The sequence below is a fragment of the Adiantum capillus-veneris genome, chromosome 21 (assembly GCF_014529385.1).
Source record: "Adiantum capillus-veneris isolate H3 chromosome 21, ASM1452938v2, whole genome shotgun sequence".
Classification (NCBI taxonomy): Eukaryota; Viridiplantae; Streptophyta; class Polypodiopsida; order Polypodiales; family Pteridaceae; genus Adiantum; species Adiantum capillus-veneris.
In genome coordinates, this window is record NC_140951.1 from 141,554,226 (window position 1) to 141,698,404 (window position 144,179).

Here is a 144,179-nt window from a genome sequence, read left to right on the forward strand (position 1 = left end):
TGAGAGAGAGAGAGAGGATTACATGCTTGTGAAAAAAGCCATAGTCTTCGCCCCCCCTCTACAATGACCCAGCAAGAGGAAGGGTAGGAAAACTACCACTCCTCTGTCCAATCCCCTGTTATACTAATAGTGGCCCCCGTGCCACCATCCTTGATCCATGCTCTATAGGACCCTTATCCTCACACTTGGACATGACAATTTGGGTTTTGTTCTTAGAAAAGAGCATTTTGTTTCTAGCACTGACAGAAGCCTTTTTTACCTTGCTTTGATATCACTACAACAGATAGGAGTGTAGAGGGCTTGCAATATACACCAAAACTACATACTATCATGAATAAATTACAACAGGTTTGCATACCCGATGAGCCGTCCTTTGCACATAATCAAGTTATATCCGTTGAGAGAGAGAGAGAGAGAGAGAGAGAGAGAGAGAGAGAGAGCACGTGTTGATGCACCTCCTAAAGCGGAGTGCTACACCGACACGACAAGAAAGGAGAGGTGAGAGAAGAGAGGTATGACATAGGCACTGGGTGCAATCTCCCCCCGTACAAAAGTGATTATTTTCTTCTTACACGTATTTATTTATATATTTCTTGAATGCTCAAAATGGATACAATTTTTTTGTCCAAAGATAATAATGATCATATCTCATAAAGAGCACTTGAATAATAAAATGTACATAAATGTGATATCCTCTCGCATAGACTATACATCGAGCAAGCTTTTGCCACTTGTCAGTTGCAGTAAATAAATATAATTCTATTTTCACATCACCTCAACATTACCTCAAATTTCAATGCTTACACTTGATGAGCTTTACACGACCATGCTTTGAGTGTTGTATGCGGATTACTTGTAGAAACAAGGAACCCAGATGGTTCAGGTAGTGTCATATTAAACTATCCCTGCAAGCATACCAACTACATTGAGAAACTCTAATTTGCATAGCAAATTATGGAACATGCTTTGCAAGACAATTTATTAGCATGGTTATTTAATTATCATCAAAAGCATAAATAATTACTTAGGTCAAGGCAAGGTTTACCTTGAGTTTCTCGTCAACTTGAGCAAGAGTTTGCTTTGTTAGGTCGATGCTTGGGCAATCGTTTATTGCATCAAGGTTGGTGCAGGTGGAATGCATTAAGCAGAAGCTTGAAAAAAAAAAGGAAGGAGAAGAAAGGGAGCAACGACGGCGCCGTCGTTGCCACTTGGGAGTAAAAAAGAGGAGGGCTTCCTTTTTTTTGGAATGAACCGTCGTTGCCCCTTGGGAGTAACAAGAAGAGGGCTTCCTTTTTTTTTGGAATGAAAGGGGAGCTTCTTGATCTTCTTCTACAACTCTGTCAGGAGTGAAGCGAGGCTTTCCTGGGGTGCTTTTGGACGGTGAGAGCTCGAGAGAAGAGGGAGCTCGTGTGTGCATGCTCGAGAGAAGAGGGAGCTCGTGCATGCAACGAAGGCAAGAGGAAGAAAGTTCCATCCGAGAGACGGTGCCAACGAGGGTTGTTGTGATCAATTTTTCGTGCCCGTCAAGGTTGTACCGACGATGAGGCCATTGTACTTAGCTGTTTTGAGCAAAGGAAAACAGGGATTGCCCACATTTTGGTGTCATCTCTCCCTTTCCCCCCTCTGTTCTACTGCTCTTGTATGTTTTCCCATGGTGTCGGGTGTGTGGGTAGGCAAGTGTGCCCCCATCGAACCGGTGGCATCTTGTGGCAAAGAGAGAGAAAGAGGATCTTTGTGTGTAGGAAGCTGTGGATTGTTTCGTGCGAAGCAAGTGGGCTAAACTGTGAATTGATACAATGTGGTTGAGTTGAGGCATGCAGACGGGGGTTTGCTAGTAGGAAATCGGATTTTGAAGCTAAATCACAGTAGACAAGGGGATTGTGTTTACACTGAGATGTAGAGAGGCAGATTGTTTGAGTTCTGGGTGTGTATCCCCTTCCCCCTTTCCAACGTGCATCACAAACCTAAGAGATATATGATCATATCTTCTTGTATTTTGATGGTATTATGTGTGTGACCATTGTGAGAGGATTAGACACTACCATCTTATATTTATAAGATGGCAAGACCCTCCTCATGGGCTGTAAATGTGTGTGTGAGAGAGATTATTGTGATATGTATGTCATGCCTATCAATGCATCAACTCCATGCACTACACTACTAACCCAAACAAACACGACATCAAGCAACATATAACAAGACAACAACAACAACCAAAAATTAGAATCAAACAAAAACAAGCAAGCATTGAACCTAGCACAAATAACAAATAGCAATACGTATATGGTGGCATTATCAACAATGGCAAGAAAAAATGACAATTTGAAAACATGAACAGGGGAGAATATCCTCCAATCCACTCAAGAAAAAAAAAACATGTGCATGTGAAGCACTCTTTTGTGACTCACCCTCTTTGTGTGTAGGAGCCATTGTGTGTCTGTATGTGCCTCACCCTTTCTTTTTTTTTTTGAGGGGAGGAATGTGCGTGAGTTTTAAGTGCAACAAAATACACAAGGGGAGGATTTTTGGAGTGCTCTTCTTCTCAAATGCATTGGTTGACTTGTGCATTAATTCCATGTCAAAGCAAGTGCTTCCTAGTTTCCATAGGTGTCTTCCATGTGTACATGTGCTTGTAAATTCACAAGGGTTCACTTGCCTTTGAGTCATGGTGTTGTGGTAGTTCTTTTGATATTGTCCGTGGTATTGAATTTGTATCTTGAACTCTATTGGGAGACATAGCTATCAAGGTGGCCCTTCTCGTTTTACCAACGTCTAAAACCTTTAGAGAAGAGTAAGAGTATGCTTCATCTGTGAGCTTGTTGGTGAAAATACAAGCGTATTTTGGGAATTTTGAAATTTGAGGAATATTTTGGGAATTCCCCTGAGATTTTAATAATTCAAGATCTTTTTGCTTGCTTAATATTTGTCAAAGAGAGGGAGCAGACTGAAGCTACCAAGAATGAGAGAGAGAGATGCAAACCCCCTATTTTCAAACCTTCTCAGTCCACCCGTTTCACACAATTTGATCATTCAGGGACTTCTCAAGGTCTGCAAGTTTGAAAACAAGAGCTGGTTGCTTCACCAATTCTCCCTTGTTAGGACGTGAGGAAGGTGGAGGGGCTGCACTCTGGAGGAAAGCATCGCTGATTGGTTTATGAGAGGAGAGATTGCCTGCTATGTCTTGAAGCTGCTTTGGTACAAGAAGGGGATGCTCCCTTTCATAATTACTAACATACTTCACATCCGACAGAAAATCCGCGTCCTTCGGCCTGGTGAGCTCCTTGTTCTCTATTTTTGCTACAGAAAACCTAACTTTTCTCTCCAACAATGATGTCTCCAAAGGAGCAAGCCATATCCTGATGGAATTGTCCCACGAACCCGACAGATATTGATTCCTATTGCTCAAATATGCAAGAGAATGAACTTGTTCTGTGTGTCCTGTATATACGCATACTTGCTCTCCTGTAAGGTCAAGTTGGTATGCTCGTATCGCATAGTCTGATTGCATGCTTGCAAGGAGCAGCATGTTCACTTCATCTACCAGCAAAGCAGTAACTGGTTCTTTCCTATAGCAGATTGAACGCACGGGACTCGAGGTTTTGGGGTCCCACAAGGCAATAGTTCCATCGTCTGAGGCTGTTACCCAGTGACCTCCATCCAAGTTACACCACTTCACCTGCAATACAAAGAATGCTTTTCAATTCCTTTTGGAGCAATTGAATAATGAGCCAGTGCGATCAGCTGTAGGTGTTTGAAAGCCATACAATGATTATATCTCCCAACTCACTAGGCACCGTCTTTAGTTTTTTTCTCTTGCGTGCATTCCAGAGCTTGAATCTAGGCTCACCAGCACAAGAAGCCAGCTCATTTCTCTTCTCACAATACTCCAAATCCTACAAAAAAAATGTATTAGTTTTCTAGCTAGTCTAACAGGTGCTGATTCGTATTAGCTGGGAGATTACATTGGTTAAACCTTTTTGAATGCTTATAAAAACGGCCTGCTTACTCCAAAACTGACTAGCTCAATCGCAAGAAAGGTTGGCTACATACTCTGACAGGGAGATCGTGTGCCATCTCAATTATATCCAACGGCAAGCACAGATTAAGGTCCCACCACCGTAGACTCTTATCATATGAACCAGACACTAAAATCTGTGGATACCAAAAGCATTATCACCACAAAACTCATGTCACCAATGGTGAATGGCATTGTAATAAGTGCTAGCAATTTCTGTAGTTTATAAAGATCTTACATCATCCTTACACACAGCGAGTGCCATGATCTTTCCGGTGTGACCCCTCAGTATATCTGGGCCCCTGCTCACAGCATGTGCTGCTTTTTTCCATCGTGGTACGCTTGGATGGCCGTCCAAGTTCCAAACTCTAACCTTGCAATCATCAGATCCTGCAGGAGAGAACAAAGCTCTTGTATGATCCGGCAAAAAACAGATAGCCCCTTTGGCTCTATGTACTTTTAACTTGAAAAGAGTGGTTTTGTATAAAGCATTAAGAGACTAGGTAGTCCTTGTAGCTCATAAAAGAGTAGAGGATGGCAAAAACATAATCATCAAGAAATCTCATAGAGCACACTTAAATTGCTGATTAGGATTTACTTACCGAGCCACAGCATTCCTTGAAGCAGGAGGAAGCACAATAATATAATGCAATTATGAGCAAGAAAACGGCACAACTTTATGAATTTCCCAGCATACATTGGCTCAAAATTCAAGTATTTTACTGAGTTTTTCATGCAAACATGCATATCCCATCACATAAGTAGACCCATAAGACGCAATCGTTCTGCCAAGACGTAATGGTGGTTGAGGATTTGGATCCAACCAAGTAGAATGATACCTGAAGGTTTGGCTCCAGTTTCTTACTTCTTTTTGAGAGGGTGTACCTCATTGTACACCAACAACATTCATGATAAGGAGACCACGTTAATGGATTATTACACAGTTGCCAGCATCATACATCTAATGCAAGGGCAGTACAATCTTCAGTACAAATTTGTTACTGAGGGCCATATGAAGGGCGAGAGGATTCATGGTCGTTGGGGGGATGGCATGCAGGACCAGCCAGATCACCGTTGACATGAAGAAGCATTGTTCACCTATCTGACAAAGCACTTTCAGGATGCATCCCTGCACGGAGTCGCACAAAGGAAAGCAAGAGTTCTCACAAAGTGATGACGTGGCATACCCAACTGGAAGAGAAAATGGCGAGTGGGCAAGAGACACTCACAAAGTGATGACGTGGCATACCCAACTGGAAGAGAAAATGGCGAGTGGGCAAGAGACACTGAACCAACCAACTTAAAGAATGTCTAAGCACCGCCAAGGGGCCTAACCCTAAAAATCCCAAAGCTTGAAGTCTGAGGCTGATTTCCATAAAACGTGCAGACATGCTGACGTGGCAGTCCGCACGGATGATGACATGGCATGATTGTACAGATTTTCCACGAATTACGTTGAGGTTGCCACGTGGCAGGCTGTACGGATTTCCACAAATTATGTTGGCTGTTTTTGGCAGTTTCCACGCTAGCTTTTGGTGATCAAATGCTTTTGGGGTTTAATGCTTTTTAGAGAAGTGCTTTTGGGCATCCCTTTTAAGTTTAAAAGGACCCCATGGCCTCACTCTATAGGGAATCTGGACGCAGAATCTAAGAGCAGAGGACCCTCGAGAGTTATACTTTGCGGCGAGCAATAACAAAGAAATACCGGAAGGAACGCTCGTCTTTGGGGCCAGTACGTCTCGGCGTTGAACTCCGCCTTGCCTTTGAGGATAGTTTCACAGGGAGGGGCATCATTTTCTACTCTGAGAGACGCATCAAGCCCCGGGGCAGTCCATGCCACATGTAAATGGATACAGATGGGAGACAGCTTGCAGACAAGAGACTCGATCAGAGCACAAAGGACGAGGTTCAGGAGGAGTGGCAGTCTTATTCAGGGAGGAGTTACAACCTCTGATACATATAGTGTTGGGGTATGAAGCCCAATGTGGTCGCCCAGGTAAGTGGGCGGGCCACCAGGTATGTACACATATTATTTTGTTAAAACCTAATAAGAACTCACTATGCTCTACACATTACAGTAGAGCGAGTTCACCATATCGTCGTGCTCTTCTTCTCGCACTCTCTCTCGCGTCGCACTTCCGCTCGTACTCCTTCAACTGGTATCAGAGCTCAGATCGAGGCTCGAGGCAGCACTGCAGGAGGCTAGAGTCACCAACTCAGATTGGAGTGAAATTCGACAGGCAAAGACACGGCCCCAAATCTTGTGGGAGAACCCGTAGGTCTTGGTGTGCTCAGAATTTCATTCTGAGGTCATCTCGATCACCGTTCGGCTTCGACAAAGTTCTGCGCAGGCCATTTTCGACTACGTGGTCTCAGCGGGTGCAGATCCGACTCTGCAAATTTGGGGTTTTCGGCCTACGACTGCAGGTGCTGAGGATATCGACACTCCCAGAGTGTTGATTTGTGGCTGTCTACACATCGAAGGATGGCTCACAATTCTTGGAGGCGTGTCACATACGACACGGGCGCATCTACACACACACTGTAGGCGACATCCACTAGTTCATCAGGTAGCTTGTGTTTGCTGCTTGATATTCCAGATTTCATCCTGACATTGCAGGTACTTCCACATGGGATGTATTGTCAGAGATGATGTATGTTTGTTGAGAGTTTGCTGGCTGTGAGTCACGCAGCAAACAACCGCCGCAGCGGGTACAGCATACAGTGGGAAATTTGTGGATGTATGACTTTGTGGGAAGTCTATGTACTGTCAGATTTACTGCAGCCTTTGTTGAGGGTCGAGTGAGGTTTTATTGAGCTGGGGGATTCTCGAATGCTGAGATCCTTTCGGTGATACAAGTCTTGGAGCGATCCCTCGAGCACCCTTAGATAGGCAGCTAGGATGTATTGACTGTGAGTAAGACAGTTGGGATTGCATCTTTGCTTTACTGCCGTTGAGGCATTGTCGCAGTCTATGCTTACAGGACAGTGAGAGACAGTAAAGGTGCAGGACAGGTTTACCCACAGCTTACAGTGTTAGAGAGACAGTGGTTTTTTGAGCTGTTTTTTGCTCTGTTTTTAGTACACCAGAGCCATTTTACAAAGGAGACTCTGCCAAAATTTCTGCAGAATCTGAAGCTTTCTTGGTTCATTTGACAGTTTGATATTGGTTCAGAGGTCAGTTTACAAGGGAAACTCTGCCGAATTTTTCCCAGGAAAGTAAACTACTATGAAGCGTAGCTATGGCTGGATCACAGGACACTGCTCTTTACAATATCAAGAAGCTGGATGGAACCAATTTCCCATTGTGGAAGAAGCAGATTTGGCACGTGTTGGTACAAAAGAAGCAGATAAAACCTATAAAGCTCAAGGGGATAAAACCAGAAGATATGGACGAAGATGAATGGAGCGAAATGGATGAATTGGCACTTTCTACCATTATGCTGACTTTGGCAGAAAGCGTTTACTTCAATGTAGCAGACGAGATGTCGGCTTATCAAGCATGGTTAAAGCTGAGTGATCTTTATGAGAAGCAGAGTGCAGCTTCACAGGTATACTGGCTTAAGAAGCTTGTTGACTTGAAGATGAAAGAAGGGACACCTATGTCGAATCATCTGAATGAATTCAACACAATCTATAGTCAGTTGTCAGCTCAAGGTGTCAAGTTTGATGAACCTGTTAGAGCTATGTTCCTGTTGATCACATTGCCAGAAAGTTGGGACACTTTTCGCACAGCTTTGAGTAATTCTGCACCTACAGATGGTTTGAACATAGCAGGTGTAGAAGGAAGTCTGCTTACTGAAGAAACCAATAGAAAGACAATGGAGAAAGGCAAAGGAACAGCCTTAGTTGTCAGGGGAAGGACCAAAGAAAAGTACAAAGGTGGAAAGAAGAATCAGTCTCGTAGCAAGTCCCGCAGTGCTAAAGGCAAGAGTGACATAGAATGCTACCATTGTGGCAAGAAGGGTCACATGAAAAGAGACTGCAGAGAATGGAAAGCAAAAAAAGGCAAAGAGAAAGCTGAAGACCATGGTGAGAAGAACAAGTCCTCAATGAAGATTCAAGAAATAAATGTGACAAACACTGTTGCAGAGGATGACAGTCTAGTGTCAGGAGACATCTACTTCTTGAAGAATACAATGGACTCAGCTCTTCTTACAGCATCTGATGGAAATGCACTGAGTGCTGGATTATAGACTCAGGGGCATCACTTCATGTGTCTCCAAACAAGGAGTGGTTTACTTCTTATGTGACCACTAAAGATCATGTTCAGCTAGGCAATGGGCAGACATGTGAGATCTTAGGTGTTGGAGATGTTCAATTGAAGTTTCAGAATGGCTCTTCTTTCACGCTGAAGAATGTGAGACATGTTCTTGCAACTTTCATGCTTAGGAAGGGTGAAACCTTCGCAACACCTTAAACAAACTCAAATGGCGCCTTCCCTGTCGAAGAGTGTATCATGTTATTGTAGGCAAATTCCACCAAAGGTAAAGTATCTTTCCCATTAAGTCTTCTGATCTGAGATATAAGACTTCAATAAATCTAGAACCACTGAATTGGCAATCTCGGATTGCAAGTCAGTCTGTGGGTGGAACGATGACGAGAACTGCAACCGCATGCCAATGTTCTCCCAAATTGCCCTCCAAAACAAACTCGTAAATTTGGGTCTCTGTTAGAGACAATCGTCTCAGGCATGCCATGTAATCTGAAGATCTGGGCCACAAACAGTCTCGCTAAATGATCCGGCTTGACAGTTTTCTTCACTGGAATAAAATGCTAAATCTATCTATAATAGTCCAGATACCATCGTGACCACTCTGTGTTCTCGGGAGATCAAAAATGAAATCCATCGCAATACTTTCACAGGGGCGGGTGGGTATGGGTAAAGGCTGTAACAATCCCTGTGCCTTATGCCTGTCAAACTTGACCTTCTTGCATACTAAGCAACTACCCACAAACTCTTCCACATCCTTTTTGAGTCTCGGCCAAAAGAAGTATCTTTCTAGCCCCTTCATGGTGGTACCAATGCCGCGGTGACCCGTAAAAGGTGGACAGTGGCATTCAGTCATAACCTTTTTCCTCAACGGCTGTGTCACGCACAACAGTCTTTTTCATCAAGTAGCCTTCCCAAACGAGGTATCCAGCTACTGTCTCCCCATCCCGTATCCATGTGAAAATATCTGCAAAATCTATATCTGTGGCATAGTGATCGACCATATCCTCGAAGCTCCTATGATGTATCGCGGAAATAGCTAGAACACACGGCTTCCGAGACAAAGCATCTGCCACCACATTCTTCTATCCCTGAACATGCACAATCTGGAAGTGAAACAATGACAAGATGTTCGCCCACCACATCTGCTTTGCCGAAAGCTGCTTCTATGAAGGAAGTAAAACACTGATGGTCTGTAAAGATAGTAAAATCCGCTCCGAGTAGGTGATGCCGCCACTGAGTAACAGCATGGATAACCGCCAAAAGCTCTTTCTCATATATCTCTGTTGTCATCTCCGGCCTAGAGAACAATCGGCTCTCGTAAGCAATGACATGGCCTTCTTGCATCAAGACCGCACCGAGACTACGACCACAAGCATCACAATATACTTCAAATGACTTCTGCAAGTCCGGCAAAGTCAAAACTGGTGGACCCGTAGTCAATTTCTCTTTCAAGGTCCGAAAGGCAGTCACCTCTGTGGATCCCCACGAGAAAGGGACTCCTTTCTATGTTAAGATATGCAAAGGGGAAGCAACCTCTGCAAACTTTCGTATAAACTGCCTATAGTACAAACACAGTACCAAGAAGCTTCTAACTTCATGGACATTCTTCAAATCGGGCCAATCACGGATAGCCTCTATCTTGGCTGGGTCCATTTGCACTCCAGTTGCTAAGACAATGTGTCCCAAAATCTGGTAGGAAAAATTCAATTTTCTTTGCATCAATCACTAATTTGTGATCTCGCAATGCCTGAAAGACCTAAAGCAGATGATCTCTGTGTTCTGCCTCATTCTTGGAGAAAACAATTGTCGTCAAAGAAAGTGCCAACAAATAGTCTGTACTCTCGAAAAATCCTGTCCATCATCCGGTTAAATGTCGTAGGAGCATTGGTTAAGCCAAAAGGCATCACCAAAAACTCAAATAACCCAAAAGTAGTCTGAAAGGCTGTCTTGTAGACTCCCGGCGCGATTCAGATCTGATGATATCCACTCTTCAAGTCAATCCTGCTAAAGCACGAGGATCCCTGTAACGCGTCGAGTATATCATCGATCCTAGGAATCGGAAATCTGTTCTTGATGGTGATTTTGTTGAGAGCTCTATAATCGATGCACATCCTCCAAGATTCGTCTTTCTTCAAAACCAACAACACTGGAGAGCAATACGGTGAAGTACTAGGCTGGAAAAGAACCTTTTCCAAGAGGTCTTTCACTTGGTTCATAATCTCTTCATTCTGTGCTCGGCTTACACGGTAAGGTGCCCGGTTCGGTGGTGTGCTTCCAGGTATCAAATCAATGGTATGATCTTCAGGACGAGCAGGTGGTAACTCTCTTGGTAGGCCTTTTGAGAAGCAATCGACGTGAGTGGAGAAAATCTTGGCGTTCTTTATCAAGTTTAGACATATTTGTCCTATCCTTATCGCTCATTCTTTCATAAAGATCGAGTAAACAAACACATTGGATTTCATTAATTTTGAAATGGCCAAAGCGGATACAATAGGGACAGATTCGCCCTTCAGTTTAATATCAAGTACAATTGTTCTGCCCTTTTCTGTAGTCAAAGTCGCTTTTCTCACCGATAATCGACCACGGCATTGTTCTTGTGGTACCAGGGAATCCCTAAGAGAACATCACAACCCTCCAAAGGCATGAAGTCCTCATGCCCCAAATACCCCTGACAATGCAACCGAAGCTTGCCAATGACAAGTGTAATGGCTACGTCCCTGCCGGGTTCCGCTAGAACTGCCTCTGCAAGTGGTCCCATATGATCGGGAGTAATCTCGAGCCGCACTGCCAATTCCGGTGAAATGACGTTGGCCTTGACTCCTCCATCAAAGAAAATCAGGGCCTCTTGATCTTTCACTTTGCCCCAAGCTCGGCAAAGTTCTGCACTCTCATCCATGGTATCGGGATCAGTACCCACACAATCTAGAACCGTCCTGTTTTCATCTTGCCTTTTCGTCCACTTTCCTCAGCTGCTCTCGAACTCTCAGGCCTGTCGTCGTCCTTATCATTCTAATCTTTCTGTGCCTTTTCAAGGCACTTCGCGGAGATGTGTCCCGGTTCCCCGCATCCAAAGCACTTCCCCTCTTTGATGAATCGAGCTCGCTCCTGAGGAGTAAGCTTGGGTCGTGCATCCTTTTTCTCTGGGTTGCTCTTTTTCTTTCTACTTTCATTCCCAGAAGTCTATTCGGCTCGCTATGTCATGTTCTCATCTGTGGGGTAAGTCAGACTGCCAGATTGAATGGCAAAGCCTCGCTTCGTATGACTCATCAACTCCTGAATAGAAGCTGACTTCTGCTCCAAGCAATGATCTCAGATCTCTGTAGGTAGACCCAAGGTGAACCACTCAATCTGTTCTCTGAACGTGATCTTCTTGAATGAAGAGGCGGATAGAAAAGAGCTCCAGAATCTTTCACAATAAGCATTGATTGTATCTTTCTTGGTCATCCGAAGATGGTTCCAAGCAGCTCGTATATCTCGTTCATATTCTTGCGTCAACCAAGAAGAAATAAAAAGCTTTTTGAATTTCAGCCATTTAACTGGCGCAGTCTTGTTTAAAAGAAGCGTGCCAGCATTCCCCTTAAGGTAAGAGGTAGCTCTCCGAATCTTGGAGTGCTCTGAATAGCGTCCTCGCACGAAAGCGATGTCAAACTGCTGTATAAAAGACAAAGCCTTCGAAGCATATGAGTATCCTGAAAAAGTATCGAACTTGATCGAGTGGCCACCTTCCTTAAACTCTCGGACTTTCTTGCTTTTATCTTCGAGAAAGTCATACTGGTTGGCTTTGTGAAAATTCTTCTTGTTCGCATAGAAGTTTCCATCATCAGAATCTGAGCTGTCTGTGGACGAGTCCTCAGTAGAACTGTCACGCTCTAGGCGAGATTTAGCCTTCTTTGCCTTTTTCTTGCCCTTTCCGAAGCTTTGTTTCTTGCTTCAGTTTTTACCTTTTCTGTCTTCTTCACTCGAATCTGAAGAGCTAGAAGAATTGTCAGAAGAAGAAGAAGAAGAAGAATTGGTTACTCCTTCAAATCGAACACGCTTCTTCTGTTTCTTTGCCTTATCAAAAGTTGACTGACCACCCAAATATCCAGGGAAGTCAAGTACTTTTCTTTTGCTTTTTGCCATGCTTCTTGGCTTTCTTTTGCGCGTCAAAAAGCTAGGCGATCTGTGCATCAACCACCTCTTCTAATTCCTTCTCTGCATATTTCTTGTGGGCACAAGATTTCTTGAGAGTGGGTTTCGTGGGTGGTGTAGTGGTTTTCTGCCACTGCTCATGCACTTCGTGAAAAGAAGTCTCGCTCATATATTTTGCAAATTTTGGGTCCTTCGCAAAATTGAGCATCATCTTCGTTGCATCGCCGATCAACTGGCGACGCTCCATCTCTCACCGCTCCGCTTGAGTAGGCCGAGGCGGGCCATACTCTGCCGGAATCTTCATTGTGATCCCAACCCGCATCTCCAGATGCAGAGGGAATCGATTGATCCTTGTGTTAAGCCATAGGTGCCGTGGAAAAAAAAATTCGGATCGGATTAGAGCAGTGTGACATGAAACATTTCGTGGTTTCGGTCGTTTCGGGGTTTCAAGGTTTTGAAACGTTTCGTTTCATAGCGTCAAAAACATGAAACAAGTTTCATAAACGACGTTAAATTATATATTAATAAAATATGATAAATATGTATACACATATGACTCTAGACTTCAATGTCCATGAGAGAGAGAGAGAGAGAGAGAGAGAGAGAGACGTTCTCACCGCTTAGAAGCGACTTCAAGCGAGCACGATTAAAGAGATGTTTAGTATTGATGAAAGTTAAAACAAAACCACTAGTTTCATGAATCATAACTGATGCATCATTGATTCATTTAGCAAAGTACTTCTATTGAACAAAGTTTCTGGAAAAAAATCCCCAATTTTAAACGTTTCATAAAAAATGCATGTCCGTTTCATGCGTTTCGGCAAAACGTTTCATAGGTTTCGGGGTTTCATCTGCATGAAACGCGTTTCTCTGTCACACTGGATTAGAGGAGCACAATTGCCAAGAACATGGATCCCACTATTGTTATATGCTGATGATATTGTGTTGATTTCCGACTCTCGGAGGGATGCAACGTCTTTTCGATGCATTATACACATTTACCCACAATAGTGGATTGTCTATTAACCTAGGAAAACCAAGGTCATGGTGTTTAACACCACACCACAGTGGGTCAAGAGGTCAGCACCTACTTTTCTATATGGCCAAGAGATGGTGGAGTATACGATGCATACACATATCTTGGGGTAGTCTTCAGGTGACAAGCGTTTTCATTGAGGAGAGCAGCAGAGACTAGATTGACGAGAGCTTATGCAGCCTTGGGAGGTTTGGAGAGAATGTGTTCGCAGGTTCAGTTTCAGGAACCTCGAACAAAGATGTCGCTTTTTGACACTCGAGTGGCTTTAGCTATGTTGTATGCGGTTCAGATTTGGGGGCCCTCAGTGGACGCCAAGGCAAATCTGGTAGCACTGATGGATGGAGATGTATGGAGAGGCCTCTAGTCGCTATGATCTCTCGGATGATTCGGGCTAAGGCCCCTCTGCCACATGAGATTATTCGAACTGAGGTAGCTGCCCCCCCTCTCGTAGTTGAGGCCCTTACTAAATCAGTTTCCTTCATGCTTAATTTATGGGACCTTCCCAGAGACAGATATGCTCGGCTAGCCCTTGAGTCATCCCGACAGCTAGCGCTACAAGGGGACACAGCATGTTGGTATGGGCAGATGACATTATGGTTTTAGTCACATGGCTTCAGCATGGACAGACTGCCTCCATTCCAGTACTCCTTGGATGCACCTCCCTTTCTCACACACGGACAAAGATCACTAGACTTATACGTCAAGATTTGAATCAACTAGATACCAAAAAGCACATGGATACAGCCGGTACAAGACTTGGGCACGAAGTTTCTATAGAGAGCATCTTCTCTAACTAACAGAGGATGGATATGTGATCAGACCGGCCTCTATGGACACTCAATTATCCTATGGGATACGATGTGCTATTGGTCAGATGCGCACATCATCGCATCAGCTAGAGATTGAGACTGACAAATTTAGGAGAGTACCAACAGAAGCCACGATATGCCAGTTGTGTCATATAGAGCCAGAGACAGAGTTACACCACATTTGTCATTTTTCGGTATACTATGAGATACGAGGCCGCTTTCACTGTCTATTCAAGAGGGCTTTGGACCGTTGGCTAGAGTCATGAGATATCAGGATCAGAGATGCCTCAGGTTGTTTTTGCTAGAGCTACACAGACACAGGGAGTCTCTTGAGGAGACCAAGCAGTGGGAGACATTCACAGAGGGAGATCACTGACTTCTTTAGAGCAGGGACTCAGCAACTGGATAAGCATGCTTCACAACAAACTTCAGAGCCCACTTCTATCAAAGGTATATTAGTGGACAGAGCCACTGAGCTCGAGAGAGCTAGACTTCCACGTCTACGGGGGCGACCACGACATCGACGGAGGCTCCACCAGAGAATCAGGACTATTCTAGTACAACATGGGAGACGCCCAGTATGACTATTTACACACGGACATTGACGAAGTTCTTCAGCGACAAATACAATACTTTCTTGGACAACGCCAGATGCCGGGCATCCTCAGGCATGAATGATGATGATGATGATTTTCAGTCTGACGATTTTAGTCTTTTAGTTTTAGTCTTTCACTTCAGTTTATTTTTGTACCCAGACATTGGATTAGATCCACAAGGATTGTATCAGTTTGGTCTCATAGGTCATTTTGGCCTTTTGAAGACATTTAATATAACATTTCATTTCATATCTCTCTCTCTCTCTCTCTCTCTCTCTCTCTCTCTCTCTCTCTCTCTCTCTCTCTCTCTCTCTTTTTTTCTTTTTGGAAAAATCTGGGCTGTATATTACTGAGTACAATATAATCCCCAGCGGATGCCAAAATAGCCTATCACGTGGGGTGTACAAGCAGAATGTAAGGTTGAGAGCCACTATAGTGACAACTCGACTAGAACAATCTCATGGTGGTCTGTATGATGAGTGGAGGAGAAACCACTGAGGAGGTGCATAATGCCATGTAATCTGTCCACCTGTAAGTGTGAAGAAGAGTGCAGATCGGGCCCAACGCCGAAGGAAGTCAAATCGACGAGCCTCGGCTGCTCTAGATGTACCTGAGGAAGAATCCCACTGCCAAATGAGGGTGTGAATGATGTCCAGCCAAAAGGCAATGAGGGTATCCGGAAGGAGCTGTGGAGCCGCACTGAGAACGTGAAGACAACGAGCTCTCCAAACATTCCATAGTGCAATGCTAGTGATGACTAAGAAGATTTCATCACGTGTCTGAGGATCCCCCTGCCAAGCAATCTATGGTAACATAGCCAAAGTCCCTCGCCGGTAACCAGTCGAGGTAAGCATAAGAGCTGGATCTGTGTCTGAGCCCTTGTAGAAAAGATGCGGTCCGGGCATCGGCATCAACCAAGAGACAGATCCCCAAGTGAGAAATCCATGCTGAACACTAGCTCTGCTAAGTAAAAAGCAAACTGCTAGCCACACTACATGAGAAGACGAGCATGACCAAAGACAGTGTGCAGGTGACTCAGGTAGGCACAAAGAACAAAGAGTACATAACGGATCATGACCCATAGAAGCTAACCAAGTCCCAACTGGAAGTCCTGCATGTGCAATCATCCACAAGAAAAAGGAAATACGACAAGCCACATGTAAATCCCAGATGGCTGACCAAAACTGCTGTAGATAGGCATGGGAGAGACCTGAATGTAACCAGAAACGCATACGAGTGGGCTGCTCTGGGTGATGTCTCATCAATGCGAATCTTCCAATTCTGACTGTGTACTCAAAGAATGATACATGTGCACCGGTGGGGTTAGAGTGAGGCCAATGCCACTCACCTGGGTCCCAATAAAGCTGAGATAGGGCACGACCCTCCCACACCCAAAGCCTCCAAAGTGCAACATCAGCGGAAGTGAAACGGGGGTCAACACAACGACGCTTCCCGCGGGAGCCAACTACTCGTATGGCCTCCCATCGAGCGCCGGGGTAGACAAGGTGCGGAGAGGTAGTAGCATATGTCAATCTAGCATGCATCCCCGGAGAGTAGTCAGTATCAACTGTGAACAGCATGGTGTCTAAACGAACTAATAAGAGAGTGCTCTGAGCAAAGAGGCCTTCCCAGCCACAATGTGGAGGCATCTGAACTGTGCCTCGCATGACTGCGTCCCAGTGTGAAGGAATGGCAGAGTCAATCTCAAGCAGTCTGTCTGTTACCCCGCGACCAATGTCATAATGTTCTGCCACAAAATCTGCATCCAGCATACGTGTCTCATGAAACAACCGCATAGAGGCAACAGGGCCAGTGTCCCAAGCAACCCAATCAATATGAGTCCTCTCTCCAAGCTGACAGGGTGGATTAACCGAAGAATCAAGAACTGCATCATTCCAAATGAGAGGCTGGCGCTCAATCTCATCACGGCATGAGGGAGGTGAGCGTATGATAGCTCGTCGCATGGATACCCAAATCTGAAGGAGCGATCGGATGAAGGGTGAGAGAGTGTTGGTGCACAAGGGGACATCCGTAAAGAGAAAACAATACCCTGTTTGCCAAGTATGGCCACCTCTAGTGCCGAGGCGTGGAGTCGCTGTGGAAAGAGCGGCCTGAAGAAGCATCTTGCAAGGTTCTTGGCCGGGAAAAAGACCCCGAACAATAAGCTTGGTAAGAAGTGTGTGGCTCTGTAATTCTGGATCAATAATGCCAAGGCCACCCGCTGACCTAGGACGAATAATCATGGACCAACGAACTCTAGCACGAGTATCAGTAGTCCCATCTGTGCCACTCCATAAAAAGCTCCGCACGAGTCTGCGGAGCTGAGCTATCACACCAAAATGTAGCATCCAACAGGAGGCCGTATACCATACTGTAGCCAGAATGACCTGGTTGGCGACCAATGCACGGCCAGCCAACGACAGATGACGTGAAGACCAATGACATAGCTTCCTGCGAATGGAATGTAGTACGGGTGCAAACTGCTGCTGTGAGGAAACGTCAAATCCAACCTGAAAGCCCAGATATCTGCATGTCTGACCTGGCTGTAGCCATGTGAACCCCCCAAGTAGGTATGTCATCACTGCCAACCAATAACCCGCAGGATTTATGCCAGTTAATGCGTGCACCACTGGCAATGCAAAAAACCTCCAGGGCTCCCCGCATGGCATCAGGAGCTGCTAGCAAATAGCGCAACATCAGCATAGTGTCATCAGCAAACTCCTGATCGATAAGGTCCGGAGCTGAAGGTACTGGCATGGTCAAGCCACGAAATGCATGACTCTGAGCACGAAGAAAGTCGGACATAGTCTCTCCTACAAACAGATACAGATATGCTGCTAAAGGACATCCCTGACGAACAGATCGAGAGAGCTCAAAACTGCGACTGACACGACCACCAATAGTAATAGCACTGCTGGCAGTCCTGAAGAGAGCGGAAATGCCTGAGATCCATCTCGAAGGGAAACCCATCCTGGCTAATGATCCTTCGAGAAACTCCCACTCAACACGATCGTATGCTTTCTCGAAGTCAAGGATGAAAAAAGCGAGAGGTTCAGAAGATGATTTGGCCCACTCTACTGCCTCATAAAAAGTGAAGATATTATCCAGTATGCATCGATCCATGACAAAGCCTGTCTGAGAAGTATGAATAATATCTGGTAAGAACGGTCACAAGCGATGGCTGATCAGTAACGCTAATATCTTATAGACCGAAGGGAGTAGGGTAATAGGTCTCCACTGGCGGAGCTCAGTGGTGTCACCCCCTTTCGGAATAAGAGATATAAGACCTGAACAAAGATCCGGATGCATATATCCTGATGCAAAGATATCCTAAGAACCACGAAGCAGTGGTATATGCAATACATCCCAATAGGTCAAAAAGAAAGCTCTAGTGAGGCCATCCTCGCCTGGACACGAAGATGGATCTAGACTCTCGATAGCAGCATGAAGCTCTGCAAGTGTGAATGGAGCCAACAAGATCTCTGCCATAGTGTCTGTACAACGATGTCGGGTGTGATGCTAGATCTGCTCACGGGCAAGTAAAACCTCAGTAGTGCATACATCAGCAGTGAACAATGCCTCAAAATAATCTGTAGACATATCAAGAATAACATCAGGATGCATATGAAGTGTTCCCTGAGCATCGCATAAAGTCCTGAGGGTGGTGCCAGGAGGGCGCTCTTTATGCGCAGCGAAGAAGTCCTTATTCATTCGATCAGCTTTAGCTATCTAATAAGATACTGATGCATGATGAGTGGACTCAGACCTAGCCTCCTGTACGCGACGAATTTCTTGTGTGAGCTCTGTCTGTCTAGCAACGAGATAAGCATCCTGAGGCCACTCCTCAAGCAAGCGCTGTGTGGAACCAAGAGGAATGTGGAGGTCAGACTCGCGTACTCTCAACTGACGATGAATATTAGCAGTCTGATCACGACAGTAAATACTAGACTGAGTAATGCAATGGGCAAGGAACTCTCCAAGGGGACCACAATAAGAAGCACCCGTGGACCACAAGTCACGAATCTGCTGCTGCAAAACTTCAGTGGTGAGAACACTGTCAGGGATGCGGCAGCCTCGTCTCTGTGCAGCGGATCTAGTGAAAGAGATAAACAATGAGATGGGTAAATGATCTGAGAGGCTGGTCCCTCGCCAAATAGTAGTAAATCCACCTAGAGCTGCTACCCAAGGGCCAATGTAAAAACGATCAAGTCGCTCTAATAATCTTCCCTGCTGTCTCTGAAACCCCCAGGAGTAATGAAGTGTAGCAGGGTGGTGACCAAAAGAGGGTATGTGCCAGGCGTCAACACCTTGAATAGCTAGAAGAAATCAATCCCAAGCTGGCTGCTCATCTAGAGAAATGGATGATAGAACTGGAGGAGTGATCGATCGCCAGTCAGAGTCGCTCTCGACGTTGTTGAAGTCGCCCACAACAACCCAAGAGTCTACAGCAGGTAGAGCAGCAACCAAGAAGGACCAAAAAGTAGCTCTCTCCCGAGGAGTAGTGGGTGCATATACTGACATAAAACCAATGATAGAGTCCCGAATCCGGATAGAAACATAGACTGCTCTGCCAACGACAAGGCTGCCATGCTGCTGAACTGATGCCAAGTATCGTGGCCCCACTGAAATGCATACACCGCAACTCTGTCCATGAATGCCCCGAGCAGGCTCCCAAAAAGTGTGAGCGCCCGAGGGCATGAGATTACCAAAGGGAGTGGCAATCTTATGCTCCTGTACTAGTAATATATCCACAGTGCCTACTACATGAGCATGTAAATCTCTGCGAAGTAAAAGCTTACGTGAACCTCTTACCCAAGAAGTCTGTAAACCATTAGCATTCCAAGAAACTACATGTAAATCCATAGTCTGCATGAAAGAATTGGTAAAGCATCGGACTAACTGCGCATCTTCTTGGAGGCAGCTGGGCCATCCAAGGGATGAGCTTCTGGCGGGAGGAAAGCAACCCGCAAGCCCTCTCTAAAATATGGTGTCTCATTGCACCAACTACGGAGCTCAACTTGTTTACATTGCATTACCGATGTTGTAGCTTCGACACCCCAAATGCGCATAGACATAGGAAGCACACATCTGAGGATACATGAATGATCATAGGCAATGAATAGCAAGCATAAACATCACTCCATTCCATTGCACCAATACATGAAGGGAAGTGTGGAGACAATACATCTGGAGCTCTCGTCAAAGTTCAATGATTTTGCAGTTTCTGTTCATCTGTTGCGATTGATTTCTCGCTTGGAGTGTCCAAGCCTGTAACGGTGGTATCAGAGCGAGGTTGTTTCTTCTTCTACGGATAATCCGATCCCTTCTGCAAACACATGGGTTCTCGCGGAGAATCTGACAAAGACAACACCTCTCATCGCGGAGGCGAACAAAAGTTGAAACCCGGCACGGAGCCAGAGACAAAGTTACACCACATTTGTCATTGTTCGGTATACTATGAGATACGAGGCCGCTTTCACTATCTATTCAAGAGGGCTTTGGACCGTTGGCTAGAGTCATGAGATATCAGGATCAGAGATGCCTCGGGTCGTTTTTGCTAGAGCTACACAGACACAGGGAGAGTCTCTTGAGGAGACCAAGCAGTGGGAGACATTCACAGAGGGAGATCACTGACTTCTTTAGAGTTGGGACTCAGCAACCGGATAAGCATGCTTCACAACAGACTTCAGAGCCCACTTCTATCAAAGGTATATTAGTGGACAGAGCCACTGAGCTCGAGAGAGCTAGACTTCCACGTCTACGGGGGCGACCACGACATCGACGAAGGCTCCACCAGAGAATCAGGACTATTCTAGTACAACATGGGAGACGCCCAGTACGACTATTTACACACGGACATTGACGAAGCTCTTCAGCGATCGATGCAATACTTTCTTGGACAACGCCCGATGCCGGGCATCCTCAGGCATGGATGATGATGATGATGATTTTCAGTCTAACGATTTTAGTCTTTTAGTTTTAGTCTTTCACTTCAGTTTATTTTTGTACCCAGACATTGGATTAGATCCACAAGGATTGTATCAATTTGGTCTCATAGGTCATTTTGGCCTTTTGAAGACATTTAATATAACATTTCATCTCATCTCTCTCTCTCTCTCTCTCTCTCTCTCTCTCTCTCTCTCTCTCTCTCTCTCTCTCTCTCTCTCTCTCTCTCTCTCTCTCTCTCTCAAAGTTCAATGATTTTGCAGTTTCTGTTCATCTGTTGCTATTGATTTCTCGCTTGGAGTGTCCAAGCATGTAATGGTGGTATCAAAGCGAGGTTGTTTCTTCTTCTACAGCTGATCCGATCCCTTCTGCAAACACATGGGTTCTCGCGGAGAATCTGACAAAGACAACACCTCTCATCGCGGAGGCGAACGAAAGTTGAAACCCGGCACCGGAACTGAAGAAAACAATGAAGATTTGGCAAAATTTTCGGTGGGGAAGTTTGCCTGCACAAAGGATCCGGGAAGACCTCTAGAGGAGCTCACTTATATATTGACAGAGACACTGCTGGATGCAACAGCAGAGGCATACCCATACACTGAGCCTAGGAAGCGATGACGTTCTAGGAGCATACCCCAGAATAGCTGGTATGATGAGGACTGCAGAGAGACGAGAGCTCGGCTTCAAAGGGAGGTACTTCTAGGAGTCATCACTCACAGGCAATCACAGATTGCTTTTCGGCATATGGTGCGACGAAAGAAGAGGGAGTTTTCGCAAGATTTATACCAGTTGTTTTTGAGCAAGATTCAAGCGGGCATAGAGACTCTTCCATGGGCATTCTCCCCCACCAGTCATCACTGCTACAGAGGTATGGGATCAATATGCATCATCTCTCTACACAATCTCGGGGCAGCCACCTCTTTCGAATCTGCCAGAGCCATGCCTACACACGTGCTTTCTTTACCACTGAGATGGTAAAGAAGGCCATTGACAGGATGAGGACCAAGAGAGCATATGATCACAATGGCCTAGTAGCGGAGCATTTTATGCATGCTAGAGATCTACTTGCAGAGCTTCTAGCAGTGATGTTCAACCGTGCCATGTGTGTGAGGGCCTACCTGATACTTGGAGTTTGACTACTATTGTACCTATCTTCAAGTCAGGGACCCTATGGAGCCTTGAAACTACCACACTATCACAATTGGACACACATTGGCACAGTTGTGCGCAGCCATCCTTGAGCAGTGTTTGAGTAGATGGACAGAGACAGAGGGTGTACGCACAACAAGACAGGCGGGTTTCACGAGAGGTTTCTCTACTCTTGATCCTATTCTGACATTCAGAGCCATTATTGAGGAGGAGAGATCACATGGGAGACGACTCTAGTGTTGCTTTGTAGATTTCCTCAAAGCCTTCCATATAGTGCCCAGAGCTAGATTGATGCGCAGACTGCAAGAGATGGGGTACTCACAGAGTTCATTTGGGGGATCATGGCTCTACACAAGTCAGTAGTGGGGCATGTACGCACTCGAGAGGGGATTTCTTATCTGGTTCACTCCACTATCGGGATGAAACAGGGCTGCCCACTATCTCCTACCCAATTTGGCATGTATGTGGATGAGGTTTTTGACTACATCGAGAGGGATGGTAATAGAGAAGCACAGTTGGCAGGGACATGGATCCCACTATCGTTATATGCTGATAATATTGTGTTGATTTCTGACTCCCCGGAGGGGATGCAACATCACTTAGATGCTTTGTACACATTTTCTCATGATGTGAATTGTCTATTAACTTGGGGAAAACTAAGGTTATGGAGTTTAACACCACGCCACAGGGGATCACGAAGTCAGCACCCACATTTACAAATGGCCAGGAGACAGTGGAGTATACATATGCATACATGGTGGACCGCCGTTTTCATTGAGGAGAGCAGTAGAGACTAGACTAGCGAGAGATTATGCAGCGTTGGGAGGATTGGAGAGGATGTGTTCACAGGTTCAGTTTCAGGAACCTCCAACAAAGCTCTGGCTTTTTGACACTGTAGTGGCTTCAACTATGCTTTACGGAGTTCGGATATGGGGACCCACAGCGGACCACCATGGAAGATCTAGTAGCACTGATGGATGGCGATGTATGGAGAGACCTTTAGTCTCTCTGATCTCTCGCATGATTCGGGTTGAGGCCTCAGCGCCACGTGAGATTATTCAAGCCGAGCTAGCTGCCCCCCCCTCTCGTGGTCGAGGCACTTACTAGATCAATATCCTTCATGCATACTTTACGAGACCTCCCCAGAGAAAGATATGCTCGACTAGCCCTTGAGTCATCTCAACAGCTAGCGCTACAGCGAGATACAACATGCTGGTATGGGCAAATGACATCATGGTTTCAGTCACATGGTTTCAACATGGATAGGCTGTTACAAACGGCCACCACGTGCCAATAGAAAAGAATAAACTGAACAGACTTTTAGCACTTCAATAAATGAACTGAGAGAGAGAGAGAGAGAGAGACGACACGCGACACAGAGTGGCGGAATTCCACCCCAGAGAGTATTGGTCCCAAACCTTAGCGCCCCTTTCGGTATTTCTTTATTTTGTATCAACACAGTACACGCCGGTACTCCAAACTCTACACCTCTCAAGGAAGCATGCCAGAGACTGAGCCCATGGCCTCATATTTAAAGGCCCTAGGCCCCAAGAACAGTTTATATGGAAAGCCTTCAAACTCAAAAGCTTTTGGTCCAAAAGCAATGCCCAAAAGCTACAAGCATAAATCACGGAATTCCATACAATTGCCACGTCAGCACTGTCGCGCGTTTTGCGGACATCTACAACGTCAACATTGTCAACAGAATTTCATTTTTTCTGTACAGCTGCCACATCATCAGTTTTTGCGCAAGTGAGGGTCCCGCTTTATTTATAAATCCTTTATGTCTCTTGGGCCCCATCAGAGGGGGGTCCCATAAGTTGGTAGGACTTCTTCTTCTGTTGTTACTTGTTCTTCTTAGGGTTTAGGCCCCTCGGCCGTGATCTGAAGGTTGGCACTATTCTTTAGTGACTTGACACATCTGCAGTTTGTGACATCCCCCCTCTTGAAAGAAAGTAAGAATATAGTTCGCCAACCGTTTCAAAATGGTAAGAATTACATATGGGAGAACATCAAAGAGGGTTCGCCGGGTTTGAACGTACATTCAAAAAATGCTATAGCTAGAATCCTATTTGCCTGAGATTTTGCAAGGCGTCCTTGATGCTCGCAAGGTGAATCATTTTTTATGATTCTGTACGGAAGAGACTCTAATGGGCGTCTAGAAAACACTGCTGGTGGTAATAACTCGCAAGAGGATAAAAAGTGGAAGGAAGTGCCGCCGTGCACAAGGAATCTTCGGATTGGAACCGTCCACCTACGTTGAGCGACGGACCGAAACAAGAACTTTCTTTAAGGTGATCGCAAATTGCGAAAGAAAGACATCCAGCTTAATGCTCTATGACTTGGGCATTCCCTATGTGGGAGGACACAAGAGGTTTAATACCCTCTCGACTAACAGCGCAGAATTATGCGCAAGGACAAATACCTAGATTGATTTCTAGGAAGATTATTCTTCTCGAAGAAGACGGAATCAAGTTAATAGAGTCTCGGATAAGGAAACTTTGGATCAGAACAATTGGCCTACCCAACGAAAAGGCCCGGAATAAGAACTTACTTTGGTAAGATGACACACTTTGTCTGCCGCAGGAAGCTTCACATGCGCTTAATGCTCTCGACATGCCCTATGCGGGAGGACACAAGAGGTTTAATATCCTCAGGACTAATAGTGCAAGGTTATGCGCAAGGACATAGACCTAGATTGATTTCTAGCAGGATTATTATTCTCGGAATTGAGAAGGTGGAATTGAGTTAACAGATTCTCGGATCAAGAAACTTCCAATCTGTTGCAAAGAGGTGAATGACGAGTTCTTACATGGCTCGTCACTTTAATGAAAGGTGAAGGATATCCTCGAGGTACTAGAGGAAAGACATGAACCGGTATGGTAAGTATTGAATTATTGAATTTTTGAATTTTTGTTTAATTTAAATTTTAAGTTCTCTTTTGAGAAAGGACTAGCTCAACTCACCATTGAGCAAGATTTGGAATCTTTCTGGTTTTTCCCCGGCAGTTCAGTTAGACCTCTACAGTTGAGGACAACTGTTTATAAGTGAGCGGGATGTTGCTAAATTGACTTTATCTTACAAAAAAATAATTCTAAATGAATTATTGGATTTATAAGTGAGAGGGTTTTCTCGCTTGGAACACCAAGGAAAAATAATTCTAAATGAATTATTGGAACTTTAAGTGACAAGGTTTTTCCCATTGGAGACATCCGAGTACAGAGTATTCCTAGTGCGTCAGAGTATTCCTAGTGCGTCATTCAAAGTAATGACGGGAGCACTGAGAACAAGAATATCTGTAAGGCCACTAGGATCGGGTACTTCCGATGCGTCACATCGGATGGGTCATAGGGAGCATCGGAAATAAGATTTCGACCCATAGTAACACGGAATGGCCGTTTTCAGGTCTCCGTTCCCCGTTCCCATTCCAAGTTCCCGTTCCAAATCCCCGTTCCGTGTTTCAAACGTGAGTACCCGTAACAGGAAATGGCATTTTGTTCGGCGTTCCCGTTCCGCATTCCCGTTCCGGTTTCCCTTTCCTGGTAACTATGATTCGACCATCCGGGAACGGACATCTCAAATGCGTCATAGCATGGGTGACATAGAGCATCGTGAAGGAGATTGTACCATAAGTTCAATAGGGAAGGACTAGGTGATGGGTATTCTTGATGCGTCACAAGGTGAGTGACGGGTGCATCGGAAAGGGAATATCCATAGTCAAGAGGAAATTCTGAACTGTGTTAGAATTGTGCACAAGGAAAAGCAAGCACTTGAATGAAGATGGGTTCAAAGGGAACTTTGAGGAAAAACAGATGCTTTCTGAGAAAGCGGGATTGCTTTTCGGGAAAGCAAATGCTTTCCCGCGAGGAAGTCTATGTCTACATTGCAACTGTGTGTGTGATTGCATCCAAGGACTCCTAGGAAGTGTTGTTGTAGCAGGGCTACAGTGTCACTTCACAAGACAGGCAGTTGGACAGTTAGCTACAGTTGGTCTGGTTCACACTGGGCGGACCCTTTGGGCTGGGAGTGACACGTGGCAGGGTACCTACGGTGGTCTAGTGGACATTGTGGCCAAGTCACCACCACCACTCAGTTTGGAGATAGACTTAGCTGGCTAGACATTTATGGGCCGTTGGTGGCTCTTATGGTTGTACATATGAGTAGTCGTTTTGGGCCAGTTCCATTATCTTGTACGTAGTCGTCTAGAGCGGGTCTTACACTGAGCACTGCTTCACCATCCCTGCACATCTGAGCCTCGACACCCCATTTTGTACCTGTGAGTCATGGGCTGGAGCTGAGTGTGCTGCCACGCCTGAGTCTGTACATGGTTCTTTGAGCTAGTCGAGTCCGCATGTTCTGGTCCACTGTTGTGTCTCTGTTGTTGTTATCCATTGTTTCTGTGTTCCATTCTTTTGAGAGAATTTCCATTTGTTTGAGTGAGATTGTCGCGCACATTGCACTGAGGGGCACCCACACTGTAGAGAGCACGACACATTATCCGCGCTACAGGTGCTCTCATTTTGGCGATCACGGTGGGACCTCAACTGAAGTCTCACTCTGTGGAGTAGATGGGTTCTTCGCTTCGCCTGTGCAGCCTGTTGGTCTGGTCCAGTTTCACCCTTGACAGCTTAATCTAGCTGGTCTAGTCTCTCGCCTTGTTGGTCTGGTCCTCTCTTGCCCTGGGCCACCCAATGCTCATCCTGGTCTTCTCCTCGTCCCTGGTCTAGTCCTTCCTCGTCCTGGTCCAGGCCAAGTGGTCTAGTCACTCGCCCTGGTCTAGTAGAGTCTAGACCAATGTTCACCCAAGTGAAGGTTGTCTTGCCCAAGTGAAGGTCTTCTTGCCCAAAGCTTGGTGGGGTTGGCAATTACTCCATGACACATACAAGGAGGTCTTTGGAGCGTCAAAGTGCACTACTGAGTCCTCTGAAGTACTACCACAGACGACGTCAACCCTTGGTGCCCAGTAGAAGCATATTAACCCCATCACCCATACCTACTCATACGGCTACCTCCATTCCTTCGACCGGTTCTACATCCTCCACGTCACCTTCTCCGGTAAGGCTCTCCCCTATTCTCTTACAGCAAGCTAGTGAGCAACAAACTCAGGAGCAAGAGGCCATGGAGGAGCTCACAAGTGTTCTGGCAAAGGTGAACATCAAGTTCCCTACCTTTAAAGGTCTCTCCGCAAAAGATGCAGACGACCATGCTCGGAGGTTTGTCTCTCTTTGCAAAGGTCGTGGCCTCAACAGAGAAGACGCATACCTGGTGCTCTTCCCGTCCACCTTGGATGGTCTTGCAGATAAATGGTACAGTCAATTTGCTGAAAACCACTTTACTACTTGGACCATGTTAATACAGCAGTTCTGTGAAGCTTTCCGACCAGGGGATTATCAAGAGAAGATTCTAGCTGAGTTGGCCAACCTGTTGCTCCAGCCCAAGGAGACATTTGCAGAGCTCATGACTAGAACAAAGTCCCTGGTCGCCAAGCTGCCTCAGCAACAAGGGGAATTCATGGTGAAGAAGTGGGTAGAGAAGACTCTGCCTAAGACTTCTCAACAAAAGCTCAGAGAAAGTCTCCGTCCTAAAGCCAGTCTGGAGGACCTTGTTGCTACTGCTACTAGAATAGAGGGAGCAAGAAGGCAATTCACTGACTCTCCTCAATTAGATACTGCCCCTATACTCATGGACAGTCCATCGGACCCCTTGACTTCGTTAAGAAGGGAACTGGAAGCCCTAAAGTTACAGCAGGCCCTTCACGAAGAGAGATCCTTCTCTCTCAGACAAGAGAAGCCTCCACATCAAGGGGCTTCTGATCAACTTAAAAGAGAGTTAGAAGAGCTCAGGTCTCAGCAGGAGACTAAGGCTATGGTATGGTGTAGTTCGTGCCGCTCTCCAGGACACCCTCCACAGGACTGTCCCCTTCGCTCTTACTGCCCCTTCTGCGAAAAATCGGGTCATGAAGATAAGGATTGCTACTATATAAAGGGATTGCACAAAATATAGCAAAGTCTTGGTCTTGCTCTCCAACAGGGGTTAGCACCAGCATCCAACATGGTTTCCCACTACGGCCATCCCAACTACATGCCACCTTTGCTCAATACCCCTGTTGTCCAAGGTATGTCAAGTACTTTCCCGACTCAGTTTTTATAATGCTAATGCCACCTCAACCCCTCAGAGCTTCTACACTTCAACCTCCAACTCCATGCATCAACCACCTCGTCCCCTGTTTCGTCCTTCCAATCGGCCCATACTCTGCTACAGATGCGGAGAATATGGGCATTATCAGAGCAAGTGTCCTTTACCTGAGGGGTCCCCTCCTTGTCGTCATTGCCCTGATTCGAAGGATCAATATAGTAAGGATTGTCCCATGCAAAGGGCATCCACGTCTTCAAGCTCGACTCAGAACCAGCAAGAATTCACCTTTCCGAAGATAAACTTGATTACTGTGAACACCGTGCCTCAACCATCACCTGCTACTCATGTGGTTAAGCCATTGCAAGTGGAGAAGCCTGCTTGTGTCCTTACTAGGGCACAAAGAGCAGCTCTTGGTCTCAGTCTGCCCACAGGTCCACCTCGCCGGTCCCCACTTCCTCAAGCTGGTCTATTTGACCCAAACAACGAGTCCTTCAAAATTGCTCAGAGCAAACCAACTTCACTGTTATCTGACATTGATGGAGCCTTCTTGGAAGCAGTGGCGAACTTGGAACAGATTAAGGTCCCAAAGGGAGCCCAATTCGAAGGCGCCAAGCCCACAGCAAAAGCCATCTTGAAAAATACTTTTCAACAGGTGTCACTATACGACATGCTAAGGCTCGACGTAACACTTAGAAGTGACACCCTGTCAGTCATTCAGTCTCTGTACCTGGGGGCTGGGCCTAGTGGCAGGCACCTCCCTGTACAGCCCTCAGAGTCTTATTTGATTTCCTATCCATCTGCTCCCCTCACCGATTATAAAAGTCCTCGCCTCACTGTATCTATTCTTGGGCACCATCTATCCGGCCTCATCGTTGATGGAGGATCTGGAATCAATTTGATGCCCGAATTCACTATGATGGCCTTAGGTCTAAAGCCTACCCGACCTGCTCCTTTCACTGTTACATTGGCCGATCAGAGAACAATCTACCCAATGGGCATAGTCGACAAGGTGCCTCTACAGGTACAAGACTTTACTTTTAACTTGGATTTTGTGGTGGTTCGTCTTCCCCAAGTTGAGGGCGGATTTCCCTTGCTTATTGGAAGACCCTGGCTGCAACATACTAAAGCACTCCACGATTGGGGAAATGATGCAATGTGGATACATAATTCTGGCTCCTCGATGCAACCCATTCTCTTAGAAGGTGGTATAGATCCCGTGGTGCAGCAAGTTTCTTTGTCAATGGTAACGATTTTCATGTTATGATCTCTGATTAGTTGATTGCAGGTGTATTTCCTCTCCGTGAGGGAGTAGGAGCAGTGGAAGGCACAAGCCTCTGCAAGATAAAAGCGCTCTGAGGAACTAGAGCCAGATCAGCCCAAGAGTTTCGTACTCGAGTTTGGGAAGTAGATCACCGGATCCGAGAGTGGTAGACTCTCAAGATGTGATCCGGAAGTTGAAATTCCCAAGGAAAGGACTTCATGTCCCAGAAAGCAGAGTTATTCTGCAGAAGAGGTCTTTGGGAAGAGCCGGAAAAGAAGTTGCAGGGATACCATGCCCTGAGTCTGGAAGGTGAGATCCAGAGGCGAGAACCTTGATTCTCGAGGAATTGGAATAAGGAACGGAAGTTCCGTGGAATAGGGTTTTGCCCTAGGAATCGTAAGCTGAGGCTTCCAGGAACCATCAAGTCTTATTCTAGAACGAACGTGGTAATACGTTGGGTTCAAGTGCTTGTATAGACTTCTCCTCAATAATAAAGATACTATTACGAGGGGGGACCAACCCATCTTCTGGTCCCCAGTATTGTGTCGATCTTCTCTCTCTCTCTCTCTCTCTCTCTCTCTCTCTCTCTCTCTCTCTCTCTCTCTCTCTCTCTCTCTCTCTCTCTCTCTCTCTCTCTCTATCTATCTATATATATATATATATATATATCCTCTGGTTTCAGTAATAAGTGATAAATCCTATTTATCCGAATGTATTTTATATTGTTATACGCTCTGGTTTGTGACAGTGGTATCAGAGCATGATCTCCTCTCTTTCTCTGTAAAGGAGGACGACTCTGGGAAGATACGGGAAGAAGCCATGACAAGCCAAGAGAAGTAAGCAGGCGGAAACCTCAGTCTTGCAGGAAAAGCTCGCAAAGTTGGAAATGTTTTTTTTTTTTCTCTCTGCAAGAAGTCGACACAAGACTTGGTATTCTTTGAGAAGGCGACAAGAGCATGATGCTCAAGAACCTAGAGAATCCAAGAAGCGGAATTCTTAAGATCGTTCAGAACCCAGAAGATATCCATGAACATCAATCCAGAACCATAGCCAAGAAATCCCGTCATCTCAGGAAGGATATGAAGAAGGCCTCTAGACCTAGGAACACTCCAGTCAAGTTTGATACTTTTGGCGGAAGGGAAGATATCCTGAAAGCTACTGCTTTCATTCGACAGTTTGAAGTTGCCTTTGCAAACGGCAATTTCTGAGAAGTATCGAAGGTGAGGCATGTGACCAAACACCTCAAGGGAGATTGCAAGTACTTGGTGGTATACCAAAGCTGTGCAAGGAATTTTCAACAACAATTCAAGGCTGAATTTTCCGACAAATTTTTTTCCTCTGCGCTTTGAGGAAGGCATTCAAGAAGATTGGCCCAATAGGAACACGAGCGAGTCAAAGCAAGTAGTGGTTCACTCTTGCCAAGGTAGCTTCATTCTTGATCCTCTCTGAGGAAGGAAAGATGAACAAATTTAACGAAGGAATTTTGCCCGAATTTTGTAAACGCATCTGCAAGATACTTTGTAGCAGATGGTGGAGTCAGCAATAAAAGCTGAAAGTGTACACCTTATTGTACATAGAATACAATCCCCGCAGTGAGACAAGAACCACTGAACACAGAAACAACAAATCTTTGTTACCTCTCCTCGAAGGATACATTGCTATCCGGAGAAAGTTTGCAGTAAGGGAATTCAATCTAACTCCTGTGTTTTTGAATAGAAGACCCTCAAACTTTGAGTGAGAGGGCAAGTCTTTGATCAAAGTTAAATCTTTGAGGAACTCATCAACTGCGTATTGCTTTTATGCACGAGATATGCACGTGTCTAACCAGGACAATCACTCTCGAGTGTTTATGAGAGTAAGGTTGAGTCAAAACATTGTTTTAGACGATGAACTACTTTGCTTAACCATCCGGAAGGTCCATCATTGATCTGGTATCCGATAGTTCTCCAACAAATTACCTGCTATTGCGGGTAGGAAATTATGAAGGAACCATTCTGAGCTTTCAAGCAAAGAAAAGCTTTCATGAAGCTTGAGTACTCTTTAAGCCCACATCCCCTACCCGACAAGGGAAGATATGGTAGTGCTTTTCGCACAAGTGAAGGAAGACTCTTTACGAGCGAAGGAACAAGCGACGGCTGCGGCCTGTGATCGAGGAATCCAGGATTAAACTCCTAGTTTATTTGATGAGCGGGTTTTGCTCTAAGATTAAGCCAAGGGATCGTCAGGTTGAGCGTCTTCGCTCTAAGGATCTTACAAAGGGAAGGTAATTTCCCAGGCTCGTTGAAACTTATGTACACCTTTGGGTACATGGATAACACATGAAAATATAGACCTATGCTAAGGTGGGTCATCTACCAATCGAAGCTTTTTTCGGTTGAACGGAATAAGATGAACCAACTTCCTTTTTAGGATCTCGACGGGAGTTTGTTCTTCAGAGCCTTTTTGCACGCAGGATATTCCGACACGAGAATCTCTACTTGAGATGTGTTTAGTAGAATGAATTTGAGTTTCTCTACGAAGAAGAGGTTTTTTGATGGTCGTTGATCATTGAGTGCGCTATGTACTTTTACCATTACAGTAGCAACTTTTCGTTGCGGTATATGTTTCTCCATGAGCAGGTCAAGTAGCATTTAACCGCTACTCGAATAAATTCGAACTATTATGTTCGTAAGAATATAGTTCGCCAACAGTTTCAAAATGGTAAGAATAACATATGGGAGACATCCTTGAGAATTGAAGGGGGTTCCCGGGTTTGAACGTACATTCAGAAAATGCTATAGCTAGAATCCTATCTGCCTGAGATTTTGCAAGGCGTCATTGATGCTCGCAAGGTGAATCATTTTTTATGATTCTGTAAGGAAGAGACTCTAATGGGCGTCTAGAAAACACTGCTGGTGGTAATAACTCGCAAGAGGAAAAAAAGTGGAAGGAAATGCCGCCGTGCACAAGGAATCTTCGGATTGGAACCGTCCACCTACGTTGAGCGACGGCCCGGAACAAGAACCTTCTTTAAGGTGATCGCAAATTGTGAAAGAAAGACATCGAGCTTAATGCTCTATGACTTGGGCATTCCCTATGTGGGAGGACACAAGAGGTTTAATACCCTCTCGACTAACAGCGCAGAATTATGCGCAAGGACAAATACCTAGATTGATTTCTAGGAAGATTATTCTTCTCGAAGAAGACGGAATCAAGTTAATAGAGTCTCGGATAAGGAACCTTTGGATCAGAACAATTGGCCTACCCAAAGCAAAGGCCTGGAATAAGAACTTATTTTGGTAAGATGACACACTTTGTCTGCCGCAGGAAGATTCACATGAGTTTAATACTCTCGACATGCCCTATGCGGGAGGACACAAGAGGTTTAATATCCTCACGACTAATAGCGCAAGGTTATGCGAAAGGACATAGACCTAGATTGATTTCTAGCAGGATTATTATTCTCCGAATTGAGAAGGTGGAATTGAGTTAACAGATTCTCGGATCAGGAAACTTCCAATCTGTTGCAAAGAGGTGAATGACGAGTTCTTACATGGCTCGTGACTTTAATGAAAGGTGAAGGATATCCTCGAGGTACTAGAGGAAAAACATGAACCGGTAAGGTAAGTATTGAATTATTGAATTTTTGTTTAATTTAAATTTTAAGTTCTCTTTTGAGAAAGGACTAGCTCAACTCACCATTGAGCAAGATTTAGAATCTTTCCGGTTTCTCCCCGCCAGTTTAGTTAGACCTCTACAGTTGAGGACAACTGTTTATAAGTGAGCGGGATGTTGCTAAATTGACTTTATCTTACAAAAAAATAATTCTAAATGAATTATTGGATTTATAAGTGAGAGGGTACAGAGTATTCCTAGTGCATCATTCAAAGTAATGACGAGAGCACTAAGAACAGAAATATCTGTAAGGCCACCAGGATCGGGTACTTCCGATGCGTCACATCGGATGGGTGACAAGGAGCATCGGAACGAAGTATTCGACCATCCGGGAACAGACATCTTTGATGCGTCATAGGATGGGTGACATAGAGCATCGTGAAACAGATTGTACCATAAGTTCGGTAGGAAAGGACTAGGTGATGGGTATTCTTGATGCGTCACAAGGTGGGTGACATGTCCATAGTCAGCAGGAAATTCTGATCTGTGTTAGAATTGTGCACAAGGAAAAGCAAGCACTTGAATGAAGATGGGTTCAGAGGGAACTTTGAGGAAAAACAGATGCTTTCTGAGAAAGCGGGATTGCCTTTCGGGAAAGTAAATGCTTTCCCGCGAGGAAGTCTATGTTTGCATTGCAACTGTGCGTGTGATTGCATCCAGGGACGCCTAGGAAGTGCTATGAAAGCATTGTTTTTAACTTATAAGGTTTTATTGAGTTTTAGGGAAGATTCAGACTATTTTTAAAATACGCCGGCCGCCCATTTAATAAGTGGGCACCATCTGATAAATAAGGCAACAGATCAGCCACGTTTTCTCTCTCTCTTTTTCTGGCAGAACAAAGAAAAAAAAACGATCGTGATCTCTACGCGAGCAGCTATTCGTGCCGGTGGCTAGGAGCTATAAAAGCATCACATGCCCTCACTCAAAGAGGAGGATCAGTTTTTGCAAGAAGGAGATGCTGCTGAAGAATTCACCTGCAAAGAAGACTTTTGCCGATGATGCCCATGATTGTCCCAAGTGTACCCGATGTCGCCAAGACCTAGTGCGCAAGTTCTCTCGCGAAGAAGTGCCTACGGAGCGTGTTTCCATCGCGACAAGTTGCTGTTTTTCTCTGTTTTCAGCCCATAAACGTTGTAAACGGGGCTGATTTACGAGAAGGAACCCGAGAACACACCTCTTTTGTGTGTAGGATTGGAAGAGAGGATTTTCTATGTAGAGATCTCTTCCGGGGAATTGCTTTTCGAGAACTGAGCTGCATTTCGAGCGTCGAGATTGTGAAGGTAACGATTTTCATGTTATGATCTCTGAGTAGTTGATTGCAGGTGTACTTCCTCTTCGTGAGGGAGTAAAAGCGCTCTAAGGAACTAGAGCCAGATCAGCCCAAGGGTTTCGTACTCGAGTTTGGGAAGTAAATCCACGGATCCCAGAGTGGTAGACTCTCAAGATGTGATCCGGAAGTTGAAATTCCCAAGGGAAGGACTTCATGTCTGAGAAAGTAGAGTTATTCTGCAGGAAGAGGTCTTTGGGAAGAGCCGGAAAAGAAGTTGCAGGGATGCCATGCCCTAAGTCTAGAAGGTGAGATCCAGAGGCGAGAACCTTGATTCTCGAGGAATTGGAATAAGGAACGGAAGTTCCGTGGAATAGGGTTTTGCTCTAGGAATCATAAGCTGAGGCTTCCGGGAACCATCAAGTCTTATTCTAGAACGAACGTGGTAATACGTTGGGTTCAAGTGCTTGTATAGACGTCTCCTCAGTAATAAAGATACTATTACGGAGGGGGACCAGCCCATCTTCTGGTCCCCAGTATTGTGTCGATCTTCTCTCTCTCTCTCTCTCTCTCTCTCTCTCTCTCTCTCTCTCTCTCTCTCTCTCTATCCTTTGGTTTCAGTAATAAGTGATAAATTCTATTTATCCGAATGTAGTTATATTGTTATGCGCTCCCGTTTGTGACACTGAAACCTGCACCAGAAATTAGGGTTAGATTCCTTTCATAAGGTCGTAGCCGACCATAGTATCGTGCATCAGCTCTTGGACAGATAGTGTTCCTCTAGCAGTGATCATAGTCCCACGAAATAGCGATCACACTAGACCTCCGAGGTTATCAACAAGAGACACCTGCTGAGAGATGTCTAGAAATTTCAAATTATAATCTATTAGGTTTTCCATGAAAGGAATTCAAGCTCTGCCAGAAGTTGCACTCCGAAGGAAGATGTCAAAAACCATATAACTTCGGGCAAAAATTTTCTTGAAAGCTTGCTAAGTCCTTGGAGTGTGCGGCTTGGTAGCTATAGAGATCAACATCTGCATGGCACTGCCTCTGAGAAAAACAACACCTTGAAACAAATATTGGATCCTTCTCTTACAAGTGATCTTTATGGCTTATGCCCTGTAAGACATGAGCGGTGAAGACGGGAGCACGCCCGACGCGCGATGTATGAAGGGTGGGAGTGGCTAATAAGTCAGGGGTCGGGGGCCGAAGATACTTCAAAAAAAATTCAAGTAGACTTTGGAAGCACCGGTTTGCTCTGTCTGTTGAACAGACTTTTAGCACTTCAATAACAACTGAACTAGAGAGAGACAACACGCGACACGGAGTGGCGGAATTCCACTCCAGAGAGTATTGGCCCCAAACCTTGACGTCCCTCTCGATATTTCTTTATTTTGCATCAACATAGTACAAGCCGCTACTCCAGACTCTGCACCTTCTCTAGAAAGCATGCCAAAGAATGAGCCCATAGCCTCGTATTTAAAGACCCGAGGCCCCAAAAGCAGTTTATATGAAAAGCCTTCAAACTCAAAAGCGTCTGCTCCAAAAGCAATGTCAAAAAGCTGCCAACGTAAATCACGGAATTCCGTACAACTGCCACGTTAGCGTGTTTTGCGGAAATCTGCCACCTCAACACTGTCAGTGGTTTTCCGTACAGCTGCCACATCATCAGTTTCTGCGCAAGTGAGGGTCCCGCTTTATTTTTAATTCCTATATGTCTCTTGGGCCCCATCGAACGAGGTCCCATAAGTTGGTAGGACTTCTTTTTCTGTTGTTTCTTGTTCTTCTTGAGGTTTAGGTCCCTCGGCCGTGATCTGAAGGTTGGCTCTGTTCTTCAGTGACTTGACACGTTAGCAGTTTGTGACATAGTGAAATAAACGAGGAGAGTAGATCTCCCCATTACACGGACCGCCTACAGACACGCATCGGATGAACCACCCGACCATAGCCACCATCCGGCAGCTCCCCCATGCTGGGGCCAGCGTCCGAGGACGTAGGCGTGCACCTGTAAGACCGAGCGTCCCATACCACCCGGCCTCATCTCCTCGAGGTGACCTCGCGCACTCCTAGCCTCGCGGACTAACCACTGGCACTATGCCAGTGGAGGTCGATAACTGCAAATGAGGCATTCGCCTCCCTTTTATAATAATGGCCGGCCACACTGGCCGTGTTAACACTACGTCCGCCGTGACACTGGACGCCCATCCCAACAACATCTGGGCTAGATCCCCTCTCCTGTGAGCGGGACGTAACATACTTCCCCCCTTAAGAACCATTGATGTCCTCATCAATGAAGTGGGAATATTGAGCCTTCAAAGCTCTAACGAGTTCCCAAGTAGCAAACCTTTCAGATTGACCCTTCCATTTAATTAAGTACTCGTCATAAGCCTTTTGACGTGAATGACATGTACGATGATCTAAAATTGCTTCTGGTTTTCGAGGAATATACTCAGTTTGCATATCTTGCCATACATTTCCCTCGATAGGCACAACAATGTCGGCTTCGCCCAATTTCACTTTAAGGCGGCTGACATGAAACACTGGATGTACACTAACATCCGAAGGAAGAGCCAGTTTATAGGCAACTTGGCCAATTTTCTTTGTGATCAAGAATGGACCACAATATCTAGTTGAAAGCTTATAATGCTTTCCTGTTCGCGTAGTCTTGGAATCCTTGGGTATCTTCAAATAGACCCATTGTCCCACATCTAGAGTCCTTGGAGATCTCTTTTGATTAGCAAAAGTAGTGACTCGATCACGAGCCGTTCTTGCATATCATACAGGAAATCACGAGCTTGGCATTTCTTGACTTTCTCTAAGCCAATAGCAATTGGGGATTTAGGCTCGAATCCATACATCAGCATGAATGGGCTAAATCCAGTAACAGAATGCTTGCTACTATTATAGGCAAACTCTAACTGTGAAAGATACCTTTCCCACTCAGACTGCCTATGAGAGACATAGGCTCTCAACATGTCCTCTAACGTCTGATTCATCCTCTCAGTTTGTCCGTCGGACTGAAGATGGTCAAAAGACGACATACTCAACTTCGTCTGAAGGTGAGCAAAGAGATCACGCCAAAATCGGCCAATGAACTTAGTATCTCGATCACTGATGATATCTCTGGGAGACCATACAGCCTATACCATTTCTGAACAATAGTCCACCTCTAATGGAATATTGTCATTGTCTCGTCTCTCCAGCATGACTCACTTGGGTCTCCGGATCACCCAAGCCTGCACGCGAGTCATGGCCCGCTTTGACCTCATTCCATATCTTGCCAAAGTGGCCATCGGAACGACATAGCCCTCGCAGAGAGAGATAGAAATCCGTTCAGATTTCAGCCCCATAGACAAGGCGTTAACCTCAAGAATCCGGCTGAGTGCATCGGCAACTCGATTACTAAATCCTTTTCTATAACGGATCTCAAAGTCAAACTCTTGCATAAGTTCAACCCATCTAGCCTTCCGGCCTCTGAGATCACCCTGATCACAGATATAGCGCAAGGAGTGATGATCTGTCCATGCAACAAACGTAGAGCCATACAAGCAGTGCCGCCATTTCCTCAAGGCGTGGACTACAGCGTAAAGCTCCTTTTCATACGTTGGGTAACGCATCTCAGCGTCAAAAAGCTTCTTACTTTCAAACGCAACAGGACGTCCATCCTAGTATAATGCCGCACCAATAGCATAATCACTAGCATCCGTTTCAACTACAAACGGTTTGCTAGGATCCACAATGTGCAATATTGGCGCAGTAGTCACCAAGTGCTTTAGTGTCCGAAAGCTCTCGTCGAGACGCTCATTCCAAACAACAAGGGGATTACCTCTACGATAAGGACCCGAAGTCTTTGGCCCTTTCACCCCTCCTTTTAAAAGTTGCGTAAGCGGAGCAGCAACTTTAGAGTAATCCTTGATAAACTTGCGAAAGAATCCAGTAAAGCCTAAAAAGGACTTATTCTTCAAAATCGGCCAATTTCGCACTTTATCCAACTTTTTAGGGTCAATGCGAATTCCATCACGAGTAATGATGTGACCCAAGTACAGAAGCTCTTTCCTAAAGAATTCACACTTAGAAGCCTTAGCGTAAAGCTTCTCAGTACTTCGAGAACAATGCGTATATACGCTAGGTGGTCAGACAAACTTCGGCTGTAGATCAAGATATCATCGAGAAATACAACAACAAAGTTGCCTAAAAATGATCTTAGCCGATCATTCATCATCTGCTGAAACGTAGCTGGAGCATTGGTCAAACCAAAAGGCAAGACTAAAAACTCGTAGTGACCATAATGCGTATGGAAACCTGTCTTAGGAATATCTTCCAGTTTGATCCGTATCTGATGATAGCCTGATCGCAGGTCTATCTTTGTAAATACAGTGCTCCATGGAGCCGATCTATCAGATCGTCCATGCGTGGGAGTGGATACTTATTCTTCACAGTGAGCTTATTCAACCCCTTATAATCCACGCAAAAGCGCATAGTGTTATCCATCTTTCGAGAAAGTAACACTGGCGCTCCCCACAGGGATTTACTTGGCCGAACAAAACCCCTCGCCAAATAATCTTTCAGCTTGCGTTGAATCTCGTCCTCCTTAATTTTACTAAACCGATAGGGTTGCTTTGAGAAGCGCTGACTACCAGCCACCAACTCAATGCCATGATCTACTCCTCTCGAAGGCGGCAAGCCAGGAGGTAGATCATCAAGAAAAACATCCTCGAAATCAGTCATGATTTCTCGGATAAGGTTGGATTCGTCAAAATCCCCAAGTTCAACAGAAGAACATGGAACATTTTTACGAAATTGAGTGACAAAAGTACCAAGCACTAACGAATCAAACCAAGCATGGTACACATTGATAAAAGTCAACATCAAAAGACTTTGTATCTTTATACATTTCCAAAGCAGTAACAACTGGTATTGCAGAACAATTATTTACAGGCTTCTGATTACAAAGCGACACAGATACATGAGGCATGTCCTGCTTAACAAAAACAAGAGAGTGATGTACATAGTCTATATACAATGAGTCTTGTTTATCATAAAACCATGGAATTCCTAAAATAACATCTGCTTTGTATAGGCGCATGATGTGGAAATCCAGGTTCTCTTTGTAATCAGCTAACTCGAGCAACAAGTCTGGAACCATCCGATTCCATACATCCGTATCCTCGCCACGAGCCATCTTCACGCGATACTCATGGTCACTGTCCCGCGTTCGCAGGCTCAGGTTCTGCACCAATTTTGCATCCACAAAATTGTGTGAGCTTTCATTATCAAGGAGTACAGTCACGTCGTGACCATTGATCTTCCCGGGGAAACGGAGAAGATCGTTACTTACCAAACACTTTGGTGCTAAAAGTACAATTACTGCATGAACTGTGCGATAAATGATGGATTTCAACTTGAATGGCATCAAAGTTACCTGAGATCTCATGAATCTAAACTGAAGGACAACCTTGCGGTTTTTGTGTCTTCTTCTTCTTGGGGCAATCCTTGATTTGGTGACCTCTATGTCCACATCCGAAGCAAGCCCCCTTCTTCACTGCATTAGCAATTGAAGCATTTTTGGCTTTCTTCTTCTCCTAAGAAAATCTCGGCAATGATTTGGACTTATGCTGGAATCTCGGTCGCTTCCTCGAAGCACCCTCACCGGATTGATGGTCTGCAGTTCTTTTCTTCTCATAATTCCCTCCATTTATCAATTGGAACGTCTTGGCCTTTGCCACTGCATCCTCGACATCAGTCGGGGCTTTGTCCTTGATTAAGGCCCAACGGTAATCCTAATGCAATCCCAGCAGGTACATGTGCACAGCGTGCATAGAATCCACCTTGCAGAAGGTGAACGCTTCTTTGAAAGCTGTCGTATACTTATTAAAAGACAAAGTTTTCATCGAAAGACTCTGCAATTTGGCATAGGCTTTCAAAGGGTCCATTTTGGCGAAATCCCTCTTGAATTTCACACAAAAATCAGCCCACGTCGTAGGCTTCTCTGTTATGTCGCGCAACCAAGTAAGCGCCTTACTGGGCAAATAGAGAGGAATCGTCTGAATCCTTCGTTCATCATGCTCCCCATGGAGATCAAAATACGTGGTCCACTAATGTAGCCATTTATTTACAGTTCCGTACACTCCTTCTCTTCTCCAGAGAAATTTGTAGTTTTGTACGGAATCGTGGCAGTCGGACCACCTTGTGAATGCCCAAAAGCAGCAATCTGCGTCTGCAATTGCTGGAGATGGGTTTCACCCTCGAAAATACGCGCAGTCGTCGATTGAGCCGTATTTTCTAGAGCAGTAAGCCGGGAACTAAGACCTTGCACGACCCCTTCGAAAGAGGCCAAGCGAACGTTCGTCTGAACGTTCACGTTTTCCAAAGCAGTAACACGTTGGTCGAAACTCTGGAAAGTACTTGTAATCCATGTGTAGAGAGCATGCGTGAATGGAATTTGAACATTACCTGGCGCATCGTCACGCTGCACATCCGAACTAGAGGAATCCATGGCAAGGTCCGTGAAAATTGAAGTTTTCACGCGAAATTGGGACCTTTACTGCACTTTTCAATCGCTAAAAGTTGTACTGTGAGTAGCTCTACGCGTCGGCGTGAGCATCTGAAGGCGAGCAGGTGATGGCGGGAGTGCGAGTAGATGGGAGAGAGGAAGCTCGAGAGAGAAGCACGAGACTTGAGAAATAAGCTCTCTGTAGATTTTGAAGTCTCTGTAAGTGATTTTTTTTTTAATAACTTACAGGTTTCAAACTTTGGCCTTAAAAAAAAGGTCTTGGCCACTTAAAATAAAAGGCCACTTAGTAGAGTTTTAAAAAAAAAAACAAGGCAGTGTGCTGTTTTATAACAGCGCAAGGCTTAAAGGCCAGCAGCGTTAAAAAAAATCAGCAAGGGCTGCAAGTGCTATCGACGCGTGGCTCAAGAAGATGAGCGCAAGTACAATTTGGGGGGCTTGTGGACGCTTGTGCCACACACACGACAAGCACTCAAGAAAAAAGACACATTGTCTCTTCCCTCCACGTCAGCTGGATCCCCACGCTGTCTCTCTGTCTCTTCCCTACAACATAAGAACGAGTAGCCCCTTGCTCAGAGGAGAGAGGTACTCTCTCTCTCTCTCTCTCTCTCTCTCTCTCTCTCTCTCTCTCTCTCTCTCTCTCTCTCTCTCTGTTGCAACTGCATATAGAGAAACATAGAGAGTCAGAGTATGCTGGATTTGATAAGTGTTCTGAAAATTTGACAGCCACGAAGTTTAACTCTATGATTTTTCATCGAAAATCAGTAATCCCACCAGTCAAATTTGCTGATTTTTGTCAAAAAAACAGCCAAAAAACATATTAAATTCCACCTGCACCCACACTAATGAGAAGAAAAACGATTAATTAAATAACCAATTCATCGAAAATTGCATGAAATAAAGACTATCCGACTTAAACCAGTCTATAGGTGTGCACACAATCCTTCGTGCAGCCAAGCCGGCTCTGATACCATGAAACAAACGAGGAGAGTAGATCTTCCGGCTACATGGACCGCCTACAGACACGCATCGAACGAACCATCCGACCATAGCCACCATCCGGCAGTTCCCCTGTGCTGGGGCCAGCGTCCGAGGACGTAGGCGTGCACCTGTAAGACCGAGCATCCCATACCACCCAGCCTCACCTCCTCGAGGTGACCTCGCGCACTCCTAGCCTCGCAGGCTAACCACTGGCACTCTGCCAGTGGGGGTCGATAACTGCAAATGAGGCCTTGGCCTCCCTTTTATAATAGTGGCCGGCCACACTGGCCGTGTTCACACTACGTCCGCCCGGACACTGGACGCCCATCCCGACGGCATCTTGGCTAGATCCCCTCTCCTGTGAGCAGGACATAACACATAGACTACCGCCGTTCCAGTATTCCTTAGATGCACCTTCCCCATCTCTCACACAGAGAGGGATCAATAGACTAATACGTCAGGACTTGATACAGCTTGATACCAAAAGAGCACATGGATACAGTCGACACAGGAGTTAGGCACGAAGATGGCTTTCTATAGGGAGCATCTTCTCCAACCAACAGAGGATGGATATGTGATCAGATAGGCCTATATGGACACTCATTTATACCATGGGATACGATGTGCTATTGGTCAGATGCACACATCATCGCATCGGTTAAAGAGATTGAGACTGGCAGATTTAGGAGAGTACCAACAGAGGCCAGGATTTGCCAGTTGTGTCATATAGAGCCAAAGACAGAGTACATCGCATTTGTCATTGTCCGGTATACTATGAGATACGAGGCCGCTTTCATTGTCTTTTCAAAGAGGGCTTTGGACCATTGGCTAGAGTCATGAGATATCAAGATCAGGAGAGTCTCTTGAGGAGATTAGGCAATGGGAGGTATTCACAGAGGGAGATCACTGACTTCTTTAGAGCAGGGGCTCGACAGCCAGATGAGCAAGCTTCACAGCAGACTTCAGAGCCCACCTATGCCGGAGGTATATTAGTTGACAGAGCCATTGAGCTCCGGAGAGCTAGACGCCCACATCTACGAGGGCGACCATGACATTGACGGAGGCTCCATCAAAGGATCACGACTATTCTAGCACAACATGGGAGACGTCCAGTACGACTATTTACAGAGGCGTACATTGAGGAGCTCTTCAGCGACCGATGCAATATTTTCTCAGACAGCGCCCGATGCCGGGCATCCTCGGACATTGATAATGATGATGATGATGAGAATTTTAGTTTCACTACTTTACCTCATTTTTATTTTTGTACCCAGACATTGTATAAGATCCACCAAGATTGTATCTGTTTGGTCTCATAGGTCATTTTGGCCTCTTGAAGACGTTTAATATAACATTTCATTTCTCTCTCTCTCGTCAAATTTCAGTGATTTTGCAGTTTCTGTTCACTATTGATTTCTCGCTTGGGAGTGTCCAAACCTATAACAGGAGTTCAGGACATCCTCTAGATTTACTTTTTCTGATTGATCAGATGAATCATCATGATATAACAGGTTATTTTTTTACGGCCATGTGAACTTATGGTAACTTGGGAACTAGCTGGCAAAAGTAGCCTATATTTTTTTACGCTGGAGGTTATTTTTTTACAGCCATGTGAATATTATGGTAACTTGCAAAAGTAGCCTATATCTTTTAATGCTGGACTCTGAAACAAAGGCAAGGTTTTAGTTGCAATGGAACCCATAGCTTGCAACTGGCAGAGGAATAGAGTTCTCAATAACAAAGAAAAGAAAGAGATTCTGGACATACTATCGATGGAATCATCATCACAACCCATAACGGAATGGGCAGAAACCAAAAGTAACAAAAAGAAAAGGCAGCTTTAATTTTGATAAAATCCAAAATCGCAAATATTGGCTTGATTTTATACAGACGTAGTATAATTACAACAGTATAATTCCAAAGTCTTCAAGCCAAAAAGTGACCATATATAAGATGTAAAATCCAGTTCCCTAAGTTCAAACCCCAAAGACCTCAGCACTCATGAATAACAATTCCTTTTTCGAAGAAACTCAAGTTACAGACTTTAAACTGCATTGGTCAAAAGTGGTGGGAGCAAAGAGGGAAGGAGATTAAGTGCACATATAGAGAACACAGTCCATGAGCGAGGAATGTGCAGAAACTGCATGAGAAGAGCTTTGAATGGTCATGCGGTTGTTGACCAAAAAATAAGTTCAGAACAAGAAAGAGCTGAAACATTGTTTTTGATGGCTGGAACGTGAGATCTTTGCAAGAAATGTTGCACTACCGATGTGAGAAGAGTGCTAGTTGAGGTAGAGTAGGACCACACTGCTGTGTGGCTTTGGTCGCTAGCCTCTAGCACATTTACAGTAAGACCCAATTCTTTCTGAGGGAGTATACAATGAGATTGGAAAGACAAGCACTTTCGTAGAAAGAGCTCTTGCTGTTTACAAGAGGGGTTTTATGAGGATTTCTTACAAAGGTTTTCAGGTTTGCTTGTGGATTGTATACTCCAAAAATGATCATTTTGTTTATGTGCATTATTGCACATTTTGCGTTAGAGATTGGTGATTGGTTGGCCTACATGGGATGCCAAGAAATCATATTGAATGTGAGACTTTTTAGGCATATTATAGACTTGATTCCTAGCTCAGACCACCACCATGGCTTCTTGAGCCTTGATTATTCACGGTTGAAGACATCTAGCCTGAATTTAGTCTGTCATCATTATTTAAGCCATTAAATAGCACAAACCATGGCTTTCATATATTTGCACACTATAGACTAATATATATAAGAGAGAGATAGAGAGGGAACCTGTTATAACAACATCCAGCTTCTGGTAATGCAACATACACAAAATAGAATGTTGTGAAGGGAGGCCTAGCTCAGAAAGAGCCCAAGTTTTTGATGTCCTGTCAGTCTGCCATTTCAAAAGAGCACCATCACCACCTCCACTGTAAACTTCAATATCTGATGGAATGAAGCCTTCATCATCCTCTGTGCCGTTTATCTCTGTGGATGTATCTTTCGTCGATGGAGGATTCAAGTCTGGAAAGCTGCATCCAAGACAACATAGATAGTTCACCATCTGAAACTAGCATTTAACAGTTCTGCAATCCTAGTTATTCTAAGTAGAGAAATTACTTTTAACATAATTCTATAGAGAGGCACAAATACAGTTTTTTTAAAGAAGATGCAGCTTTCATTGCATCCTCCTTTATTTTTGTTTGTTTTCTGTGGGCCACAACAATGGCCTCTACCCAATCACTGTGACCTTGCAAGACATGATGCGGTCCAAACTGATTATATCTCCAAACAATAATCTCCCGTTCAGTAGTCAGACCAATTGCAACATCTGTGTCTGATGCATGAAAGACCTGCAACAGGTTCTTAAGCATTTCAATCTGAGACAGTCTGCATGTCTTCAACACAAAGTGCTGTCTCTACCTTGCACAAAGGAAGTCTGCGAAAGGAACAAGTATCGGCTACCCAGTCTGTTACATTGGCAGGAGCTAAAGCATCAATAATAATAGGGTACCTATGAAAGGAAAATGCAGAGATTATAGACTGTTCATGGCCATGATGTTTTTCAAGTGGTTCACAATGCTATAAAATATGATAAACTCTATACAAATTGAATACAAACAGGTCCCTTTCCATCATGTAATTTGGATCACAACCAAACACAGTGTAAATAATGTTTTGATCCGACCTTCTCCTCTAGTTGGTCCAATCATATCTTCATACAGTGCCCATTTCTAAGATGCCAAACCTCAAACTATTTACAATCATAAAACAAGTTCAAACCTTGCTTTTCCAGTGACCCAGTAGCACTTTGTTTGAGGTATGTACGCAATAGAGGTGACACAATCAATAATACTGTTGAAAGTGTCCAAGCAGTGCCCTTCGTGACTCCATAGCTTCAACGAGCCATCATACGCACCACTTACCAAAACTTTCAAGTCTTTATCATAGGCAGCTGAACTGATTGCTCCCTGTCAGAGTCAACAACTTAAATATTAGAGATGTTTGAACATTTATCCACACGATGAAAGAGGGAATCGAGGCAAACAAGTGGGACAATTTAATATGTATGCATTGGCTTGGGGGAGATCTAATATCTATGCTTACTCCTGGTCTTAAATTACAGGAGCAGGACCCAATGGCAGAGAATTACTCACATGCCCTGCACCCATAGTTACTAGGTGGGGAACGGGGAACTGCTACAGGAACGCAGACTGCGGAATCATGAAAAGCATACAACACCCAGGAACAGGAACAGCTGGGAAGGAGTTCACACATACACAAAAAAAGAAGTGTCTTTTTTTACAGACAGTGCTAAAAACATCACAAAAGTTTCCATACCTTTAACATATGCTTAACTGCATGCCGTTTACTTGGTAGCATAGAAACTCCATGAAAATGCAACTCTTTTCGGTCATTCTTGAATGTTATAGTTGCATGATACTATTTGGCTAAAATTTTAGGATTTGTGCAGATCACAAAAATGCTCTGCACATGACTTACCTACGGCTGTAGATGACAAATGATGGCTTTTATCTCATCATTAACCATTTTCTCTCTCTAAAACTGAGTTTATAATAGCATTAAAATAAAAGCATTTTTTCTTTCTCCTCTTTTTAATTTTGCCAGAACTGAGAAAAGCATGGAGAAGGGGGGGGCTGATTTTGGAGTGCCCAGCTTTAAGGAGAACCTCCTATTGTTGCGGGTCCTCAAGACCTATAAAAGCAAACCTGTAAGCACCATTCACACACACAGATTATGCAGATTGAGTTCGCATGATTGCATGAGCACCTACTCTCGAACTTCAGCGCCCTCAAATCTGTAAGGAAAAACGAAACACCCGAACGGGGGTGCTGAAGTCCGAGAGTAGGAGCCCATGCAATCACGCAAACTCAATCTGTGTGTGTGTGTGTGTGTGTGTGTGTGTGTGTTGTACCTACCAACTTGTGGTACTCAGGCCGAGGGGCCTAAAACCTTGTAAATAAAAGCAAGAGGCCCAATTTGCATAATGGGCTACAGCGTGGTAGGCTGTACGGACAGCCGCAAAATGCACTGACATTCTGACCTGGCATGCTGAACGGACAGCCCTTGGAGGGCGCTAGCTTTTGGACCTCAAATGCCTCAGCTTTTCATGTAACTGCTTTTGAGCCAGGCCAGGGGCCTTTCTTTAAAAGTGTGTCAAATCCTCCTCTTCGGGCAGGTTTGCTTGGGAGCACCACAAACAAAGAGAGGCTCTCGGACATTGTACTTGTTGAAGCATAATAATAATAAAGAAATACCAAAAAGGGGCGCCAGTCTTTGGGGCCAGTACTTCTAGGCGCAAAACTCCACCGTGCCATATTGTCTCTCTCTCTTAGTTTTGTTCAACTATTTCAGTTTCTCTCACCTTGTTGCATTAGATCTTTGGCTTGGGGGTGTCCAAGTTTGTTACAGTGGTATCAGAGCTCAAACAATTCTTCTTCTATGAAGGATCCGATCCCTTTACTTGCAGCACACATGGATTCAATCCACGAATCCCACCAAAAAGAAACTATCGCACCCGATCGCTTGCGCGACGAAGAAACCAACGGGGATTCCAATAGGAATCATCCCCTTTTTGAGGACTCGGAAGAGGAGTATGGTCCACCTCCACCCACATCTTCTGAAAGAATGGAGATGGAGCGTCAACATCAGGTCGACAACTATGCTCGACAAATGCTACAATACTCCAAGGATCACCAGTACAAAACGCAAAATTTCTGGTGAAGCATCCACTTGACAAGGTGCACTCTCTATGGCATGTCGCTATCCATTCAATCACACAAAATGGAAGCGTACACTTAATACTTTGAATATTTACTATTTTTCGTCGGATTCGACATAGAATCGAGAAAACAAAGCAAAAAATTGACACAGCACTAGGGACCAGAAGAAGGGCTGGTTTCCCCCTTGAAGGAGATTTATATTACTTTCTGAACTATTACAAGCACAAGAAGCCGAAACAAAATTCTCTGTTCATGTCCCTAATACTTTTCTGATGCATAAAGATGCATGGTTTCATAAGCCTATTGGCGGAAATTCTTCATACCTGTAGCCGAAAACGGCTATGTCTGCTTCGTACTTGGATTTTCTGAGCGGGAGAAGATTCTACTGATATTTTCTCACATAGGAGATGACGAGTTCTCCTTGGCTGAAATCTGCTTCTGGAATACATCAAAGTGCTGAAATTTTTGTGGGCCACCGGTAGTGTGCTTGTCTGAGTGTGGCTATTCCCCGCAGGGATGCACACAAGCTCCTATGGCTGCACTCTACCTCCCCCGCACACTTCACAGCCTCTGCACGGCTGTCACTAACACCAGAGAAAGAAAATCGTGAGGAGAGAGAGAATTGGCTGAATTGAGAGCCCAAAGAGGGGACTCTGTGCGTGGGTGGAAACTCCTGCAAAGAGCCACAATTGGTAGCGCTTTCTCCCTATAAGCCTTGCGCATGCTGATTCTTTGCCAGATGGCATGAGAGAGAGAGAGAGAGAGAGAGAGAGAGAGGGGGGGAAGTGCTCGCAAATTGCCAACGCTGGCTTTTCTAAATTTTCTACCCTGGTTTGCTGTAGTTTTAGTCTTATTTTAATGTTAAGTCATTTGACCGCGTTCATATCGACCCAACCACTCATTTTTAAAAAAAATTAAACATTAGACGTAAGAAATGAGCGTTAATCCCGGTTTTCTGCATTTATAACTCGGCCAATTTCATGACTCTCCCCTCTCACTTTGTCAGCTCCCGCCGGGTCGTATTTCCATTGTGTCCGGCTTGCCACTTCTTGGTCGCAAAACTATTAAATTATAGCTTTTTTGAGCGATCTGGGTATTCATGTGCTTGTTTTGAACGATTCTGCAATGCGTCCAGCTATTGTACTATCTAGACACGGATAGATTCCCAGATGGCACATTGTACCAAAAAATTTACCCGTTCATAAATGGTACCAATATATTTAAAAACTATTACACATTCACCTCTCATGTTGGCTTTAACGAAAAAACCTACACCAACAGTAACTAGACAGAGAGTGTACTTAGGGTGAATTGGATGAAGCTGTAGAGCGACGAGTCAACAAACCCCTGAAGACCAAAAGGTAGACGTGGAAAAAGAGTAGCAATAGACTATCCTGGCTATTCGGGTCGCACATCTATAAGGCAGCTAGTAAACCAAAGAGGCGTGTTTGCTTTGAGGATGATCCAAGCTCATCATCGTCCTCTTTTGACAATTCAGAGAGTTCCTCTTACTCTGACTCCATCGATGAGAGCAGAAAATACGAGAAGCGGAGAAAGACTCAAAAAAGCGACAAAGGCAAAAAGAAGGCAAAGAAGAGTAGATCCAGTGAGAAATCTCGGAAGCATTTTGATAGTTCGGATAAGGACTCCTCGTCCTCTGAGAGTTCAGATTCCGATGAGCCAATGTACGCGATGAAGAGAAAATATCTATATCGAGCCAACCAGTACGACTACCTTGAGGATAAGGGAAAGAAGGCAAGGATTTTAAGGAGGGAGGCCAAGTTTTATAAAGTTTGATACGTTTTCAGGCTTAAAGGATACCCACAGAGCCCTCGCTTTTATCCGGCATTTTAACATCGCTTTTTCAAGAGGGCATTACTCAGAGCAGTCCAAGGTACGAAGAGCGGCGTCATATCTCAAAGGGAAAGCCCAGACATGGCGGTCTACCTTACTATTACCTAGAGAAGCTTTGATGAAGTGATTGCAGTTCAAGTGAGTTTTCAACTCTTCATGGTTCACTCAGAAATACAAACAACATGTGTTCACCGATTGAAATCATATGAGGATGACCAAGGACGACACATTGGATACTTACTACCAAATATTTTGGGTACTTTTCTACCCAGTTTCTTCCTTCAATAAGATCACCTTCAAGCAATAAGTTGAGTGCTTCTATAGTGGACTCCGAGATACGGAGTTACTGTTTGTAGAAGTCAAAGTCCACGCAACAGCTCATGGGACATGCCAAACAGGGTTTTGCTATGCATGCAGGCACACTTACCTACTGACACAAACTGCTGACGTGTCGACCCACTTAAGGAAGGAGTTACTGGCCGAGGAAACCCTAGAAGAAGCACAAGCAACAGAAGAAGAAGCAACAGATTTTCGCAATTCACACTAGCCTGCTGACGTGGTAGATTATATGGATTTCCTGATTTTGCTCTGGCCGCTGACGTGGCAGACTGTACGGATTTCCGCGTTTTGCGCTCGCCTGATTTTGCTCTGGCCTGCTGACGTGGCAGACTGTATGGATTTCCTCGTTTTGCGTTGACTGCTGACATGGCAGACTGTACGGGTTTCCGTGATTTACGCTGGCAGCTTTTGGGCATGGCTTTTGGACAAGATGCTTTTGGGTTTGAAGGCTTTTCATGTAAACTGCTTTTGGGCCTAGGGCCTTCAAATATGAGTCCATGGGCTCATTCTTGGGCATGCTTCTAGACGGAGGTGCAGAGGATGGAGTACCGGCTTGTACTTCGATGATGCAATACAAAGAAATACCAAAAGGGGGAGTTTGGGCCCAATACTCTTTGGGGTGGAATTCAGCCACTCCGTGTCACGTGTTCTCTCTCTCTTTCAGCTTAGTTGTTATTGAAGTGCTAAAAGTCTGTTCAGTATGTTCTTTTCTATTGGCACGTGGTGCCCGTCTTGTGACAACTACCCTACAGATAGACTTGTAACAGCCAAGACTGGACAAGAACCGACCAACGGTAACAAGAAGAAGGGAAATCACAAGAGAGCAGTGCATCGAGTACTACAAAGCGGGCAAATGTTACGGATACGGGGAACAAGGCCATGTTCTTACCAAGTGTCCCAACAAAGCGTCCAATGATCACACTGAGGACAAGCCAAAGATTCCAAAGCAGTAAAGGAGCGAGCAACGAAAGGGACGACGAAGCAGGATTGCTACCAGATTTTGTGGCGACCGACACAGAATAGACGGATGAAAGTACAAAGCTCTTGAGAGCGTGGGGCAAAGTACAAGATCAGAAATCCTCGTCCCCTATATACCCCTGACAATTCAACCGAAGTTTGCCTATGACAGGAGCTATGGCAACATCCCATCCTGGTGCCACTAGAACTGCCTCGGCCGGTGGTCCCATCTCGACGTGCGTAATTCCAAGTCGAGCTGCCAATTCAATCGAGATGAAGTTGTCCTTGGCTCCTCTGTCAAAGAAGATAAGGACATCATGCCTTTGGAAGATTGTGACGTCCTTTTGGGAATCTCCCAGTACCACAAGACCGACATTGTGGTAGATTACAAGGCGCGAAAAGCGACATTGAAGAATGAGAAGGGTAGAGAAATAGTACTTGAATTAAAGGGAGGGTGAGTCCGTTTCACTTAAAACGGCTTTGGCCACTTCAAAATTAATGAAATCTAGATTGTTTGTTTACTCGATCTACTTGAATGAGTTAAATGACCATAAAACATCAAGTTTGTCCGACCTCGGAAAGGAATGACAAGATTTTATGCAAGCGCAAGCCGATTGTTTCTCTAAAGGCGTAATGGGAGAGCTACCTCCTCTCAACGACTTCCACTTCTTGGTCGCAAAACTATTAAATTATAGCTTTTTTGCGCGATCTCGGAACAACATCTTATTCATCTGCTTGTTGTGAACTATTCTGCACTGCGTCCAGCTTGTTCTATTTATCATACTATCTAGACACGGATAGATTTCCAGATGGCACATTGTACCGGAAAATTTACCCGTTCATAAATGGTACCAATATATACCAAAATATTACACAATCACCTCTCATGTTGGCTTTAACGAAGAAACCTACACCAACGACCTGGATGGTTATTTGCGGGGGGAGTGTTCATCGGCGGCTTTATGTTTGTATGTCTTATAACATGCATATGTGAGCATTTGGGTTGCATTGTGATGTGCCAACCACTAAATATTCCTAATTGGATGAGATTGCCTGGGTATGTAATTGTAGTGCGTCAAGACACCCGTGGAAGATCAGTGCGGTCAGGGTGTGATGGCTAATTTTACTACGCCAGAATATCAAGAGTTCCAATCTAGACGAAAGGAGAAGCCAACTCCTTGATCAAAAGAGCCGAAAGGAGAAGCTAACTCCTTAACAAAAAGAAAGGAGAAGCTAACTCCTTAACAAAAAGAGCAAACTGATTGTCCCTCGGAACGTCCCTCGGAAATTTTTGAGCTAACTTGAGTTGTTCTGCAGATATGCTGTAATCGCGGACGATTACTCTCTTTCAAGAAAGGGAGATGTCACAAACTGCTAATGTGTCAAAGCCCTGAAGAATGGAGCCAACTTGCAGATGCAAGCCGAGGGGCCTAAACCCTACGAAGAACAAGTAACAGAAGAAGTCCTAGCAACTTATGGGGACCCAGTTCGATGGGGCCCCAAGAGACATCAAGGAATTAAAATAAAGCAAGACACACACACACACACACACACACACACACAAAGGCTTCCGCCAAAAACTGATGACGTGGTTGCTGTACGGAGGCTCCGAAAAGTTCGCTTACTGCTGACGTGGCAGAACTGTACAGATTTTCGCTTTTTACACTGAAGTGCTGACGTGGCAGGATTGTAAGGATTTCTGTTATTTACGCTGGCAACTTTTTGGCATTGCTTTGGGACCAGAGCTTTTGAGTTTTGAAGGCTTTTCACTGTAAATGCTTTTTAGGCCAAGGGCCTTTACATATGAGGCTAGGGCTCATTCTTTGGCATGCTTCTTGGAGAAGGTGCAGAGTCTGGAGTATCGGCTTGTACTGTGTTGATGCAATATAAAGAAATACCGAAAGGGGCGCCAAGGTTTGGGGCCAATACTCTCTAGGGTGGAATTCCACCACTCCGTATCGCGTGTCATATCTCTCTTTCAGTTCGGTTGTTATTGAAGTGCTAAAAGTATATTCAGTCTGTTCTTTTCTATTGACACGTGGTGCCCGTCTTGTGGCAAAATGCACGACCCCGATTGACTACGGAACAGAGAGGTGACTATCTCAAAGAGGGGAAGTGTTTTGGTTGCGGGGAACGAGGGCACATCTCCGCAAAGTGCCCCACAAAGGCGCAGGCCTAAGAGTTCTAAAGCAGTAGAAGAACGTGGCAAAAAAGGAATGATGAAAGCAGGACTCGTACCGGATTGCATGGGGACCGACCGAAGGACGAAAGTACGAAACTTTGTCGCGCAAGGGCCAAAGTAAAAGATCAGGAAGCCCTCATTTTCTCCATGAAGGAGTCAAGGCCAACTTCATTTCACCTGAATTGGCAGCTCGACTTGAGATTACGCCCGACAAATGGGGCCACTGGCGGAGGCAGTTCTAGCGGCACCTGGACGGGATGTTGCCATTACACTTGTCATTGGCAAACTTCGTTTGCATTATCAAGGGTATTTAGGGCACGAGGACTTTTACATTATGCGTTTGGAAGGGTGTGACGTCCTCCTAGGAATCTCTTGATACCACAAGAACAACGTTGTGGTTGACTATCGGGCCAAGAAAGCGACTTTGACCAATAAGAAGGGCAAGAAAATTGTACTTGATGTAAAATTGAAGGGCAAATCCGTCCCTATTGTATCGGCTTTGGTCATTTCGAAATTAATGAAATCTGGTCTTTTTGTTTACTCTATCTATTTGAAAGAATTGAATGATAAACAACAGACGAACATGTCTGAACTGATAAAGAACGACAAGAATTTTTGCACACACATGCTGGCTGTTTCTCAAAAGGCCTACCAGGCAAGTTACCTCCATCTTGTCCTAAGGACCACACTATTGATTTGATCCCTGGAACCACACCACCGAACCGGCCACCTTACCGTGTTAGTCGAGCCCAGAATGAAGAAATCATGAACCAAGTGAAGACCTTCTTGAAAAGGGTCTCATCCAACCTAGTACTTCACCTTACTGTTCTCCGCTTTTACTAGTACTAAAGAAAGACGGAGCTTGGAGAATGTGCATATAGATCTCTCAGTAAAATCACCATCAAGAGCAGATTCCCGATTCCAAGGATCAATGATATTCTTGACAGACTTCATGGATCCTCTTGTTTCAGCAAGATTGATTTGAAAAGTGAATATCATTATATCACAATCGTTGCAGGAAATGTCTACGAGACAACCTTTTAAACAAGTTTTGGTTTGTATGAATTTTTGGTGATGCCCTTTGGACTTACAAATGCTCCAGCAACTTTCAACCGAATGATAAATAGGATTTTCCGAGAGCATCGATCTTTTGTGGGCACTTTCTTTAATGGAATTATAGTTTCCTTCAAGAATGAAGCAAAGCACCAACACCATCTGCTACATGTCCTTCAAGCATTGCGCCATCATAGATTGGTTATTAATGCCAAAAAGAGCTAGGTTTTCTTTCCGAAGATGCACTTCTTGAAACACATGGTCTTAGCAGTGGAGTACAGATGGATCCGGCCAAAATTGAGGCTATTGGCGATTGGCCTGACTTGAAGAATGTTCATGAAGTTCGAAGCTTTTTGGGCTTCTACTCTTTACTATCGGAGGATCATTCGGAAATTTGCAAAGATAGTTTCGCCTTTGCACTTATTGACTCAGAAAGGAGTCCCTTTCTCGTTGGGACCGAGAGAGGTGACTGCTTTCCAGACACTTAATGAAAAATTGACTATTGGACCAGTGTTGGCTTTGCCAGATTTACAAAAACCATTCGAGTTTATTGCGACGCTTGTGGTCATAGTCTGGGAACAATCTTGATGTAGGAAGGCCATGTGATTGCTTATGAAATCAAATTGGTTTCAAGGCCAGAATTGGTAGCCCAAATTTATAAGAAAGAGCTATGGATGAGATCCATGCTCTTACACAGTGGCAACATTATTTACTCGGAGCCGATTTCACAGTTTTTACAGATTATTAGAGTCTACGCTACTTCTTGTCCCAGAAGTAGCTTTTGGAAAAGCAGATGCGGTGGGCTAACATCACGTCACAGTTTCACTTCCAGATTGTGCATGTTCAGGGACAGAAAAATTTAGTGGCAGATGCATTGTCTCAGAAGCCCCTAGTCTTGGCTATTTCCGTGATTCATCACGGAAGCTTCGAGGATATGGTTGATATAACCGACCTGTAACGTAGAGGGCAGTACTATTTCAATTACCTGTTAACTTTACACAGAGCATTGTGAAGAAAAGAGAACACAGTTGCGTCCAGTGACTAGAATGTCACTGCGCACATGAATCCGACACCCTGTAGGCCCCAAAAGTTGGCGCCCCTTTCGGTATTTCTTTATTTAATTAACAGTTCACGATCCGTACACTTAGACCAAACTCTCACAAAGCTGTCCAAACTGGCAAACGCGCATAAACCCCAGAACTGTACATATTCATCTGAGTAGCCCAACTAGTGGGGCATTACCATATGTGCCAAAGGGGAGAGAGAGATGCACGAGAGCAAATCATCGCGCTACATGGGACAGAGGAGAAGGCAAACTTTCCATTAAAGCTGTCAACCTGCAACCACAACTCACACACACACTATAGGTCACTTATAGAGTAAAAATCAGTCCCCCACCTCATTTGGGCACCTCCTCTAGCTGAGGTGTCCTACAGGCTGCTCTCCTTCTGCCAGGTGTCCAGTTTGCCCCTTTGAGTTAATTCCCTAGTTCCCACTCACTTATAAAGTTATAAGTGACTTTCCGAGTGGCCCAAACTTCATTTGGCACACATAGGCTTCCATACTCATCAGAATTCAGTGCTAATTGGCCCAACGAGTCCCAGACTGACCGACCTAGACTCTCGATGTGAGAAACCTATTCGGTCATAGCCGTTTCACACTGGCCATGCAATGCCCACTTGCACCTTTTCAAGGGTTCCGAGAAAAACAAGTCAAAATAAAATAAATATAAACATGTAGTACATATTTAGAGAAGGCAACAAGAAAAATACACCTCCTGGTGACAATTGACCACTACGCCACATATCCTAACTCTACCGACGTTTTTACTCGGACACAGAATAGGGAGACGGTTTCAAGGTATTCCATGGGATGGCTACTTGATGAAGAAAACGATGTTGTGTGTCACACAGCCTTTGAGGGAAAAGGTCTTGACAAAGTGCCACTGTCCACCGTTTATGGGTCATTGCAGCATCGATACCACCTTGAAGGGGGTGGAGCGTTATTTCTATTGGCCGAGACTCAAGAAGGATGTAGACGACTTTGTTCGCAGTTGTTTAGTATGCCAAAAGGTCAAGTTTGACAAGCATAAGGCACAAGGATTACAACAGTCTTTACCCATTCCCACCCTGGGAAAGTATTGCAATGGATTTCATCTTTGATCTCCCGAAGACACAGAGTGGGCATGATGGCATTTGGACTATCATTGACAGATTTAACAAGCAAGCTCACTACATTCCAATCAAGAAATCAATCAAGCCGAACAATTTAGCGAGACTGTTCATTGCTCAGATATTTCGGTTACATGGCATGCCTGAGACCATACTCTCTGACAAGGACCCTCGATTCACGAGTTTATTTTGGAAGGCTATTTGGGAGAACATTGGCACGCGGTTGCAGTTCTCGTCATCGTTCCACCCACAAACAGATGGGCAATCTGAGATAGCCAATTCAGTGGTTTTGAATTTATTGAAGTCTTACATTTTTTTATCAGAAGACTCAATGGGAAAATTATTGCCCTTGGGGAAATTTGCCTACAATAACACGGTTCACTCTTCGACGGGAAAGGCGCCATTTGAGGTAATCGAAGGTGCTAAGAAGGTCCCTCCCTTTCTAGGCACTAAAGGCAAGATTTTTGAAGGAGATCAATATACGAGAGATCTGGACACTGCTTTTGCCAAGATTCGAGAGGCTCTCGAGAAGTCTCAAGCACCGCACAAAAAGGCAGCAGATCGACATCGACGCGACTTGAAGTTGAAGGAAGATCATTGGGTGCAGGGTAGTTTTCGTACGTCGAACGGAACCTCTCGGTCCGTCCGGCCGGACCCATCCCGTCCCGTTCGTTCCGTCCGGTGACTTTTTTCGGCAGTTTATGACCGTTGGCAGCTTTTTGACCGTTTTGCAACGGCCAGTTTGTAGGCCTTTTGGAGCCGTTTGCGGGCAGTTTTGAAGCCAAATGCCATGCTTATTGCCCATGGGCCATTGGCACATTGCCATGCTTATTGCCCAAGGGCCAATGCCCATTGCTCAAATGTCAAGCCTCACATGCTCTTTCTCTCCTATTTAAGCAACCCTTCCCCTTTGTTATCCAACACAACCTACAACTACAAGCTACAAGCTTTAGCCCTAAGCCTCTCAATGCTCTACCCTCTCATCTCCATGTGCTTCCATTGAAGCTTCAAGCTCTCAAGCTCTCGAGTCTCCATTGGGTCTACCATCTCTCTCCTTCAAGCTCCCTTGGGTGACACCGTGACGGGTCTCTCCTTCAAGCTTCCTTGGGTCTCTCTCTCTCTCTCTCTCTCTCTCTCTCTCTCTCTCTCTCTCTCTCTCTCTCTCTCTCTCTCTCTCTCTCTCTCTCTCTCTCTCTCTCTCTAATCTATTGATACATCATACATCATGCTAGTAGCTACTAGCTACATACTACATAATGCCACCTCCTCTTCATGAAGCCTTTGAGAAGCATTGCCGATATTTTGAGCGGGTGGGGGGCAAGCAAAACTCTTGCAAGTGGTGGTGCAAATATTGCCCAAAAGCTATGACCTCTTCCGTCACCCGTCTCATCATCCACTTGACAAAGATGGGAGGACAAGCGGGGCCATGTCCTAATATCCCCGAAGATATCCTTGCGGAATGCAAGAGAAAGTATCTTCCATTGAAGACACGCAAGGGTAGAGTCACCTCGGATGAGTTCGTGTCACCGGATGTTGATAGCTCCGATTCGGAGGAAGAGGCCTCTCCAACTATGTCCATGGCTACCGGTGCCACCGCGGCCTCATGTGATGGTAGTGCCTCCTCCAAGAAGTCCAAGAAGTCCAAGGGGTCTTCAAGTGATGGTGGCCGGCCTCCGAAGATGGCAAAGCAAACTTCTCTTGCGAAATCGGTGGGTGGATGCTCCGGCCCCTTGTCTTTCCTCAAGGAGAGACAAAGAATCGCCGAAATAGAGATTGCCCGCACGGTGATTGAATGCAATCTCTCCTTCAACATTCTTCGGTTGGAGCGATGGAAGAGGATGATCATAGCAATTGCGGCGGTTGGTCCATGCGAAGGGTGGACGGGTGTGTCATACCATGACATGAGAACAAAGAAGCTTGATGAAGAGAGGGCAAGGATTGACAAGTCACTTGAGCCCGTACGTGCGGGTTGGGCAAAGTATGGATGCTCTATCCTCTCCGACGGATGGAGCGACCGCAAGAAGAGGGGCATCATCAACATTCTTGTTTCTTGTCCTCTTGGCACGTACTTCTTATGGGCGGTGGATGCGGGTTCGAGAGGGAAGAAAGTGACCGGGGCATTCATTTGGAAGCACATCCGCCAAGCCATTCTTGAGGTAAAACCGTAAATCGAGCCTTTATGTCATGAGCAATTGCCAATGAGTCCTATGTTTTAATTTTGAAGTTTTAACTCTTCTTGTCACAAATGCCTCTTGTGTAGGTTGGTGCGGAGCATGTCGTGCAAGTGATTACCGACAATGCTTCAAATTGCAAGGCAATGAGTAAGAGGCTAGAGAAGGAATTTCCATCCATAGTATGGACTCCATGTGCCTCTCATTGCCTTGACCTTCTCTTTGAAGACATAGGGGAGCTAGGTTGGGTGAAAGATATTCTCAACCAAGCACTCTCCATCATCAATTTCATCAACGGCAAAGTGAGGGTGCTTGCCATTTACCGCACCTACTCCGACCTTGAGTTGAAGAAGCCATCGGCCACTCGCTTTGCCGCCATGTGGCTACTTCTAGAGCGGCTCTATGATGTGCAAAACAAAATACAAAAGACCATGGTCTCCGATGAGTTTAAGGAGTGGATGAATGGAGAGTCCGCCGCTTCCCAACAAGATGCAAAAGCCATCCAACGGCTTTGCTTGCGGGAGGAGTTTTGGCAAGAAATTAAGGGTCTTGTCGTTGCGATCTTGCCCTTGTACAAGGCTCTCCGCATGACCGACATGGAAGGGGCAACTATTGGGCTTCTATGGCACTTCATGGAGGAAGCTTACAAGGAGATTGAGAAGTCTACAATCCTAGATGGGGCTCCCGATGGAACACGGTATAACTACATATTTATTATTACATATGTCATTCTCTATATATTTAAATTCTACATGCTTGTTTCTCTACTTAGTACATTTCCTCTCTCTTCTTGTAGCGATTACCTCGAGGACTCTCCCAAGAGAGACGACATTCTCCTCCTAATCACAAAGCGGTGGGATTGGATGAAGAGACCTATCCATTACTTTGCGGCTCTCTTGCATCCGGCTTACAAGAAGCCTGAACTCTTTGCAAATCAAGAGCTTATTGAGAAGCGCAACAATTACCTCTTTAAGGTGCTAAAAAAAGAGGACATTGGAGCATTTCTCCAAGAGGTAATCAACTATAGCGACCAACGAGGCACCGCATTTACTTCCAACTTGTGTTGGAAGCGGCAATCCTTGGTGAAGCCTTTATTTTGATGGGAGAGCTTTGGCTATCAATTGCCTACTCTCAAACGACTTGCTTTGAGGGTTCTTGGCCAAGTAAGCAACAAGCCTCAACCTTTTACATTTTATGCTTAATCTCTTCAACTATAGTCTCTTATAGCTTATGCCTCTCTTGATGTGTTTTAGGATTGCTCATCGGGAGCATGTGAGCGTAATTGGTCCGCATACTCCCTCATCCACACCAAAATCCGAAACAAGCTCTCAACAAAGCAATTAGAGCGACTTATCTATTGTCGCTCCAATTTACGCATGTTGCGCTCTACGCATGAGATGCCTATGGCTCGACAAGTATAAATTATAAATTATAATCACTACTCACTCCATTTTCTATACTCTAGAGTCTAGTCTTTAATTAGTTTGAATATACTAATTATGTTTTCATTGTCCAATGTTGTAAATGTCAAATAGGTCAACGTGGATGAGCTCACACTTACGATTGACACTCTAAAGAGTGTCAATAAAGAGCAAGACCCTGAGGAGCAAATGATTTTTCGTGAGCTCTACTTGGAGCTTGAGGAGATTGATCGCCGGGTTTCTCGCACACGATCACGCAAGGTCATCATCCATGGAGTTACATCGGCTACAAGAGGCAGAGGTGCTAGGGCTACAAGAGGTAGAGGCAAAGCATCAACAACACCCACGGAGGCTCCTAGGACCTATGTGCAGCGAGGCTCCGGAAGCGGCTCTTGTGCGGCGGCCATCACTTCCGAGGATAGAGAGCCTCGAGAGCCAGAGTATGATGATGAAGGCAACCTCATTAGTGATGGAGATTATGAGCCGTCATCCTTCGACTCTTGTGAGGAAGAGGATGATGTTGATGAGCAAGGTTCACAAGAGGAAGATGAGGAAGATGATGAGAGCACTAGTGACTAGTGACTTTACTATTTAGTCTCTCTATTATGGTGTGCCACTTTTTGAGTACTTTGTAGCCCTTGCCACTTGGTCCCCCCACTTTTTTGTATCCCTTGCCACTTTTTGAGTACTTTGTAGCCCTTGCCACTTGGTCTCTACTTATCTAATTTCAATGGTCATTTTGGTTTATGTAATGCTCATTCTCGTTAGTCTTTGAGTCTTGACTCTTTACATTGTACTATGTACTATGTAGTATTGTAACTACTAACTTGTAATCTATACAAATGTCAAGTTTCTATAAGTAAGTATTAAGGCCTAAGCCTTAGGCCCTTAGACTTGAGAATTATTTGTTTTTTTAAATTTGAACGTACATAACGTCATCGTATATCATAATTTTTTTTAGTTTGTTTAGTACCGCACATCATCGTACGCGTACAAAACGTACGGGACCGTATGAGACTACTATGATTGGGTGCTCTTACGTTTTGAGAAGGCACGCCTAAGGAAACGAGCGGGAAAGAAGAAACTTTTTCCCAAGCTTAGCATGAGATATTATGTCCCTTTAGAGATCAAACAAAAGATAAATGAAGTATCCTTCAGACTTAAGTTGCCAGATACTTGGAAGATTCAAAATGCATTTCATGTGAGTCTTTTGAAACCGTTTAAGGGTGAGATGCGAGTTGATGGGGAGCCTTATGAGCAACCTGAAGTAGAATAGAGCGAGGAGATACTTGTTCTAGAACAAATTTTGGCACACAAGAAAAGAAAAGTGAAAGGTAAAGTGATTTGGCAGTTCTTAGTGAAATTTAGGAACTATTCGGCATTGAATGCGAAGTGGATGAAGGGGAAACTACCTCTGCAAACTTTCGAATGAACCGCCGGTAGTAAGAACACAAGCCCAAGAAGCTTCTAGCTTCATGAACATTCTTCAAATCGGGCCAATCACGTATAATCTCAATCTTGGCCGGGTCCATCTGTACGCCTGCTGCCAAGACGATGTGTCCCAAAAAGTGTATCTCCGGCAAGAAAAACTCACTCTTTTTGGCATTGATAACTAACTACTGATCTCGCAATGCCTGAAAGACCTATAGCAGATGGTGTCTATGTTCTACTTCATCCTTGGAGAAAACTATAATGTCATCAAAGAAAGTGCCAACAAATGATCTATACTCTTTGAAAATCCTCTTCATCATTTGGTTGAAAGTCGTTGGAGCATTGGTAACCAAAAATTCATACAAACCAAAGCTCGTCCAAAAGACTGTCTTGTAGACATCTCCCAGCGCGACTCGAATCTGATGATATCCGCTTTTCAAATCAATCCTGCTGAAACAAGAGGATCCCTAAAGTCTGTCAAGAATATTATCAATCCCTGGAATCGGAAATCTATTCTTGATGGTGATTTTATTAAGAGCTCTGTAATCAATGCACATTCTCGAAGATCCGTCTTTCTTTAAAACCAACAACACCGGAGAGCAGTAGGGTGAAGTACTCGACTGGATAAGACAGAAGGTCTTTCACTTGGTTCATGATCTCTTCATTATGGGCTCAGCTCACACGATAAGGTGGCCGGTTCGGTGGTGTGCTTCCAAGAATCAGATCAATGGTGTGATACTCAGGACGAGATGGGGGAAACTCGCCTGGCAGGCCCTCAAAGAAGCAATCGGCATGAGAGTGGAGAAAATCTTGGCATTCTCTATCAAGTTTAGACATGTTCGTTCTGTGTTCATCATTTAACTCTTTCAAGTAGATCGAGTAAACAAAGAGACTGGATTTCATTAACTTGGAAATGGCCGAAGCAAATACAATAGGGGCAGACACTCCCTTCAGTTTTACATCAAGTACAATTTTCCGACCTTTTTCATTCGTCAAAGTTGCTTTCTTTGCTCGATAATCAATCACAGTGTTGTTCTTATGGTACCAAGAGACTCCTAGGAGGACGTCACAACCTTCCAAGGGCATTATGTCAAAGTCCTCGTGCCCTAAATACCCCTGAGAATGCAACCGAAGTTTGCCAATGACAAGTGTAATGGCTATGTCCCGTCCCGCTGCTGCTAGAACTGCCTCTGCTGGTGGTCCCATCCTGTCGGATGTAATCTCGAGCCGCGCCGCCAATTCAGTTGAAATGAAGTTGGCCTTGGCTCATCCATCGAAGAAAATCAGGCTTCTTGATCTTTCACTTTGCCCCAAGCTCCGCAAAGTTCTGTACTTTCATCAATCAGGCTTGGGTCACTACCCATGCGATCTGGTACTAGTCCTGCTTTCATCTTGCCTTTTCTGCCACGTTCCTCTGCTGCTCTCGAACTCTCTGACATGTCTTCAATCTGTTCTTGCTGTGCCTTTTTGGGGCACTTAACGGAGATGTAGCCATGTTCCCCGCAACCAAAACACTTTCCCACTCTGATATAATTGGCCCTCTCTGGAAGAGTGAGCTTGGGTCGTGTATCCTTACCCTTCTTTTCTTTCTACTTTCATTGTTGGAGGTCTGTCAGGTTCTTTGAGTCAGAATCTCATCAATGGGGTAAGTCAAATTTTCCGAATGTATCGAGAACCCGTGTTTCGCATGACCCGTTAATTCTTGAATAGAATTTGACTTTTGTTCCAGGCAGTAGTCTCAGATCTCTGTAGGGAGTCCGCAGCAAAACCGCTCAATCTGTTTCTTAAAAGAGACCTTAAATGAAGAGATTGGTAGAAAAGAGTCCCAAAATCTCTTGCAATAAGCGTCCACAGAATCTCCCTTGGTCATCCGAAGATGGTTCCAAGCGGTTCGTACATCTCGTTCGTACTCCTGAGTCAGCCAAGAAGATATAAAGAGCCTTTTGAATTTCAACCACTTTACTGGAGCTTGCATCCTCAAAAGAAGAGTGGACCACCATGTTCGAGCATTGCCTTTAAGAAAAGATGCAACCCTCCTAATCTTGGAGTGCTCTGAGTAATGCCCTCCAAAGAAGGCTATGTCAAACTGTTGAATGAAGGCCAAAGCCTCGGAGCATCTCGAAGCCCAAAAAAGAATTCAAATTTAATCGATTGTCCACCTTTGAACTCTTTTGCTTTCTTGCTTTTGTCTTTGAGGAAGTCATATTGGTTGGCTCTGTAAAAATGCTTCTTCTTTGCATAAAATATATGGTCATCGGAGTCTGAACTGTCATAGGATAACTCCTCTTTAGAACTGTCAAAAACTGGGCGAAATTTGGGTTTCTTTGCCTTTTTCTTGCCCTTTCGGAAGCTTTACTTTTTGCTTCGCTTTTTGCCTTTTTTGTCCTCCTCGCTCGAGTCAGAAGAGCTAGAAGAACTGTCAGAAGAAGAGGAAGAAGAAGAACTGGGTAATCCTTCAAATCGTACACGCTTCTTCTACTTTGTTGCAGATGCAAAAGAAGATTGACGGCCCAAATAACCAAGGTAGTCAATCCCCTTCTTGCGGTTTTTCACTTGCTTTTTGGATTGATTGCTCGCGTCCAAAAGCTGACTGATCGGGGTCCGAACCACCTCCTATAATTCTTGTTCTATAAAGATCCTCGAAGAAGGAGGTTTCTAGATTGCCGGTTTGATGGGTGGTTATGTGGCTTTTTGCCACTGAGTGTGCACTTTAGCGATGGATTGCTGAGACAAAAATTTTGCAAACTGAGGATCCTTCGCAAATTTAATCATCTGCTTTCTGCACTCGTCAACCTGTTGTCGACGTCCCATCTCTTGAAGTTCATACTAAGTAGGCCGAGGTGGCCCATACTCTTCCTCTGTTAATTCGGTTGAATCTTCTTCATGATCTACCGCATCAGGATATGCAGAAGAAGTCGACTTATTCTTGTTGGAATCAGTAAGTGTCGCGAGAAAAGGATCGGACTTCCCAGTAGAAGAGAAATCGGCTGCGCTCTGATACCACTGTAACAAACTTGGACACCCCAAGTCAAGATTCTACCGCGACACAGCAGAGATTCATTTCAAAATAGTTCACAAAAGACGACACAGCCCGGCGTAGTTTTGTGCCAAGAGGTATTGGCCCCAAACTTCAAAGACTAGCGCCCCTTTCGGTATTTGTTTATTATATTAATTTGTCTGCAAATTACAAGAGCCCATGGGTGCTCTCTCTCAATCTCTACATCAAGATGCCCAGAGAAGTGAGCCCCTGAGGCTTATTTATTCTTACAAGGTATGCCCAAAAGCAGAGCCCCAAAAGTTAAACTCAAAAGCTTTCAAAAATAAAGCAAGATGTCCCAAAAGCTTGCCAATGCTAATTCAGCCAGCCAAAAGTAGCAGTGTAATTTTCGAAAATCCGTACAACATGTCAACGCTTTTTACGGGACGTCCCGTACAACGAAATTTACGGAGATTCGTACAGTACTACCACGTCGGCCTGTCGGCACATTTTGTGGGTTTGTACACTGCTGCCACGTGGCATTTCTGCCGCCAAGGTGTGTGAGTGTGTCCGAGGGCCTGCCACATCGTTCTCGAGGAAAATCTTACAGAGCAGTCAAGATTTTGTTTGTGAAAGAATCTTCGTGTTCTTGCCCCAAGACTTATTAGGCACTCTCACCTTTATATACCTAGATGAATCCAAGATAAGCCCATATTCACCCTTAAAGGAAAGTGCAAGGTATAGACCCATGGTAGTCACCCACAAGACAATATAACCATCGGCTCCATCATGCATAGTATTGACTAAATACCACGACATCCCCACTAACGTCGTCAATGCCCAATAGTGGGTGTAGAACTAGATACTAACATATGCTCCCAAACACAACACACACCGCACGCACGCACACATGAGCATACATCAACACAAAGTTCAACGTACTGAGTTTCTGTCATGACTCCGGAGATCAAGGGCAGACTCGCCATAATGAAGCCTAGCACCAAAAGAAGCATTAAATCGAAAAAATTAGCACAAAAATGAGGTAGTTGATAGGGCATACGCACCACAAAAGATAGAAAGAATTAGCACAATATCAACTGGTTGAAACTCGGACGAAAACTTCACAATGTGAAGTCTGCATGTCCGCTATACGACTAAAAAATATACCTAGATGAATCCAAGATAAGCCCAGATTCACCCTTAAAGGAAAGTACAAGGTATAGACCCATGGTAGTCACCCACAAGACAATATAACCATCGGCTCCATCATGCATAGTATTGACTAAATACCACGACATCCCCACTAACGTCATCAGTGCCCAATAGTGGGTGTAGAACTAGATACTAACATATGCTCCCAAACACAACACACACCGCACGCACGCACACATGAGCATACATCAACACAAAGTTCAACGTACTGAGTTTCTACCATGACTCCGGAGATCAAGGGCAGAATCAGCCATAATGAAGCCTAGCACCAAAAGAAGCATTAAATCAAAAAAATTAGCACCAAAATGAGGTAGTTGATAGGGCATACGCACCACAAAATATAGAAAGAATTAGCACAATATCAATTGGTCGTAACTCGGATGAAAACTTCACAATGTGAGGTCTGCATGTCCGCTGTACGACTTAAAAATATACCTAGATGAATCCAAGATAAGCCCAGCTTCACCCTTAGATGGAGAGCGCTCCTGTCTTCATCGCTCTATCGTAAGGGGCATAAGCCATAGAGAACCCAAGACCAAACATGGGTTCTCGCGGAGAATTTGACACCTCAGCGGAAAGGCGAAGAAAAGTTAAAATTTGACGCAGGATTTGAAGAAAAGAATGAAGAATTGAACAAATTTTCGGCGGGGAATTTTGCCAAAGCGGAGTACATACGTCAACTGCAGGTTGACACGTGTGTGAAAAGACTGATCAAGTACTCCAAAGACCCGAAATATGTGAAGCATCTAAAGAATTACCCAATTGATGAGCTTCACTCGAGATGGCTTGAGACCGTAGATTCTTCTCTCGGGTCAGAAAGAAAGCTGAAAGGACAGACAAGTGCTGAAAAGCGGAAACTGTACTCGCAAAAAGAGCTGAACAGAGCTCTGGACAAGAAGAGGAACCAGATAATGAAAGGCTTGAAGCACTCTTGGAAGAAGAGGAAATCGATGGATTTCCCCGATTATTTGGATCGGAAGTCGACTTTCAAGGTGGCAAGCAGATCCAAGAAGCGTGTTGAACTCCGCCGTGCCATGTTGTCTCTCTCTCAGTTTTGTTCAATTATTTCAGTTTCTCTCACGTGTGTTGCATTAGATCTTTGGCTTGGGGTGTCCAAGCCTATTTCAGAAAACTCGCTTTTAGAGAGAAACTTTAACTTGTTCTAGGGAGATAAATCGCAGATTCCAGAGAAAATCCACAATAGAAAGAATCAGAAATTCAGCGGCCGGGGGGTGGGGGGGTGGGGGGTGGGGGGCTGCAGTTAATGCTTTAAAAATATGAAAGCACGGTCTTGTTCAATCCACTTTGACCATATCCTGTATTCCTCACATGATCTTAGAACTCAAAGCATACACCTCAATACTTGCAAGCGTAGCAACAATCACAAGACTCTGCATATTGATCAATGCCATAGTTGAAAAATGCGCACATGCAAGGGTGTTAACTATGTGTGACCATGTTAGTGTTCGGGAAAGGTCTGCCTCAGCTTAGCCTAGAACCGGTTGAAAGTCTATCTTAGCCGGTTTCAAGCCAAGGCAGAAGGGAAAAAACCGGCAAGAAATACACCTAGTTCAAAAATCCTACAAATTTTCAGAAATTTACTAGTTTCTCCGGTTTCTTTTTGTACAAGGACGAAGTCCGGCCGTTTTGGAAAAAAAGACTTCCCGAACACTGGACCAGGTGGCACCAAAAGGTGGTGCACACGACAATGTAACTCATGATTATTCTTGACGTGATCTTAGGACTCAAAGCATGCACCTAAATACGTGCAAGCGTAGCAACAATCACAAGACTCTACATATTGATCAATGCCATAGTTGAACAATGCGCACATGCAAGGGTGTTAACTGCATGTGACCATGTGGCACCAAGAGGTGGTGCACACGACAGTGTAACTCGTGATATAAGACCTATAAGAATAGACAATATGTTTGTTGGTTCAATCAAATATCTCTAAAGTTTTCTATGCTTGAGTGTTGGTAATGAAACGACACATAGAACAATTTGATGAATCCGACAGATTTAAGCCATAATGTATAACATGCAAGAGCAGAGAATGCACCCCTTGATTGAACTAAGCTGGAAGTCATGTTTAGAAGAACTCAAAGAAGGATAGATGCCAAACACAGTCATGGTACAAAACGTATTTGGGCACCTATGCAATTCACAAGATAAGGGGGGCCTAGACAAACATGTTTAGACAAATGTCGCTAGTGGATGTGGATGCCCAAGGCCTAAGATTGAGCTTTGAAAGCCAAACTACTTATGCCTTGTTTGTTTCCATTGTTCGATATGGAGCCAAGATTCCACCTCTGGGTCATCGCTATGGAGATTTTCTACACAATCATTATACACACAGTGAACAGCCTTGTTCACAATATTGGCATCCTTCTGGTGCTATCTTGATTCTCCACCCATAAATGTACCAGCACAATAAGCTCCTAAAGTGGGGAGAAAGAGTTTGATTTTCATTTATACTCTATCGGTTTGAACTACCCGATCCAAACCAATGTTGCTTCAATTTATGATGTATAGCTCCACGCGAAAGCAAGCATTACCTCATGGCATCTTGAAAGCTTTATTATGGATTCACCAGGTTTAGCACTATCAAAAATGCAAATGCATCTGTCAAATCTGAACATAAAAAGACAAGAATTACAAATTAGTTACCATATAGCACACATTTACATTAAAGTGCACTTATGTAGCTTTTTCTCCATCCAGGCAAAAACACAGACAGCATGCATAATTGATTTCACTCATAGGCCTTTCACCATCAATAAGCATGAACAAACCCTTATTTCACTCCCTACAACAGCCATTACAATCCTCGTGGTTCTAGGACAAACTTCAAAAATCAAATGTCGTTCTTTTAATAGCATGCCAAACATATTGGCGCCTTGGAACTAACTAGGTCCAAGAAAATATTCAATCATTTAATCCTATGAGCTTTCAAGTTTTAACGTCATTTTGTGCTTAGGCTCTAAAGCTATGACTTGATACTTGATATTCAATCTCATAGGGCCAATTGTGGATTTTGTAAAGATGCTTGCGCGCTTTTTTCCCTCCCTTCCACCCCCCACCCTCAACGCTAGCCTTTTTCCCTTCCTCATGCCTCCCATTCTCCCATTCACTCCTATTGAAACCTTGAAGTAAAATATGACAACATGAAAATTCAAGTTTTAAATTATGACAAAGATCAATGGCCAAAAAAATAGCAATCACTATTAATGGAAAGATAATTATGACGTTTATGGGAGCATTCGAAGCTACTTGCTTTGCTTTTGAAAAGTTGATAAATTTTCTTTGATAGTTGCTTACCCAGTTGTGAAAACATTTCCAATAAATTTTCTTTGATAGTTGCTTACCCAGTTGTGAAAACATTTCCAAGATCAGATGTACATATGCTTTGAATTACGTCCTTGTGTGTGTACAAAACAGTATGATGAATCAAGAATTTTGCCTGCCAAAACATCAACAGCAAAAAAGTTTCTTAGCTAAGAGCTCCACCTTGGTTGCTTTTTTTCCCCTAGTAGTGGTTGTTATTCAAACTTAATGTTGGCTACATCTAACCTTGCCAGCACTTAAAAGAAATGTGCACTCAAGTTTACATCCCAGCTAAGGCAAAATGCTTTAACATGGTCATCTCTCTCCTGACTATCCATGGAGGTAATTTACATCGGTTTACCATGACACTGTTTTGTATGTGGTAGAGCAGGGCGTACGACAGCGGGATGCACTAAAGAGGAGCCTTTAGAGCAGAGACAGCAGACAAAGTTGCAGGAGGGTCTAGAGGTATATTCAAGATCTAGGAGGACAGAGGCTGAGAGAGCTAGGAGAAGAGAAGCAAAGAAGAGGAGAACAAGGCAACAGTGGCAAACAGAGGTGCCTTCCGGTATTTCCTTATTGACTGATGATCACAAAGGTAGAACTCCCCAAGGGTAGAGGGCGGTACTAGTTAAATTATGTATAGACTTGGACACCCCAAGCCAAAGATCCAATGCATCACTCACGACAGAAACTAAAACAACTGAACAAAATTGAGAAATGAAATGAAATGTTATATTAAAGATCTTCAAAAGGCCAAAATGACCTATGAGACCAAACTGATACAATCTTGGTGGATCTAATCCAATGTATGGGTACAAAAATAAAATAAAATGAAGTACAGTGAAAGACTAAAAACATCATCATCATCAGTGCCCAAGGATGCCCGGCATCGGGCGTTGTCCAAGAAAGTATTGCATCGGTCGCTGAAGAGCTTCGTCAATGTCCGCGTGTGTAAATAGTCGTACTGGGCGTCTCTCATGTCGTGCTAGAATAGTCCTGATTCTCTGGTGGAGCCTCCGTCGCTGTCGTGGTCGCCCCCGTAGACGTGGAAGTCTAGCTCTTCCGAGCTCAGTGGCTCTGTCCACTAATATACCTTTGCTAGAAGTGGGCTCTGAAGTCTATTGTGAAGCATGCTCATCTAGTTGCTGAGTCCCTGCTCTAAAGAAGTCAGTGATCTCCCTCTGTGAATGTCTCCCACTGCTTGGTCTCCTCAAGAGACTCCCTATTTCTGCGCAACTCTAGCAAAAACAACCCGAGGCATCTCTGATCCTAATATCTCATGACTCTAGCCAATGGTCCAAAGCCCTCTCTCAATAGACAATGAAAGCGGCCTCGTATCTCATAGTATACCGGACAATGACAAATGTGATGTAACTCTATCTCCGGCTCTATATGACACAACTGGCATATGCTGGCCTCTGTTGATACTCTCCTAAATCTGCCAGTCTCAATCTCTAGCTGGTGTGATGATGTGCGCATCTAACCAATAGCACATCATATCCCATAGGATAAATGAGTGTCCATATAGGACGGTCTGATCACATATCCATCTTCTCTTAGTTGGAGAGGATGCTCTATATAGAAAGCCATCTTCGTGCCCAACTCCTGTGTCGGTTGTATCCATGTGCTTTTGGTATCTAGCTGAATCAAATCCTGACGTATGATTCTAGTGATTTCTGTCTGTGTGAGAGATAGGGAGGGTGCATCCAAGGAGTACTAGAACGGAGGCAGTCTATCCATGATGAAGCCATGTGACTGAAACCATGATGTAATTTGTCCATACCAGCATCCTATGTGACCCCCCTGTCGCTAGCTATCAAGATGACTCAAGGGCTAGCCAAGCATATTCATCTCTAGGAAGGTCCATAAATTATGCATGAAGAATATTGATCTAGTAAGGGCCTCGATCACAAGAGGGGGGGCAGCTAGCTCGGCTCGAATAATCTCATGTGGCACTGACGCCTTAGCCCGAAACAGCCAAGAGATCATACAGACTAGAGGCCTCTCCATACATCTCCATCCATCAGTGCTACCAGATCTGCCATGGTGGTCCACTAAGGATCCACAAATTTGAACGCCATACAGCACAGTTGAAGCCACTAGAGTGCCAAAAAGCCACAGCTTTGTTCGAGGTTCCTGAAACTGAACCTGCGAACACATCTTCTCCAACCCCCCCAAGGCTGCATAAGCTTTCGTCATTCTAGTTTATGATGTTTCACGAACCTCGAACACATCTTCTCCAACCTTCCCAAGGCTGCATAAGCTCTCGCCAATCTAGTTTCTGTTGCTCTCCTCAATGAAAACACCGGTGCATTGAAGACTACTCCAAGATAGGTGTATGCATCTATATTGTCACAAAATGGGAGCATTCACGAGCACTTAGAAATCTGAAAAATAAAATACTTTGCAAAGGTGAGAGAAGGGAGAAGATCGACACAGTATTGGGGACCAGAAGATGGGCTGGTCCCCCCCCCCCCCCGTCAAGAGTATTCTTTATTCAAGGAGAATTCTTATACAAGCACGAGAACCCGAGGAAACCCCTCCGTTCTGTAATCTTAGACCCGAAGGTCGTGCTTTCCCGTAAAGGGCTTGGGCACAAGGCCGTTCCTTCCCATAAGGGACTTAGGCGCGAAGCCGTACTTCCCGTTAGGGGCTTTCCCGTAAGACGGGAGATTCCTGCAAAACAAACCACACAAAGCAATAATTCTCAATGCGTATCAACACCTTATACCTGTCGCTCCTTCCTCGGAAAAGCGACCTCCGTACTCAGTCGTCGCACGAACACTTGCAATTTCCGTCACCAACACTTGCTCCAGAATCCCAGCGCTAGCTCCTTCTGCTGCTTCCGGCATGCTTCAGAAACTGAACGTTGGCTGCTACTTTATAGGGCCTGGCACCCGGCAGGAATAGAGGCCGAAAAGCAAAAGCCTGGCGCCCCTAGAGAGAGGAGAGAGAGATCGCTGAATCTGACGCTTCTAGAGAGAGGAGAGAGAGAGAGAGAGAGATCGCTGAATCTGGCCCCTTCGTAGCTTTTTAGCGCTGAGTTTTTTTAGAGAGCCTTGCTTTATTTTATTATAAGAGGGCCGGTCACTTAAAAGTGACCGGCCACTTTTTAAGTGACCGACCACTTTATAAAATAAAGTGTGAACCTGTTCAAACTTTAAAAACTCACTTAATTAGTGAAAATAATGCTACACGAACACATTCCAAGCGTCCCCGGGTGCAGAACACGGCACAGATGCAATGCAAACACAGACTCCTCGCGGGAAAGCATCTGCCCTCCCGCGAATGTTCCTGCTTTTCGTAAAAAGCTTCATTGAACCCATCTTTATTCTTGTGCTTGCGTTCTTACGCGTATTTTCTTACTCATTTCGGATTTCCTCCTTAGCCTACGGAATGCCCCCTTACTGATGCACCCGTCACCCATCATGTGACGCATCAGGGGCACTCGTAACCCGGCCCTTTCCACCGAACTTACGGAAACTCCTTCGCGATGTTTACCGTCACCCATCAAGTGACACATCAGAGTTGTCTGTTCTTGATGGTACTTCTTATAGCTACAATCTTTTAAAAGTTCTTAGTGTACACAATAAAATATCTTAGAGAAAGAAATTAATCATTAAAAGAAAAAGAATAGTCCAATTAGCAACATATATACTCCATCGTCTCTTGGCCATATGTAAAGTGGGTGCTGACCTCCTGACCCATTGTGGTGTGGTGTTAAACACCATAACCTTGGTTTTCCCCAGGTTAACGGACAATCCACTAACGTGGGCAAATGTGTACAAAGCATCTAAATGACATTGCATCTCCTTCGGGGAGTCAGAAATCAACACAATATCATCGGCATATAACAATAGTGGGATCCATGTCCCTGCCAACTGTGCTCCCCTAGCTCCATCCCTCTCAATGTAGTCAACAACCTCATCCACACACATGCCAAATAGTGTAGGAGATAGCGGGCAGCCCTGTTTCACCCCAATAGTGGAGTGAACCAAACCAGAAATCCCCTCCGGAGTGCGTACATGTCCCACTACTAACTTGTATAGAGCCATGATCCCCCAAATCAGCTCTTCGGGTACTCCCATCTCCTGCAGTTTGTGCATCAATCTAGCTTTGGGCATTGTATCGAAGGCTTTGCGGAAATCCACAAAACAACAATAGAGCCATCTCCCACATGATCTCCCCTCCTCAATAATGGCCTAAGTGTCAGAATATGATCAAGAGGAGAGATACCTCTCCTGAAACCCGCCTCCTGCTTCCCGTACACCCTCTCTCTCCGCCCATCTACTCAATTGTTACTCATAGATAGATGCGTACAATCATGCCAATGTGTCTCCAATCATGAGAGTGCGGTAGTTCCCAGGCTCCATAGGGTCCCTTGACTTGAAAATAGGTACAATAGTGGACAAACTCCAAGTATCAGGTAGACCCTCGCACATGGCCCGGTTGAACATCATTGCTAGAAGCTCTGCAAGCATATCTCTGGCATGTATAAAATGCTCTGCTACCAGGCCATCGTGATCATATGCTCTCCTGGTCTTCATCTTGTCAATGACTTTCTTTACCATCTCAGAGGTGAAGAAAGCACATGTGTGTGGGCATGGCTCTGGTGGATCTGGAAGAGGTGGCTGCCCTGATCATGCTTTGCTTGAATCTTGGCTCAAAAACAACTGATATAAATCATGCTCTAGTCGCGTTAGAAACGCCATCTTCTTCCGTCATACCAAACACCGAGAAGCAATCCGTGACTGCCTGTGAGTAATGACTCCTAGAAGTACCTCCCTCCGATGTCGGGCTCTAATCTCTCTGCACTCCTCATCATATCAACTATTTTGGGGTGTCTCCCAGAACGTCGTCGCTGCCCAAGCTCAATGTGTGGGTATGCCTCTGTTGTTGCACTTTGTAATGTCTCTGTAAATATATAAGTGAGCTCCCCAAGAGATCTCCCCGGATCCTTTGTGTATAAGCGTTTGTAGATACCATCTATGTAGACAGAATCAATCTCCGAAGTAAAAGTGTATCCGGTATGTGTAGATGTATGTGCCAACCAAGCTGTGCAGAATTGGGATGAGACGATAAACATGAGGAGGGCATGGTCTACTGCTAACCCGATACGCATGGGCCAGACTGTAAAGTCCTGAATAGAGGGTATGTAATTGGGCTTAGCCAGAACATAATCCATTGTGCTTGCCCCATGTCTATGAGGGAAACAAGTGAACCCACTCAAGGAAATCTCTGGAGGCCATTCAAGATGGCCAGTCCATGTGAAGTCTCAAAATCTGTCAGATATCCCCCATATACAATGTGCTCTTCATCCTGCGAACACCTTGCCAATCCCATATCACTGACATCCAATTCTCTCAACATTTCCTTTGAGGTATCATAGAAAGTTGTTTGAGATTGGCACGTTCTAGCATTAAAACCTCCCAGAAGAATGACATCTCCATCCTAGAGAACTCCCATATGTCCTCATCCAATATCATGTAGGGTGATTGTCCCTTGGGCGATGCATAATGACATGTACTGGGAGCAAAATAGCATATTGCAATGTAGAGTGGCCTCCCTGTCTTCGCTCTCACTCTAAGAACCACATATATGTGGCTTATTCATCTCTCCGAACAATATGAATGAGGGGTTGAAGCTCCTCCCTGAATAGGACTGCCACACCTCCTGACCCCGTCCGCTACGCGTTGATCTTCTGCCTACGAGTAGTCTCCTAATGATATCCCGTCACTCTAGGTAATGTGTTGCCAGGAGTCTAATGCGTTTCTGAGTAAAAAAATGATGTCTCTTCCCTTAAAGCTATCCTCAAATGCGCCTACATCCAGCTTCATTGATCCATTACAATTCCATGTTGCCATTTTAAGGCTGGTCCCATAGGTCTCGCATTGTCATGCCGTGCGTTTTTCCACCAACACTACTCTACCTCCCCTATAGGAAGCAATTTTTCCTTTCTCCCTTGCTACCTTGATCTCTGACATCAACTCTTGCATGTGTGCTACCTATGTTAACGTATAACGAGTGCTCTTTCCTTGAGCCTTCCTTTATCATCACTTCCCTTTTTGCCAACTCTCCAAGCACCTATGTGTGTGGGTTCAGAAATTCCCATGCGCTTCATGAGCTCCTGCACTTCTTCTTCTACTTTTCCAGTGTCTTTGAGACCTCTAACACGCACATGAAGGGCTCTTAGTCTTTCTCTTTTGCTCCTCAATTGTCATATTGATGATAGTGGATGTCGGTGTGGCTTCAAGCATCTTATCTTTTCCTTTCTTTGCGTCCTCAATCCACTTTCCAGCTTCATCAACCTTCTCTTGTGTTTTGAAAAGGTGCTTCGCCCATGAAGAGGAGGTTCATGCCTTCTGCTCTTCCTCTTCCTGTAGAGTTTTCACCTGTTCCTTAATGCTTTCGAGCTCCTTTATCATTGAGGGTTGGTTTTCTCCTTCCTTTGCATGGGTATTTTTGAAAGCTGCGAAGTCTCCCTTAAGTGCTTCAATCAGTGCATCCTTTTCATTCATGCGTTCTTCCATTTTTTATTTCCAAGATTCAAACGCAGCAAGTGCATCCTCTAATCTTTTTTGCATCATACATTCCATTACACTCATTTATGCCCTCACAATCGTTTGCATTTCGGCCTTCAATGATGTGTACATCTCGGCCCGCTTACCAAGAATCTCCTTGTCCAATTCTTTCCTCATATCTGCATAAATAGCTTTTTTGTAGGTCTCCACATTTGCATACATCTCTTTTTCAATGGCATCCCTCAAAAGGCTCAACTCCGCCATAAGCATCACCTGCACCTTCTCAAAAATTAAGTCATATTTGACTCTAGAAAGTTTCTCTGCTCTCACAGAACTTGGCGATAGTGTGCTATCTCAAAACCTCCGCCTAAATGTTGCTTTTGATTTAGGCAGGGTTTCGTAGATATCATCGTTTCCAAGGACGGCTGATTGGTCCATCTCCCCCACGACTAGCACAGCCCAAACCCCTGCTCGACAAAACCTGCAAGAATCCTAGCTGCTGTTGTGTGACTGCTTCCTGTATACCACTACCATCCCTCAACAAGGGAACAAGAACCCTAATCTGAAAGTGACGCCTGTTGCAAGGACAACGCGAAACCTAAACTGAGAGAGAGAGAGAGAGAGAGAGAGACTTGCGCGTGGAGAAACCTCCTGCTCCTACCCCTGCTAGCTTGTTCACGAGCCTCCTACCCTGTACAGTCACATCAACGTGCTCGCGCTGCTATTGGTAATCAATCGCGCCATCCAAGCATGCTCGTGTTGCAACTGGTCATCAGTCCACCAACAGAATCGCCAAAGAGAGCAAGTTGTTGGGGGTTGAGAGAGAGAGAGAGAGAGAGAGAGAGAGAGAGAGCTCCTTTTACTGTAGATTCGAGAGGTTATCTATATGATGAGAGAGAGAGAGAGAGAGAAACGACATGCCACGGTGGAGTTCCGCACCCAGAGGTACTGGCCCCAAAGACTGGCACCCCTTCTCCGTATTTCTTTATTGTTATGATTCCACAAGTACAAGGTCCAAGGGTCCTCTCTCTCCGTAATGCTCCCACACTAAACTGCCGGCAAAGGAGGCTTTGGCACCCTTTTAAAGTCCCTTGGCCTGGCTAAAAGTAGTTACATGAAAAGCTTATGTTCTAAAGGCACTTGGAACCCCCAAAAGCTAGCGCCCCCTAGGGCTATCCGTATGGCACGCTACGTCAACCTATCAACCCAAATTTCGCTGTGATTTGCAGACGTCTGTACAGCTTGCCACGTCATTAGTTGCTACACGATTTTGGGTACACGCTTTAATTCACAGGGTTTAGGCCCCTCAGCCGGGGCACCATAAGTTGATACAGCTTATAAGTGGGATCTTTTGAAAGTTGGGCCACTCGAATTGGCTCCATAAGTTAGTTAAACTTTTGTTGGCTCTTTCACTAGGGTTTTGGCCCCTTTTCTATTCGGACTCCATCCTTTAGGTCAGGCCACATCATCACTTTGTGACATACCCCCTCTTGAAAGAAATGTAATCGCCCTCGATTATGCCTACAAAACAGACATAGGATAAACTAGTTTAGCAAACAATTAACTCTAAATATCTACATACTACTCCACATATATCCACCACTTGCACGAAGACGACAGTCACTAAACATTCGTATCACTATCCCGTCGAGATCTTAGATGAAAATCATGTTCATTGTAACTTATTTAGCAATCACATCCAGACCGCATTGATCTTTGACGGATGTCTTGATTGACTAAATCTCGTTACTATCATATCCACATCACCCCTCAGGTGAACAAGTTAAAATGCTGTAGTCATTTTGTCTTTCAAACATGCACTCAGACAATACACACATAAGAGAGCACATGTAATAGATCCATTTTAGAAATTCCCATTCAAAGTACTTCTTTACATAAAGTCATTCAACAGAATATTGTCAACCAATTAGTATCCCTGAAATCGCAAAAAGAAATTAGTGACTTTATTCGATCAAGGTAACCTGTGACAAAGGAGTGGGTAACTCCCCTCTTGTGTAGTCCGCACCGCACCAAATTCAATGTGTCGATTCATCGATAACACTTGAATAGTCGATGCTAAACCAAAAGCTTCAAGGTAAAGCTCTAAAATCTGAGTAGCTGCTGCTTGGTCCTTCTCCTCCGTCCACTTGGCAACCAAAGCCAGATAGGTCCTGAACTTGACGAAATACTGAACTTGACAAAATACTGGCGTGTCAGCTTACCTTTCACGTTCCTTTCCTCGTAAGCCAAGACCTCATCTAGAATGAGAATCTCCTCTCTTTCTTCCACTTCGGGTTGCTCCTCTGGCTCCCTGTCCACTAGCACTTCACAGTGGAAAGATCTCAATAGACTCGTATTAAATGCATTGTGAATCTTCCAAGAATCTGGTAACTTCAATCCGAAGAATACGTCATTTATCTTTTCTAGGATCTGGAAAGGACCATAGTATCGCATACTTAGCTTTGGAAAAAGCCTCTCCTTACCCTTCAATTTCTTGTAGGCATGCCTTCTCAAACCGTAGTAGCACCCAATCATCTTCCTTCAACTACAAGTCACGTTGATGCTTGTATGCTCCCTTCTTATGCCGTGCTTGAGATTTCTCCAGAGCCTCCCATACCTTGGCAAAAGCAGTGTCCAAATTCTGTGTACACTCATCTGCTTCAAAAATGACTCGGCCAATAGAAATATTTCTCTACACCTTTCAAAGTGGTGTCTTTGCCTATGACCCGCAAAAGCTGGACAATGGCATCCTCAACCCCTAAGTAATAAATAGCATAGTCTTCTGTAACCTTCCTTTAGAGCATAACCTACAATTGTCTCCCCACTCTGCAACCGGTCAAAGATGTCTACAAGATCTATGGCGTACTAATCAACCATATCCCGGAAGTTTTGATGATGAATTGCCGAAATAGCCAAAATTTGTGGCTTGGAGACAACACGTCTGCCACCAAGTTCTTCTTTCCCTTAACATGGATAATCTGAAAGTCAAACTATGACAAAAATATTTGCTCATCTCATCTGTTTGTCCGAGATTTGTGTCTACGACAAGAAGTATCTCAAAATTTGGTGATTGGTGAACATTGTAAAATCGGCTCCGAGTAAAAAATCGGCTCCGAGAGCTATTTCTGGGACAAGAAGTATCTCAAGCTTTGGTGATTAGTGAACACTGTAAAATTGGCTCCAAGTAGGAAATGGGGCCATTGAGGAAGAGCATGTATGACTGCCAGTAGCTCCTTTTCGTAAATCTGTGCAACCCGCTCTCGTCGCGAGAACATTCAACTCTCATAAGCTACAACGTGGCCCACTTGCATTAAGACCGCTCCCAAACTACGACCACACGCATCACAGTAAACCTCAAATGGCTTCTGCAAGTCTGGTAGTACCAACACTGGACCATTTGTCAACTTCTCTTTTAGAGTCTTGAATGTCGTAATCTCTAATGGTCTACAAGAAAAAGGAACCCTTTTTTGTGTCAAAAATGGTAACGGAGAAGCAATCTCCATAAACTTTCAAATGAACCGCCGATAATACGAGCACAAGACCAAAAAGCTTCAAACTTCATGTACATTCTTCAAATCTAGCCAATCTCTAATGGTTTCAACCTTGGCAAGGTCCATCTTTACACCCTCTGCATAGATAATGTGTCCCAAAAAGTGTATCTCTGACAAGAAAAACTCACTCTTTTTCCTATTTACCACCAATTTATGTTTCTGTAGTGCCTGGAAAACCTATATAACAGATGGTGTTTGTGTTCTGCCTCATTGTTGGAGAATACAATGATGTCGAAAAAGGTGCCCACAAATAACACATCACGTCCAAACTACAAAACTCCAAAATAATGAACTGTTGGAACACATCCTGTACAAAATCTGACCAGCAACAATGGATTGGTGCACTCATCCATAGTGTTTTTGTTTTTCTCACTGGAGACATCCGAGTACAAACGTATTCCTAGTGCGCCATTCAGAGTAATGACGGGAGCACTGAGAGCGGGAATATTTGTAAGGCAACCAAGAATGAGTACTTCTGATGTGTCACATCGGATGGGTGACAGGGAGCATCGGAAAGAGTATCCGACCATCCGAGAACGGACATCTTTGATGCGTCATAGGATTGGTGACATAGAGCATCGTGAAGGAGATTCTACCGTAACTTCGGTAGGTAAGGACTAGGTGATGGGTATTTCTAATGCGTCACAAGGTGGGTAACGAGTGCATCGGAAAGGGGATATCCATAGTTGAGAGGAATACCGAATTGTGTTAGAATTGTGCACAAGGAAAAGCAAGCACTTGCATGATGATGGGTTCAAAGGAAACTTTGAGGAAAAACGAATGCTTTCTGAGAAAGCGGGATTGCTTTTTTGGGAAAGTAGACGCTTTCCCACGAGGAAGTCTATGTCTGCATTGCAACTGTGCATGTGATTGCATCAAGGACGCCTGGGAAGCAAGGTGGTAAGGTACGTAAGGTACGGTACGTATTCTGTACGACCTGTACGTAGTACTGAATGGATAGAGTTGTTAGGTACGTAAAATTCGTAGGTTTTTTTTTTTTAATTCCAAAAACATACAATACGGTCTATACTTGATAAAAAATTCATAAGTATCACTCCAAGGATGTTAGTTCGCTATTCTATAAACCAAGGCAAAGCTTTCATACGAGTTCCTGATCGTGCTTGCCCTCCTATATTCACCACCGCAATGACGTTCGTGTGTGCTCTATAAATGCAAGTTGTGTCGAAATGTCTACAAAACTAGGTGTTGGGATAAGGCTAAAGAAGAATTCCTGCCACAATAGGGTTTATTTCCACATATTACCCACAGCACTACAGCCCCCAAACCCAAGAAGGAAAAAAAAAAACATACAGTACGAATCCGTACGGTACGGACGTACCGTACCGTACAGATCCGTACGTACGTACGGATCCTACCTTGCTGGGAAGCGTTGTGAAAGAATTGTTTTTAACTTATAAGGTTCTAATGAGTTTTTGGGCAGATTTAAACTATTTTAAAATACGCCTGCAATCCACTTAATAAGTGGACAACCATCTGATAAACAAGGCAACAGATCTGCCGGTGTTTTCTCTCTTTTTTTTTTGGCAAAACAATGCAAAAGAAAAAACGGCCACGATCTCTACGCGAGAAGCTTTTCGTGTCGTGGCCAGAAGCTATAAAAGCATCACATGCCCTCACTCATAGGAGGAGATCAGTTTTTGCAAGAAGAAGATGCTGTTGCAGATTTCATCCGCAAAGAAGAGGTTACCGGTGAAGCCCATGGCTGCCCCAAGTGTACCAGATGTCACCAAGACCCAGTGCGCGAGTTCCCTCGCGAAGAAGTGCCTACGGAGCGTGTTTCCATTGCGACAAGTTGCTGTTTTTCTCTGTTTTCAACCCATAAACGTCGTAGAAGGGGCTGATTTACAAGAAGGAACCCGAGAACACACCTCTTTAGTGTGTAGGATTGGAAGAGAAGATTTTCTATGTAGAGATCTCTTCCGGGGAATTGCTTTTCGAGAACCAAGCTGCGTTTCGACCGTCGAGATTGTGAAGGTAACGATTTTCATGTTATGATCTCTAAGTATTTGATTGCAGGTGTACTTCCTCTTCGTGAGGACTAGGAGCAGAGGAAGGCACGAGCCTCTGCAGGATAAAAGCGCTCTGAGGAACTAGAGCCAGATCAACCCGAGGGTTTCGTACCCGAGTTTGGGAAGTAGATCCACGGATCCGAGAGTGGTAGACTCTCAAGATGTGATCCGGAAGTTCAAATTCCCAAGGGAAGCACTTCATGTCCGGGAAAGCAGAGTTATTATGCAAGAAGAGGTCTCTGGGAACAGAGTCGGAAAAGAGTTGCAGGGATGCCGTGCTCTGAGTCTGGTGTAACAGACTTGGACACTCCAAGTCAAGAATCAATCACAACAGCTCCAAATAACCACTTCAAAACAATTCACAGTTCACAATAGATTTGCACTGGCTCGGCGGAGTTCCGTGCCTAGAGATATTGACTTCAAAGACTAGCGCCCTTTTCGGTATTTCTTTATGTATTAATCAGTTCAAAGTACAAGAGAGTGGTTAGGGTTTAACTCTCACACTCTGCGTCCCGATCCTCTGCAGAGTGTGAGCCCTCACCACATATTTAAATTACAAGGAATGCCAAAAGCAGAGCCCCAAAAGCTTGAGATCAAAAGCAAACTCTGTTTCTCTCACAAGCTTTCTCTAGGGCTTTAATAAAATAAAGCAATGGAACTCTCTCTCTCTCTCTCTCTCTCTCTCTCTCTCTCTCTCTCTCTCTCTCTCTCTCTCTCTCTCTCTCTCTCTCTCTCTCTCTCTCTCTCTCTCTCTCTCTCTCTCTCTCTCTAGCTCAATTTGCGTAGAGCAAAAAGCAACTCCTGGCTGCCGTAAAACGCGTCGCAAAAAGCAGAATCCGCCGTATGGTGCCAAATCATCACGTTCCCCGCAATTTCTGGAAGTCTCCCCTACTGCCATAGGGTTAGGGTTAGGGTTTCTACTGTTTTTAGGGTTTTTGGCAGATTCTAGGGTTTGCAGGTTTTCGGGTTAGGGTTTCAGCAGTTAGGGTTTTTGGTAGAAATTAGGGTTGGGGTTTCTGCTCTCAAGTAGCCACGTCATCTCTTTGTGACATACCCCCCTCTTGAAAGCATTGTAATCGCCCTCGATTACGCCTGCAAAACAGATAGAGGCCATAAACCGTCTTAGCAGACACTGACTGTTAGTACCTACGTACTAGGAACACACATCTAGCACATGTACCAATCAACAGTCACATCACTAGACATCACAGGACAACACGTGACATTCACATTCATTCGGATCTTAGACCATGATTTATCGGCAATGTAGCTAGCAATCGCATCTACATCCAATCGGGACCTCATAGATGTCCGATTGACTAACCCCTATTGCAACCATGTCTATTCGAGATCAATCAGACCAAAATGCTGCAGTCATTTCGTCTATCAATTCCTCCACTTAAAAGAAGTCAAGAACAAATCAGTATCATAATCAGGAATTCCATTTCATAAAGTCGTACAGCAAAATACTGTCAGCTTTCAGTATCCCTGAAGCTCAAAGAGACATCAGTGACTCTAGTAGCAAAATCAAGGCATCTGTTGACAAAGGAGCCGAGTGACTCCCCTCTTGTGCATCCCACTACACCAGATCTTCGGCCAAGCTGAATTCTGGGTTCCATTTGGAGTAGACTATGCTAAACCAAAAGCATCGAGGTAAAGTTTCAATTTGAGGAGTATCTGCTAGGTCCTCCTCCTCCATCCACTTCGCATCCAATGCAGGATAGTTCTTGAACTTAACCAAGAACCGGCTTCGGACTTTACCTTTATTCTTCGTATCCTTATGTGCCAAAATCTGTTCAGGAACAAGAATCTCCTCGTTTTCTTCCACTTCGGGTTGCTCATCACACTCCCCATCATCAGGCACATCACCTTTTAAAGGTTTCAAGAGACTCACATGAAATGCATTGTGAATCCTCCAAGTATCAGGCAGTTTCAGTCGGAAGGAGACATCATTTATCTTTTCAGTGATCTGGAAAGGTCCGTAGTATCGCATACTCAGCTTTGGAAAAAGCCTCTCCTTTCCCTTTTTTCCTCAGGCATGCCTTCTCAAAACGTAAGAGCACCCAATCATCCTCCTTCAATTTCAAGTCACGACGATGGCGATCCGTTGCCTTTTTCTGTCGTTCTTGAGACTTCTACAAAGTCTCGCGAACCTAGGTAAAAGTCGTATCTAAGTCTCGCGTATATTCATCCGCTTCAAAAATCTTATCTTTTGTGCTTAGGAAGGGTGGAACCTTTGCAACACCCTCAACAATCTCAAATGGCGCCTGCCCCGTCGAAGAGTGTATCGTGTTATTGTAGGAAAATTCCACCAAAGGTAGGTACTTTTCCCATTGAGTCTTCTGACCCGAGATATAAGACTTCAATAAATCTAGAACCACTGAATTGGCAATCTCAGATTGCCCATCCGTCTGCGGGTGGAACGATGACGAGAACTGCAACCGCGTGCCAATGTTCTCCCAAATTGCCTTCCGAAACAAACTCGTAAATCTGGGGTCTCTATCGGAGACAATCGTCTGAGGCATGCCATGTAATCTGAAAATCTGGGCCACAAACTGTCTCACTAAGTGATCCGGCTTTACTGTTTTCTTTACTAAAATGAAATGAGCTTGTTTGCTAAATCTGTCAATAATAGTCCAGACACCATCATGACCACTCTAAGTTCTCGGGAGATCAAAAATGAAATCCATTGCAATACTTTCCCAAGGGCGAGTGGGTATGGGTAAAGGCTGTAACAATCCCTGTGCTTTATGCCTGTCAAACTTGACCTTCTGGCATACCAAGCAACTGCGCACAAACTCTTCCACATCCTTCTTGAGTCTCGGCCAAAAGAAGTATCTCTCTACCCCTTTCATGGTGGTAGCAATGCCGCGGTGACCCGTAAAAGGTGGACAGTGGCATTCAGTCATAACCTTTTCCCTCAACGGTTGTGTAACGCACAACATGGTTTTTCTCATCAAGTAGACATCCCGAATGGAATATCCTGCTACTGTCTCCCCATCTCGTATCCGTGTGAAAACGTCTGCAAAATCTGTATCTGTGGCATACAGGTCGACCATATCCTCGAAGCTCCTATGATGTATCGCGGAAATAGCCAGAACCAACGGCTTCCGAGGCAAAGCATTTGCCACCACATTCTTATGTCCCTGCACATGGTCAATCTAGAAGTGAAACTGTGACAATGTCACTTTCCTCGCCCGACAATGGACCATGGCGTTGTTCTTGTGGTACAAGGGAATCCCTAAGAGAACATCACAACCTTCCAAAGGTATGAAAAAGTCCTCATGTCCCAAATACCCGTGACAATGCAACCGAAGTTTGCCAATGACAGGTGTAATGGCTAAGTCCCTGCCGAGTGCCCCTAGAACAACCTCCGCAAGTGGTCCTATCCGATCGGGACTGATCTCGAGCCGCGCCGCCAAATTCCGGTGCAATGAAGTTGGCCTTGGCTCCTCCATCAAAGAAGATCAGGGCCTCTTGATCTTTAACTTTGCCCCAAGCTCGGCAAAGTTCTGTACTCTCGTCCATGGTGTTGGGATCGGTACCCACACAATCTGGAACCAGTCCTATTTTCATCTTGCCTTTTGTTCCACATTCCTCAACTGCTCTCGAACTCTCAGGGCTGTCATCATCCTTGTCATTTTATTCTTTCTGAGCATTTTTAGGGCACTTCGCGGAGATATGTCCATGTTCCCCGCATCCAAAGCACTTTCTCTCCTTGATGAAGCGAGCTCTCTCCTGCGGAGTAAGCTTGGGTCGTGCATCCTTCTTCTCTGGGTTGCTCTTTCTCTTTCTACTTTCATTCCCTGAAGTCCTGTTCGGCTCGTTGTGTCATGACCTCATCGGTAAGGTAGGTCAGACCGCCATAGTGAATGGCAAAGCCCTGCTTAGCATGACTCATCAACTCCTAAATAGAAGTTGATTTCTGTTCCAAGCATTGATCTCAGATCTCTGTAGGTTTTAGCCTTTAGGGTTAGTGTTTCCAAAAATTAGGGTTTTTGGTAGAAATTAGGGTTAGGGTTTCTGCTCTCGGGTAGCCACATCATCACTTTGTGACATATGGAAGGTGAGATCCAAAGGCGAGAACCTTGGTTCTCAAGGATTTGGAATAAGGAACGGAAGTTCCTTGGAATAGGGTTTTGCCCTAGGAATAGGAAGTTGAGGTTTCCGAGAACCATCAAGTCTTATTCTAGAACGAACGTGGTAATATGTTCGGTTCAAGTGCTTGTATAGACTTCTCCTCAGTAATAAAGATACTATTACGCGGGGGGGGATCAACCCATCTTCTAGTCCCCCAGTACTGTGTCAATCTTCTCACTCTCTATCTCTCTCTCTATCTATTTCTCTATATCCTCTGGCTTCAGTAATAAGTGATAAATCGTATTTATCCGAATGTATTTTATATTGCTATGCGCTCCCGTTTGTGACAGTGGTATCAGAGCACGGTCTCCTCTCTTTCTCTGTAAAGGAGGACGACTCTGGGAAGATACGAGAAGAAGCCATGACAAGCCAAGAGAGAAGTAAGCAAGCGGAACACTAAGCCCTGCAGGAAAAGCTCGCAGAGTTGGGAAAAATTTATCTGCAAGAAGTCGACACAAGACTTGGGATTCTCTGAGAAGGCGACAAGAGCATGATGCTCAAGAACCTAGAGAATCCAAGGAGCGGAATTCTCAAGATCGTTTAGAACCCAGAAGATATCTATGAACATCAATCTAGAACCATAGCCAAGAAATCCCGTCATTGCGGGAAGGATATGAAGAAGGTCTCTAAACCTAGGAACACTGAAGTCAAGTTTGATACTTTTGACAGAAGGGAAGATGTCTTGAAAGCTACTGCTTTCATTCGACAGTTTGAAGTTGCCTTTGCAAACAGTAATTTCTGAGAAGTGTCGAAGGTGAGGTATGTGACCAAACACCTCAAGGGGGATTGCAAGTACTTGGTGGTATAACAAAGCTCTGCAAGGAGCTTACAACAAGACTTGGATTCAATTCAAGGCTGAATTTTTAGACAAATTTTTTCCTCTACGCTTTGAGGAAGGCATCCAAGAAGATTGGGATCGGTTTGCCCAATAGGAACGCGAGCGAGTCAAAGCAAGTAGTGGTTTACTCTTGCCAAGGTAGCTCCACACTTGATCCTCCCCGAGGAAGGGAAGATAAAGAAATTCAACGAAGGACTTTTGCCCGAATTTGTAAACGCATCTGTAGAAAACTTTGCAACAGATGGTGGAGTCGGCAATAAAACCTGAAAGTTGTACACCTTAGTGTACAGAGAATTTAATCCCCGCAGTGGAAGGGGAACCATTGAACACAGAAACAATGAATTTTTGTTACCTCTCGTCAAAGGATACGTTGCTATCCGGAGAAAGTTTGGAGTAAGGGAATTCAATCTAAATCTTGAGTTTTTGAATAGAAGACCCTCAAACTTCAAGTGAGAGGGCAGGTCTGATCAAAGTTACATCTTTGAGGAAATTACAAAGCGCATTTTCTTTTTTGCACAAGGAATGCATATGTCTAACCAGGATTGATCGCTCTTGAGTGTTTATGAGAGTAGGGTTGAGTCAGAACATTGTTTTATACGATGAGCTGCTTTGCTTAACCATCCAGAAGGTCCATGATTGATCTGGTATTCGAAAATTCTCAAACAAATCACCTGCTACTGCATTTAGGAAATTATAAAGGAACCATACTGAGCTTTCAAGCAAAGAAAAACTTACATTAAGCTTGAGTACTCTTTAAGCCCACACCCCCTACCCGGTAAGGGAAGATATGGGTTGTGCTTTTTTGCACAAGTGAGGAATACTCTCTTTATGAGGGAAGAAGCAAGAGATGGCCTTGGCCTATGCTCGTACAATTCCACATTTGAAATCCAAGTTTATTTGATGAGCGGGTTTTGCTCTAAGATCGAGCCAAGGGATCGTCAGGTTGAGCGTCTTCGCTCTAAGGATCTTACGAAGGGAAGGTAATTTCCAAGGTTCACCGAAACTCTAACACAACTTAAGAATTATGTACACCTTTGGGTACATGAATAACACACGAAGATGCAGACCTATGCCAAGGAATTGCACGGGAGTTTGTTATACTCTCTTGAGCGCCTTTTTGTACGCAAGGATATTCCGACACGAGAATCTCTATTTGAGAGGTGTTCGGTAGAAGAAATTTGAGTTTCTCTACGGAGAAGAGGTTTTCTGATGGTCGTTGATCATTGAGTACGTTATGTGCTTTTACCATTACAGTAGCAACTTTTGGTTGCGGTATATGTTTCTCCATGAACAGGTCAAGTAGCATTTACACGTTGTTCGAATAAATTCAAACAATAATGTTCGTAAGAGTATAATTCGCCAACCGTTTTAAATGGTAAGAATCACCTTAACCACACACGGGAGAACATCATTGAGATCTAAAGCGGGTTCGCCCTTCAAAGGGCCGAGTTTGAACTTATGTTCACAGAATGGGAGAGACGCTAATGCGCGTCGGGAAAACATTGCTAGTAGTAATAACTCGCATGAGAAAAAGATTGGAAAGAAGTGTCGTTGTACACAAGGAATCTTCGGACTGGAACCGTCTGTCTACGTTGAGCGACGGCCCGGAACAAGAACCTTCTTTAAGGTGATCGCAGCCTCTATTTGTGAAAGAAAGATATCGAGATTGATGCTCTATGATTTGGGCATTCCCCATGTGGGAGGACACAAGAGGGTTAATACCCTCTGGACAACCAGCACAGGATTATGCGCAAGGACAGATACCTAGATTGATTTCTAGGAGGATTATTCTTGCCGAGGTTGACAAGGCGAAAGTGAGTCAAACAAATTCTCGGATAAGGAAACTTCCGATCTGTTGGAAAGACACGAATGACGAGTTCTTACATGGCTCGTAAGTATGATGATTGGTGACGGATATCCTCGAGGTACTAGAGGAAGGACATGAACCGGTAAGGTAAGTATTGAATTCTTGAATTTTTGTTTAATTCAATTTTTAAGTTCTCTTCTAAGAAAGGACCAGCTCAACTCACCATTGAGCAAGATTTTGAATTTTCCCTGTTTCTCTCGGGGCAGTTCAGTTGGACCTCTACAGTTGAGGACAACTGTTTACAAGTGAGAGGGATGTTGCTAAATTGGCTTTATCTGACATAAAAATAATTCTAAATGAATTATTGGATTTATAAGTGAGAGGGTTTTCTCGCTTGGAACACCAAGGAAAAATAACTCTAAATGAATTATTGGAATTTTAAGTGAGAGGGTTTTTCTCACTAGAGACATCCGAGTACAACGTATTCCTAGTGTGTCATTCAGAGTAATGACGCGAGCACAGAAAACGGGAATATTTGTAAGGCCACCAGGAATGGGTACTTCTGATGTGTCACATCGGATGGGTGACAGGGAGCATCGAAAAAAGTATTCGACCATCCGAAAACAGACATCTCTGATGCATCATAGGATGGGTGACATGGAGCATCGCGAAGGAGATTGTACCGTAAGTTCGGTAGGAAAGGACTAGGTGATGGGTATTCCTGATGCGTCACAAGATGGGTGACGGTTGCATCGGAAAGGAGATATCCATAAACGAGAGGAAATTCCGAATTGTGTCAGAATTGTGCACATGGAAAAGCAAGCACTTCAATGAAGATGGGTTCAGAGGAAACTTTGAGGAAAAACAGACGCTTTCTGAGAAAGCGGGATTGCTTTTCGGGAAAGCAGATGCTTTCCCGCGAGGAAGGCTTTGTCTACATTGCAACTGTGCATGTGATTGCATCCAGGGACGCCTGGGAAGTGTTGTGAAAGCATTGTTTTTAACTTATAAGGTTTTATTGAGTTTTTGGGCAGATTCAGACTATTTTAAAATACGCCAGCCGCCCACTTCATAAGTGGGCAACCATCTGATAAACAAGGCAACAGATCAGCCAGTGTTTTCTTGCTATCTTTTTTTGGCTGAACAATGCAAAAAAAAAAAAAACGGCCGCAATCTCTACACGAGCAGCTTTTCGTGTCGTGGTTAGAAGCTATTAAAGCATCACATGCCCTCACTCATAGGAGGAGATCAGTTTTTGCAAGAAGAAGATACTGTTGCAAATTTCATCTGCAAAGAAGACGTTGCCAGTGATGCCCATAGTTTTTCCATACATCAATCACACGTCGGACGCACACGGGTACGGAAGTACGGAATAAGTACGGATTAGACCACCCAAAATTCCACACGTCAGTCTTAGGATGCTACATAGTAATTGTAGAAATACTTACTGCACCACCATGTTTAAAACTTTATAAGTTTATAGACAGACAAAAGTTAAAACTTAAAACCATAGAAACTTAAGAAATTAAAAGTGGACTGAGGACTCTGGAGAGTCGAGACTAGAGAGAATCAAGATGGTGCCTCAGACCTCTAAGTAATGATTGATAAAGTAACCTCCAAACAGAAAGGAGTCAAGAGTCAGGACAATAGAAGCAAGCCAAAAACATTCAGGAATCAGGAGTGTAGTCTCCTGAAGGCTGAACCCAAAACATAAGTAGGGAGGCGAGACTAGAGGCTAGAATCTAAAGTCAACAGTGAACAAAACACCATACGGGTAACGGCATGCCGCATAAGTAAATGTCAAAAACCATGGTTCAGACTCCATAAGCAGGCGGCCAAGCACAGTGAGCTCTAACTCTCACCATAGCTCACATCCTCATCGTCATAAGCAGCATCATCCTCCTCCTCGTCCTTGTTCTCGTCCTCATCCTCATCCTCATCCTCATCCTCATCACCACCAACTGAGCATGATGTGTAACAAACTTGGACACTCCAAGTTAAGAATCAACCGCGACAGCACCAAATAACCACTTCAAAACAATTCACAGATCACAATAGATTTGCACTGGCCCGGCGGAGTTCCGTGCCTAGAGATATTGGCCCCAAAGACTGGCGCCCCTTGCGGTATTTCTTTTTGTATTAATCAATCATCAAAGTACAAGAGAGCGGTTAGGGTTTCACTCTCAGACTCTGCGTCCACATGCTCTGAGAAGTGAGGCCCTCACCACTAATTTAAAGGTTACAAGGGATGCCCAAAAGCAGAGCCCCAAAAGCTTTTAAAATCAAAAGCATCAGTTCTCTCTCTCTCTCTTAGAGAGTCTTTTCTCTTTTTTTTTTTATAAAAAAAAGCAAAAGCAAAATTCGCGTCGCTCATCATTTTCCAAAAAAATATATATTTTTTATTTTTTTTTAATAATCCGCCTCCGCGATTTCCGGAATTTAGGGTTTTTGGCAAAAATTAGGGTTTGCAGGAATTTTAGGGTTTCTGTTGTCCGCCACGTCATCACTTTGTGACATACCCCCCTCTTGAAAGCATTGTAATCGACCGCGATTACGCCTGCAAAACCGACAAAAGCCATAAACCGTCTTAGCAGACACTGACTGTTAGTACCTACGTACTAGGAACACACATCTAGCACATGTACAAAATCGACAGTCACATCACACGACATCACAGGACATCACCAGACATCACAGGACATCACATGACATTCAACATTCATTCGGATCTTAGACCATGATTTATCGGCAATGTAGCTAGCAATCACATCTAGGTCCAATCGGGACCTCATCGATGTCCGATTGACTAACCCCTATTGCAACCATGTCTATTCGAGATCAATCAGACCAAAATGCTGCAGTCATTTCGTCTATCAGTTCCTGTACTCACAAGAAGTCAAGAACAAATCAGTATCATAATCAGGAATTCCATTTCATAAAGTCATCCAGCAGAATACTGTCAGCTCTCAGTATCCCTGAAGCTCAAAGAGACATCAGTGACTTTAGTATCAAAATCGAGGCATCTGTTGACAAAGGAGTGGAGTAACTCCCCTCTTGTGCATCCCACTGCACCAGATCTTCGGCCAAGCTGAATTCTGGGTTCCATTTGGAGTAGACTATGCTAAACCAAAAGCATCGAGGTAAAGTTTCACAATCTGAGGAGTATCTGCTAGGTCCTCCTCCTCCATCCACTTCGCATCAAGTGCAGGATAATTCTTGAACTTAACCAAGAACCGCCTTCGAACTTTACCCTTATTCTTCGTATCGTTATGTGCCAAAATCTGTTCAGGAACAAGGATCTCCTCGTTTTCTTCCACTTCGGGTTGCTCATCAGGCTCCCCATCATCAGGCACATCACCTTTAAAAGGTTTCAAGAGATTCACATGAAATGCATTGTGAATCCTCCAAGTATCTGGCAGTTTCAATCGGAAGGAGACTTCATTTATCTTTTCAGTAATCTGGAAAGGGCCGTAGTATCGCATACGAAGCTTTGGAAAAAGCCTCTCCTTTCCCTTGTTCTTTCGTAGGCGTGCCTTCTCAAAACGTAAGAGCACCCAATCATCCTCCTTCAATTTCATGTCGCGACGACGGCGATCCGCTGCCTTTTTCTGTCGTTCTTGAGACTTCTGCAAAGTCTCGCGAACCTTGGCAAAAGCCGTATCCAGATCTCGCGTATATTTATCCGCTTCAAAGATCTTATCTTTCGTGCTCAGGAAGGGTGGAACCTTCGCAGCACCTTCAACAATCTCAAATGGCGCCTTACCCGTCGACGAGTGTATCGTGTTATTGTAGGCAAATTCCACCAGAGGTAAATATCTTTCCCATTGAGTCTTCTGATCTGAGATATAAGACTTCAATAAATCTAGAACCACTGAATTGGCAATCTCGGATTGCCCATCAGTCTGCGGGTGGAACGATGACGAAAACTGTAACCGCGTGCCAATGTTCTCCCAAATTGCCTTCCAAAACAAACTCGTAAATCTGGGATCTCTGTCGGAGACAATTGTCTCAGGCATGCCATGTAATCTGAAAACCTGGGCCACAAACAGTCAGGCTAAGTGATCCGGCTTGACTGTTTTCTTCACTGGAATGAAATGAGCCTGTTTGCTAAATCTATCAATAACAGTCCAGATACCATCGTGACCACTCTGTGTTCTCGGGAGATCAAAAATGAAATCCATCGCTATACTTTCCCAGGGGCGGGTGGGTATGGGTAAAGGCTGTAACAATCCCTGTGCCTTATGCCTGTCAAACGTGACCTTCTAGCATACCAAGCAGCTGCGCACAAACTCTTCCACATCCTTCTTCAGTCTCCGCCAAAAGAAATCTCTCTCTACCCCTTTCATGGTGGTAGCAATGCTGCGGTGACCCATAAAAGGTGGACAGTGGCAATCAGTCATAACCTTTTTCCTCAACGGCTGTGTAACGCACAACATAGTCTTTTTCATCAAGTAGCCTTCCCGAAGGGAGTATCCAGCTACTATCTCCCCCTCCCGTATCCGTGTGAAAATATCTGCAAAATCTGTATCTGTGGCATACTGATCGACCATATCCTGGAAGCTCCTATGATGTATCGCGGAAATAGCCAGAACCAACGGTTTCCGAGACAAAGCATCTGTCACCACATTCTTCTGTCCCTGCACATGGACAATCTGGAAGTGGAACTGTGACAAGATGTTCGCCCACCGCATCTGTTTTTCCGAAAGCTGCTTCTGTGACAAGAAGTAGCGCAAACTCTGATGGTCTGTAAAGACAGTAAAATCCGCGCCGAGTAGGTAGTGCCGCCACTGAGTAAGAGCATGGATAACCGCCAAAAGCTCTTTCTCATAGATCTGTGCGGTCATCTCCGGCCTAGAGAACAAACGGCTCTCGTAAGCTATGACATGGCCTTCTTGCATCAAGACCGCACCCAGACTACGACCACAAGAATCACAATATACTTAGAATGACTTCTGCAAGTCCGGCAAAGTCAAAACTGGTGGACCCGTAGTCAATTTCTCTTTCAATGTCTGAAAGGCAGTCACCTCTGTGGGTCCCCACGAAAAAGGTACTCCTTTCTGTGTCAAGATATGCAAAGGGGAAGCAACCTCTGCAAACTTTCATATGAACCGCCTGTAGTATGAACATAGTCCCAAGAAGCTTCTAACTTCATGGACATTCCTCAAATCGGGCCAATCACGGATAGTCTCTATCTTGGCCGGGTCCATTTGCACTCCTGTTGTGTTGCTGACACAATGTGTCCCAAAAAGTGTATCCATGGTAGGAAAAAATTCACTTTTCTTTGCATTAATCACTAGCGTGTGATCTCGTAATGCCTAAAAGACTTGAAGCAGATGATCTCTGTGTTCTGCCTCATTCTTCGAGAAAACAATGATGTCGTCAAAGAAAGTGCCAACAAATAGCCTGTACTCTCGAAAAATCCTGTCCATCATCCGGTTAAATGTCGCAGGAGCATTGGTTAAGCCAAAAGGCATCACCAAAAACTCAAATAACCCAAAAGTCATCCGAAAAGCTGTCTTGTAGACATCTCCTGGCGCTATCCTGATCTGATGATATCCACTCTTCAAGTCAATCCTGCTAAAGCACGAGGATCCCTGTAACCTGTCGAGTATATCATCGATCCTAGGAATCGGAAATCTGTTCTTGATGGTGATTTCGTTGAGAGTGCTATAATCGATGCACATTCTCTAAGATCTGTCTTTCTTCAAAATCAACAACACTGGAGAGCAATACGGTGAAGTACTAAGCTGGACAAGACCCTTTTCCAAGAGGTCTTTCACTGAGTTCATAATCTTTTCATTCTGTACTCGGCTCACACAATAAGGTGGCCGATTCGGTGGTGTGCTTCCAGATATCAGATCAATGGTATGATCTTCAGGCCCTCTCAAAAGCAATCGGCATGAGCGTGGAGAAAAAAAATCTTGGCGTTCTTTTCTTCAGGTCAAAACATATTCAACTTTTATCCATGGTTCAGTTCTCCCAAAAGAATGAGTAAGAAAACTGAAGTTCATCAAGTACAATCTCTAAGCCCTTCATTTATCAAAGTCGCTTTCTCGGCCCGGTAGTCAACCACGGCGTAGTTCTTGTGGTACCAAGGGATCCCGAGTAGAACGTCACTCACGTGCCCTGAACACCCCTGTCATTGCAAACGAAGTTTGCCAATGCTCGGTGTAATGGCAACATCCCATCCGGGTGCCAGTCGAACTACCTCCGCCAGTGGCGTCAGTCTGTCGGGCGCAGTTCCAAATCGAGCCGCCAATTCCAAGTGAAAAGAAGTTGGCCTTGGCTCCTTCAAAAGAGCTTCTTGATCCTTCACTTTGCCCCAAAAAAAAACGGCAAAGTTTGTACTTTCATTCATTTGATTCGGTGCAAGTCCCACGCCATGTGGTACTAGTTCTGCTTTTCTATCTGCCTTTTCTGCCACATTCCTCAGCTGCTCTCGAACTCTCAGACCTGTCGTCGACTTTATCATTCTGTTCTTTCTGTGCCTTATCAGGGCACTTTGCGGAAATATGTCCATGTTTCCCGCATCCAAAGCACTTCCCCTCTCTGATGAAGCGAGCTCTCTCCTCAGGAGTAAGCTTGGGTCGTGCATCCTTTTTTTTTTCTCAGGGTTGCTCTTTTTCATTCTACTTTCATTCCCAGAAGTCTGTTTGGCTCGTTGTGTCATGGCCTCATCTGTGGGGTAGGTCAGACTGCCAGAGTGAATGGCAAAGCCCCGCTTCGCATGACTCATCAACTCCTGAATAGAAGCTGACTTCTGTTCCAAGCAGTGATCTCGGATCTCTGTAGGTAGACCCAATGTAAACCGCTCAATTTGTTCTCTGAACGAGATCTTCTTGAATGAAGAGGCAGGTAGAAAAGAGTTCCAGAATCTTTCACAGTAAGAATTCACTGTATCGCTCTTGGTCATCCGGAGATGGTTCCAAGCAGCTCGTATATCTCGCTCAAACTCTTGAGTCAACCAAGAAGAAATAAAAAGCCTCTTGAATTTCAGCCATGTAACCGGCACAGTCTTGCTTAATAGAAGCGTGGACCACCAAGTGCGAGCATTCCCCTTAAAATAAGAGGCAGCTCTTCGAATCTTGGAGTGCTCTGAATAGCGTCCTCCCGCGAAAGCGATGTCAAACTGCTGTATAAAAGACAAAGCCTTCGAAGCATCGGAGTATCCCGAAAAAGCATCAAACTTAAGTGCTTGGCCACCTTCCTTAAACTCTCGAACTTTCTTGCTTTTATCTTCGAGAAAGTCATACTGGTTGGCTTTGTAAAAATTCTTCTTGTTCGCATAAAACTTTCCGTCATCGGAATCTGAGCTGTCTGTAGACGAGTCCTCAGTAGAACTGTCAATCTCTGGGCGAGATGTAGCCTTCTTTGCCTTTTTCTTGCCCGTTCCGAAGCTTTGTGTCTTGCTTCGCTTTTTGCTTTTTTTCTGTCTTCTTCGCTCTAATCCGAGGAGCTAGAAGAACTGTCAGAAGAAGAAGAAGAAGAACTGGGTACTCCTTCAAATCGAACACGCTTCTTCCGTTTCTTTGCTTTGTCGAATGTCGACTGACGACCCAAATATCCCGGGAAGTCAGTGCCTTTCTTCTGCTTTTTGCTGTGCTTTTTGGCTTTCGTTTGCGCGTCAAAAAGCTGAGCAATCCGTGCATCAACCACGTTCTCCAGTTCCTTCTCCGTATATTTCTTGGAGGCAGAAGGTTTCTTGAGAGCGGGTTTCGGGAGTGGTGTTGTGGTTCTCTGCCACTCTTTCTGTACCTCTTCCAAAGAGGTCTGATTCATATATTTTGCCATCTTCGGGTCCTTGGCAAAATTGAGCATCATCTTTGTTGCATCACCAATCAATTGACGACGCTCCATCTCTCTTTGCTCCGCCTGAGTAGGCCGAGGCGGGCCATACTCTCTGCCTGAATCTTCGTTGTGATCCCAGCCCGCATCTCCAGATGCAGAGGGAGTCGACTGATCATTGCCTGAAGCCATAGGTGCCGCGGAAAAAAAAAATTCGGGGATCGGATTTCCCGTAGAAGAGAAATCGGCCGTGCTCTGATACCACTGTAACAAACTTGGACACTCCAAGTTAAGAATCAACCGCGACAGCACCAAATAACCACTTCAAAACAATTCACAGATCACAATAGATTTGCACTGGCCCGGCGGACTTCCGTGCCTAGAGATATTGGCCCCAAAGACTTGCGCCCCTTTCGGTATTTCTTTTTGTATTAATCAATCATCAAAGTACAAGAGAGCGATTAGGGTTTCACTCTCAGACTCTGCGTCCAGATGCTCTGAGAAGTGAGGCCCTCACCACTAATTTAAAGGTTACAAGGGATGCCCAAAAGCAGAGCCCCAAAAGCTTTTAAAATCAAAAGCATCAGTTCTCTCTCTCTCTCTGAGAGTCTTTTCTCTTTTTTTTTTATAAAAAAAAGCAAAAGCAAAATTCGCGTTCCTCATCATTTTCCAAAATAATAATAATAATAATAATAATAATCCGCCTCCGCGATTTCCGGAATTTAGGGTTTTTGGCAAAAATTAGGGTTTGCAGGAATTTTAGGGTTTCTGGCAGAAATTAGGGTTTCTGCTGTCCGCCACGTCATCACTTTGTGACATGATGCTCCAATATGACCGGTCCCAGCAATGGGAATAGGCTCTATCGCATCTGTAGTACTCTCTGCAATGGCCTCCTGAATCTCTTGCAAGGCAAGCAAGCGGTCCTCATCTTTTTCCTTATTGAGCATTTCCAATGTGACCTCCATTCTCTCATAGCCGCGCTCTTTGATTTTGGATATGAGCCTCAAGTTCGTGTGTATGTACACAAGCTTCTCTGTATGAGATGGGAGTAGCCTATTTCTTCTCTTGGTATGAATGAGAGAGAAGGTGCTCCAATTTCTCTCACATGGAGAGGCACATGTCCCTTTCGAAAGCACTCTCAAAGCAAGAGCTTGCAAAGCAGGTGTGCAAGCCCCAAAAGTTTCCCACCATTTCACTCCCTCTTGCATCCTCAATGCATCTTTTGCAATTGGATGAGCAAATGACTTGCTTTCAGCTTTATAAATGTCAAACTCATCAATTAGGGTGCCTTGCAAGGTCAAATCACCCTTGGTGTACCTGTCCAAGAATGTCATCCATCCTTCAAGCACCTCGCCATCACTTTCTTGCCCTCTTCCTCGCCATATGGGATGCAACATGTATCCAACAGCATGTAACGGTGTGTACAACATATTCCATCTTTGAATGCATAGATCCCTAATCTCTCTCATCCTTGCAGCATCAATGCCTTGCATGTTTTCAATTTGCTCTACCATGCGATCCGTAAGCTCGTACATGAGCCCCATGGTGGCTCCTTCCCTATCAGCCAAACGGAGAATTTTCAAAATCGGAGCACACATTTTCAAAATCAGCCTTGCCTCTTGCCAAAAGGATGCATTAAACACAATGTTCGAGACCTCAGTAGCCTTTTGAGTCTTGGATCTCTTCATCTTAACAAATTTGTCATCAATCATAAGCTTGCGCATACCTTGCATGCATCTCTCATCCATAAGATTGGCCAACATAATAAAGTAGTACGCAAATCGAGTGGCTGACGGCTTGACCAAGTCCTTCTTGCTAAGTTGCCGAAACAATGCCAACACAGTAGATTTTCTTGTCACAAATGTGACAATCTTTGTTGCATCCTCAAGCACTTTTCCAACCCAACCAATCTGTCCAATGTCCTCAGACAAAAGGTCCAAGCAATGGCAAGCACATCTGGTAAAAAAAATGTGTTTCCACTCCCTTTCATTCATCTCCCCAGCACCAACACAATTGGTTGCATTGTCTATGCATACCTGCACAACATTTGCTGGGCCAATCTCTCTGATAACCTGTTTGAGATGCTTAAAAATAAATTGCGATGTCTTTGTTTCCCCAAATGTGTCTACAGCTTTCAAAAACACTGACCCATGAATAGAGCATGCAAGAAAGTTAATGATAGGCCTACGCCTAGTGTCAGACCATCCATCACACACTATAGAGCATCCATATCTTTTCCATTTCTCGCGTACACCCATGATCTCAGTCTTTACGCATTTAACCTCCTCATTCAATTCTGTGGTGCGCAAAGCATGATAAGAGGGGGGAACATACGAAGGACCTGCTTGCCCAATAGCTTTCACCATTTGCAAAAAGTAAGGGCTCCTTACTTTCCATGTAGGAACATCCTCAGCATAAAAAAACCTGCGCAAGGCTTGGTCTGCTTGCTTCCGTGTTTGCAAGCCAAATGCACTCGCCAAACCCCCTTGAGAAACCTTCCTCTTTTTGCTTGAGGACCCCACATTGGACTTGGAAGAGCCACTTACATTAGTTGTTCCCTTAGCATGCGTACTCATTGAAGCACTTCCTTGAGCTTGAGAGGCATCTCCTTCCAAATCATTGACCAGTGCATCTACAAAAGCAGCTCTGTCTTCTCCCTCTGGCCTTGCATCTGCATGCAATCTTGTGACAATCTCTACAACATCTGCTGGGGCCTCATCACATGGGCCTCCCACACCATGGCCAGCAATGCCCAAAATATGTGCACGGATACGCAAAGGACCACCGTCCCATGAATGCCCACAAAAATTACATTTACAAGTCCATTTTCCTTTTGGAAGACTTTTCACTTGCTGCACATACTGCCACTCGGGACGCTTGGTTCAGCCCATCTGCAAACTTGCAAAGAATTCGGCTTGGAAGTTGGAACTTGGAAGATGGTGCAACGAGCTTGAGCCTTGCCACTTGGAGTACTGAGCTCGCTGCTACGCTATGTGTTGGGGGAGAGGTTGGAGGCAAGAGAGAGTGCGACCCGAGGGCGGAGACTCGAGAGAATGGGCGGGCCGCGGACTGATGTCCAAGCCTCAAAAGTTCATACACGCTCTGTGACAGTATGAGTGTCTCTGCAATCTCTGTATATTCTATGCAGAGACATTCGCCTGTAGACTATACGAGCGCGCGGCCAAAATAAGCAGCCGAAACTTTTTTGCCCAAATTTTTTGCCACGCTGGCTGCACGTACAAAATCCTCTTCCGTACTTCATCCGTACCCGCACCCGTACGGCAGTACGGCAGGCCCTCCGTACGCGAACGAAAAAAACTATGGTGATGCCCATGGCTGCCCCAAGTGTACCAGATGTCGCCAAGACCCAGTGCGCGAGTTCCCTCGCGAAGAAGTGCCTACAGAGCATGTTTCCATCGCGACAAGTTGCTGTTTTTCTCAGTTTTCAGCCCATAAATGTCGTAGACGGGGCTGATTTGCGAGAAGGAACCCGAGAACTAACCTCTGTAGTGTGTAGGATTGGAAGAGAGGATTTCTATATAGAGATCTCTTCCGGGGAATTGCTTTTCGAGAACCGAGCTGCGTTTCAAGCGTCGAGATTGTGAAGGTAACAATTTTCATGTTATGATCTCTGAGTATTTGATTGCAGGCGTACTTCCTCTTCGTGAGGGAGAAGGAGCAGAGGAAGGCACGAGCCTCTGCAGGATAAAAGCGCTCTAAGGAACTAGAGCCAGATCAGCCCAAGGGCTTTGTACCCGAGTTTGGGAAGTAGATCCACGGATCCGAGAGTGGTAGACTCTCAAGATGTGATCCGGAAGTTGAAATTCCCAAGGGAAGGACTTCATGTCTGGGAAAGCAAGAGTTATTCTACAGGAAGAGGTCTTTGGGAACAGAGTCGGAAAAGAGTTGCAGGGATGCCATGCTGAGTCTGGAAGGTGAGATCCACAGGCGAGAACCTTAGTTCTCGAGGATTTGGAATAAGGAACGGAAGTTCCTTGGAATAGGGTTTTGCCCTAGGAAATAGGAAGCTGAGGCTTCCGGGAACCATCAAGTCTTGTTCTAGAACGAACGTGGTAATACGTTCGGTTCAAGTGCTTGTATAGACTTCTCCTCAGTAATAGAGATACTATTACGGGGGGGACCATCCCATCTTCTGGTCCCCAATATTGTGTCGATCTTCTCACTCTCTATCTCTCTCTCTCTATCTATTTCTCTTTATATCCTATACCTTCAGTAATAAATGATAAATCCTATTTATCCGAATGTATTTCATATTGCTATGCACTCCCGTTTGTGTGTGTGTGTGTGTGTGTGTGTGTGTGTGTGTGTGTGTGTGTGTGAGAGAGAGAGAGAGAGAGAGAGAGAGAGAGAGAGAACCAATCAACCTTGGCAATAGATAATCCAATGTGTATACAATGGAGGCAAGGGGTTGCTTATATAGCAATCCCAGTAAATTGCCCGTCACAAGACGGGCACCACGTGCCAATAGAAAAGAACAGACTAAACAAACTTTTAGCACTTCATTAACAATTGAACTGAGAGAGAGAGAGAGTCGACACGCAAGACGGAGTGGCAGGATTTCACCCTAGAGAGTATTGGCCCCAAACCTGGGCGCGCCCCTTTCGGTATTTCTTTATATTGCATCAACACGGTACAAGCCGGTACTCCAAACTCTGCACCTTCTCCAGGAAGCATGCGAGAGAATAAGCCCTAACCTCATATTTAAAGGCCCTTGGCCTAAAAAGCAGTTTTTCATGAAAAGCCTCTGGTGCAAAAGCTATCACCAACGTGTGACTACTATCTATCCTTTTTGTTGATTTCTTTCTTATTATCTATTTACTTTCACTTTTTGGAAACACCCCTCGGGAAATCTAACTGCCCTGCATTGCATAGCTAGTGTGGAACTGTCCAGAGGGAGTCCAGGCCTGAGGGCAAGAGAGCACTAAGGTTGGACAAAGACTATGGTTAGCCAAAGTGGGGTCATTGACTAGCCAAAGTGGAATCCTTTGCTACAGAGGCTACATTTCAGTTTTGGGTGTGGCTGCAGTGTACAAAGGGGGTCGAATGACCTAGAAAGATACAATGGCAACATCTCCTAAAATTTAGGGAACTGCTATTTTGGGACCTGAAAATGTGTTTGCGTCATTAGCTCTGGAATGACAAGAGGAACATTTTATTGCTCTGCTGTCAAGTCAACTGACGCACCAGTTGAGATATTTTTAGCCCAGTTGGCCAAAATCGGAAATTGGGTGAGGTGTCACTCTATGAGCCTTCTACTACTTCTAGCCAGAGGAGGGGGCGCCTAAAATGAGAGAGGAGGCTGATTTTCAGTTTTGTCACAGGTTAAGACCTATGGAGTGCTTGCTTTCCCTCTTATGCACAGTGCGGTGCCAGGAGTGATGCCCTGCATGCTACGCGCTGCCCTTAGATGCATATCCTCCGGTTGCACACAGCATGATCATCAGCATTCCCATCAGAATCCATCAGGGAAATTTTCCAATGCATTAAACCTATTTTTGACATTTTTCACTTATTTATTAAGTGACTTTCGTTGGAAACTACGTAGGGCAATTTTGCTAAGTTGGTATATAAGCAAATCTAGCACTAGCACTTTCTGACAGAAGAGGCAACAGGAGCGCTTGCTCAACAGGCAACTTCTCAGCAGGACCCCAAGTTCTCTAACGTTTTTGCATCATTGCAGATAACCTAGCGTTTTTGGACAAGAACCCAGATTAGCCAACGCTTTTGCACATGCATCAGCCTAGCGACAGCAAAAGACAAATCAGCACTAGCGTTAGTGGTTTGCACAGGCAGATCCACAGAGTGTTTGCAGCAGGACCCATTTTCAGCCCTAGCGTTTTTGGTTTGCAGATCAACCTCAACATTTTTGCAGATCTTCGCGACGGAATCAGCCCATAGATCAACCTTTTCAGTTTTCAGCAGTTAGATACTGCAGAAGAAGTCCCGAACCTCGCAAATCTCACCTTCCCGCAGGCAGATCCTCGCCGCACGGTCCAATCCAACGTCGTTCACAGTTTTAGCCCGGAAAAAGCAAATTTCAGCATCTGCGTTTTCAACGCGTCGTCGTCGTACCGTCGTCATCGACACCGTCATCCATATAGAGTCAAAATTCAGGAGATAAAAATTTGCAAATTTCAGCCCTTAGCATTTTCAGATTTCAGCCCGTCTCGTCATCGTCCTCATCGTCGTTGACATCGTCAGCAAGTCCAAGCATTGTAGAGATTTGTGCAATCAATAGTAGACCGCTCTCACCATAGAGAGTGGGGCCTCCGGAGGAGGGGAGGAGGGTTTGAAAACATTCTGGTGTCGTATTCTCTCTCTCTATCTCTCAATCTCATGTACCTTCATTCACAGTGTTCATCCACTTTGTTTGTATCCATTGCACTCTCTCACTAAAGGAAAGGAAGGCTCTCTGTCACAAAGTGATGACGTGTTTGCCTGAGAGCATGCGGGAAACCCTAGCCTTGACTACTGCTGAAAACCCTAATTCTGCAAACCCTATTCCTAAAACCTACAAACCCTAAAATCTGTCAAAAATCCTAACCCTAACCCTAAAACCTGTCATAAACCCTAACCCTAACCCTAAAAGCAACAGATGAAAATCCGAAAATGACGCTGGCTGAATTTGTTGCTTTTGCGTCAACTTTTGCTTTATTTCTCCACGCAAATTGTGTGTGTGTGTGTGTGTGTGTGTGAGAGAGAGAGAGAGAGAGAGAGAGAGAGAGAGACAGAGAGAGAGAAAGATTATTTGCTTTATTTTATTAAAACTCTCTTGTGTGAGAGAGAGAGAGAGAATTTTGCTTTTGGAATTGAAGCTCTTGGGGCTCTGCTGTTGGCATCCCTTGTAAACAATAAATAAGCGGTTTGGGCTTACACTCTGCAGAGCATCTGGACGCAGAGTCTAAGAGTGAAACCCTAACCGCTCTCTTGTACTTTGACATTGATTAATACATAAAGGAATACCGAAAGGGGCACCGATCTTTGGGGCCAATATCTCTAGGCACGGAACTCCGCCGGGCCAGTGTAAATCTATTGTGATCTGTGAATTGTTTTGAAGTGGTTATTTGGTGCTGTCGTGATTGATTCTTGACTTGGAGTGTCCAAGTCTGTTACAGTGGTATCAAAGCACGGCCGATTTCTCTTCTACAGGAAATCCGATCCCAAATTTTTTTTTATGCGGCACCTATGGCTTCACACAAGGATCAGTCGACTCCGGAGATGTAAGCAGGGATCACAACGAAGATTCCGACAGAAAGTATGGCCCGCCTCGGCCTACTCAGGCGGAGCAAAGAGAGATGAAGCGTCGTCAATTGATCAGCGATGCAACAAAGATGATGCTCAGTTTTGCGAAGGATCCGAAATTGGCAAAATACATGAGCGAGACTTCTTTTCAGGAAGTGCATGCGCAATGGCAGAAAACCACAACACAACCCCCAAAACCCACTCTCAAGAAACCTTCTGATCAAAAGAAATATTCAGAGAAGGAATTAGAATAGGTGGTTGATGCACGGATTGCTCAGCTTTTTGACGCGCAGAAGAAAGCTAAAAAGCACAGCAAAAAGCATAAGAAAGGCACTAACTTCCCGGGTTATTTGGGTCATCAGTCGACATTTGACAAGGCAAAGAAATAGAAGAAGCGTGTTCAATTTGAAGGAGTACCCAGTTCTTCTTCTTCTTCTTCTTCTTCTTCTTCTTCTTCTGACAATTCTTCTAGCTCTTCAGATTCGAGCGACGAAGACAGAAAAGGCAAAAAGCGAAGTAAGAAACAACGCTTCGGAAAGGGCAAGAAAAAGGCAAAGAAGTCTAAATCTCGCCCAATGAGTAACAGTTCTACAAAGGACTCGTCTACAAACAGTTCAGACTCTGATGACGGCAACTTTTATGCGAACAAGAAGAATTTTTATAAAGCCAACCAGTATCACTTTCTGAAGATAAAAGCAAAAAAGTCCAAGAGTTTAAGGAAGGTGGACAATCGATCAAATTTGATACTTTTTCAGGATACAAAGATGCTTCGAAGGCTTTGTCTTTTATACAGCAGTTTGACATCGCTTTTGCAGGAGGACGCTACTCAGAGCACTCCAAGATTCGGAGAGCGACCTCTTACTTTACGGGGAATGCTCGAACTTGGTGGTCCACGCTTCTTTTAAACAAGACTGCGCCAGTTGAATGGCTGAAATTTAAGAAGCTTTTTATTTCTTCTTGGCTAACGAAAGAGTCTGAATGGATACACAAGCTGCCTGGAACCATCTTTGGATGACCAAGAGGGATACAGCGGATGCTTATTGCGAGAGATTCTGGAGCTCCTTTCTACCTGCCTCTTCATTCAAGAAGATCTCGTTCAGAGAACAGATTGAGCGGTTTACCTTGGGTCTACCTACAGAGATCCGAGATCACTGCTTGGAACAGAAGTCAGCTTCTATTCAGGAGTTGATCAGTCATGCAAAACAGGGCTTTGCCATTCACTCTGGAAGTCTAACCTGCCCCACCGATGAGGTCATGACACAACGAGCCAAACGGACTTCAACGAATGAAAGTAGAAAGAGAAAGAGCAACCCAAAAAAGAAGGATGCACGACCCAACCTTACTCTTGAGAGGAGAGCTCTCTTCATCAAGGAGGGGAAGTGCTTTGGATGCGGGGAACATAGACATATCTCCGCGAAGTGCCCTAACAAGGCACCGAATGAGCAAGATGAAGAAAGGCCAGAAAGTTCAAAAGCAGCTGAGAGACGTGGCAGAAAAGGCAAATAAAAAGCAAAACTGGTACCACATGGCGTGGGACCTGCACCGAATCAAATGAATGAAAGTACAAACTTTGCCGCTTTTAGGGCAAAGTGAAGGATCAGGAAGCTCTTTTTTAGGAGCCAAGGCCAACTTCTTTTCACTTGAAATTGGCGGCTCGATTTGGAATTACGCCCGACAAACTGATGCCACAGGCGGAGGTAGTTCGACTGGCACCCGGATACGGGATGTTGCCATTACACCGACATTGGCAAACTTTGTTTGCAATGACAGGGGTGTTCAGGGCACACGAGTGACGTTCTACTCGGAATCCCTTGGCAGCACAAGAACTACGCCGTGGTTGACTACCGGGCCGACAAAGCGACTTTAACAAATGAAGGGCTCAGAGATTGTACTTGATGAACTTCAGTTTCTTTACTCATTCTTTTGGGAGAGAATTGAACGATGGATAAACGTTGAATATGTTTTGACTTGAACAAAAGAACGCCAAGATTTTTCTTCACACTCATGCCGATTGCTTTTTAGAGGGCCTGAAGATCATACCATTGATCTAATACCTAGAAGCACGCCACCGAACCGGCCACCTTACCGTGTGAGCCAAGCACTGAATGAAGAGATTATGAACCAAGTAAAAGACCTCTTGGAAAACATTACCTACTCGGAGCGGATTTTACTATCTTAACAGACCATCAGAGTTTGCGCTACTTCTTGTCACAGATGCAACTTTCGAAAAAGCAGATGTTGTTGGCGAACATCTTGTCACAGTTTCACTTCCAGATTGTCCATGTGCACGGACAGAAGAATGTGGTGGCAGATGTCACCAGGAGGTGTATTTTTCCTGTTGCCTTCCGTAAATAAGTATTAGATATATTTATTTTATTTTTACTTGTTTGTCCCAAAACCCTTGAAAAGGTGCAACTGGACATTGCATGGCGAGTGTGAAACGGCTGCAGCCAAATGGGTTTCTCACATCGGGGATCTAGGTCGGTCAGACAGGGACTGCCCGGGTAGTTAGCACTGAATTCTGATGAGTATGGAAGCTCGTGTGCGCCAAACTGGAATTTGGGCCACTCGTCAAGTCACTGCAACTTTATAAGTTGAAAGGGGCCAGTAAATTAACCCACATTGTAGATGGTGGTCAAATGGTAGTCTTCAATGATGGTCAAGAGACCGATAGGGACGCCATGGAAGCATCTCCTAAAATTTAGGGAACTGCTATTTTTTATCGGAAAATGTATTCGCGTCATTAGCTCTGGAATGACAAGGGGAACATTTTATTGCTCTGCTACAAAGTCAACTGACGCACCAGTTGAGATATTTTTAGCATGGAAAGCCCAAACTCGGAAACTGGGCGACGTGTCAGCCTGTGAGCGATTCTGCCACTCTGGGAGGCAAAAACGAGCTGCATATCAACAAAGGGGGCGCCATTTTCAACCTCATGTGGATTGTAGCAGGTACAGAAGCTATGGAATGCTTACCTTGCCCTCTATGCACAGTACGGTGACGGGAGTGATGCCCCGCACGCTACATACTGCTCTCTTTCTCCCCTACGTATAGTATGTTATGCCCCACTAGTGGGCTTCTCATTTGACCTATGTACAGTTCTGGGGGTTTATGCGCGTTTGCCAAGGCAAGAGCCTTCTGAACAAGAACCGGATTATCTAATTGCTAATCCCCCACAGGTACGCACAGTTCCATCACGAAAGATTGCGAGATTGGAGAGTTTTCGCATGTGAAAATGCGTCCAATTCACAGGGGAACTGTCCCATTGCGTGCGGGAGCCCTTGAGACACGCGTAGGCGTGTTCGCTCCGCTAAAAACGATCCGAAACAGGGAAGTACAGCCTGCTGGGTTTCGCACCTAAACTGCAAGGGAACATCGGGGGAGCCTCGTGAGAGCCTTGGGATGCGTGTACAAGCTTTTGGGCTCCCGGCAGTGAAAAACAAAGAATTACAGCCCGCTGAATTTCTGTGACAGCTCACCAGAAAGCTTCCAGATATCGAGGGAATCCGTCCTAGACAAGTGTTTTTGACCTACAGGGGTTTTTGCGCCGTTATGCTGTCGAAATCCGGTCGAAAACCTACGTTTTCAGCCCTCGCCAGGTTTGGACAGCTTTGTGAAAGCTTGTGCTAAGTGGTCGGATCGTCTATCTTAATTTGAATAAAGAAATACCGAAAGGGGCGCCAGTCTTTGGGGCCTACAGGGTGTCGGTCTCGTGTGCGCAGTGACATTCTAGTCGCTGGACGCAACTGTGTTCTCTTCCCTTCTCAATGCTCTGTGTAAAGTTAACACGTAATTGAAATAGTACCGCCCTCTACGTTGTATAGGCCGGTTATAGCAGATGCTTTGTCTCGGAAGCCGTTGGTTCTGGCTATTTCCGTGATACATCATAGGAGCTTCAAGGATATGGTCGACAAGTATGCCACAGATACAGATTTTGCAGACGTTTTCACACGGATACAGGATGGGGAGACAGTAGCGGGATACTCCATTCAGGATGGCTACTTGATGAGAAAAACCATGTTGTGCGTTACACAACCGTTGAGGGAAAGGTTATGACTGAAAGCCATTGTCCACCTTTTACGGGTCACCGCGGCATTGCTACCACCATGAAAGGGGTAGAGAGATACTTCTTTTGGCCGAGACTCAAAAAGAATGTGGAAGAGTTTGTGCGCAGTTGCTTATTATGCCAGAAGGTCAAGTTTGACAGGCATAAAGCACACGGATTGTTACAGCCTTTACCCATACCCACCCGCCCCTGGGAAAGTATTGCAATGGATTTCATTTTTGATCTCTCGAGAACACACAATGGTCACAATGATTTTCAGATTACATGGCATGCCTCAGACGATTGTCTCCGACAAAGATCCCAGATTTACGAGTTTGTTTTGGAAGGCAATTTGAGAGAACATTGGCACGCAGTTGCAGTTCTCGTCATCGTTCCACTTGTAGACTGGCGAGGAAAACGGAGATTGCCAATTCAGTGGTTTTAGATTTATTGAAGTCTTGTATCTCTGATCAGAAGACTCAATGAGAAGAGTACTTACCTTTGGTGGAATTTGCCTACCATAATACGATACACTCTTCAACGAAGAAGACACCATTTGAGATTGTTGAAAGTGCTGCGAAGGTTCCACCCTTCCTAAGGAGGAAAGATAAGATCTTTGAAGCGGATGAATATACACGAGATTTAGATACGGCTTTTTTGCCAAGGTTCGCAAGACTTTGCAAAAGTCTCAAGAACCAGAAAAAGGGAGCGGATTGCCATCGTCGCGACTTGAAATTGAAGGAGGATGATTGGGTGCTCTTACGTTTTGAGAAGGCACGCTTGAGAAAGAAAAAGGGAAAGGAGAGGCTTTTTCCAAAGCTTAGTATGCGATACTACGGACCTTTCCAGATCACTGAAAAGATAAATGATGTCTCCTTCCAATTGAAACTGCCAAAGATACTTGGAGGATTCACAATGCATTTCATGTGAGTCTCTTGAAACCTTTTAAAGGTGATGTGCCTGATGAAGTGGAAGAAAACGAGGAGACCCTTGTTCCTGAACAGATTTTGGCACATAAGGATACGAAGAAAGGTAAAGTCCGAAGGCGGTTCTTGGTTAAGTTCAAGAACTATCCTGCATTTGATGCGAAGTGGATGGAGGAGGAGGACCTCGCAGATACTCCTCGGTTTGTGAAACTTTACCTCGATGTTTTTGGTCTAGCATAGTCTACTCCAAATGGAACCCAGAATTCAGCTTGGCCAGAGATCTGGTGCAATGGGATGCACAAGAGAGGAGTCACTCCGCTCCTTTGACAATAGATGCCTTGATTTTGATGCTAAAGTCACTGATGTCTCTTTGAGCTTCAGGGATACTGAGAGCTGACAGTATTCTGCTGGATGACTTTATGAAATGGAATTCCTGATTATGGTACTAATTTGTTCTTGACTTCTTTTGAGTGCAGGAACTGATAGACGAAATGACTGCAACATTTTGGTCTGATTGATCTAGAATAGACATGGTTGCAATAGGGGTTAGTCAATCGGACATCGACGAGGTCCCGATTGGATCTAGATGCGATTGCTAGCTACATTGCCGATAAATCATGGTCTAAGAGTCCGAATGAATGTTGAATGTCATGTGATGTCCTGTGATGTCTAGTGATGTCCTATGATGTCGTGTGATGTGACTGTCGATTGGTACATGTGCTAGATGTGTGTTCCTAGTACGTAGGTACTAACAGTCAGTGTCTGCTAAGACGGTTTATGGCTTCTGTCTGTTTTGCAGGCGTAATCGAGGGCGATCACAATGCTTTCAAGAGGGGGGTATGTCACAAAGTGATGACGTGTGCCCGAGAGCATGCGGGAAACCCTAGCCCTTACTGCTGCTAAAAACCCTAATTTTGCAAACCCTAACCCTAAAACCTGTAAACCCTAAACTGTCCTAAACCCTAACCCTAACCCTTAAAGCAACAGATCAAAATCCGAAAATGGCGCTGGCTGAATTTACTGCTTTTGCGTCAACTTTTGCTTTATTTCTCCACGCAAATATTGTGTGTGTGTGTGTGTGTGTGTGTGTGTGAGAGAGAGAGAGAGAGAGAGAGAGAGAGAGAGAGAGAGATTATTTGCTCTTTTGTGTGAGAGAGAGAGAGAATTTTGCTTTTGGAACTGAAGCTTTTGGGGCTCTGCTTTTGGCATCCCTTGTAAACATTAAATAAGCGGTTTGGGCTTACACTCTACAGAGCATCTGGACGCAGAGTCTGAGAGTGAAACCCTAACCGCTCTCTTGTACTTTGACATTGATTAATACATAAAGAAATACCAAAAGGGGCGCCAGTCTTTGGGACCGATATCTCTAGGCATGGAACTCCATCGGGTCAATGTAAACCTATTGTGATCTGTGAATTGTTTTGAAGTGGTTATTTGGTGCTGTCGTGATTGATTCTTGACTTGGAGTGTCCAAGTCTGTTACACTCTCCCTTCCGTAAGTAAAAGAAACCTTAAGCACACTTCGGAGCACTCATCTTGAGCAAAGTTCAACATTCATTCCGCTGCACCTAACATTGGTATCACAGCTTTGGCAGTATTCTGTATCACTCGAGGAAAGAACCACAGAATTCTTTTTGCTTTTTGAAGTCGCACGAACCCAAGTTCACTTGGGCGTGTCGATTCCTAATCGTTTTTTTGAAGAGTGACAGGAAACCCAAGAAAGAAGGGCTTGTCCAGCCTCCCCTTGTGCCTCTTTTCACTCATTGACAGCGGACCGTGCACTTAGCGGCCGGCCAATCGACGTGAGGTGGGAAAAAGCAACCGTGGTGTGAGCGCAAGGCCGCCAAGGGATGCGCCGCGGAAAAGAGCAGAACTCGGGTGAAGAGAAGATTCTTCTCTAACACAAATTGCAAGCGAGAGAAGAACCCTAAGAACCAAGATCCCCAAGAACCCAAGTTCCTCGTGAACTTAAGAACCCAAGACCACAAGAACCCAAGACTTAAGCGGATGGTCATCACCCGAAGCGGAATGGATACTTCGCATGGAGGTGATGAGCATGGGAGTGGCGAAGAAGAGTTTTCCCCACCAGGAGGTTTTTCCGACCCTCCCCCTTCCCCATCTACGTCAAGGATTGCAGTAACTCCTGTGGAAGCTTTGGACCATATGTTTATGGAAAGGAAGTTAGAGCGCTACGAAAGAATGGAAGCCATAGCACGTGAAAGCGAAGAAAGAATGGCAACCATAGCGCGTGAGCGCGAGCAAGCACGCTTGAAAGCAAAAGTAAGAGAAGCAGAACTTGATCGCGAGAGCAAAGCAAGAAAAGCAATGAACGACCGACACATGAAAGAGATGTTGCGACTCTTTTCTCAAGTGCAACACAGATGCAAGAAATTCGGGAAAAGGAGACTCTCTCAGTCTCTTCTTCTCCAACGCATGACACACAGGATTTGCATGATGATAAGCATGATGAATTGAATGATAATGATGAGCATGTTGATTTGGATGACAATGACAAGCATGATGATTTGCATGATCAAGATGTGATTTCTCACGAGCATGATGATTTGCAGGAAAAAGATGTGATTGTTCACAAGAATGATAGGTTGGTTGATACTTTTTCTAGTGAAGCTAACCTCGTTGCAGATTCGATCAATCACGAAGAACCGATCTTGGCTCTCGAGCCTAGGTCCAAAGAACCCCCTCAGGAAAAACCGATCTTGGCTCTCTAGCCTAGGTCCACAGAACCCCCACAGGAAGTATTATGTGTTCGCATGATTAGTCAGTACGCATTGTTCGAGTGTTTCATTCGTGATCGTTTCCTATATTTTAGTCACCGTCCTTATGTAATCCCTTTTCCTAGGCATGACATATTGTACGTTGAACACGTTTCACTCATGAATGAGCACGGATGTATGCGGATTTCTAATGAAAAGATGAAATGTTGGAGGTCACATTCAATGTCTCTTCCTTGGCACGACACTGTCGTAGAAAGAGCACAAGAAAGATTGAGCATCAAGCATAGGCATTTCCATTGTGTTTTGCCACAGTTGATTGCTTTAGATAAGAAACACAAGATTCGATCTCATTGTTTGCATGTGTGTGGTGAACGGGTTGGCACTCCGTCTATTTGTTCATCTACATTGCATACACAGTCTTTAGAGAAGAGGATATTTTTTCCAGTCACTTTACATGAAATGGGTATGTTCATGTTTTTGTGTCAGAAGTGGTTTCAGGAATTTTTAGCCTAGGAGATTCTTGAAGAAGATGGACCTACGTCCATAGAAGAAGTGGAAGCATTGAAGGAGACTCAGATGACTTTGTGTCGTTTCCGACGCAGCCCAAAGAAGAAGAGTTTGCAGACCTTTATGAAGTTCAAGTATCGCACGACCCACACCTCAGAGTGGGCCGGCGAAGAGTCCTTCCGAGGATTTCGAATGTTGTTGGCGATCTCCCTCGACGCCATGCAGTTCGGTACCAGTACCTCACTTTGAAAAGGAGGGGATGTCACGTGACACATCCAACTCTATGTGTCCGTGGACAAGTTACAGCACGACCAGGGTTCAGTCAATCAAGTCAGTCTAGAATAGGAAGTGATCCGGCACTTTTGTGAGTCTGTTCGCAGACCGTGCATGACCAGTCACTTAGATTAGATGCATATCCTTCGGTTGCACATAGCATGATCATCAGCATTCCCATCAGAATCCATCAAGGGAATTTTCCAATACATTAAACCTATTTTTCCTATTTTGACATTTTTCACTTATTTATTAAGTGACTTGTTGGAAACTAGGTAGGGCAAGTTTGCTAAGTTTGTATATAAGCAAACCTAGCGCTAGCACTTTCTGGTAGAAGAGGCAGCAGGAGCGCAGCAGGAGCCCAAGTTCTCTAACGTTTTTGCATCACTGCAGATAATCTAGCAATTTTGGACAAGAACCCAGATCAGCCAGCGTTTTTGCATTTGCATTAGCCTAGCGACAGCAAAGGACATATCAGCACTAGCGTTAGTGGTTTGCACCGGAAGATCCACAGAGTGTTTGCAGCAGGACCCATTTTCAGCCCTAGCGTTTTTGGTTTGCAGATCAACCTCAGTGTTTTTGCAGATCTTCGCAACGGAATCAGCCCATAAATCAGCGTTTTCAGTTTTCAGCAGTTAGATACCGCAGAAGAAGTCCCAAACCTCGCAGATCTCACCTTCCCGCAGCAAATCCTCGCCGCACGGTCCGATCCAGCGTCGTTCACAGTTTCAGCCCGGAAAACGCAACGCAGATTTCAGCATCTGCGTTTTCAGCGCGTCGTAGTCGTACCGTCATCATCGACACCGTAGAGTCAGAATTCAACATATAAAAATTTGCAGATTTCAGGCCTTAGCATTTTCAGATTTCAACCCGTCTCGTCATCGTCGACATCGTTGGCAAGTCCAAGCATTGTAGAGATTTGTGCAATCCATAGTAGACCTCTCTCGCCATAGAGAGTGGGGCCTTCGGAGGAGGGTTTGACAACATTCTCGTGTCGTATTCTCTCTCTCTCTATCTCTCAATCTCATGTACCTTCATTCACAGTGTTCATCCACTTTGTTTGTATCCATTGCACTCTATCACTAAAGGAACGGAAGGCTCTCCCTTTTGTAAGTAAAAAGAACCTTGAGCACAGTTCGGAGCACTCATCTTGAGCAAAGTTGAACATTCACTTCCGCTGCACCTTACACCCTCAGATATTTTTTTCTAACTTGAGTTGTTTTGCATATATAATCGCAAACAATTTCTCTTCTTTCAAGAAGGGGGGATGTCACAAGCTGTTCACATGTCAACCACTGAAGACACTGAGGGTTAGGACTCCTTGAGCCTAACCCTAGCCCACCTGTAGATCCTAGCCGAGGGGCCTAAACCCTAGCAGAAGAAGGAGAAGCACAGAAGGTTCACCAACTTCTAGATTTCCGCCGAGTGGCCCAAATAATAAATGCCCTCAACAATTTACACAAACCGGCCCAGGGGATTAAAACCCTAAAATTAAGCCGAACACACTCACACCTCCAAAATTGCATGTTTTGTGGGGGTGTGTGTCTGAAATTTCCACGTTTTGCGTTGAGGATTGTTCTTTTGGACCCATATGCTTTTAAAACTTGCTGCTATTATGTAACTGCTTTTGGATGGGCATACGGCCTTTAAATATGTGTTGTGGGCTCTCTCTCCAACCGTCTACCCGTGGAAGATGCAGAGCAAAGCCACAAAGTTGTACCTTGTTGAAGCAATATAAAGAAATACCGAAAGCATTGCAATCTGCGAGTGAAACTTTGCCACTCCATGTCTCTTCTGAAGACTCTCTTTTAGTTCAGTTGTTTTGAAGTGCTAAAAATGTCACAAAGTGATGACATGGCATGCCCAACTGGAAAGAACTAGCCAAGAGGACAAGGGGTTAAAGAACTCCCCAAACAAACTGAACCAGAAAGTGTTGCCGAGGGGCCTAAAACAGACGAAGGGGGTTAGAGTTTTAACCCTAACCTCTACCCAACTTATGGAGCACTGGCCAAGGGACCTAAAACCTAAAATATCAAAAGCTTGACATTTGGTGTTGATTCCCGTAAATTGCACTAACTGATGACGTGGTTGGTTGTATGATTTGCGTTGGCTGTTTTGGGTAGCTTTTCGTACAGCCTGTCACAAGACGAGCACCACGTGCCAACGGAAAAGAACAGACTGAACAAACTTTTGGCACTTCAATAACAACTGAACTGAAAGAGAGAGCGCACACACGACACGGAGTGGCGGAATTCCACCCCAGAGAGTATTGGCCCCAAACCTTGGCGCCCCTTTCGGTATTTCTTTGTATTACTTGAACTCTAACAAATGCCGGTACTCCACCCTCTACACCTTCATACTGAAGCATGCCAAACACTGTAACAGGGAATGGGAGGTACATAGCCAAAACGTTCCGAAGCGGCATTCCGGACGAGTCCCGTTCCCGAAACGGAGATGGGAACAGAAAGCCGTTCCGGAACAGGGTGTAACCAGTTCAGTATTCCGGAATAGGTGGAACATGAGGCGGAACGGCGAAACGCGGGGCGGAACGGGCAAAAGTAGGCATTTGGGGGGAAAAATGTGGGCTTTTGGGGGCAAATTTGAGGCTGTTCGGGGAACATATTTGGTGCAGTTAGAGGGCAGGTTAGGGGGGGGGCAGTTTTGGGGTTGTTTAGGAGTTTATTTGGGACTAAGCTTAATGGAGGTAATTCAAGCCTTACTCTAGGTGGACCGTTCCGGCCCCGTTCCCGTTTCGGCCTCCCCTCCTCCTTCCCGTTCCTGTCCCGTTCCGGACCCTCCCATTCCCGTTCCCCGTTCCCGTTCCGGGTAACTATGATGCCAAAGACTGAGCCCTCTGCACTTATTTAAAGGCCCTTGGCCTTGAAAAGCAGTTTACATGAAAAGCTTTAAACTCAAAAGCAATTGGTCCAAAAAGTTTGCGTTGAAAACTACCCAATGTAAATCACAAAAATCCGTACAGGCTGCCACGTCAACAGGTCAACGTAAAATCAAGAATCCGTACAAACTACCGTGGCAACAATCAACACAAAATCCAAAAATCCGTATTGACGCCACATCATCAATTTCTACGCAAATAAGCCTTTGTGTGTGTGTGTGTGTGTGTGTGTTTTGGTTTTGCTTTATTTTAACATCTTTAGGTCACTTGGGCCCCATCGGCACACGGGGTCCCATAAGTTGGTGGGAACTCTTCTTGGATTCAGATTGAGATGCCAGTGGACAGGGGGGACCAGCCGGACTACCAACAAGTCACATGGCACAAGAAAGGAACAGTAAGATAAGCTAGGTCCACCCGATAATTTGGTCAAGGGTACTTTTTGGCCCTCTATGCAAATTGGATGGAGGAGGACAACATCGCAAATTCTCTTCAGTTTGAGTTGTCAACGCGGTCTGGATGTGATTGCTAAATGGTTACAATGATCATGATTTGTATCTAAGACCCTCGACAGAAATGTGATTGATCAATGACTGATATCTTTTTTGTAAAAGTGTTTGATTGATGGAGTCTAGTGCATAAGTATATAAAGTCAGTGTCTACTAAAGAAAGTTCTTGTCTTTTGACTGTTTTGGCATGTGTAATCGATGGCAATTACGATTCTTTCAAGAGGGGGGAACACGACAAAGTGATGACGTGGTGTGCCCAACTAGAAAGAATTGGCGAAGAGGACAAGGGGTTAAGAACCCAGGCAAACTGAAGAGTGGCCAAGGGGCCTACAACAGAGGGAGGGGGTTAGAGTTTTTTATTCTAACCTCTACCAACTTATGGAGCAACTGATGACATAGCTTTTCAAACCCTGTTCCTTGAGCCTGCTAGCCTTCTACTCAAGAATTCAGACTTGATCGGCTTGCCCAATACAAGACAAACAGATTTTTATTGATATTTATTCCTAGCTGAGAGGGCATTTATTGTTGGCTCTGGACCGATATTGGAAACACATAGAAACCACCTATACATCATATTTGCCTTCAATTCCTTCACATAAAGATTGGTGTACACATAAAACTCTAAAACACAAGATGATGTTACCACAGTAAAGTTAAGGCATACTCCATCAAAGCTATATCAGAAAATCCTTTCCATGGAACAGTAGTCAACACTCGTAATTCAAGTAGTAAAAGTAGATTCATGGAGCTTAATTTACTGACCATTCTAGGAATTCATGGAACAAAATAAAAACTCACAATTCCGATCCTTTGATTTTGAGAGTCCGACTTGAAGTACATGCTGGATGATGATCTGACACAACGGAAAAGCTGTACGACACCACGTCCACCTGCTATTAAACGCCTGCCCTTGGGGTCCCAAGATAGGCAATTCACAGGACCACCAAATTCAACCATCTGAAACATACATGCAAAAAAGTCTTGAAATCTTGGTGGCCAACAAATAACTCAGAATTCCTGACATTCAAGGTTTTACATGTTGCATAGCAAAAAAGGTCAAACTTACAACACACTCCAGTTTGAGTTGCTCAGCTATATAAAGATCGCATATCAAACATGCTAGCAGTGTATCTCTCTTTGTTTAGATGCCCTTATTCAGCCCAGATAATGCCTTACATATGTCACTGAATAAGGTTTCTGTGTGGTTGTGCTTGGGAAAAGAGAGAAGAGCATGAAGGGGTGTCTACTACTTTTTCATATGTGGGTTTTCTGCTGCAAATAAACATTTCATTTCATTTCTCTCTCACTCACTGCTAGTTATATGAGCATTAAGCGCGGGAGCGGTCCACAAGGCACAAGGGCATGTCTATAGCTTGAGCCAAGGCTTGGTATTTGTTAAAAAGGGACAAGGTTTGGCAGGATATTGTTGATATCCCACAATGTTGTTCAAAGATGACATAATGTCCTTGAAGTAGAAGATTTTTGTGCTCTTTGGAATCCATAAATGGTTGCAAACATAGCGACCAAGTTTAAGGTATCTGAATCTTTGTCCGGTCCTCACACCTGAGAATGTGTTAGCATTCCCTTAATGACATGGGTCTTGCGTGGACCCTCATAGCTGTTACGAGCATAGCTGCTCATGCTTCGTAAAATATACTGACCGTAAGTGTGTTATGATCCCCTCTTTCATGTATTATAGTCTTCATGCTCTCTGCTATACAATCTCATAAAACAGACAAAAAATTCCAGCAATGACTGGAAGTAAGTATGTTCATATCAATCACAAGGCAGTTCCAGATAGAATAACATTTAGACCATAATGTCCATGGGAGAGATTCACCTGCACAAGCTTGCCCTTGTCTGACCAAACTAGAATGTTTCCATCAAGTGAGCAAGAGAAGAGCAGTGATGCTGTGTAGGAATAGAGTAAATCTGTAACCCAAGCCTGATGACCTTGTTGAATTCTGAGTAGTCTGCCTGTCTCGACATCCCATACCTGAATGGTTAAAGCCAGCACCTATTAGCTCAAGCCATGAAAAATACATATCATGACCAAGATTAGCAAGTCCCAATCCTTATTTGATTGATTGTACTCGGAAAAGTTTGTTTGCACTTACGAATGTAGTCTAATCTCTCAACCGTTCACAAGACCCGCCAAAAGAAGTAGCCAAGAACTAGGTGCAAAATGTTTTAGAAGTAAAAGGAAAAGATCACATGCAGCCACATCATAGAGGATAGGCAAAAGCCTAAGAACATAGAAATAAGCTGCACGTGGTAACATAGCTAAGCACTCCATTGGCAATATGCATAGTAACTTCAGTAAGAGATTTACAAGATGAGTGACAGCAACTCGATTTTGTATTCAAACATGAACCCATTTTACATGCATAAAAAAGGGATTTTGCAGCAGAAAATTGACCTTAATCTTTGCATCTTGAGAACCACTATAAATCTCTTTGCGGTCCTTGTTGTAGGCAATACTTAGAATAGGGCAGCCATGTGCATCTGGAATACGACAGGTTATCTCCATAGCCATGGTGAAGCCCTTTTGCCCTGCGCTCGGGCAAAAACATAAAAGGCCCGCTTTCTTCCTTTTCGTACAATTGATGTGGTTCTGTCTCCGATTCCCTCCAAAAAGTCGGGCGATCCAAAACGCGCGTTTACAGGCAACTCTTGTACGCCAAGATGTTTAACAAGGGGCTACAATGGAGAATATAAGGGGAGGGTGTGGGTGTGGGTGTGCGTGACACTGTGTGTGTGTGTGTGGGGGGGGGGAGGGGGGTGGGTGGGGGGGGGGCATGGCACGGAGAAGTAAAGGCGCGCACAAGAAGATGGCGGAGATTTCAGCAGCCATAATCTACATTTCGAATTTCGAAATCTGAAATTTGGGGCAGGTAGGCTATATAGTATACAAGGAATCTCGTGAGATTCTTTCACCAAGTCACCTCAACCAGCCTGCTTCTAATTAAAAGAAAACCAGTATGTGACCTGCGCGTTGCTAGGGCTAATTAAAAGTCAGGCTTCAGTGGCACTCTCCTCCCTCATCTTTCTCCACATGTGCAAATATTATTAACTAAAATTTTCCTCCAAAGCTACAATAAGGCAACTATAATAACTAACTATCAATAGTGACATCTCATATAGATACATATAGAAAAATGGAGGAGATGACATCTAAACCCTCTGAGAAGACAATCCAATGAAAATCCATCGACATCAATGTGTTTATCCTTGTAACCTTTTTGAAACAGAAACTAATTGTTGGCTTCTTTAAGTTGCTATATTGCTCCATTGAGCTGGTTATTCTCTGATATTCATTGGTTGGCAGATGACTTAGAGGTGATACATTCTTTTGCTTGTAGCATGGCCTAATTGTTCTAGGATCTATAGATGGGATGCATAACCCTGGTTTACATGGTGTATAATTTATGAGGATTTACAGACCTGCATATCACATAGTATTCCAATCATAATGTCTAACACTTTGTTGTTCAATTAGCCAAGAAAGTTGATGCATGAGTTTCTCTCTCTCTCTCTCTCTCTCTCTCTCTCTCTCACACAAAGCAACAGGGGATATTCACATACAACATTGTTGACAAAGGAATATGCGAAACTATATAAAGTGCCATTGAGAATTTTCTCTCACAATACTTTGAAGTAATTGGCCCTAAAGCTGCATGTTTACCTAACTCTTTGTTCACCTATGTGTTGTGTTAGGTACTAGACATATTTGATGCACCATGTGTATGTGCGTTGTAGGGGGCTTTGTTAATGGCATGATAGGCTCTCTGGCCTTATTTGTCTACCTATCATTGTTTGAAAAAGAAAAAAGACATTCTTTCTGTCTTAATCACTTTGTATTGAGAAAAATAAAAGAGACATTCTTTCTCTCTTAATCAGTTTATATTAATAAAAATAAAAGAGTGTTTCCATGATTATTTCGTAATTGAAGCTTTAACTTACACACAATGTAACCTCAAGTCATTACTATACTCAAACTTTAGTTTGTCATATCAACATAGCCTAACAAAATGCTCACAACTCTCCCCATTGGGACGTTAGCCCACTCACTCTTTCCAAGATTCATTATGATATCATATAAACCCTTTCAAGATTCTATATTTGAGGATCCAAAAAACTACGAGGTTAACCACATATAAAAGATTACATGGAGCTTGGTCTACAGATGTAGCTAAGTGAACATAAGATTGAGAGTGAGGTACAACAAACATCGATCAGTTTCAACCATCCAACATTGTCATTGACTCTCCACACTCTCTTTCCCTCTCTTTAAGTGTGTGTGTGTGTGTGTGTGTATAGTTGTTTAATCTTAAATAAAAAGACATAATTGAACTTTTACGTTCAAAAGACCGTTGGCAATGGAACAAAGAACAGATAAGTATAGAGACTACTCAGTATCAGAATCATTTAAGTACAATGTTTGTCGGAATGAAGTCCCATTCCAGTATACAGATAGTAGAAAAACTTCCCAAATCATAAGTGAGTGTGCAATCCAGTGTAGGTCAGCTTGCCAAAGTCAAAAAAAACCTCAAAAATAAGATAGAGTCCTTACCTGCATCCATCCAAAGAAGACAACAATTCAGTTAGCCTTGGATGTGTTTTACAGGTATCAATGGACTATACCAGTTGTTATACATTCCCATCTTTATTATAAAAAATAAAAGAACTTTACAAGCTTAGTCAAGAGTATTTATGTAAAGATGTTATCATTTTTCTTTAAAAATCCCAAAGATTATAGTAAAAGAATATCATTTTGATTAGAAGGCCATCACCCCTTCTAATCCGAGTTCTGAATCCACTCCCCCTCTTTTTTTTAAACATTCATCAATTTTAAGAGTTCATGAAAAGCTCTACCAAATGAAGAAGTTTTTTCTTAAAAATTTCCATTTAAATTTCTCATACAGTATCCAGCTTTGTTTAAGATTGTTTTCAGGTCAGACGCCCATTTTGGTAAAATGGATCTGAATCATCCCACTATCACTAACCATATATCTCTCTTTAACAAACCAAGTAACAAGGAGCCCTGATAAAAGCCAGGCCATGAGCCGAACCATTAGGTTTTAAAAAATATATATCATGCTTTAAAGTGCTAGTTCCACCTCAACACTCAAAGCTTAAAAAAGGAGCAACATCCGCCCAAGTGAATGTAATTTATATCCTAACTAAATAAAGTAAAGATCAAGTACTGCAACGGTGCGCAATAGGGCCCAACACCCCTAAAAAAACCCCTTCTATGTCATTGCGCAATCAGACAGAAAACGCCATCACCAGCCAACCCATATACACGTCTTGTAAACGGCTTCCTATGATAGTGCTAAAAACACCTATGCAAAAGCGACAGTATCAAGTAAATCACAAGTTTATTTGATGCTCAGTAAGCCCCTAAAAAATTAGAAAAAAAACGCAGCCAGCAGTAGCCCATAGCATCAAAGCCCTTTAAACAGAAAATCAATTATTAGTGGGCAGATTAAAACGTAGAGTACAACATTTCTCCAAAACGAAGGTTCATTAAAAAACTGCCATAACGTATAGCCTGGCACAACACAAAACACACAATCGGTGTGCAGAGGGTGGGATACCATACCCCCTTCATTTCCCAGTTCACCATCCAAGCCCAGTTAAAAGGCAACAACCCATGTAATCAAGGTGCCTATTAGCCGGCCAGTCACCTAGCAGGGTACAAGGCCATAGCCAAACGAGTGGTCTAGCCAATGATATGCAGGAAAAAAAAACCATTCCAATACATTATCGTTAACAGAAAAACGTAGAACAAAAGAAACCTTATGTAATAGGCAACCAAAAATCATCTTAAACATTAACAGTGTCCGCGACATTACCATAGTCACTATGCCATGTTATGATAAGCCATGTGTGCTTTCTAATCAAAGAGTATCATAGCCCGATAACAGAACAAGAGCACCATTAAAAACCATCCTCAACAGTAGTTTTTTCAAAAAAACCTGCAATCGTAAAACATATGACCGAGGAAGCGAACATGTGTGTTAGACGAAGTGAGCTCCATGCTTCAATACCACGCAGAACTTTCAAGGCAAGGCAACAACAAAACAAAGCTAAATAAGGGCCAACGAGCTACCCTCATCTCATCATATAGAGGAAGGAGGGAGAGAGGCGGTCCGCTTAGATCGAAGCCATGAGTAGAATCGCCATGAGTATACCAATTGTTACACGACAGTGAGGCCGCCTCTAGTTGCAGAGAGAGCCCCTGCGCCTTCACAACAAATAATGGTAGTAGGATAGTAAACCATAAAGCAAAACCTACTTGTAGGTTATATATACGAGCCTAGTCCCATGGTGTGGGTTTTTATTTATATAAAAAATAGAAACTATAGCTAAGTACTACTCTGTGTGTGTGTGTGTGTGCGCCCGCCCTAACCCAGGCGCCATACACAATGGGTCGGTAGTAGGCCCATTGTGCATAGGCCTACTACCTAATTAGAGATATGACATTATCTTGGTTAAAGTGTAACCCAGGCCAATTATGCTGGGTGAGAGATTGTGTAATTATGTCACAAACCTGGTTTCTATTAAACCCGTTAAGGCAATACTTTTTTATTAGTAAATTAACATCCTCCCATGCAAGGAAATAATTAGACGATGAATAGCAAATTAAGTGTAGTAGGCTGATACATGAGCTAATGGCAACCTTGTGAGGGCTATTGCTATTTCTTTTTACGAACTCCACGAGTGCCAGTTTCAAGAGATCTCTTTTCCAAACAAACCTTAGGTCATATCCTCCGACAGACTGAACATGAAGAGAGTTAGAAAGGTTGAGGAATTGGACCGATGTGAAAAAAGCCCCATTGGGTGTAATAATCCCATGTAAAGATGTAGGTTCAATTTTAACGCAGTGAGGATAGATTATACTAATTTCTTTGAGGAAACCTTTATTGTTGACACTTAATAAGTCATCCATATATCTAAAGGTATGTCTGAACTATGAAAGATTATTATCGCAAGATTCCATGGCTTTGAGAAACCATTTGTACTCGAAGAAAGCAAGGTAGATATTACACATAAGTGGAGAACATGAGAACCCCATGGGGATGCCTAAGCATTGGTTGAAGCAAAGACCGCCGGAAACTATAGTACAGTTATTAAGCAGCCATGAGATGTAAAAGCAAAGCTTTTCCTCGTTGAAGTGTAAGGAGTGTATGGAGTGAGTTTTTTAATCCACCCAGGTTTTTTGGATAGAGAGATGTAAAAAAGTTTCTTCTTCTTAGCATTGGAGAAAGCCATTTTAATCACCTTGGCAAACGGTCTTAAGGCCAAGATCCCCATCAAGGGGAATGTTTTCGTAGCATTGTGTAATGTCAGTAGAAAAAATGTGAAAGATTTGTTGTGGAAGGTTAAGCGAGACTTCAGTAGAGTTTTTCGTAAGCCAAAAGGGGTTGTATTGTATACGAAGGAAGTCATGGCAAATTTTTTGTTTAGTGGAGCAAATAAACTCAAATTCGGGTAGTATAAGATCAAGACAAATTGTAATATCCTTGGTTATATCAGTAAAGATACCATTGGAAGCATTAGATATCCATCTGAACTTATGCTTATGAATCTTATAGGTGGGAAATAATATTGGTAGCTTAGTGTTCTGTACAAGGTAGCCTAGATTCCCTAGGCATTTTGAGATGCTATTGGTCACTGTTTGTAGTGAAGAGTTAATACTACAATATTCCTTTCCAGATACTCGATCGCAGGCAGCCTTCAAAGCAAGGTATTTGCAAATAAGAGTGGGGTAGTTAGAGCTTTTGTCAAGCCCGACAACAAACCATTTATCAGAATTATTTTGAAAATCAAAAGCGAGCTGTGATGTAAGCCATGATTCATTCGAGGATAACCATTTTCTAGGTATTTGTGATATTTTTTGAAGGAAGCATTTCTTCACAACTTTCTTTAAGTCCGGTAGGACTGTCATCTCCGATTGGAGATTGCTGACAAGGTCAGTGAGGCAGCTTAGTATAGCTGATAGAGCAAGGTAGGGGTTTTTGGGAAAGTTAGGTATATGATTGAGCCCATTGGCCAAGATTCTACGTACTTTAATATTTTTAATAATGTTAAGATCACAGGTACAAGCATGTTTTCTATATGCCTCAAAGTTCCTGCAAAAGGTGGAAAAACAAAAGCATGTACATTCGGGAATAGAATCACGCCGAAGAAAGTCAATACTGTAGACCAAATTCTTCACGGGATGTTGATACTTCCATCCTATGAGTATATTATCGAGTAATTTGTGATTGCCAAAAATATAGGTCAAAGCACTCACAAAAAAGGTTTTTTGGTTGAATCCATCCGAGAAGTACATTGTGAAAGAGATAGTGTATGTAGATAAATCCTTTGTTCGGATCCACTTTGTCGAGATTTCTTCTTCTGCAAGGGCTTGTAATAATAACCTGCAATAAGGATTACATTTCAAGGAAATTCCTGATGGGGGAATCCTGCCTCTTCCCCTAGTGTAGCTACGAGCTTTTCCCCGGTTAGAGGACGAGCTAGGTGTTAAAAAGGAAGTGAAGGAGTTTGGTCTTTTAAGAGCAGGGGAGTCATCTTCATCAATACATGGTTTAAGTAAACTAGTGATGATCTTAACACCTTTATAATTTATATAAGTAGTTAAGTAAATCCCAGGTTCATCAGATTTTGACTCCTTCAGGATATCCAGCATTAGTCCACGGAAGATGTTAAAGGCAATCTGTGCGATTACATTTTGCTTAGCTTGGCCACCCAACCAAGAGAAAATGAGAGAGAGGTGAAAGTTCATAGGTTTTTATGGGAAGAGTAGGTCTAGATGGGAATAAACCAAATGGTATGATCAAACCACATGATGCTGGATTCACAAGAGGCTTTAGGGTCAAGAAATCTGCAGGCACATTTTACATAAGGTCGAAAGACATTCCAGATGGATTCAATGTAGAATTCCGGGTTACTCTAAGCAAATTCCACGTTTCCTTTAGTACGGATGTAGAGACCGGTATTGGAGGGACATTTGGAGTGGTCAATGAGATTGAGGTTGAAGGGTGCTTTGATGAGCTCCTTTTTGTCCAGAAATTGTCCTCCTTTCAATATCTTAAGTCTGCATTCCTCCACAGTAGAGACAGGGAGGTTGGCAAGGTAAACCCAAGTTTCACTTAAAATGGGTGCTAAAAACGCTTTGTTGGACAGGACCCAAAGCTGATGGTCAACCCCAAGGGATTCAATTTTAATTTGTCTAACAGGTAAGACAAGAAAAACTTTAGAGATCTTAGGCACCATCTCCAGGAGGTTAGAGTCATTGAGGGAACAAAAGATTACTCTGAAATTCCTTAACTGCTTCAAGGGCTGCACTATCCCGACAAAAAATACCACCAGTTTGTGGGATAGTTGGAGTAGCTGGTGTACAGACAAAAGAGGGATTGAGACCCCACAGCTTCCTTAGAAATTTAGACAAATTAGCACCTGAGGAAGAGAATAGGGCAAGCTCTTGTTGGTGTTGTGAAGATAGTAAGGGAAGTTGGGCTATGTATTGGGTAATTAAATTCACCCCTTCCATGGAGTCTTTATCCAGAGTAGCCAAAATTTTGACCCAATCATTAAAGACAGCATATGTAAGACATACAATTTCTTGTCAGAGGTAAGAGTGGAGTCATATATTAGTTGAGAAGCATTCAAGCTGCTAATACATATGAGTACAAGAGATGTGGCCACTGAGAGAGGCTCTGAGGTCAATTCCAATCCTTGTGAGAGAGCAAGAGTTTACAATATTTCAAAAAAGTGTGGTGAGGTTTACTTTTTCTTACTGTAGTAAGTAATACAATCTTTGGATTTCCTAGTAAGGAAGGGTCTAGTTCTAACTGCCAAAGCATTCTTTGGTTTATGGTCCTTAAGGTATAGCTTAATCTGTTCGAGAATCTTTGCATGATTCTCAGGGTCGTGTTTAGTACTCATGCGGGCTGTCTTTCCATTAGGGTATGCAGTCCTGAAAAAGGAACATTATAAACATAAATAAAAGTAGAAACAATAACTGTAGTTTTGGGCCTGCAAACCTTAAACCTGCAAAGTCAAAGACTATAGTAGCCGTGAGCAGGGGACCAGAAATAGAGTTTATGAAGGATCACCTAACACCAGTCAACTAGTCAAGGGATTACAGACTATGGGTCCAACCTAGAGCCCAATCTCGAAGTTAATTTCCAAAGCCAGCATCCCGATTTCTCCAGAAAGAAAAACCTTATGTATAGGATGTGTGCGTAGCTGTTTAATCTTAGATAATAAGACATAATTGAACTTTTACATTCAAAGGACAGTTGACAATGGAACAAAGAACAGATAAGTACAGAAACAACTCAGTATATTAAAATCATTTAAGTACAATGTTTGTAGGAATGAGGTCACGTTCCAGTATACAGATAGTAGAAAAACTTCCCAAATCATAAGTGAGTGTGCAATCTAGTGTAGTTCAGCTTGCCAAAGTAAAAAAAAACCTCCAAGATAAGATAGAGTCCTTACCTGCATCCATCCAAACAAAACAACAATTCAGTTAGCCTCGGATGTGTTTTACAGGTATCAATGGACTATACCAGTTGTTATCCATGTCCATCTTTATAATAAAAAAATTTACAAGCTTAGTCAAGAGTATTTATGTAAAGATGTTATCATTTTTTCTTTAAAAATCCCAAAGATTATAGTAAAAGAATATCATTTTGATTAGAAGGCCATCACCCCTTCTAATCCGAGTGTCTGAATCCACTCCCCCCCTTTTTTTTAAACATTCATCGGTTTTAACAGTTCGTGAAAAGCTCTACCAAATGAAGTTTATACAAGAAGTTTTTTCTGAAAAATTTCCATTTAATTTCCCTATACAATATCCAACTTTGTTTAAGATTGTTTTCAGGTCAGACGCCCATTACGGTAAAATGGACTCTGAAGCAATTCACTATCACTAACCATATATCTCTCTTTAACAAACCAAGTAACAAGGAGCCCTGGTAAAAGCCAGGCCATGAGCCGAACCATTAGGTTTAAAAAATATATATCATGCTTTAAAGTGTTAGTTCCACTTCAACAACTCAAGGCTTAAAAAAGGAGCAACATCCGCCCCAATGAATGTAATTTACATCCTAACTGAATAAAGTAAAGACCAAGTACTGCAACAGTGCGCAATAGGACCCAACACCCCTAAAAAAACCCCCTCTACATCATTGCGCAATCGGATAGAAAACACCACCACCAGCCAACCCATATATAGGGCTTGTAAATGGCTTTCTATGATAATGCTAAAAACACCTATGCAAAAGCAACTGGATCAAGTAAGTCACAAGTTTATTTGATGCTCAGTAACCCCTAAACAATTAGTAAAAAATCGCAGTCAACAGTAGCCCATAGCATCAAAGCCCTTTAAAGGTAAAATCAATTATCAGTGGGAAGATTAAAATGTAGAGTACAACATTTTTTCCAAAACGAAGGTTCGTTAAAAAATTGTTGTAACATATAGTCTGGCACAACACAAAACACATAATTGGTGTGCAGAGGGTGGGATACCATACCCCCTTCATTTCCTAGTTCACCATCCAAGCCTAGTTAAAAGGCAACAACCCATGTAATCAAAGGCGCCTATTAGCCGGCCAGTCAGTTAGCAGGGTACAAAGCCATAGCCAAAATAGTGGTCTAGCCACTGATATGCCAAAAAAAAAAAACCATTCCAATACGTTATCGTTAACAAAAAAACGCAGCACAGAAGAAACCTTATGTAATAGGCAACCAAAAATCATCTTAAATACTAACAGTGTTCGCGACACTGCCATAGTCACTATGCCATGGTATGATAAGCCATGTGTGCTTCTAATCAAAGAGTATCATAACCCGATAAACAGAGCAAGAGCAACATTAAAAACCGTCCTCAACAATAGTTTTTTCAAAAAACACATGCAATCATAAAACATATGGCCGAGGAAGCGGAACCTGTGTGTTAGACGAAGTGAGCTCCATGCTTCAGTACCACGAATAAATTTCAAGGCAAGGCAACAACAAAACAAATCTAAGTAAGGGCCAAAGAGGTGCCCTCACCTCATTATATAGAGGAAGGAGGGAGAGAGGCGGTCCGATTTAATCGAAGCCATGAGTAGAACCGCCATGAGTATACCGACTGTGTTACACGACAGTGAGGCCACCTCTAGTTGCAGAGAGAGCCCCTGTGCCTTCATGGCAAATAATGGTAGTAGGATAGTAAACCATAAAGCAAAACCTACTTTTAGGTAATATATATGGGCCTAGTCCCATGGTGTGGGGTTTTTTTATATATAAAAAACAGAAACTATAGCTAAGTACTACAGTGTGTGTGTGTGTGTGTGTGTGTGAGAGAGAGAGAGAGAGAGAGAGAGAGAGAGATAGAGAGAGAGAGAGAGAGGTAAGAAAATGAAAACTTGTAGACCTTGTGTGATAAGAGATATTGTTGGAACTTGGTGGGTGGAACCAAACCTAATCAAATTTCACAAAATTTAAAGCTAAATGTGCTCGTAAGAAGGAAATTGGAGCGGTGCCATCATCATATTATTGTCCAAACACACTATAAATGAAGTAGAAGACCCATGTCTTCGGAGCATAAATTTTCATACCAAGAAATCGTTCTTTAAAAATGATATCCCACACTTCATCATCAATATGACCATACACTTACTAATGCTTTGATAATAAATGATGATATGAGAGAATGACATTGAATCATGATAACCTTAATCATACTATGGTGATGGCCGAAGACTTCAAACATCAAATTAAATAGTGAAGTTGTAATAATTTATAAAAATCCAAATTACTATATGGCTATCAATTGTTAAAGCATGTTAATATTTGAGCAATGATCTAATGAACTCACCTTTAAATTCTTGAGCCTATCTTGTTATCCGCGCAGGGAGATGATCTACTAAACTTACCTTTATATTTTTGAGCCTATCTTATCATTTGCACTTTGCACCTAAGCAATGATCCAATTTAGCTCCCACTCCCTTTGATATGAAATATGGTATTTGGACATTGAGGAAGTGTTCTCCATTATTGCGCATACATTATACCCCTTGCAGGTTTAATAAGCTTAACTTCTTATCGACTTGAGTGCTCCGCTTTTATCACATTCAAACTTGGTTTCCTCACATTTGTAGCCTCCCACCTACTTCATGGAAGCTCAATTGTCACCCTCATCTCCATAATCCTCAAGCATCCAGAGTCATTAGTCAACTTATCATAAAGCATTTGACATGTTTGATTTGGTCCTATAGGTCATATTATCACCTTTGATGACAATAATACTTTGTGTGTGTGTAGCTGTTTTAACTTATATAATAAGACATGATTGAACTTTTACATTCAAAAGACACCTAGCTTCAAAGAAAAGGCAAAAATTAGTACAAAAATAACTTAGTCTTATAATTATCTTTGTACATGGCATACGAGAATGAAGCCTCATTCTAGTATACAATGATAGTGATCCAATCTAGAATTACTTCCCAGGTGGTGAGAGCAGTTGTATTATCAATAGCTTTACGCCAAAAAAAATCCAAGAAAGGATAGAGTCCTCACCTGCATTCATCCCAACAAGACAACAGATTCGTTAGCCTTGGATGTGTATTACAGGTGTCAATGGACTATATTAGTTATTATCCATGTCCAACTTACAAACCTTTTTAACCTAAAACCATTGTCAAAAAATGTTCATGTTTTTCTAGTTCTTTTGAAAAAAAAAAGATCAGTAATTGTATGTTCTCTTTATATCCCAATGTTTCAAAAAAGACCCCATAAGTTTAGTTTGTTTTTAGAAAATTGTTATGCCAATTTGTTTTTAGGCCCAAATTTCCAAGAATCATAAAGCATAAACTAATCTAATTATCAACTTGAGATATGTACCAATTCCAGAACATCCTTTGCCAATTTTGTCAGGCTCCGATTGCACTAGCTTAACTAATTACCATGAAGCCATAAAGTGTTTCTTAATACCAACTCTAGATACCCTTTTAAAAAAACCCTTTAGCTTTTGTCAAGCCTTCTCAACAATCACATATTCATTTTTGATTGTCAACCTACCAGAGTTTTTATCATAAAAAAACCCCACTAAAAGAGCCCAAGTTAAGAGGACTATTAAGGAGAAAAAACCCATACATGTTACCAGTGTTGTCAACTTCATGCGATATAACTTACTATGCGGGATCCTTTGTAAGTGTAACTCAAGGAGAAAAAAACCCATATATGTTACCAGTGCTATCAACTTTATGCGATATAACTTACTGCGCAGGATCCTTTGTAAGTGTAGCGGACCCAAACTTGGCACGAGGGAGAAAAACCCCTTTATACTACGTAGTAGTATGTAGAAAATTCCATGTATATTATATAGAGTCTCAGTGGCAGCCCCAACATCAGGCCACAAAAATGACAGTATCAAGTAGAAGATCCCCCATTTTTCTTGTATCGACGTCTGTTACTTTTCGTTGGATGTTTGTTCTTGATTCACTTTGAGAGTGGGGTGATATTCTCTCAAGATGTGTTCCAGACAAATGAGGATCAATAGCTCTTTTCACTCTAAGTTCCAATGAAGATCATTCAAATACACTTTGCAGTTCATCATTCTATATGGTGGTTGTTGTTGGTACAATTCCTTGGTTCTTCATTGTTGGACAATTGACTTCTCAGTGGCCTCGATTGTCCCATTCTTTGGACTTTCTATAGCAGCTTGGAGATTTTGGCATCTTGTATGTGACCGGAGGTGTAGGTTTGCGACTCTTTCCTCCACGGTGGAGCACTTTAGAGTTGGAAAATGATCCAGATGCCTTTACCCTCAATTTTGATGCATTCTCTTACCGCGATCAGTAGCAGTACCTTCTACACATATTAGTCGTGTGATTTGTGAGTCGGTTGAGTTGATGAGATTCTTGATAGAGCTGTATTTACTTTCAACATACAACCTATTATTTCCCTGATGTCTTTTAGGGGTAGTTGTTGGATGGTATAGTAGCCATGTATTGTTTGACCTTGGAGTTATGTAGTAGATATCCTCATCCATGAAACCCTCTCTTTTTAGTTGCAAATTGCTCTCAGGCTTCCTGGTCCGTTTTCCTTTCTAGGAGTTGAGAGGGGGTGTTAGAGTTTAGGCATCTCTTTGGATTCATCCACCTAGTCCCAGTTTTTCCTAGGGACACATGTTAAGGAGTGAGGGTTGTTTTGTGGTTGTGTATGAACAATGTGGGGTTGTTTTCTCATGTCGGGATATTCTAGCCATGTCTAGCCTAGGGTTTTGGCTTTGCTTCTTGGCCATATGTGCTCCTGATTGCCTTTGGTATCGTTTCCTAGTTCCTCCCTTTCGAAGACCCTAGGGGCTTGTGAACCCCTTGCACTCCTTTTTTTTTCATTTTCTAGGTTTATTGTTGGGTTGTGAGGGCTGTGCATGTGGGTCTATAGATAGGAGGGACCTATATATAGGCCCCTGGGGGAGTTTCTTTGAGATATGCAGATCAGCCCCACAATGGGCACTAGTTGGAGGGCAACATGTGATGGGGGGGAGGGGGCTAGTGTTTGTAGGAAGCTTCCCCTCATCTGCATTTTTGCATAGCCAACCATGAGTGAAGGTAGGAGAGGTATGCAGCAAGAGATCTCCAATCAGATACCCCAAAGGTTCTTTCACCTATGCTACAATCAATTCTTCGTGCACTTGATGCATCAGATGTAGATCCGTCAATGATCCTCACGGCATGTCTTCCTTTGCTGGGAGGATATCTAGAATTTCTATCCTTGTGCTTGCTTAGTGGTTTCCCAACTGTTGCCAGATGTCTCACATGCATGAGCAGTTGGCAGTGTCATATAGCAGTCGTAGTTGTGTGTACCTTGAGTCTGTCCATTGGCATGTCAAATCTATGTTGAACCACCCTTGGTCACTTGTATGAGCAGCCTGTTATCAGTATGGAGAGCCTTTCCTAGATCTATCTCTCTCTCTCTCTCTCTCTCTCTCTCTCTCTCTCTCTCTCTCTCTCTCTCTCTCTCTCATTCTCAGATGTCCACATCTCTTTCAACCTCAGTGATCTCTCTTCTCTACAGGTGCCTTGCTCTTATATGTGGCATTGTAGTTGCTCTAGGTCGGATTTGAGGTGTCCACTAGATTGCATGCCAATTCCTGTATCTTCTGTTGCCACCTTTGACACTTGGGAGGTGCTATCATGTGAGGCGGGGGTGGGCCCCGACAAGGGGGCTCCTAGCCACCTCAAACTAGGCTTCTCTAACACGTTTGGTGGCCTCCCTTTATTTTTTTGGCAATGGGAGTTGTTGGGTTACTTTGTGGTTGGGTCTTAGTTTTTGTCTAATATTTGGTAGCATGTTGAACATCATACCATATTCTTTTTTCCTCCTTGGCTCATGTTGAGCAGGGGTTTTGGTTGTATATGTTTTATTTAATTCAATTCCACTCTCTCTCTTGGAAAGAGAATTTCAAACAAAAATAACTGAAGAATTTATGAGGCTTGTCGATTAAGAAATAGAGAAATTACGACCGTGGAATGAATGGGCCTTAAGTTACTTTCTTTGCTTCCTATAGTTTTAGCTTATGCTTTAAATAAATTCACGGTGCCCTTTTCTTTGATGAGTAGACATGACAATCTGAATAGCAGTGGGCATGACTATGATTTCATTTCTAAGGATGTCCCGATTTCTTAATCTTAGAAATTGAGCTTAAATTTGTGACAAAATGCACTATTTGATGAATGGTTTCCATCTTAATCATCAATCAACTTATTTTTCATCGAAAACAAGGCAAGATACTCTTTTAAAATCCAACATAGCATACGATTTAAACGACTATGCATAAGATTTTCTCAATCAATGACATTTTTTTACCAAAACAAATAAATAAAGATATTCAAGATTGTGGAAAGACCATTATCCATCCTTTCCATTAGTTGCATATTCATTGCCCACTCTCTTGCGTCCAATCAAAATTTTCTATTTTTGAAAAAAATAGCAAAAATATTTTTAGCCAAAGCCAAAAAGAGTGAAGCGATGCTAAGGCTATGCCCTTTGCGTAGGCCAAAAATTATATTTTCCAAATACACACATAATCATAAATACCTTATATGTTTTTTTAACTTGAGTGAACATGAAAATTTAAATTAAGAAAAGGAAACATAAATCTGCCTTATATGTTACAACGGCCCACTTCAACAACAATGTGAAAGGATCACATTGGCATTCTAAAAGAAGTAAGATAAAACAAAAAAACAAAGAGACTCATTGAAAAACTAAAGTAAAATAATATTTTAATGCTTTCATAAGAAAAGGTATATCTACCAAGTATAAGAAATAATAAAAACAATTTAATGAAATGCACTTTTAAGAGGTTCTTAAATGAAAAGATACTTGCATTATGTTAAATTATTGCAATATCTCACATCATGGGATAAAATTTCTATGAATGCACTCATTAATGCCTTGTTCTCTAAGGCCATTTTTAACAGGCCCATAAAAAAATAAATGAAGATACATTAATTCACTGATTTCAATATTAGACTGAGCAAGTAAGCTTCTGAGAAAATACAAATAAATTGGAATCTAGAGTGTTTCCTGCTGAAAATAGAAGGGAGGACCTCAGAGAGGTGCTCTATCTTCTCTTTTTGTTCTTATTGCAAAGAGAAGGCACAAGGCTCTCTCTCTCTCTCTCTCTCTCTCTCTCTCTCTCTCTCTCTCTCTCTCTCTCCGTTGTTTCGTCAGTTGTGCAAAGAAGACCATATTGTTTATAGAATGGATACTGGAGAAAGGTGTTTGAGGGAGGGGGGGAATCCACAAGAATATGGAGATGAGGAGTATCCATGAGGGGACGATTAGAAGAGATCAAGGGTTGTTATTGAAAGAGGAGAGGAGGTGCAAAAGGAGGGGGGGGGGGGGGGGGGGGGGGGGGGCGTAGAAAGGGGGGGGAGGGACATGGGGGTTTGGGAGATGCAGATGCATGAGCTATAGTTGTAGAGGGAGCATGCACAGAGGGGGACTAGAAAGCCTAGGCAAAAAGAGAGGGTAGGATCTTTTGAGTATTTAATGAATTTCTTACCCTTGATTGTGTAATAACATTTTTGGAAATGCTAGAAGGAGAATAGAGCCAATTGGCTTCAAGTGATTGGCTCTTATTTAAGGGAAAATTGAAGCGCAATGAATCGAATCTGAGAACAAGTTCTTAAAAAACAGCACAATGGTAGAGAAAATCACCTAAATTTAGATCCGGCTATTGCGTACACACACACAAACACACACACACAGACACACACACACAGAATGCATACAAAGTTGGCAATCCATGTCTCTATTATCTCTCAATGTGTAGAGTCAAAGTCAATATTCCATGTGGAACTACACTAAGGTAAGTCATTTAGATAATTCAGACATCTTTTGGCTCCTTGAATGCCCAACGGATCATGGATTTGCCAAACATTTGTCCATAGAATGGAGCAAGTACACGGGTTATACTAGGCAATTCCTGAATAAGGACATGGTTTTGGCTTTTATTGTGCTTGAGGGCACCAAGAAAGCAAATAATAAAGAAAAGGAAAGCAACTCGCCCACCAAAACCCTTGTCGAGGAGGTCAATGAAGAGGTGGAAGAGCTAACTAACCATATGGACGCCTCCATGGCACTTGTGCTTCTACGAGAGATTAGCTTTATTAAGGAGGTAGACCAAGTGGTTGAGGGAGGAGATGTCGTGATGGAGGAAATTCAAGACTTCCAATGACTCACCTTAAAGAGCATTAGTTAACCCAAAAGGCATAACCTTATAGGCAAAAATACCCCATTCAATTGCACAGGCGGTTATATGCTGATATTTTGGATGAACAAAAAGTTGATTGTACCCCGAAAAGCCGTCTAAAAAGCTGTAAGATTTTTTTCTTCCAACTCGTTCTAAAACATGCTCGGTGATTGGAAGAGGGTAGTTATCTCTAATGGTGGCTGCATTCACTTTTTTGAGATTAACACGTACTCTTAATTTTCCATTTTTCTTGGGTACCACCACAATTGGAGACACCCAATTTGTGTGTTCAATTTCATAAATTAATTTGGCTTCCTTGAGCTTCTCTATCTCTTCTTTGATCTTTTTGAAAAATGTTTCATTATAAGTATATGGCCATTGTCTACTTGGTTTTGCATTATCTCTCATAGGTATGGTATGTTGACAAATTTTTGGATCAACACCCTTGAGATATTTATAAGACCAAGCAAAGACATCTCGGTATTCTTTCAGTAAGCTTAGCAAAAGCTCTTCTTCTTCTTCAATCAAGTCGTTCACAATGTAGGCATGTCTGGGCCCTTCTCCTCGTTCAGCTAAATCTATTTTCTTTGCATCTTCAGGTCCTTCATATGACTCACCCTGCTTTTTTAGCTCCCTAACAGGTTGTTTCACTATGATCTTTTGTTCTTGGAGAGTATATTTTTTGTAATGGGATGGAACACTCATTACATCTTTGTTCTCTTCCTCGATTGTTTCTATTTCAGTGATATACACCTCCATTAAAGTTTTCTTCAACTCTTGATATTTTTTCTTTCGTTCAACCTGTGTCATGGATGATTCATCATCCTGGTGCTTAGGTTTTGATTGAGTTTCCTTTTTTATTTTTCTTGGTGTTTTTGATGTACCTTGCTTGTTGTTTGAAGGATATCTACCCGTGATTTTGTCTTTGACACAATCATGTACATCTATCTGCATCAAAAGCTATTTCTGCTAGGAACTGAGGGTATAAGTCTAGGTTTTAAGTTTTTTGTTTCCCTTTCCTTCTATACTATTTCTGTCTTCTTGGTTTTTGATTTGGGAAGTCAAAAAACTTTTCCTCTCCTCCTATTAGGAGTAGTTGGGCTTTCACATGTTCTTTTTCTGATCCAAAATCATCGGATGTAGCTGAACGTTCTTCGAACTCATCAGTAGCATCATAAATAGAGGTCTAAAAAGACTTGTGGAGCTTTCAATAAGTCCTTGGGTTCCTGAACTTCATCTTCAGGTTGAATGGTTGAGACCATTTGTATGGAAATTATGTCATAGCCATCCTCATTGCAAAATGGAGTAGGCATAGACGTATTCACACACACATCAATCATTGCCAAAATTTGAGTCCATTCAAATGGCTCAAACGAATGCTCTGGAAAGGGTTCACCTATATATGCATCATCCGTGCAATCCCTTTCTATGATACATTCTTCTCGTTTTAAACTCCCATTTTTTGAAGCTCCACACATCCAAATAGGTGTGTCTTTGTTTAACCAAGATGGAAGCTTTGGTTCAGTTGAAAAGACTGAGTCAAATTCTTGAATGGGCGTTTTCATTATGTCTCTATAAGTGTGATCTTTCAAATTAACCCTTGTGATTGATCCCACTTGATTCAAGTACAGGTAATTGTTTTCCCAATTTTGAATGAGTTGTACTTCCCGTATGAATGGCCTTCCCAATTTGATTTCATAATTAAGTTTCTTTCCAAAGTCCGCTATTGCAAAAGTATGTTGATAATCAACATGATTCCCATAATGCTTTTGTGGCTAAGGCTATGCTTGCCCCACTGTTTAGTATTTCCATGGTTTCTACATCATTATATCTCACCGAAAGGGTTGTGTTTCCTTCTTCACCCTCATAGTATTCTCCGACTTTGTTCATAGGGACGGATCTAATCTCCTTGTTATCCAATTCAAGTTTCAATTTACCCTAATTTTGTGCAATTAGCCGTGTTATCCCTACTTTCTATAGAGTTTTCTGTAAATCATTCCATAAATATGGTCTGATTTTTAACAGTTCTCCCAAGGTAAGAGTACATTGATGGTGTCGACATGATTGAATGGATGTTCTCTACCACTAGGGTCTGTTCCTCTCCTTTTACCTTAGTGGTTTTGCACACTATGGACTCATCTTCGTTGTCTCTTGAGTAAGAGGGTAGTGTTTTTAGAGTCAATGGCTTAAACTCTCATAAAAACTAATATCTAATTCTCCTAAACGATTTTCTCATGTTAAATTGATCATTTAATATGGGGAAGTGCCACGGGAGAAAAAGCTAGAATATTGGTTAAGCTGGAAGACCGGCCACAATAGGGATCCACAGGAGGGAAAATAGGGATCCAAAGGGGGGGCCATCTACAAAAGAGCAATGTGCAACAATGGGCTTAAAAGACCCTAAGGATCAGCCCATTAAGACTTCCAAAATGCTCAGCTTCCAAAATTCAAAGGTTGTGTTCAAAGGTCAAATATTAGGGAAGCTGGATGCTTTGTGTGTGTCCCCAAAGTCTTCATGCATCCCTACATAGGAGGGGGCGAGCCCTAGTTGTAGGAGATGAGAGAGAAACTCACACACACACACACACAAGCTCCCTTTACACAAAGGGAAAGAGGGACACATGTCAGCTCCCTAGCCCAGATGCCCACAAGGTGTACTCAAATCCTATTGGATGACCCTTGGAGGTGGACCAATGAGAATTAGGCTAGAGTAAATCTAGTCTAATTAATTTAAAAAAACTTAATTAAGCTCTCTAGAAGACTATTGGACAGTCTCCCAAGGGGTCCAATGAGCATTCAGCAGCCCAATGGCTTGCCTGATTCCTAATGGCCAGGAGACAAAGGGGTCCAATGAGAGTTTATTTGCATTTATTAATTACCTAAAGCTCTCACAAAAGAGGAAAGGGGGACACATGTCAGAAGGCTATCACTGATACTGCTTAATTTCCATTGGCTAGGCCTGGGGAGGTCCAATAGGGCTGTAGCTTGAGCATTTAGCAAGGGGGTCGACCAAGAGAGAGAGAGGGGGCTGATTTTCTCAAGGCATTATTGACTTACACACTCACACAATCTATGTGTGAAGGAATAAGACTCTCTCCCTCCTTCTTAAGCCTTAATGGAAAGCTTACCACCTACTCCAAGCTTGTGAGAAGGGAGGCCTACACCAACAACTCTTGGCTTTGTGATGCAAATTCAACCAAGAGCCAAGCTTCAATGCATGCTCATCTCCTCTACCATGCTAATTACTAAGCTAAGCTATGCTAATATGAGTGATTATGAGAGGAGATGTATATCTTTCTCGTAAATCTACTCCTTCTTCCTCTCAATCTACTCTCATACCCCGCTAGCTCTCACCATCTTTGAAGGTGTGTGAGGTCTTGGGTCTGAGACGGTGAGGGAATTGATGTTGTGTTTAATAAGTGTTGTGCTTAGTGCTTGAAGTTTTCATCTTTATAGCACTAGCTAGTATTGAAGGAACACAGAGAATTGTATTGTAAAATGTCTCTCTTGATGGGAGAAACCATAATACAAAGCCTTTTGGAGGGGGGACCAGCTCCATGCAAATCCAGTCCTCAGCTATTGTCAATTGCTTAATTTCTCTCTCGTTTGAAGTAGTGTTCATGCTATCTAACTAGGTGTTATACTTTTTTTTGCTATCTCCACCCAAGCACTCTTGTTATTCTCATTAGGAAGCTATTCTAATAAAATGCTCACTATGTTCATGCTATTTTCCGCTACACACACGTTACTAGGCCATTAAATTTTACATTGGTATCAGCGCACAAGGTTTCTCTTTTCTTGCTCAAGAAGGGAGGTCCTCAAGCTAGCTATAAATGGTTGGTATTATTAATTGCATGTGAGTAAGTAAAATAGGGATTTTTCAGCCTTGCAGTGCGCCTGCCTTTGTGCAGTTAATGGGGCATCATCGTCAAGAGCTATGGTCTTAGTAGTGGAGTCCTACGGGGCTTGCTTACGACTTAACCACTATTGAGCTATTAGAATCTTGATAGGAGCCGATGTTGTTTTGGTGTTGAACGACCCTCTCTTCTATTCCTTGCAATTAATGGTATTCGAGCCACAGGGTACAATAGCTTGAGTGCTTTTTCTAAAGGGGTAAAGAGGAGTAGCAACTAGGGCTTGAAGTGCCAAAGTAAACCTAAAAAGTTTACACCTAAAAGTTGTTAGAATGGCTGACAATAGTAAAGAGAGTGAAATTAATGTTGATAACTTTGATTTCGCTAATGAGCAGGCTACTGATGATGCCCCGATGCTTGTTAACTATCTTGTTTCTAGGCTTCAACAAGCCATGGGCAATCCATCCCTCCAAAGTGAAGTGCAACGGCAGCTTTGTGTTCGTGGGATTCTCCAAGCTCCCAGCCATGACGAGAGAGCACCTAGGAAGCCTCCTTGCGAGACTTCAAAAAGAGGCCACTCTCCGATTCGGGAAGAAGAAGAGGATCCATACGAAGGGCTCAAAAAATTACTCCTTGATGACGCATCTCCTTCTCAAAGGAGAAATCAAGATCCTCCACCGAAGGAACAAGAAAGAAGTGAGTCTCCCACCACCTTGGCAAAGATGGCTCCACGAAGACGGCAGGCTAAACGCTCTCCATCACCTCCAAAACGGAGAACACCATCGCATACTTCTCCACACCATACTTCAAAGAGGGATGACAAAAAGCAAGAGAAGAAAAAGGCGAGAAAGAGGACACTCTCTTCTCCATCTTCTTCATCCTCTTCCTCTTATGAAAGTGATCGTGAAGACAATGAAGATCAAAGCAAGGCTAGAAAGAGGTCACCCTCTTCTTCACCTTCTTCAAATTCTTCACCTTCTGAAGAAAGTGATGGTGCAACCTTTGAACCATCAAAAAGAAGAGGCCATAGGAAATCCTATGCCGCGTGGAAGAAGTCATCCAAGCTCAAGAAATTCAAAGAGGGAGGGAAGAGCATCTCTTTCCTTACCTACGATGGCACTTTTGGTGCTACGGATAAAGTCTTGGCCTTTATCCAACAGTTCGATGCGGTGTTTGGAGATGAGGGCTTCACGAAGCCCTCTAAGCTACGCCATGTAGCTATGCAGTTTCAAAATTCTGCGAGGCAATGGTGGTCTAGCCTACGGGCCTACGGTGAAGCTCCACGAACATGGAAAGCTTTAAGAGCTTCCATTACAAAGCAATTTTTGGCCACCGATGTTGCCAAAGACAAAGTACTCACCGAATGGCGAAGCTTGAAGCTCTCTCCCCATGAATCCATTCACAAATATGTAGAAAAATTTTGGGACCCACAACTCAAAGCCACTGCCTTTAAAAAGTTGGATTTTTGAGAGCAAAAGCAACAATTTTGTGCGGGCTTAACTGAAGAAATGGCGCAGTATGTCAACTCCCAAACGCCACGCACCATATCGGCGGTTATACACCATACTATGGTGGCTTCTCGAATCAATTTCCAAACGGGGGCTAAAAGAAATTTTAAGCCCACGGAAAACAAGGGTCCAATGAGTCTAAGGGGAAGGATAATGTCCAAAAGTCTCCTTAAGGGCAACTCCAACAAAGCTAAAGAGAAGGGAGTTTACAAAGGCAAAAACAAACTCTCTTCTGAAGAGCTTGAGCGTTATCGCAAGGATAATCACCGTTTCAAGTGCGACGAGTGAGGGCATGTGTACCACGCTTTTCCCCAAAAGAACAACCGCCATGAGCCTCCTAGAGCTACCTTGGTCGAAATCCAAGAGGAGGAAACTCACCACATAGGATTTCCTCTATGCCATGCTTGGGGAAAGAGTTAGCCACCAAGCTAGGCATACAAGCTTATGAGATGGGAGATGTCTTACCCGCAGACGGTCTTTTCAAGGGGCAAGAAGCTTCAGTCACTCCCTTAATAAGGAAATTGAGGTTCCATGTCCAAATCTATGTGGACAAAGAGGACTTCTTTATCTCTCCTCTCAAGCATGAGGATTTAATCCTAGGGGCACCATGGTTTGATTGCATGGCTGCCAATGTTAAATTTCCTGAAAGGAGAATCTCCTTTAGGTTCAGGGAAAAATATATGTACATAGATGCTAAGGAAATGGGTGTCACCATACCCATTGTACATACGCAAGCTTTCAATAAGTCAATAAAGAGCTCTAATTCTGTGTACATGATTTTTGTTGACTCTCAAAATGAACCTAGTGTTTTAGCAAAAGAAAATATACACGACCAAAAGGAATTAGAGTTATCCAATTTTCTCAAGGGTTTTCAAGATGTCTTTATTGACGACATCCCTTGTGAGCTACCTCCTAAACGAGGCAATGATGACCATGCAATTGAACTTCTTCCAGGAAGTTCACCGCCTAACAAACCTCCTTATAGAGTTTCTCAAGCTCAACAAGAGGAGATTATGCAGCAAGTGCATGAGTTAGTTGACAAGGGCACGATTAGGCCTAACTCATCTCCATTTTGTTCTCCTGTGCTGCTAGTGCAAAAGAAAGATGGCACATATCGTATGTGTGTCGACTATAGCTAGGATCACTATCAAGAATAGGTTTCCCATTCCACGGGTAGAAGACCTATTTGATAAGCTACAAGGGTCCACCTACTTCAGTAGGATTGACCTAAAAAGTGGCTATCATCAAATAAGGATAGTTGATCAAGACATTGTAAAGACCGCATTTCGCACTACGTTTGGTCTTTACGAATACATTGTCATACCTTTTGGCTTGACCAATGCAACAGCCACATTCAACCGCTTGATGGAGAAGCTATTTAGGCCTCACCAAACCTTTACTGGAGTGTTCTTTGATGATATCATCATGTACTCTAATTCATTAGATGAACACAAGCAACACCTCCAGGTAATATTTCAAGTTCTAAGAGAGAATAAACTTTATGTTAATCAAAAGAAAAGTGAATTTTTCTTACAAGACATTCAGTATTTAGGTCACAATATCTCTCAAGATGGCATCCAAATGGATCCATCAAAATTAGAGGTAATAAAAGGATGGCCTAAACCAAGGAATCTTCATGAACTAAGAAGCTTTATGGGTATGTGTGCATACTATAGACGCTTCAAAGAAAAGTTCTCAATAATAGCAGGACCATTACATGACCTACCAAAGAAAAACATTAGGTATACATGGTCTGCCAAGGAGAACAATGCTTTCAAAAAGCTCAAAGAAAAGCTTATCTCTCAGCCTGTGCTTACACTACCAGATCTCTCAAAGCCATTTGAGGTCCAATGTGATGCTTGTGGTGATTGCCTTGGAGCTGTTTTGCTCCAAGAAGGGCATGCTATAGGCTATGAAAGTCGAAGGCTTGACCCTATTGAGCAAGCTCTAGGCATATATGAAAAGAAACTCCTCGCAGCTCTACATGCCTTAGACTCATGGAAGCACTATATTATTGGGGACTCCTTTCATTCTGCGAATGGATCACCAAAGCCTTAAGTACTTCATGACGCAAACCAAGCTCTCCTACAAACAAATGAGGTGGGCAAATTTCCTTTTGCAATTTCATTTTCATATTGCTCACATTGCTGGCAAGCATAATCAAGTAGCCGATGCACTCTCAAGACGGGCGAGAGTGAATGCGGTTTCCATAGCAACTCACAATTACCTATCTTCTATGATAGATGAGTACGCTATTGACACTGATTTTAGAGATCGAGGAGATGCAGCTCGGAAGACTTTCAGGACCGGCTCACCGAAGCCTTCGGGCATCCCACACAAGACGGGGCTGCAGATCAGGGAGGATGAGCGGACAACGGCCACACGGTTTAGACAGCAGTGTGAGGCTGCACAGATACGACAGATGACCAGGGGGACATCTCATCTTGGCATCGGAGGCTTCGACACCTTTCGCTATGAGTTTGTGAGTTTCTAATCCAATCTTAACTATGGCGTTTTTTAAAACGCGATGAATCATGTATTCTTATTTCTCTGATTTTTGTATAAACACAGAATCTTGTGATGCATCGAGCCCCGACACGTCAGGAGGAGTCAGATGGATATCGCAGAGGTATCTATGAAGTATTGAATGATCTTGATGCTTCAGGAGAGCCTGTAGACTGGGCGGCCTTACAGTCGCGCTGATCGCTTGAGGTGAGACGTTAATATGTGTGAGTTGATTTAATTAAGTAAGTATATGTGAAGTAATATCAATACTAATTTTGTGAGTTGTCCTATGTGCAGGTTGTGACGCCTAGTCATCAGTGGACCGGATTTCATATATATGCTTTGTGAGACACATACACGCTTCTGTGTTTCCTTTTGTACAGACATATATATATGGTTATGATTATTGTTCAGACAGTTATTGTTTTCCTTATGGTTATGGTTATTGTCATTGTCATTGTATAGACATGGTTATTTCTCCTATTCTTGTATAGACATAGTTATGGTTTAGGTTTTGTTTATGGTTATGTTTAACTTTCTGGTTATGCTTATGGTTATGATCAAAGTGGTTATATTGGTCGGTTATGGTTTTAAGTTATGGTTATGCTTTTAAGTTATGGTTATGGTTCGTTATGGTCATTGGCCTTAAATCTCATGTGAGATCCTACATGGATAGCATGTAGGAGGCGTATACATGATATATATTTTTTGAAAAGTTTATGTAAAAACGAAGAGAACTCTACCGAAATTTCTGCGGGAGCACGGTTGATTTTGGTGTTGCTCGCTTTCTTGGATAGAGGGCAGGAAGTGTGGCTGTGGTGGTTGTGTCCATCTTTTCACTGGGCACAGGCCAGGCTACCTGCCCTTTGCCCAAGATTTTTTTTTTCTGTTATGGTCGTCGATATCCGCGTCGCTATCTGCGTCTATATAAGCGTCTATATACGCGTCGCTATCTGCGTTGCCAATAAACCCTTTCCACTCGTATATCGACGCTCTTTGCAATAATTTCATAGGGACGCATATAGTGACGCGTATAGTGTTGTTAAGCATCATATGTCGATAACACCTTTTTTTGTTGTAGTGCCTTGCACTAGGGAAGAAAGAGGAACCATTTACTTTACAAGATGGTTATCTTCTCTATGGCAATAGACTATACCTTACTAACTCACTTAGTGAGAAACTAATGTATGAATCTCATGCTCCTCCTTATGTGGGGCATAGAGGGATTCAATCTACCCTAAAGGGGATTGAAACATATTTCTATTGGCCTACCATGAAAGCAAGCATACAAGAGTTTGTTTCTAAATGTGTGGTATGCCAAAAGATGAAGTTTGATAGAGGAAAGCAACCTGGATTGCTTCAACCTTTGCCAACCCCTAATTCACCATGGGAGAGCATATCCATGGATTTTATCTTTGGATTGCCTAAGTCTATCCATGGGAATATGGGAATATGGATGATAGTAGATAGGTTGCTCATTTTATACCTGTCAAAAAGACTATCAAAGCCCATCAAATGGCAACCCTCTTCATTTCACAAATCTTCAAGTACCATGGCTTGCCAACGTCTATAGTGTTGGATAGAGATCCTAGAATGACCAGTAATTTATGAAAGGGTCTCTTTAAGAATTTAGGAACTAGGCTAAATTTCTCTTTCGGCCTATCACCCGCAAATGGATGGCCAAAGTGAAATAGCTAACCTAACATTTCTCGATCTACTAAAAGCCTATGTAACGGAAGTAGATCAAAGATCCCAACGGGAGAAGTATTTACCCTTAGTGGAGTATGCCTACAATAACATTGTACATACTTCCACGGGAAAAGCACCTTTTGAGGTAATTGAGGGAAGATCAAAAAGTCCCCTGCTACTTAAGGTACACGGGAAGATCTTCGCTGGAGATGAGTATAGCCGAGACCTACAAGAATCTTTACAAAAGATTAAGGATGCTATCTCCATCTCACAGCACAGGCAAAAAGTTGTTGCTGACAAGCACAGAAGAGCCCAAGCCTTTAAAGAAAATGATTGGGTCTTACTCAAATTTACCAAGGCTCGATTAAGGCACACGACCGGCAAGAATCCTAAGGGACACCAAAAGTACTATGCTAAGTTAGCAAAAAGGTACTATGGTCCCTTTCAGATTCTTAGGCCAATCAATCAGATGGCCTATCAACTCAAGTTGCCCAACCATTGGCTCATACACAATGATTTCGTGAGCCTACTAAATCCTTACAAAGGAGAGCCACCTCAAGAACCAACTATTGAAGATCAACCGGAGATCGAGGACCAAGAAGAGGTGCTACAGTCGGAGTCCATTCTCCAACATGAAGACAAGGTACTAAGAGGTAGTAAGACTATCTGACGATATCTTATTAAGTTTAAGAATTATCCTTTTGAAGATGCTAGATGGATGCGCGGCATACAATTAAAGGATAGCCTAAACCTTGTCAATTCTTACAATGCTTCCCAAGAGTAAGCAAATATACAAATGTTAAAAATGAACAAAGTTTTGTCTTATAAGAGTCTCTCTTTCTTTATTGTGCACAAAAATGAAGTAGTATGCATGCTTAGATCAAGTTTGCGGAGACGACGTGAGCTTGTCACTCTACTATGGAAGATTCATAGGACTAATGTGCAAACATGCTTGCGGCAGCTTAAGCTCTCAAGCACCAAATGGACTAGTCATCCATTCTTGAACGATGTCGTAAGGTAACATGGGGATCCTCTACCCGCTAAAAAAAGGACTAATGAATATGCTTTATCTTCTCTACCCCATAGTCCAGGACGACTATGATTTCAAAAGAGAGGTAAAAAACTAATATCTAATTCTCCTAACCGATTTCTCATGTTAAACCGATCATTTAATATGGGGAAGTGCCAAGGGAGAAAAAGCTAGAATATTGGTTAAGCTCGCAGACCAGCCACACTAGGGATCCAAAGGGGGGGCCATTTGCAAAAGATCAATGTGCAACAATGGGCTTAAAAGACCCTAAGGTTCAGCCCATTAAGACTTCCAAAATGCTAAGGTTCCAAAATTCAAAGGTTGTATCCAAAGGTTAAACATTAGGGAAATTGGATGCTTTGTGTGTGTCCCCAAAGTCTTCATGCATCCCTACATAGGAGGGGGCGAGCCCTAGTTGTAGGAGATGAGAGAGAAACTCACACATA

At 43.7% G+C, this 144,179-nt stretch overlaps 2 protein-coding genes and 1 pseudogene across 3 annotated transcripts; 1 reads left to right on the forward strand and 2 right to left on the reverse strand.

Annotated features, from left to right (window-relative positions):
- Positions 1-588: 588 nt before the first annotated feature.
- On the reverse strand, positions 589-117,141 carry LOC147431846 (uncharacterized). Of its 2 annotated transcripts, none has more exons than XM_086494313.1 (14): positions 116,496-116,761; positions 116,219-116,374; positions 115,177-115,335; positions 68,594-68,688; positions 67,784-67,859; positions 45,497-45,684; positions 45,137-45,227; positions 44,867-45,066; positions 44,504-44,745; positions 4,254-4,405; positions 4,051-4,152; positions 3,765-3,893; positions 1,046-3,676; positions 589-905 (listed from the first exon to the last, which is right to left on the reverse strand). In XM_086494313.1, exons 3-13 carry the CDS (start codon positions 115,333-115,335, stop codon positions 3,014-3,016), a joined length of 2,097 nt encoding a protein of 698 aa, XP_086350439.1. In that variant the 5' UTR covers positions 116,219-116,374; positions 116,496-116,761; the 3' UTR covers positions 589-905; positions 1,046-3,013. The 2 variants fall into 2 exon arrangements, with proteins under 2 accessions (XP_086350439.1, XP_086350438.1); XM_086494312.1 differs by lacking the exon at positions 116,496-116,761 and adding an exon at positions 116,798-117,141 and having other exon boundaries at positions 591-905.
- On the forward strand, positions 57,270-60,184 carry LOC147431847 (uncharacterized). Its single transcript, XM_086494521.1, has 3 exons — positions 57,270-58,121; positions 58,274-59,197; positions 59,720-60,184. Exons 1-3 carry the CDS (start codon positions 57,270-57,272, stop codon positions 60,182-60,184), a joined length of 2,241 nt encoding a protein of 746 aa, XP_086350647.1.
- LOC147431848 (uncharacterized) lies at positions 89,294-98,118 on the reverse strand (annotated as a pseudogene).
- Positions 117,142-144,179: the final 27,038 nt, after the last annotated feature.

What these genes read in the sequence shown, in the direction of transcription:
- LOC147431846 (XM_086494312.1), bottom strand. Translation starts at nt 116,914, where the DNA reads ATGGCTATGGAGATAACCTGTCGTATTCCAGATGCACATGGCTGCCCT. An exon ending in AAAATCAAAGGATCGGAATT is followed by an intron (nt 68,689 to 115,176) that starts GTGAGTTTTTAT and finishes ATGTTTTGGCAG; the next exon opens with GCAAAATTCTTGATTCATCA. An exon ending in AGCTTTCAAGATGCCATGAG is followed by an intron (nt 45,685 to 67,783) that starts GTAATGCTTGCT and finishes TGACTCTGACAG; the next exon opens with GGAGCAATCAGTTCAGCTGC.
- LOC147431847 (XM_086494521.1), top strand. Translation starts at nt 57,270, where the DNA reads ATGCCACCTCCTCTTCATGAAGCCTTTGAGAAGCATTGCCGATATTTT. An exon ending in CGGGTTCGAGAGGGAAGAAA is followed by an intron (nt 58,122 to 58,273) that starts GTGACCGGGGCA and finishes CCTCTTGTGTAG; the next exon opens with GTTGGTGCGGAGCATGTCGT. An exon ending in TTGGAGCATTTCTCCAAGAG is followed by an intron (nt 59,198 to 59,719) that starts GTAATCAACTAT and finishes AATGTCAAATAG; the next exon opens with GTCAACGTGGATGAGCTCAC.